Source organism: Lutjanus erythropterus, chromosome 10, assembly GCF_056507025.1.
Source record: "Lutjanus erythropterus isolate fLutEry1 chromosome 10, fLutEry1.hap2, whole genome shotgun sequence".
Lineage (NCBI taxonomy): Eukaryota > Metazoa > Chordata > Actinopteri > Lutjaniformes > Lutjanidae > Lutjanus > Lutjanus erythropterus.
In genome coordinates, this window is record NC_139326.1 from 8534436 (window position 1) to 8638471 (window position 104036).

General features: G+C 39.6%; 2 protein-coding genes across 3 annotated transcripts in view; both read left to right on the plus strand.

The window, feature by feature from the left end:
- The window catches only part of bco2l (beta-carotene 15, 15-dioxygenase 2, like), a 20193-nt gene extending 13774 nt beyond the window's left edge, over positions 1-6419 (plus strand). Inside the window, exons 8-12 of one of the 2 annotated variants that reach the window (XM_084728126.1) lie at positions 410-577; positions 3081-3218; positions 4601-4783; positions 4960-5070; positions 5965-6418. In XM_084728126.1, the coding sequence (XP_084584252.1) occupies positions 410-577; positions 3081-3218; positions 4601-4783; positions 4960-5070; positions 5965-6081 (717 nt within the window). In that variant the 3' untranslated portion in view covers positions 6082-6418. Of the gene's footprint in view, positions 1-409; positions 578-3080; positions 3219-4600; positions 4784-4959; positions 5071-5964 lie in introns of both variants that reach the window. The other variant, XM_084728125.1, reaches the window with a different exon arrangement.
- Positions 6420-15474: 9055 nt separating this feature from the next.
- Positions 15475-102839, plus strand: LOC146320003 (GDNF family receptor alpha-2-like). The gene is made up of 8 exons (XM_084728127.1): positions 15475-16133; positions 18810-19166; positions 44029-44115; positions 64599-64977; positions 85572-85684; positions 87808-87948; positions 91958-92100; positions 101596-102839. The coding sequence occupies exons 1-8, from the start codon at positions 16082-16084 to the stop codon at positions 101731-101733; spliced, it is 1410 nt and encodes a 469-aa protein (XP_084584253.1). The 5' UTR covers positions 15475-16081; the 3' UTR covers positions 101734-102839.
- Positions 102840-104036: the final 1197 nt, after the last annotated feature.

Sequence of the window (104036 nt, forward strand, 5' to 3'; positions counted from 1 at the left end):
TCATACAACACGATGTGAAGTGGGAAACACACACACACACACACACACACACACACACACACACTCATTCGTTTGCTGAATAGTCGGAACAAAAAAGGAAAACTGCAAGCTAATCTCTTCACGCATGGTGGAGTTTTTTCCTTATTTATTTTGATGAAGTCACACTCTGATGGTGTAGCCTTTTCTCATACATTGTTACTCTCAATTTTCTCATCTCATTACACAGCATACCCATTAAGCATGCAATATCAAACTTTCATAATGTGAAGGTACAACGCAATAACGGCAATGCCGCCGAGGGTGCTTGTCCTCGAATGTTAAAACCAACGCAGAAACTCTTTTATGTTTGTTCAAAAGCCTTTATGACCCCCTGTCACTGTGTGAATATTTTTCCTTATTGGTGCAACAGGAGAGTGAAGTGAGGTACCGAGCAGCACCCATGTTCACGCTGCACCAGATCAATGCTTTTGAGGACAACGGCTTCTTGGTTATGGACATGTGCTGTGGGGACGATGGTGAGGTCATTGGGGACTTCACACTGGAGAACCTCCGCAGAGGCGGAGAGGAAATGGACAAGGTAAATACACACACATAATCAAACACACAGCCTGACAGACTAACAGAGGTGTGGACTTGAGGCTTACACTCGAGTCAGACTGCAGTCATAAATTTAATGACTTGACAAAATACTTGGACTTGACTTGGACTTTAACACCTCGCCATCAACGCCAGATTTCTGTGGAGATTTACTGTTCAATGATTAATATATTATAAAAATATCTAATGTTTTTATCAGTGACATGAAAAAGGGGGCAATTCTGGTTTTATGTATTTTGACCATAGTAGGCCGTACTGTAATGGCGCAGGCTGAATTTCTTTCGATCCAGTCTTCCGCTCCACTCTGCCTGGCTTCAAATGACATTTGCAATGATATCGTAGATTCACTTGACACTTGAATTTTGAGCCCCAGCTTTGAAAAAGTTTGACCGACTACTAATCTTTTCTTTCTTTTGTTAATTTACTTTTCTTTTTTGGTTCAACTTGAATCTTTGAGTTTTTGAAATCCCCAAAAATTGTTTCCAAAAATGAACCATAAACAACTGAGTGGCAGTTGAAATATTAGCCCACCAAAGATAACTAACTTTGCATACAAAAACTATGCAGGTCAGCAACAAAAAAACAAACTGCAGTATGCAAAACGTGCAAAAGTTTAGGACATGGGACCTGCCTGTCTTGACTCGGGCCTCTAATGTAACTTAGACTTGCTTGCAGCTTAGATTGAAGTGCTTTGTCATATATTGGTGTTTCTGTTTCCACTATTGTTAGTTGTTTACTCTAAACCAGTGGTTCTCGGCCTTTTCAAGTCGCAGCTGCCCAGAATAATCAGGTAGCTACACTCCTGTTAGCCTGAGTCTTGAGCTTGGATATTTTTTCTGAGAATCCATTGCCACATGTAGTTGTTCTGCTAGCTGTGATTGCAAGCAAAACTGGCTGTTGTTGCTCAGTTAAAAGCACAATAGCAGGGGTCAGAACTGACAAAATAAACCAGTCTTGTGTGTGTGTGTCCAGTAATGAAGTGATACAGGTGATGTAAAAGGTAAAAAAAAAAATTCTCAGTCTAAGGTGCGGCCCTCATTTCCCATTATGCCCAGTGCTGGACTAAGTAGTTTGTTAAGTTTGTTACAACAGTTTCTTTTTGTTTGTTCAGGACACTGTGGTTTATGTTGGTAATCGTCATTTTTGTGCAGGTTTATAGTAGAAAAATGTTACAGTTCTTGAGGCGAGCTGTATTTTGTATATTTTTGAGTGCCTGCTGAAAATTATTAAAGAGCTTATGTTATTGAGAGCTGCTTCGTGGCTCTCATTCCATTTTCCATGCTACAATATTTTATTTCATTCTCCACAACCATCTGGTGACCCCGGGAAATTATCTCGCCCGACCTCCAAGTTGCGAATCACTGCTTTAAACAAGGTCCACAAAACACGAAAATGAAACTCATATCAGCAAGGATTTAGAGAGGTTGTGTAAGGATGATCTTTTTTCACCGAATGCATCTTATCTCTCTCTAAATGTCCGTCTCTTATGCAGGGACAGATGAATTGTATCTGATATTCACTTTTCTTTTTCTCTCGTCACTCAAATTGGCCAGTTTCTAATTCAAAAAGCTTTTGAAACCTCTCAGATGTTGTGAAACATGTTTCTTTAATCAAAACATATTCATTAAAAAATAATAAATAAATGTCAAAAAATAATCCTGCCCTGTAAGAGCACAGTTTTGTGTCAGCATTTTGTATCTGCGCTCTTAGAAATAAGTGTTCCAAAAGGGTCTTTCCTGAAGGGCTGAGGTTCTACGCAGAACCATTTGCTTCTGAAGAAGTCTTTTTTGAATAAAGGGTTCATCGAGGGTTCTTTGTCAGACAAATTGTTCCATCAAGAACCCTTTTCATTCAAAGAACTGTGGTTCTTTGTATCATAATAAAAAGATTTTTTCAGTAGAACCCCTTAGTAGCTTCTAGATAAAACCTTTGGAATATAAAAGGGTTCTTGTTAAAACCCAACTGATTCTTGTTCTGGTATGTGGAAAGGTTCTTGGTAGTACACCATAGACAAGCTCACTGTAAAGTCTCTCATGGAGGGTTCTGTGTGAAACCTTTCACAGGTGGTTCTAGTTATGACCCTTTATGTTGGGTTCTAGGTAGAACTACTCGAAAGGATTTCGAGTGAAACCTTGATGTTCTACCAGGAGCCAAAAAGGGTTCTCCTGTGGGGGCAAGCTGAAGAACCCCTTATGGAAGAGGTTATCGATATCAATATTAAACTCCCTGACTGGGTTCTTGTTAACACTTGAGGAAGGTGGAAAGGTTCTTGACAGGGTTCTGAGATGAACTTTTCTAAAATGTCCCACTAGGAACCAGCAAAGGTTCTTATACGGGGACAAGCTAAAGACTCCTTCATGGTTTGAGTTAGCACCTTTATTTCTGAGAGTTTGTTTGTTTGGGTCTGAATGTTCCTGAGGTTTCATTGCACCTCTCAGTCAAACAGTCGCAGTTTTTCATGCTTGTCTGATTTGTTTTGGCAGTTTTACAACGAATTGTGCAGAAACCTCCCAAGGAGATACGTCCTGCCCCTGAACGTGGACGAACAAACTCCTCTGGACCAAAACCTCGTCACTCTGCACACCTACAAAGCCACAGCAAAGAAGACAAAACCTGGAGAGGTACGGGTGCAGTACGCTCGCTCTGTATATAAAGTAATGTGTTTAACTGTACATTACGCTCAATCTGGTTTTACTGGAATCAAGTAAAGAATGAGACCTATAATCATGATGAATACAGCCAATTCCCTCCCACACACTCGGCGCAATTATCCAGCATGATGAGACACTGAAGGTACTTTCTGCAAGATAGTAATTTCATGACTTACAGCAGAATAAAAACGATGTCACAATGGGAGTCCACCATGGAGATGAACAATTGCCATTTAAAATTGCCAACATTTGCTTATAGTGGAATAAGGCTGAAATGTTTAAAGAAATGGTGATGTTTTAGTTGTCATGACTACCTGAGTGACACCGTCCTCAGTTTTAGTTCCAAGTGAGAGTGGTGTTATAACAGCTGAGACACAGCTGTGAAAGTGCTGCTGGTTAGCACGGTCACCAAAGACAAAATATAAAGGGGTTAAATAAAGGTTTGTAACTGAAATCAAAGGTACATTCTGCATATTTTTAAAATAAAATTGTACAGTAAATCACGTCCGCTGATGTGCATTAAAGGAACAGTTCATCCCAAAATCAAACATACATATTTTTCCTCATAGATGCTATTTATGCATCTGGATTGGCGTTTTTCAAAGCCAGAGAACTGTACACTGTAAAAATAAGTTAATAAATAAATATTTGTTTGAACTTAAAGAAAAAAGGAAAAAAGTTAGTGTCTGAGCTGCCTTAAAACTTTAACTTGAATAAGTTTGAAAAGACAAAGGTAAATTTGTAATATTTCAAAACAAATAAATATTTTTATTCAAATAAACTATTAATATAGTTGTATGTGAGAAAACATGTTCAATAAGCTAAAGATATTAAAGCTTCTACAAGGAACTTTCATATTGTGTTGATTTTGAAGGCACCTGTGTACAAAGAAGCTTTTTTTTTTTTTAAGTGGTTATCATAATACTACTCACGGTAACTTTACCTGAGAAAATGAAAACACAGGCTTGTTTTATCTGATTTAAAGGAGAATCCGACCCGGTGGCAGGCTTTATGAACAACTACAGATAAACAAATTCTCATGGATGGTTTCTTTGGTCATATAAAGGCATCAGTGATAAATTGAGACTGTTTCATAACCAGTTAAAAAACCCTCGTTGTAGCTTTAAGTTAAGCCAACTCTGTACAGTGCATTTAAATCAACTCATCATTTCAAGTCAAACAACTCCAGGTTAGAAGAACTAGTCGGATAAAAAGCACTGCAAGTAGAAGGAAAAACTATGTACCTTTGGTTTTTGGGTGAATCATCCCTTTAACTGGACAGTTTTTCTGGCTAAACTGTAAAAGTTGCCTTGCTCTGTGAAAAACCCTGGTTTTCTCCTGTGACTGTGCAGGTTTACATGACCCACGAGGAGCTTCACAACGACGAGCTGCTGCAATACGGCGGCCTCGAGTTCCCTCAGATCAACTACGACCAGTACAACGGCAGACCTTACCGCTACTTCTACTCCTGCGGCTTTGGACACGTCTTCAGCGACTCCCTGCTCAAGATGGATGTCCACACCAAGGAGCTTAAGGTCTCTATCAATCAAAGACTACTTAGGGAAGACCTCACTGTTAACTGGGCCGAGTATTATCACATCAAAGCTATTTCCACTGCTGTGTCTCTATCACTGAGGGCAGCAGGTTGGGAGCTGGTTTTATAACATGAAACAGCTCTAAAGGGGATGTTTGTGTAATCTTCACTTGCTAGGTGTGGCGTTATCCCGGCTTGTACCCGTCTGAGCCTGTCTTTGTTGCTTCGCCCAAAGCAACTGAGGAAGATGATGGCGTGGTCCTGTCAGTCATCATTACACCCAGAAATGTAAGTTAACAACTTTGCTTACAACCAGGGTTAGGAGACTTATTTTATTCCAACAAAATTATAAACTACCTTTTAAAAATGTAGTTAGTAACCTAATCCAAGTATGACAATTTAAAGTAATGTTACTCTCAATTACTTTTTATTACCTCAATACCAAATATGGTAACCTAAAATAATGTTTGTTAGATTTATTGTTTGTCCTGCTGTCCTTCCTTTGTTATGTGTGAATGCATGTTTAGATTAATAAGAAACCCCTGAGCTGGCTAACTGTATTTCTATGTGGCTAACAATAGCAGCTGGTCTTACCTGTAAATGTTTCTGCTATTTTAATTAGATGTCGAGTCCTGGGACGGTGACAGCATTTTCAGAGCTGAAGGCATAACTTGCACTGTACTGTGATGTTGTTCCCCTCTTCTGATTTAAAGATAGAATAATGGCCAATTTCCCTCCAGTGGAGCATTTTTTCACTAGAGGCCATGATAATGAGTTTGCAACTGTAAGATTAGCTGGTTCACTTGAGACCAGAGTGGTGTTGAGGGACGTGTGAAGTGTTGTGAGGTGTGCACAGTGCATGGTAGTATATTGTTCTTTATTCTAAACTATTTTAAAATTGAAATCCTGCTAATAATAAAAAAAATAAATGCTAAACATAACATATTGACACTGGATTGTGACACTGCGCTGTGAGAATTGTAAAGAAAAAAAAATCATAACCACAGTCAGTCACAAAGCTTGCAAAGCAGGTGTGAATATATTTTTTGCGACCAGGCCATATAAATACATATTTTACCATGCATGGAGAAGACAAATGGTTTGATGTGTTCACTATCATTACTGTGGGAAAGGTGACCTTTTTCTTTACGTAACATGTTTAATCTCTGTTTCTATTTCCAGGAGAAAAGTACTTTTCTGCTTGTTCTGGATGCCAAGACCTTCACTGAGCTGGGCAGAGCAGAGGTCCCTGTCAATATCCCGTACGGGACCCACGGAGTGTTTAACGACAGGGGATAGATGTGCCACTGCAGCTCTGCGGCAGGAATTGCTGAAATTGAAGCGGCAACTGGCCACTTTATCCACAGAAGAGAATATCTCTGTTGATGTCTTTGCCTGTAAAATGAACTGTAAAAGAAAGTCGAAAAGAAATAAGAAGTGGGAAAAAACTGCAGACTTGTGCTTTTTGTTTGTGCCCTCTTGATAGGAAAAAGGTGAATGCCCTCTCTGTGTGCTGCCATTACAGTCAGAAGGATGGCAATCTTATGGAGACTAACAAGACAGAAAGCCCAGCGTGGCATCAGCGCACTGATAAAGTTTGTCCTCTACATGTTCTTATGTCCTCTCGTAAGATTTGGAAACAGCCTTTAGACCACTTGGATGACTCTTACTTTGAAAGACTAATAATTTACGTGGAAAACGTTTTGAAATAAAACCCCAACAACATGAAAGGCAATACACACATTCAAATAAAATCCATTTCCCTTCTTTTTTTCTGTTTAAACCCATAGTGTTTTTGCATCATCACGCCACTGGAAACGGTATACTCCCAGTGAGAACAGAGCAGCACTTAGGATACATAAAAATGCATCAGAGGAAATTCAATTTCTGTCAAAGTAATGTGATAGAAATGGACAACGTCTGAAATGCCTGGAAAACAAATGGATCCAAGTGGTCGATAGCCTCCAGAGAGTCTAGCAGAGGTCACATCGCAAATGTAGCGCCGTTTATACGCTCAAAACAACCCAAAACAAAGTTGACACACACATAAACACTGACATGTCGGAGGTTTGTGAGTGAACGAGAAAAGTTTGCTGTTCCTTTGTATCAAACTGCAAGCTGAGCAGAAGAACTGTGTAAAATAAAGCACACAGGCCCTCCCAGGATGTGAAGTCGCCTACAGCTTCACATGTCACTCCACCATCTCCACAATTGACTTTACCGATGCTTGTTTCGTTGGCTATTTTCCCTCTCACATTGATTTGAAGAGATTGATCTGAACTGACTCCGTGACTCTGGGCTCTGCACCTGATACAGGCACTATAGCTGCGTGAAAGCTGAGAGCTTTCAAATATTACGACCTACATATATTTTTTTTGCCTTTTTTAATATTTCAAAATTGACTTTCAGTCAAGAATTACACTCAGAGAAGTTTTCAAGATATTTCGCAACAGCAAGCCCCAGCCTTCAATAATTTATGACTGTACTGTACATGCCAGCAGAGCTTTTGTCTTTAGCTTCTCTTATTACACTGAAGTGAATAAAACAGGAGGGAATAGAGTCATGGTGTTTAAATTAATCTAATAGTGGGAATTAACAACACTTATGTTTATTTTTTTCATGTTTTCCTCTCAACACGGGTTGTGTCTCCTAATAAGCATGCTGTACAGGTCTCCCAAGATACACATTAATTAGCCCATAATTCCTAATCTAATCAGTCATGCTTAACCTCTGCGTGTGTGTGCTTCTGCGTGTGTGTCTATGTGTGTGCGTGCACATACTGTACGCTCAGGTTCATTAGTACTCTCTTCAACGAGCATGACCAGCAGAGAGAGATAGAGCGACCTTTGCCCTCAGATAAATCTCAAGCTAAATTTTGTATCTGCAAAGCTGTGAGGCAAAGCAAACCCTGTTCAATGTTGCACAGCAGCCTTTTAATTAGAAGTATTATTGGATGAGACATTAAGCAAAGAGATCAATGGTTCAGTCAAGGTGTTATTCCAAATAGTTAACACTTTGACGGCTAAATGTGTTGGATTGCATCAGGGTCGAGTTTGAGTGACAGACAAGCACACTTATCCTGAGAACACACGCAATTATGCAGGCACACAGTGTTGAGGAAGCTACTACAAAAGCTACCGATTACTTCAGACTGGAAAAAGTTGAACTACAACAAAGCTACCCTCAGCAGAGATCTAGTTTGATAAACTAAAGCTACTTGGAAAAAGTAGCTCAAACTAATAATTTGACAATGTACATGTGACAAGAAATGATAGCAAAAATACAATAGAAAAAAATCACATGCCAGCAAAAATTTATTGCAAAAACTGTCTGTCTGTCTGTCTACAGAATAAGTAGATAAAATATCCCACTGTTCACGGGAAAGTGCAAGGAATGTCAGTTTTGGTTTTGTTGACAATGTCCATCAGCTGGTAGAGAAGCAATAGTAAAAAAATAAAAATAAAACATAGCTGCAAGCTGCAATTTGCAGGTTCAAGCCCTTTTGCGATCAACAGAAGCAGCTCTATCAGCCAAAACTTGAAGGTTTCAGTTCAGTTCTGTTTAAAGAAGGATTGAGATCAATCACACAGTTGTTTCATCATTTTGGTCAATACTCGCCCCCAGAGCGTGCACACCGAAAATTGTGTTTTCAGATACACATCTGGGGCATTTGTGGTGACTGCAGCAGACTGAGCTCAAGAGTTTTATGATGACTGGACAAATGAGTTATGATTGTTTCACTGCTAAGCTTCACCCTTTGCAAAGTTTTTTTTATTAACATCTGTCATGTTTTTCTGACTGGTCTTGCTCATTTATAATAGAAATTAGGTTCAGGTGACTTTTTTTGTGCCGTAGCAGATTTGGTTTGCAGCAGAAGAGAGACAGGGCATCCATCTTGACACATTTACGAACATAACAAAGACAAACATAAAAGAACTCAAAGGCTCCAAGGATGTAATAGAATTGAGAAATAACAAAAAAAAAACCCAAAACATTCAAGTAAATATCCCCAATAATAAGTAAGATAAAATGAATGCTGGATAAAATCAATCAATGAAATAAATAAATTACTTTATTGTCTCTGTGCAGTCTTGCTACAACTTGTTCACCTGGGTTATGGCCCCTGGAAGAAAGTTACTTCTGCACAGCTTCAGTCAAAACCTAAAGTGTTCGATTCATTTTATTGTCTCCACTTCATGCAATTTAGCAAAAAATCCATTGGATGAACTTTTATGGTCCAATAGGTTTTTTGTAGAGCATACTGAGCTGGACTAGCGAGTCCAATTTCATGTCAGTTGGGCTTATGGTGTAGGAGTTATGACTTTTTTTTTTGAGTTAAGCTGAGTAAAAATTTGACCATTAATTATAGCTCCCCCATGCAATTTGGCTCATATTACACGAGAAGTATTTGGACACCATTTTCAGTTCTTGGGCTCAGTTTCATGTTTCTAGTTCATTCCAGCTCATAGCAATTTGAGCTGTGGAACAAGACAAATTATTTCAATAAACTGGCAGACATACATGGCCCAAGGTTGTTTGTAGTTTTCAGTAGTTAATGGAGATGTCACAATACCAAAAACCCAAGGTACAATACTTCCATGGCAAAAAGTTAAGAAAAGAGTTAAGAAAAGTGACGGCTTGAAAAGAAATGTCCTTTATTAACTTTTCTGCTTTCCATCTTTAATAACATAAAATAACAGTAGTCAGCCATGACCTTAAGCTTTTGCAAAAAACTGGCATGAATTGGCAATATTTGAATAATGAACAACTGTAACAAACAACTAATGCAGAAGTCAGAAGTAGTTCCTTTTTAATATCAAGGCAAGTTTTTTATTTGCACACATTTAAGATAAAATACTGAAGGGAAAAAATTAAATAGATGAATGTGTCAGCAGAGGTCAGGAAGCCACAGGGTAATGCTCGGGACCTCCCCTTCTTTTAAGAAAAAAACCCCCAACAACAACAACAACACAAAAAAAAACCACCATCATACTTCTTGAAAAAAGCACTTGCGTAATTTAAGAAAAAAAAGAAGGAAAAATGGCTACAAGAAGCATGAGCAATGAGCAAAAACACCCCACAAAAGAGTCAATGCACAAATAATCCAGTGAAAACAAACACATACAAGAGACAATACTTTGAAAAAAGAAGGGAAAAAAACAAACACAAAACATAACTATAACTATAATATAAATAAATATATATATTGACACTGTCAAGTACTGTGTCAAGACATTTTTCATTGCAATATGACAATATTTGAAAAACTGTTACATCTTAAGTATGCAAATAATAGCAAAAATGTTATTTTAAGACAAACTATGCTGGATTTCCCCCCAAAACAAGACTCAAGACTCACACAAAAATAATCCCGCTCAAACACAACCCATGACCCACCAGAAGTGTGTGGCAGCGCCTGCATCTGCAGAGACCTGTACCTTCTTATTTTATCATTGCTGTATTCGAGACACTTTATCAACCCAAAGTGTTTGTATTTGACATCCTGTGAATCTGTCTGGTGCGTTTACAGACAGCAACTGAAAAATCCAACTTATTCTGTCTGTGACCACAGACCACTTGAATCACTGTGAAACCATGTAGCTGAACTACCAGCAATCTGCTGCAAAATGTAGTTAAACTAATCCTTTAATTACATGTATGTCACTTCTCCTCAACACTGCAGAATACACACAGTACTGGCACACACAATACACACACTGTGACACAAATAAACTTTGTGACACAACATTTGTATGCAAGTTTGTCCGTCCTGCTTTCAAGGTGACAGTTGCAGACTGTCTAAGCTCTTATTTGACCCATGAGAATAAGCATGAGCTCATTCTCAACCCCTCCCTCCTGCTGTCTCACTAAGCACAAGTTATTGCACAGTCTTAACTTTGACTGTTATCTGAACCATTATTTCATATCCCATGAATTCATAATGATATCATCTATATTCACCATATTAGACACACTTCTCAGAGGCACGGACTGATTTCCCTCAATAGTGGGAACAATGTCTTCTATATCCAGATTTGTCATTCCCTATCTTCACGGTCTTGAGCCATCTTGTGGGAGCACGGTTATCTGACTTACAGATTATATGCATCTGCGTGCGTGTGTGTCTGCAAGCGCTTTCTGCAGCACACATAAGTGTATGCTTATTTATGGAAGCGTGTACAATTTCAGTCATACGTGTGTGTGTGTGTGCGTGTGTGCGCGTTTCTCTGTGGGCTCTCTCTAATTGTACGCGCAGAAAAAAAACTGCAGATGCTTTATGAAGTCAGAATGGAGCAATTAAATACCCACGGAGGGGGTGAATCGTGCAGTGTCAACAAGAATAAACTCTCACCATGGACCTGACAGCCTGGCTCAAGAAGAAAAAATGAGAGGACAGGATTTATCCATATTGCACCATCACGCACTGAAATAATGTGATGCCTGAATAGGAATCCACAATGCAAATTTAGCTGTTTTATTCACTGTGTTTGCAGCTAATGTCTCTCTCTTGATTTCATGTCTTCCTGTGTTATTAGAAATTTCTCTTTCCTCCTGAGCCCACTGCTCAAGCAACTATAAACTTTAGACAGTTTACGCAACTGCTCTTCAGTGAGAAATAACTGGAATAACTAAATGTCTTTTTTGTTATCTTCTAAAGTAAAAGGAGAAAATTGGTTAGGTTTTTGGAATTATTTGCTCATAAAGTACATCCTTAAAGGGACAGTTCTGTCCATAATTAAAAATGCATATTTGTCCTCTTACCTGTCCTGCTATTTATCCATCTAAATTGTTTTGGTGTGGTAATGGAACTAGATGGCATTCAGGTTGGGGACTCTCTGAAGACTCAGAGCTCTGACGGTCTCTGTCTGTCTCTGAGTACAGACTTGTATTTTTGATCTCACACCTGTGTACATGGGAATTGATAGTCAGCTTTGTAAACCTGTTTGGGCATCTGTTGATGCACAATATTTACACTGATATCAGAATAAAGACCCTGCCATCTGAGTAGATTTTGTTGTTTGACATAATATAGTCTGTCTAAATGTCGATATATCTTAGCACTGTTTAGCAGGAGGGGACTTACCATGAGGTCCCAAGCTACCAAACGGCCCCATAAAATGCCTCAAACTTATCATTAAGTTTTTTTTTTAACTTTTCGCTAATTAATTATGTCTTTTTAAAAATTCAAGCACTAAAATAGAACCAGAATGCTTAATTCATGAGTGTCTCAGGGCCTCTCCACTATTCCATGATCTTACTGTACATCTTCGGAAATGATTCAGGAAGACAGCAGCCAACTTGTGTGAACAATCGGTTTGGCGTGGTGCATATAAGCAGAGCTACACCAGCAGTGTTGGAAAACCTTTTGATGGTCAATTTACAAATTTATCAACAGTCAGGTAAAAATCATTTGAAAATCTGCAGGGAAGTTTAGATGCAGCCGCAGCCGTGCCAGCAGAACAAGAAGTAAAAAATAAGTGTATCCACATAAATCAATGATCACAAAAAATACAAAATCAGCTCTGTTTGAAGTTACAAGGCATGATGTCTCTTGTAGGTTTAATCTTGGGGTTAAGGCAAAGATTAGATTAATAAACAACTTTTTTGGTTGTGGTTTTGCTAGCTTGTCCAAAAAGACAAAGAGACAAGAGAACCCTGGGCAAGCTGTCAAGAAGGCTACTTTTTTTTTTTTTTTTTAGCTTTTATTATGCCTTTAATAGAAGATATGCCAGGAAAGTGGGAGAGAGAGAGGGAGGAATGACATACAGCAAAGGGCTATAGGTGGAAGTTGAACAAACAGCCACTGCAGAGGACTAACAGCCACAGTACATGGGGTGAACACTCTGCAAACTGAGCTACCAGGCCACCAAGAACTATTTCCTTTCTACCGAGCTACACCCACTAAGTAACCTTGCAGAGGAAAGCAGCTGATCTCTAACCTCTTGTCCATGAGTAGATGCATGCTTCCTTCTGTGTAGTGAAAATAGTTCCTAATAGTTGAGCTTGCCAGATGTATTTTTTGGCACTTAAAGCACCACAAGCTGAGTATCATCTAGACCCATTATATTCAAGAGAAAGAAGACACCTCCACAGCTGATATCTCCAATTTTTTTCAACTCAAACCAGACCAATAGATGGATAAATAACACTGCAGGTAAGAGGAAAAATATATATTTTTGATTTGGGGGTAAACTGCCCCTTTAAAAATAGCTGAAGAATATGGTTTTATCAGTCTCTGCAGCTCTACAGCAGGACAGATGCAGGATACATTCATGGCAGAGGCTGATGCTTTTCAGTGCCCTCATAATGACAGAGACTTCAAACTCTGGGGGGAGAGGAGAATAAGCCCGGGCCAATATAGGCAGAATGAGGCTGATTTTGCCATTATAACGGCGAGCTCTTCTCCCTCTTGGATGGAAGCCGTGGCTGACAGTCAAACATCATTATGAGCCAGTGGCCTTGCAGTTTGTCACTGTCAGAAGCTCTAAATAGAGACTTTGTTTTCAAGATTTGTAAAGATTTATGACATTCCAGGCACTATTTAAGCGATGATGCACAACAAAGTCATTTTGTTTAATGTGAAGCCACTTTGAAAAATGGCAGATTCTGCGGATTGTGGGCTTATTTCCTCCGAGCACAAATATAATATGAGGCATTGTGCTCGTTTTTTTTTTTTTAATCTTTCTTTCAATCAGGGGAAACACAGATGTGATGTGAAGTGTTGCGTGGGCTCTGCGTGAATGAATGATGACATTTTCATCATCATCGCTGGGTCCACCCTTGAACCCTGTCCCTAAAAATCATTTGCAAATTTCTATGACATGTGTGAATGAAGCCATGATGTCAGCAATAAATGAACTGGCCTAGTGGCCTTGGAATAAAAGATTCACTATGTGCTGGATGACCGGATACTCTCCCCGAGTGTGAGAAGCCAACACTCTTATTATTGCTTCCTAATTCCTTCCTGATTGTGTTGCAGTCATGGCCTCATCACTCCTACGGCTGTATCCTGAACAAGACCGTAGAAGTGCTGATAGAACATTTACCTCCTCTAGAGGTCGCAGCAGACCACCAGCATCTCAAACCAAAACAAATTCATGCTTTGTTTACTCAATTAAATTGGGGGATAAAAAAAACATCCCAACACACAATGATCACAAAAGATCTAACTGTAAACTAGGCAGCGCTGATCAAATATGGATCAAGACTCTGTTACTACATTGCTTTTTTCTCACTTTAAATATTTTCAGAACCATATTTTAGTGATTGTTTAACTGTAATCTGAGTTCTAATGTGACCAGGTGACCACAGTTTTGGCTCTGGTGTCCTAAAGAGACTCTCAAAACTCAGGTCAAACTGTCAAAACTGGATAGTGTTGATGAAACGTGGATCGAGATTCTGTCACTACATTGTCTAAAATGTTTTCAGAATCATATTTTACTGGAGGGGAGACTTGGGACGGTTGCAACACTTTTTATATTTCTTTCCAAATAGTCTCAGAGACTATTTGGATCAGACCAACTTACCAATTTACATTTGTCTGCTAATGATGCATGCATTTAAAATGACTGATTGATTGATACATATGACATATCAGTATTATTATCATATTTCAGTATGAGACAGGAAGATGCAATGCAACAAACATTTTCAAATACATGTTTGTATATCGGTGCACTATCCTCTTATGTGCACCACAGCAACTTGTTTATATTAAAACATACTGTGGTGTGGTCTGTTTTGGCATGGCTGCTTAGCTTGCAACCGTCCCCACCTTAACAGCCATGACACAACATCAACCTTAACACATGCTTTACATATAATTTATAAGTTAACAAATCAAAAATTTAAAACTATGTAAGTTTAGACTAATTCATACAAAAGTTCAAGGGGTGTCACAAAAAATACAGATCACGAGAATTAAGTTACTTTTTCAATAAATGCAGCAGATGTTGAATGTGTCTTCCATCTTTTTTTTGGGTAGAGGATCTAACTGAGCATGTGCAGTATGAGTAACATGGCTCTTGCATGTCTCTGATTGGAGGAATAAGACTTGTTGCAACCATCCCCTGTTGCAACGTCCCCAGTTTCCCCTGCAGTTTACTGTGCAAACAAACATAAATAACATGCACAGACAAACTTGGATAACAGCATCTTTACAGGGAGTGTAAAATCATTCTCTTCACAGGATAATAATAGGCTACTTCACTATATTTTACATAGCAAATAGTTTTTTACAGTAGCTGACATCTCGTGAGGCTAAATGTTTACGCATACTGCACCTTTAAAGACTCCCTCTTGAAGGAGACTGCAATCATGTAAGTGGAACATTATACATGAATCACAGAAATGGCTTCATAAAATGTATAAGCCCTCACAGAAAATCTAACAGCAACACCTCCAGAGATCAAAGAAATAGCACACAGGCCAAGCGAGGTCACAATAATTTCACTGCTGAGAGCCACAGGTGCATCTTCCTCCTGCTCCCTGCAGGAGAATTACAGGAAAAATCCTGGTCATTTTTCTATAGGGTCATATTTATTATCGGGCCTCGATGTGACCGAGTCCCATTGGTTTTCCAATGAGAGAGCAGCCTCCACCACCGCCTGCAGCAGCGCCCTCTGCTGGCCCCCAGAAACTCTCCTCTTTATAAAGTGCTGTGATGCCTCGACACACATGCAGTCAGTGCGAAAGAAGCGTTCACTCCCTCCAGAGGAGCGCACAGCTTTTTTTTTTGAGGGAGCCAGCAGTGGTGGGAAGGAGAAAAAAATCCAGTCAGCGTTTTGTAGCACTTTCAGATGAGTTCTTCTACCTCGTTAGAGATATTGGCATAGCTGACAGATCGTTTTACGCCAGTTTAAGGGATGTTTTAGGGACAAATTGTCTCCAAGGGGCAATTGGAGCGGGCAGTCTGAGCCCTTATAATGCGGAGAGATCAAGTCTCAGTAGTTTGTCGGCATGAACGCAGCGCAGACGGACCCTGAGAAACTGCTTTCATGGATTGACTGATTGATTGATTGGCATTTGATTTTTTGTTTTTTCCCACAATATCAGAGGATTTTTCCCTGCGTCGTGGTTAGTCTAATATTCCCTGAAAAGAAAAGAAAAAATCGTGGATTATAATTGGGACTCGAGGATTTTTTTTTCCGCGTCTTTAATGAGGATATTGATTTTTTACAGTTAGCCTACGCCTGGGTCAAGGATCCGAGGAGGGGAATTAACCTTTCACAAGGTGGAAATATCAGAAACATCAGTCTTTTTTGGAGCCTAACTCATCTCTGTTGCTGCTGAGTCCAACATGAAGTCTGTCACTGTGTGGATGTGCGTTTACAGCTTTCTTCTGCTCTTAGGTGAGAGGTGAAATATGGAAATTTACATGTGCAATTGTGCAAATTCTTAATTTTTGGGGGGTTATGTGTGTACATTCTGATATCAGTAATTGTTGCCAGGGAGCTTTTGCAGGTATGTTCCCACTTTTCTCATTACAGGACTTGTTTGAGCGCACAAGGTTATCCAGCTTTTTTTTTTTTTTTTTTTTTTTAACCATGTGTAGTAAAATGCTGATTGGCGTTCATCTTTGGCTTCATTAGATTATGTTTAATTGCCACCCATGTCTGCAGACCCAACTTGATCATTGCGAGTGAATCACTTATATTGGATCCATTAAACAGCCGCAGCTTGCACAGTGGAAACACAAAGCTCATCGTTGTCCAGCTTTTAGTCAGCAAGTGCAACATTTTTGAAGGTCTTTTCAGTTACACACTTCTGTTTGAATTGGTTGAGTATGAGAAAATTCATCATCATCATTATCATCATCATCATCATCATCATCATCATCATCACCTTTATTACCATTAACACAATTATTGCCATCATTATAAGTACCTGTAAATGCTGGTGCTTCAGTTTAAAATGAAATATTTTTACAGTTAACTTCATGTTCCTCTCACCTCTCTGATTCTGATGCAGTATCCCCTCCTCTCTCCTCTGAGTTCAGTACTCAACGTCACCACAAGGGGTCTCTCTTGTCATTTCACCAGAACCGTCTCGTACGTTGGTTTGTGTGAAAAGGTGCGTTTTGAGTCTTGACTCTCTGCAACACCTGAGTCTCTGCTCTGTGGATCACTGTTTACCCATTTTAAGCTCATTTTCTGCTCACCCAGATGTGAATTAAGTGTAGTTCAAATCTTTTAAGTGCTCGTTTGATGTGAGATAATTAGATATTCGTCAATGATCAAGACTTCCCTTGATTGGATTTAATAGGAAGCTGAAAGCTGCAGTTGATTTGGAGGTTTTCGATGCACTAACATGACTAATTGCAAGTAAATCACTGGGTGTAAAGTAATGAGACATAACAAGACCCCACATAGAGGTGAATAACATTCATGTGGACCATGAGGAATATAACTGTGGTGTTAAAAGATGCTTGGCATGTAGGGGCTCGTCAAGGCCATCAAACCTGTTTATAGGTCCCCACATCCAACCTGTTGCATCAATAAAACAAGATTGAAAGCAGGTTTATGATATGTGCTTGCACTTGCACACACACTAACACAGCGGTTCTCGACCTTTTCGAGTCACAGCACCCCCAAGATAATCAGGTTGGTGTCTGCAACCGCCAACCCTCACCCCCACCTGTCTGCCTGAGAAACTCAAACATGAAGACCTTTGCTTTGACTCTCACAAACACAGAATAAGATATATTCAAAGGCAAATTATATCACTGGTACAGGTTATATAATGTTAAAAAAAAACATCCTCCAGTCTTTTCCCATCATGCCTAGTGCTGGGCTGAGGGGTTAGTTAAGTTTACTATATTATGTCACAAATGCAAAATTTACTTTTTGTTTTCAGTGTTGGTAGTTGTAATTTTTGTGGTTTTTAAAATCGTTCTAACTGAAGTGGATGGGGAAATCTGGACCGCAGCTTTATAGGAGTGGTGTGGACATTTAGTGTGGAGTTTATATTTATAGGTAAGGTTTTTGGTGTGAATGGCCCTTTAGTGAGGTGGCCATGCAGGTAATCACCGTTCGTTTATACAGGTTCAATGCTCATCATTTTTTCTTTAATCACACACAGTTGGCTTCTGAGTGGTGCTGCACTGGAGTGCTGTGTTGTTGTGCACAGCTGCTATGCACTGGGTTTATTTTAATTACATTACCTGAAAACAACACCAAGCTGCTTCAGTATAACCGTACACACTTGCACACACACCAGACTGGTCCGTTATAACTCTGCCCTGTGTAACGTTTTCTTAAGTGTTTTATCCAGTGATTCCTGGTCCTTTTATCAGTCATGAAGAGAAAGAACGAGTAAGACCCACTGTTGTGTGTCTGCATCCTGGTACTAAAACACACAGGCATTCTAGTGTGAGTTGTCCCCGGTTCCCAATGGCACTATTTCCATTGGGGACTGGAGGCATGTCCCCTCCAATGTATGAAAGAGTGAAATTTGATCCCCCCAAAAATTGTCATCCATCTATAGTGGTTAAGTCTCATAATTTTTTGCACCAGAGCTGCTCGCTGTGTTTCATTAAATTGCATGAAAACAACACCAAGCAGCCATACAAACCTGTACACACACCAGACTGGTCAGTAACAACTCTAATATTTTTTTTTTAAGAAGGAGACGTTCAGTTACCAGGGCTCATCTCTTTTCCAACTTTGTTTTATTCTTGAAAAATGGTGTAGAGCGAATGCAGCTGTGTAACATTTATTAGATTATACGGAAGATTTGGTCTTTAGAGGTGGCTGTTACATTTCTTGAGGCGAGCTGTATTTTGCTTATTTTTGATTTCTTGAACTTTATTTTGAATGTCTTTAAGGGGCTGACAGAGCTGAGAGCTGCATTTATTTAATTTTTTTCTCCACAACCATCTTCTGACACCCAGAAATCATCTCCTGACCCCCCTTTGAGGTGCCAACCCCCAGGTTGAGAACCACTGCACTAACAAGCAAACACAACATCTTTCACACATGAGTTCATTTACAGTTTCTCTTATCACCTCCACTTCTGTCTCTATTTAGATGAGGCAGCGAGTTCCTGGGACGGTCCCTCAGCTTTGTCCTTGTCCTTGGCCAACGGCTCTCCAGGATCTCCAAACAGCGCATCAGGGCCCGGAGCGCAGCCGGAATGGGTGGACTGCATCCAGGCGAGTGACATGTGCAACCAGAACCCTTCCTGCAGCTCTCGGTACCGGGTGATGCGCCAGTGCCTTGTGGGCAAGGAGAAGGAAGCCATGCTAGACAACAACAGGGAGTGCCAGGCTGCCTTGGAAGTGCTGCTGGTTAGTCCTCTGTACGACTGCCGCTGCAAGAGGGGCATGAAGAAGGAGCTGCAGTGTCTGCAGAACTACTGGACCATCCACATGGGACTCACTGACGGTAGGAGGCAGATGGTTTTACGATTCTATGTCTCACAAAATTCACATCACATCGTGTTTAACTGCGTGGCAATTTCAGAGCCTGTAATATTATAACACCTCTTTAAGTCGTGGCGTTTCTCTCTAAAACTACAAATGCATTCATGTGAAATTAGTTTTTCCCAGTCAGATTATTATGAACAGTCTGGGTGTTCAGTGTCATTTGTTTCCTTCTGTTTTCCCTCTGTGGCTGTGAATTCAGTTTACATGTTCAGTGGTTATGCTGTTTGAATAAATCACGGTCATGGTCATGTATATCGTTACACACATAAGAAGATGCATGTTCACTGCTGGAGTAAATAGTCTGTCTGTGGATGTGCAGCACAACTCTATTGATATTAATGTGTGTGACTTTGCGCTAGAGGTGCACAGAGATATCATCATTTGTATCTGTAGCTGTTCAACCAACAAAATGATCTGCATCTGTTTTTGGAGAGAAGACCAAAAGTGTCTGAGGTTTATACTGGAAGTCATGTTGATGACAATGATTTAATATTAGCATGTAATTAATTATGAAATGTATTCCCACATCTTCATACTTTACTTTTCATCTCTCCCTTTTATTATTTCTTACTAAACTAAGTTTTATGAACTGTCCTTATTATTCTAACTCACTTGATGTCCTCTGTGGGTATGAGCTTGCCATTTGATGCTTGTTTCAGGTGGCATTGTGGCATCCACTTTTTGGATGCAACCTACACACTGAAAATGGCAAATTAGCACCTGGGTAGCTAACGGTACTATGAAGGTAAACAAGCTAACAGCTGTTACCTTCTCTTTTGCAAGGATTTAGACATTTTAATGCCAAGGTTTGCCTCCCAACATGCAAATGTTCCAACAAAACAAGTTCGTCCTGATATTATTTTGCAGTGGAAACCATCACTGTGTCCTGGGCTTAACGCCGCCAGAGATGATTGTGACTGGTTTTAACAAATACAAACAAGCCAGAGTGTTTTTTTCCCTTATAGGAGAATGATATATACCTCCATACAATATATCTATGATGTGAAATGGTATGATATGATATCGGCAGACTGATATATCGGTCAGTATTCAGAGTCAGGTGCATCCCTGCTGAGCGCATTCATCTGCATTATAACATTTATTTTAAATGATCCTTCCGATCTCAAGCACCAGTGTACTTTCTGGGCAAAGACAAGAAGGATGTGCACCACACCCATGTTGATGCCCTATTCCCTGATGCCCTCTTATAGTGATACCCAGAAGCCCCTGATGAAAAATATATGCTTTCCTACTTTCCTCACCCACTTGAAGGTAATGGACCTATAATGGGATTACATTACGTAGACCTGTTATGGTAGACTTATTGGTTTTCACCTAAAGTGTTCCATATTACCATGTAATTAGGTTGCAATCGTATAGCTCCGTTGCCCTTATGTGTCCACTTACACCGGACATAAAATAGCACTCTTGTTGTAACATTGAAACCTTTTGGTTTTTACATCACATTACATTTAGAGACCACATTTGGAGAGCTGACATCACTCTTGATCCAACCTTGAGGGTCAAAAGCAAAGAGTGTTTCATTCAACACATTCAGTGTTTCATTTCAATGCTGTCCTTACTTAATTAAATAGTACCTTTAACAAATTTTACACTTATTTTCCGGCCTTCAAACTTATTTTATGGCATTATACTGTATATATTTGTTTTTTCTGAGTAAGCTGGTGGCAGCAATCCACAGCTTGACACAGCTAAGTTATTTTACTTAACTTTCCTTTAAAAAGAAAATAAATTAAACTTAACTTGTTACCTGCTGTGCTATTTCATCCAGATAGTTTTGGTGAGTTGCCAAGCTCTGTGGATATCGACCGTAGAGATGTCTGCCTTCTCTCCAATAGATTCAAGATTCAAGATATTTATTTGTCACATGTATATTTGTATGAGTACAACTGCAGTGAAATGAGAACTTTGGTAACTACGCAAATATCAAGCACAGAAGAGGAAAAAAGAACTATATGTATATGTTAAGATAAATGCAGGGCAAAGAAGCAGAAAATCAATCAAAGAAAATAAATGAATGGTAATGGAGATATATACAGGACAAAAATATCTGATTCTCTCATAACTTTTTGAACATAATAAAATATGAAAGCAAGGTAAGACAGAACAGTTCAGACAGAAATACGAAGAAGAAATGAGGTGCAAGTTAAAAAACTGTAGAGTCTGAAGCAATCACAGTGACTCAGCCATATACAGTACGTACATTTGCAGTATGGACAGTTGTAATGAATAGACAATGTACAGTGAAAGGTGCTGAGCTGCAAAAAATGTGGAATGAAAAATAGAAGTGCATACAATAGAACTGGATGGCACTGAGCTTGTGATCAAATCACCAAAAAACAGAAGACATTTGAAAAACTCAACAGCAATGTCTCTTTCCATACATCATGTCCACGTTACTCAAGATAATCCGCAAACCTTGTTGCGAGCAGTTTCATGTCAGAACTACTTTCTTCCTGCAGTATAATCCACCGGAACTACTTTCATTCTACTAGAAAGAAAGTAGTTCCTACATGAAACTGCCCACAACAAAGTCTGTGGATTATCTTGAATAAGGTTATGGCTTCTGGACACAGATATCACTGTTGAGTAGGGCTTCCACCTAAAAGTAGAAGATTTGAATCATCAGTCGGAGACCCCTCATTTTTCTTTTTCTTTCAGTGTGCATTACATATCATTACCACAATAAAACAGATAGAAGCTTAAAAATGCACAGGGACAATAGTGAAATGAGGAATTATAATAAAGGGAATCCTAAATATATATTAGCTGACACATTTGCATAAAAAATCCTGCAAAAGCATTACAGGCTGTGGGCTTTTTTTCCCCTCAAATTTGTTTATTACATTTTCAGTGACACACAAGTATCAAGCAAGAAGATTACATTTCCTATGTCAACATTGTGTCAAGTATCACATAACGTTAAAGAAAAGATAAACACAAAACTTACTGATTGCTCATCAAATATAAAATATAAAAATCACATAATTAAAAAAAGAAAACATCATAAGTGTATAGTTACAGACAGGCTGTAAACTGAGTCGCCACAAACCACAAAACTAACTGTGGTGGAAACAGAGCGTAGGCGAAACGCTGTTAAAAACTGTAATTTTAACATCGTCGTCATCAGTTTCAGTCAAAAACAAATTAAAACTCATCAAAAATGTCTTGGTTCTCCTTTCTACTGTTCAAACAATCACCGACTCTGGTTTGGTTGGAATAAATCTTTAATCCTTACACGGCAGCTGCGACACCGTCTGCTCCAGCCTGGAGAGAGAAACTCCACTGATTTTATAACTAAACTATAGAAGAACGCACTCTGACGAAGAAATGTGTTCAAACACATATTCATATTGTACAGCAAAATCTGATTCTAATGACCTTTTTTTAGTTAGGGACAACCCTACTGTTGAGTTTTTTTTTGTATTGTTTTGTTTTTTTTCACCACAAGCTGAGTGCCATTTAGTCCCATGATTTTTGAGAGAAGGCATCTCTACAGCTGATATCTCCAAAACTCTGCAACTCACACCAAAACAATCTAGATGAATAAATAGCATCACAAGTAAGAGGGGAAATATGTATTTTTGATTTTAGGGTGAACTGTCCCTTTAAGACAAATCTAACCGAGCCAGAGCTGCGAGAGATGTCATGCCCTGGCGATCGGGCTAAAGGGGGACCTTAACCCAAGAGTGACATTTCTTCATGCTTGTACACGTGGTCAAAGCCTCTGCGGCTGATGTCAAGAGTCACGCCACGTAAACATGGAGGACATAATGCACTCCGCTGTTTTGACACGTGGGGTAATGGTGGAAACGTTGCAAAGTCGCTGAGCTCTGAGTATTCTGGGCTTTTGTGTCGTGATCCGTGAAGTGATTCGCCGGGCTGACTGGGTCCCTGACATGAGTTCAAGGGAAATGTAATGACATGGATGCTCCCCAGGCCTTCTGTCTCCCTCCCTGTCTTTCTCTCCTTTTCTAACTCATTCTCCTTTGTAATGATCTTTCTGTTCTCCCCTCCATGCCTCTTTGTCACTCTCTTTCTACTTTCCCCATCAAATAGCTGCTGCAGTCAAAGTGTTTGTGTTTGAGTGCATCATGCAAGTTGTCTGGCTGTCAAGGATAGAGACCTCCTGCGCCTGCAGTATTGCCCTTCACAGAGCTTGTGTTTCTTCCCTGAATAAATGCCTCTCAGCAGTGTCCCGTTTTGGCCCTGTCGCCCTCGGAGATAAAACCTGCTTTAACACAAACGAAAAGCTCTTACAGTGCAGCTTTAATCTAATCACGATCCATTGTGCAGTCAAGCAGGCTTTTGTTAACTGGAAACAATCTATGTACTACATCCATCTCTGGAAACAAACACGAAGGGCTGAATCCCAGCAGACCCCCGCGAAATGGTGCTAAACCACCTCTTCCACCACCCAAATCATCTGTGGACAAAACAGGAAGGTTTTGATGGAGTGGCTGAGTTAGATAACATGCAGTGCAGCTTTGAAAGTTTCATTTTACTCATTTTAATGTGGAGAGATCAAGAATGCAAGAGTACACTTAAAAGATAACATAAATATACAAGTTTTCTGTATTAAAGTTAATTGAACTCTCTATTTTAAGGACATTCAGATGTCTTTTGACTTGAAAAAATGAGTTGAATGAGTATACAGTACAGAGTTCAATTCACCCTGCTTTCTTCTTTCTGAAGAAACATAATCATATTAGCAGACTTCCCAGCATGCATTGTTTGTTAAAACTCTCCCGAGAACATCCTTTTTTATAGTTTGAAGAAAACATATCAAAGCTGGCTGTGTGTCTCGAATTCACATTAAAGCTACCACAAGGAGTTTTTAACTGATTATGAAACAGTCTCAGTTTAATACTGATGCCTCTGTCTGACTTACATAAGTTAAGAGACCATCCACAAGAACACCACTTATTTTTATATAGTTGTTCTTAATACCTGCCGGATTTTGTTTGGATTCTCTGTGAAATCAGATGAAACAAGCCTGTGTTTCGTTTTGTGTTTGAAGTTATATTTTGTGGTTTTGTGCGCAATAATGAAAACGCTGCAAACCATAACGGTCCTTTGTCTCAAATGAAAAACTAACTTTTCAAATTGAGAAAATTTCAAGAGAAGTGAATGAATTAAAGAAGCCTATTCTAACAGATGATGTGCGATAATAAAGTCTTGACAGAAAGTGTTTGGCACTTGGACTCAGAGATTTGTAGTCAAGGGGTATCTGCCCTGAGCAGAGATGAATCCCCACATGGAGTCCAGACACTGCTGGTGCTGGTGGTGGAGGGCTCTGGTGAGACTGGGAAGCTGATGAGGCTGATGAATTTTTGAAGACTGGGTCGTGATGGGGAGGTGGAGGGCTGCGCCTAACAGCAGCACGAAGGAACTACAGACGGAGAGAAAGAATGAAGGTGTGTCGCTCTGCTATTGGACAGATTGTGACACAATAGACAGCCCCAGACAATGACAGCAAGGACATTATGAGTGAGCATGTTTGAGAAAAGTGAACAGTGAAATGAATAAAGCAATAAAGCATGCAAAGGACGGTCTTCCTGATTGAACTCCAACTTAATATCTTAAGCTTATTGAGTTTTCTTCAGTAAAAATGAGTTGATATCAAGTCTATTTGACTACAAAAGTTTATTCACTTTTAATCATTACAAAATTATCTCAACTTGTCCTTTCAAATTCAGTTAACCCATTGTCAAGTGGTATTAAAACTTCTCCAGTCAAGCGATACCTGTATTTGATCTTTTTTGTTCCCAGATTTAGGTAAAAAAAAAAAAGACTATTTCTTTGGTTTTACTCGCAGCCAATCACTGTAAGCGTGCTTTGATTTAATGGGATGTATGCTTGGCCCACTACCGAGTTGGCAGACCAGCTTGCCAAGATGCCACTAAAATGTTTGAAAGTATGGTTTTACTACACACCTGTGATGTCTGATAAAAAATAAATGCATAAAATGTGGCAGGATTATTTCAGGAATGCTTCTATTCACACGATTGGTATCAAATGAAGGACTCTGCTGGCATCAGTTTCACGTTAAGGTTACTGGTACTGGTAGCAGAACTTTTCAAACAATGCCCTGCCCTTTAGGTTAAAACAGCTAGTTTATTTTTAAAGTGTATATGAGGCAGAAAGATAAGAAAAGTGATTGTGAAGTGAAGCTAGGGATTAGCAGAGGAGTAGAGCTAGACGAGGTGAAAGGACACAGATGACAGAATAGAGCAGAGATTGTTAAAGACCTGTGTAATTTGTAATAATGTGATGAACTCTATATGAAAAGTAATGCCGGATAGCATAAAGACAAACATGTTTAGCCACTCTGCACATATGGCCACTGTTCTGCTGCCTACAGCCATCACAAAGTGTAGAAAGCCATATAGAAATCTTGCTCCAGTCTTGGTATGTTTCTTATGACCCGTGTTGACCAGGGGCAGCGAGTCGGTCCGCGAGCTGGAGGGCTAAACCATTGGGTCTGTGAAGAGAAAACTTGGATGGACTGGGTGTGAAACGGTGCCCTTCTTCCAGACCCCAGTCCTGCACAAACAGCACAGAAATACTCCAGTGCCTCGGGCAAGGTTATCACACTACCTTACTTAGTGCATGTACTAATATTCTTTATTTCAAATATAGAAACAAATGCATGTGATAAACAGATTAATAAAACATGCACCTATGAACATGAATAACCATTAAGGCCTAAGTGGACAAACAAGAGAGAAGGAGAGAGAATTTTATTAACCTTAGAAAGATAAAGGCCTCAGCAGCACCGTATCTACAATTAGGCCTCATATCAAAGACCCATGTTTCCTTAATGCTGACAATTGTCTGGTTTCATTTCCAAGTAAGAAAGAAAAATATCTCGTTTGAACATGTGCATCAAAGAACCATATGATCTATATTTCTACATAATTGTTTTCCAGAATGTGCACAACAGAGAAATGATTATATGGATTAAAACATATGCATTCATGTAGGGTCATGTGTACTTCTGTAAAGGATCAGTGGGTAGGAATTCATGGCATCTAGCAGCGAGCTTGCAGATCGCAAACAACTCTCCCCACTCTCCCCCTCTAAGCAAGTAGGAGAACCGACTAGAGGTGCACAGAGGTGTCATTATTTGTATCTGTATCTGTATCTGTTCAACCAACAAAATATCTGTCCCTGTTTTTGGATAGAGGACCAGAAGCGGGAATGGTTTGTACTAGAAATTGCATAAAATTGGGCAAATGTTTTATTTTTCTAACCTCATACTCATTGGCAATAAAATTGATGTGCCTACAAACAAAAATATTTCCACAGCCTCATACATACTCATGTACTTTTCATCTATCTCGCTCACTCTTGTTATTTTTAGCTAAACTAAGTTGAATGAACTGTCTGAAGTCTCCCACCACTTCCTCTTTAACTGGAGGATATTGAAAAATCAGAAAATGTTTTACTCTATATTTTACGAATCGAAAGATTCTGTTTTGCAGTGGAAATTGAAACTCTGCAGAAAAGATACACAGCTATATAAAGAAACACAGATATATGAAATATCCTTCAGTTGAAGGAAATAATCTTGGAGCATTAAATCAGAGGCAAGGTTTTTATAGATGAAGAGGCAATCATGGGGCTGACTTTTCCGATAATGATGAGCACCTTCAGATATTCATCACGTTATTTGTGCTCTCTGGAACAATGCATTTTAGAATCTGGGTGCATTGCTACTTGACTAATCATGGAGCCCAAAGTAGACAAACACACAAAACACTGAAAAAATATCAAAAGTTTTTACAACTTTAGACAACTTTGGAGACATAAAGGACATCATATAACAGACTTAATGTTGAAGATTTTGTAGTTTTTTACTCAAGTGAGAAATAATCTCTTTTGACCACAGGCATCAAAGAACTGTATTTCATTTTTACAAAATATGCAGTATAGAAAAATGATCATATTAAATAAAAAATATGCATTTATGTTCACACCTACCACCTTTGAGACCTTATAATAGGTGTCAAGGTAATAAAACTGAGGATTCTTGAGAGTCCTCAACCTAAGAAATTTGAGTTTCAAAGACTCACTTCTTGAGACTTTTAAAAATTGAAAATAACAAAATAATCAGCAACATACCCATTTTTTTTGCAAACAGATGCTTGCAGATGACTTAGAAATGTCAATTATTAGCTGGAAAACAGAATGGGGTGATAATAACACAGAAAATGAATGTTTTTAAGGGTATATTAGTTAGACTTCTTTTGGAATAATGTGGCGCTTACCTGTAAAGGTTTAAAAAGGTGTGGCTTTTTGTCATAAATCTGGAGAAATAGGAGAGAGGGCAATGAAAAATGGGAGTCTACGGGGAAATTAGGGAGGGTTGGCAAGGGTGTTTATGTCAGGTCTTCTTTAACTCAGTTGGAATGAAGACTTACGTTAAGCAGACCACACATTATTCAAGCGTGAATGAATCTTGAGGATCAAGATCAGTACAAGTCTTGAAGGTTTGAACTCACATAAGAACTTATTTGAAATATGCATATTACTGCATATTTTATCTACAGTGAAAGATCTTTATTTTACAAATCAAAAGGATTTTGTCAACTCCTGTGCAGACTAAGACAGAGAAGTACTCACCATGTGAATCGCTTCACAGGCTGTACTTTAAGTGATAAAGAACACCAGTCATTCAAAGAGTCAAAGCAACCTTGGAAAGATCTGCGTCTTCAAAGTCCTCGCTTTACTGCTTTGTCTCTTTCTGATTCCACTGAGGCTTTATGTTCTTCAACTACAGAATGGCTGCATTAGTAACAGTAAAAGCTAAATACTCCACCGTCTCCTACAGACTCTGAGATTCTCGCAATCTTATCATTTAAGTGCAAGGCGACATGGATATACTATACTTTAATAAACTTCGGTATGACATAAAGTTTGAGGAATGTAGACCGTACAATGATAACAATGATAAGTCAATAAAACGTCATCAGCGTGTGTTATGTCACATCAATCTGCGTCTCTAGTAGAAATACAACAAAATGACGCTAAGCAGGAATCATGTCCTTGCAGTAGTTACATATATGTGTCTGGAAAAAAAAGAAGAGCAGTTTGTTTTTAGTGCAAGGAAAGATTATCTCTCTCACCAGTGTCACATTGATCTTTGTGTCATTTCATGCTGCATATCTATAAGGTTAGCTATAAGAGACGTAGGTTATAGCAGCCGTCACATTGTCAGATGGTTATCCTAAATTTCTGACCGTGTCAGATTTTTGTCCCAGGTTATCTTTGATCGCAACACTTGTAATAACAGCTGTCTTTGAACCTCGTTTTAGAGCCACGACCAAAGAAATCACCATGTTTAGTCATCTTTCATCTGAGACAGCCCAAAATCATGCAGTGTATACCCAGCTTAAGAAATCATAACTCACAAATCTCAGGAGTGTTTTTTTTTTTTCTTTTTTAATTTGATTAATTTTGTTTTGCTCTTTCTGATGAAACAGTGGAGTTAGGTCTGAAATATATAATAAAACATAATAATAGTAATGATCCATATGGATTAAAGAATCGGTAGAAATGTTTTTCTAAAAGTGAGCTTTCACTGGTACTCCTTTATTTCCTTATCATAGTCTTCTACATCAGTAGTAGGCCCAAGTAATGGTTATTAGTTTGATTTTCCAGTTCAATGAAAAAAAAAAAAATCAGAAAAAAACAAATGTTAAAGTTTTGTGTCTCAGTTTTTATTTGTAGTTGAGGTAATTCATAGCATGGTCTGACTGCTGTGCAAGGACATAAAACAATGGTTCAAAATGATGAAGGGCAGAAGGGAAAATGTGATGTCACCTTGTATGTGAGATGTGTGTTAATCATTGCTAACAACATCAGCCAAGCATCAGCAACAACCCCATTCAGGTGGTGTGATGTCAGTGGGTGTAATGTCTGGTTTCTGCAGACAGTTCTCCGTTATCAAAATGAGGTGACTAGAATATAAAGTCTTTAATGAACAGATTATCAAAATGAAACTCCCTCTGTTGATCACTAACATTAAGAGAATTATTTTTTCTGTGTCAAGTTTTCTGAAATTTTATGTTTGAATATGCAAAAAAAAGGCATTATCTAATTAAAAAGGTCCCATTTGGCATAAACTGACAGAGCAGAAATCTGAACATTGGATAAAGTCTGGTTCAGAATATATTTGAGTCAAGGGTTTTTGCAGAGGGAATTTTGGATATCTCTTTTTATCACTCCATAAACCTGAAAATACTGTCAACAGCCATAAAAAAAGCAATTTTACCATGTTTTGAGGAATAAAATGTTATACAAATCAGGCTAGGAACGATGTAAGAACCAACCCCCTCTGTAAAAAACTTCAGAGTGTAGATAGGAATAAAACAGGAAAGGCTGGTGAATGTAATCGTGTAGGTGGAAATTACTGGACTCGCCCAGAGTATGAGAAAAACTCATTTTTTAAAGATGTGTATTGTAAAATACCAGACACTTTTAGTCAAAAAAATGTATATATCTAATAGATATCACCATGAAGCATACAATTGATTGCTTTCATTAGGGTGATTTTTTTTTTTTTTTACATTTGCTGATACATGTTTAAATATGCAGCTAAGGTAATTTGCTAATTTCCAGACCAAAATCCAAACCCTGGATAATTTCTTGTTCATTTTGCTGACAGTGGTGTCAAGGTTTAAGAGAAAAATTAGGATATCTGATTTCACTCCATACAGGAGAAAATACTGTTAACATCCTTTAAAGAACGTCAATTTTCTCCATGTTTTTAGGAATAAAATGTTATGTGAATCAGGAGATGAATGGTATATGATCAAAGCTCTCTGTAAAAAAAAAACCCAGAATGTGGAAAAAAGGGAGGTTTGGTGTATCTAAGAGCTACTGAAGTGGACTTCAAGTATAAGAAAATCCATTTTGAAAAAATGATGTACTGTAAGGTGCCATGCATTTTTAGACAAAAACTAAGACACTGCATGTGAACAGGGCAAAATTTAAACAATAGACCATGAAACTTACCTTGTTGATTACTTATATTAAGACAATTATTTTTCACAATTACAAATTTTCCAGAATTTTATGTTAAAATATGCAAATAACACATTATGTAATCAATTATGCACTAATTAGCATACATTCCCAGAACACAAATACACACCTAATTGTGTATTTTGGACGTTTTCTTCCCACTAGTCTGAAAGAAAACATATAATCAGAGCCGGCTTGAGCTCGTATAAGCAAACTAAGCGCCTCCTTAGGGCCCCAGGTCCAACAGGGGTCTCCCAGAGAGCTTGAAATGTTTTTTGTGATCTATTATTGTCAGTGGTAATCATAGAAAAACACAATATTATCACGTTCATGCACAGAGTGAAAGCTTGAATATTAAAGTGCAATTTAACATGAGACCAGTCCTGTGAGTTTGCAACCTTTTTAAATCCACAGAAGGGTAAAAACATGACAGGCTGGCATAAGTTCGATGTAAACAACACAGCCACTACTAATACAATTGATCCTGGGTGTGTTAGATTTGCAGTAGATCAAGCATAAACAATAGTCAATAGTATAGGCAGCACTGAGTCAAATTCTGCTAAGGGCCCCATAAAGGCTTGTGCCACCCCTGCATGTTATGGAAGCAAAATAGCTGAAAAATTCAAAACTTAGCAGTGCGTGAAAAATGTGCATGTTTTTGTCTGTAGTGTCTTCCCTTTCAGATCCAAGGGAGTGATCATGCACAGGCTGTAAACCTTTGTGTTATATTGAGCAACATGCACAACACTCCTTTCTTGTGAGACTTCACTCCTCCTTCAGTCTGATAACAAAAATATTCCAAAAACTGAGCTGAAGTCATAGGCGGCCTATTCAGAAGGTTGAACCTGTATTTAATATACAACCTTTGAATGCAAGACGAGCAAAACATCATACTTTGACAATTACAAGTGACCGCCTACACTAATCGGCGTTTATAACTGTCAGTTGACTGTTGATTTAAAGCTGAGCCTGTTATTCTGAAAACTCCATTAATATATTGCTCAATTAAACATCCACTCCTTCTAAAATTCCTTACGACTCATAAACAGATGCTAACTCATTTTGCGAATATTCTGCATTAATTTTAACTACTTTTTAATAAATGGGTGAACAAAAACAGGACATAAATATTTTGCGTATTTCTCCGTTACTGGCCGGCATGGCGCCCTTTCTTATTAACTCTTTCCTCACTGTCTGCACTCTTTTTCTCGCTCCACAGTGTGTTTATTGTCATTTTTGTTGCGTATTTCAATGATGCAACTGAACAACACACTTGTTAATTTATTGGCTGACATGATAGGTTGTTTATTAGCCAGGGCATATTAGTGATATGCTGTCAGGGCGGTTTGTATTTAATGCATTTAATTATTGAACATTTTATTGAACAATTTTCTTATTGTTATTGATGAAGTGTCTATTGGTGATACATATTGCTGTTGTTTTATCGCCCAGGCCTGCGGTGGAGTCTACCCTGAGACTGAAAAGTTAATCATTCAATCCTCAGCCAAGTCAAACCAGACTCACCATAAAACGGCCTGGTGGGAGGGCCCTCAGGCTGCAGTGTGTCCTGTGTCCGTGAGACAGAACTGTAAATTACATTTATTATAGCAAACAAGGTCCAGCAGACACTCAGGGGCTGCATGAGTCTCTGTAGTTACATAAGTCCGGCGAGAGGCCTGAATCTTTTGAAAAGGTGTTGCAAAGTTGACAATGCGTGTGATGAAACAGTGAATTGCTGCTGAGAAAACACTTTACAGAGTGTCTCGGTGCGACAACGTGACTCAGTACCGTCATCAAGCGTCGCTCGAGATAACAGCAGAAAGCATTTTGACACATTTCAGCAGGTGTTGGCAGCTACGTTTCTGCAGCATTTTAAATTTTAAAAGGCATCATTTTCGACCGAGAATCTGAATAACAAGGCCCGGCGGCAGATATGATGTGAGGTCAGACTTCCCTCTTGATTGCTGCGCTGTTGTTACCTGCCTTAGGGCTACTGTAAAGGCTAAAAGGTGTTACAGTGCCAGCCTTTTGAGCCATCAGTCATGGCACTAATGATGACCTGTTAATTGTGTTTTCTAACGGAAAATGGCAGCTGAATTCAATGTGTCAGTGCAGTCGTCCTTGATGGATAATGGGTGGTTTCTGCTCTGAATGAGGCTGTGTTGGTGTGAGGCAATGAGGTCTAGCTGTTTGAATCTATAAAAGAAGTAATTACTAAGAAAGAAACATTGACTGCTACACACAGGGATATTGTATAGGTGGCTGTGGTTCTCTTTCAGTTGTGCCCTGGGCCTCATGTGGATACAGCCTTGTAGAGTTGCAGCAGAATTGGTAATTTAAACGATAAGTTTCACACCTCCAACATACATTATTTCATAGCCCCAGCTATGAAACCACAGCCTGGCTCTCAAAGTAGGAATCGAAGAGCTTTTGTGGACCTTTCAGAGCAGTTTAATTAGCTGAGCCAACTTTCACTGCAGATAGAGAGGAGGGGTGGGGATGGTGAGGGCAGGGGTGGGGGGGCTCCACCAGTGCTCCACCCCAGTCCATTCCAGCTCATTGTGAGAGGAGACTGGATCTTTACATGAAATGACGACGGTTTTGGGGGATGATTTATTTCCTCCATAGTCACAAATGTCAGCTCTGGAAAGGTCACCCTCTTAATATGTGAAGACATCATGCTAATATTACAAGTTGGCCCCTAATCCACCAGGAAGTTACATGAAATGGACAGATAAGATAAGATCAGATAAAACTTTATTAATCCCCAAGGAAATTCTTGTGCCAGAGATTGCTCCAAAATTACAGTAACATAGAATAAAAAACAATAGATGGCAACAGAGTATTAAAGCTAGTACAAGGAGTTTTTAACTGCTTTTCAAACAGTCTTAATTTATTACTGATGCTTATGTATGACCAACATACATTAATGAGACCATCAGTGAGAAGATTAGCTGGTTCTATACGGTTACTCTTGGTGTCTTCCACCAGATCCTCTTTGTAAGCAGATTAAATGAGGCTGTGTTTACATTTTCACAGGTGATGTTACAGTCGGTGAGTCGGTTAAAAAGGAGCAGGAGGAGGAAGTGTTTTTTTTTTCTTATAATATCTTGTGGTTATTGTAGTGGAAACGCTACCGCTTTTGTCCACAGGGGATAGCGAACATAATACTGCACATATTAAATGTAATGTTGTACACCGTTTGTTTCCTGCATTCTAGTGACTTTTAAAGAATGAAAAATAACAAATAGTAAGTGCACAGTTTTTTTTGGCAGGTATAAATGATGCCTATTAGCTAAAACCTCAATGACATCTAACCTTCGCTAATCCAATTTCAAATTTGATTACAACAAAACACAATGTTTGTTGAAATAGGAAATTTTCTTTCCAGGACGTCTGAAATTTGCTGCAGTATTTCTTTCTCTTGTTACTCTTCATCTCGGATTCACTGAGGAGGATGAGGCACGAGCGTGGTCATTTCTAGAAGGGGACCCTAGATTTGTGAAACTCACGATTTATTGTCTCTTTGTTGTTCATGTTGTATAAACTAATTATTTTTTATAATGTGAAGACACTGGTTAATATCTGGGTAGCTGTTGGGATAGAAAACACTTGGTTTTGGTTAAAAGGATCACACTCGCACTCTTTAGCGGGTCTGTGGTTCTCTTCTACGGACAAATAGTGAGCATGATTGCTCTAAGGAGAACTAGGTGCAGCCATACTGCTGACACGAGCAACTGTCTTCTAGCTGTTTTGTTGTATTTTGTAAAACAGTAGACTTTTAGAGTCATAGGGCTCATACATGCTGTACAGTGCCAGAAATTTGTTATAGATCAAGAGAAATATGGGAGAATTGTGACCCCTGGAGGAAAACAGGAGAGAGCAATGAAAAATGGGAGGGTCCCGAGAAAATCGCGAGGGTTAGCAAGTATGTAAATCACATCAAATCTAATTGCACCAAATTGTTTTGTATTTAAATGTCTTGCCCCTGAATCGTGTTGTGGTCCATGTGTATCAGTTTGTCTCATAAGGGAGAGATGCAGGCCCCTGCTGTCCACATCCTGATAGACTTAGGCATGGAGGAAGAGAAATGGAGAGAGCGTGAGAGAGGACAGGAGGTGAGGACAGGACGGCAGATAGATGATGAGGGGGGAAGAGACGGAGAAAACCAGAGAATGAAAGAGCAAGAGGAAGAAAGAGGGAGTCATGGGGGGGGAACCTGGGAGGAGGGAGGGGGGTTACAAAGGTACACAGTATTCCTGGGTGAAACCATCATTACTATGAGCAATGGTAGCAGTCACCGGCCATTACCTTAGCCATCCACTGTCATAAGCAGAACATTTTTCCAGCCTGCCCCGCATGTCAGGGGATAGGGGAGGCAGGCTCCTGCATGCTGAATATGTCCTCCCTGCTTTCTCCCTCCCCGCGCTGCGTGGAGACACAGCCAGCGCTCGCTAGGTGGCTACTTCATCATCAGAGGAAAGGACCTGTCGATAGCTTCTGGATGTGATCAATAAGGTCTTTCAGAGCTCTCCCCTCCTCGTCCTTTTCATGCCTCCGTCTCCCCTTTCATCTTTCATCCCAAAATGTGAAAAGGATCAGTGAAATATGATGACAAAACAGGCGCTGTTTGTCCTCATAAATCTGTCTAATGATTTTCTATACTGTAAGGTGAACTGCCCGAGATGACTCCTATTTTCCATGAGGCCGGTGGAGAGTGTGACAGCGCGGCGGCTGAAATGAGGGCCAGGTAGCGGAGGTTTAGATTAGCCTTTTATAGCAGAGTGAGTTCTCAGTGCTCCTCTATCAGACGGCAGAGTGAGTGACGGGCCATTCTGCTCTGTGAATACTGTCATGATGTGGGCATTAAGACTCACTCCTGACAGACAGAAAGGTTCACTGTGCTGCTGAATGAATGTGCATCGCAGAAGTCAACTACCGGGCCCAGCGGCTGTCATCGCAGCACGATTACTTCTCTTTCTCACTCTCTCTCTCTCTCTCTCTCTCTCTCCCTGTCACTCTTTTTCCTTCTCTCTGTATCATTAATTGAAATAACTGCTTGTTGAAATAAGTCAGCCAAGTTTCCTTTTTTCCATAAGGTGGAACTGAAAGCACATTGAGGAGCCAAACACAGTTTATCAGCGGTGGAAAGTAACTAAGTACACTCAATACTCAAAGGAACAGTGTGTAAGATTTACAGGAGTTTATTGGCAAAAAAGGGATATAATATTTATGTTTTCATCAGTGCATAGTCACCTGAAAATGACAGTTGTTGTGTTTTCATTGCCTCAGAATGAGCTGCTTATTTCTACAGATGGCGTGGGTCTTCTTCCACAGAGGCCGCCATGTTTTTACATTTTACTCCACTACAATTATGTGATATCTCTACTTGCAAGATATAATCGACAAATAAATTGTGATATTATTGATATATCAATAAGACTTCATTGATCAGGGGTGCAGATATACACAGTGCAGTCGCATAGGGGGTCCATAGAGAGAGTGGGCCCTTTGCAGTTGGGCCCCAGTGAGAGATTGCCACCTTGGAAATATGTCTGTGTTAAACTGAAACTTAAAAATCAAAATTAAAAATGGTGCAATTTTCTAGATACGCCCTGGAAAGGTAAAAATATATCTCTGTCATGGTTTTTCATTATTCTACAATTTATAATGAACTATATGAACTACAAACTATTTTAAAAAGTATTCAGTTAAATTAATATTTTCTTTGGAATTTTTTGTCATGTAGAGATATGCAGTGATGACTGCTGGGTAATATGCATGTTAATGTTGTCCACTGTCATTTAGCTATTTGGTCATGTGACGGGACAATGCACTATAGCTAATTTAGGCATCAAAACTCATTCAGCTGTAAAATTGAACACATTAGTAGTAAAATATGCTTAATGTTGTGCGTCACACAACACTTTTGCTGGCTGCAACATTCAAGTGATGTAGATGAAATAATGCATCAATAATTATAATTCAGCAATATAGAATGCATTTTTATGGATAATGAGTTTGGTACTTTAAATATATTTTAATGCATAAACGGTTGTACTTTTACTTAAAGTGCCGGTGAGCAGGATTTAATGGCCTCTAGCAGTGACCTTGGAGATTGTAAACACCTTGTCTCACTCTCCCCCTCCAACCAACAAAATTATCTGTTTCTGTATCTGTATTCAGATAGAAGACCAGAAATGGACATGATTTATACTGGAATTAACGTTAAATCAGACCTGATGCTTTATTTTCTAACCTAATATTAGTTGGTAATGCATTTGTTACGCCTACAAAGCACCAAAATAATTTATGTTGGCATATAATTAATTATTAAATATACTTCTCCATTTTCATACTGCATTTTCTTCTCTCTTTCTCAATGTTTATTTGTAACATTTTATGACCTGTCTGTTGCCGACTACCTCCTCCCCTTTTGCTAGGATGTTTTTTTTTTCCACTGGAAATAGAAACTCTACAATAAAGATATACAAGTAAATAGAAATAATCCTTCAATTGGTGCATTAAATCAGTAATTAATTAAGGTAGATGCAGAGGTAATTATGAAATGGACTTTTTCAGAATAATGATGAGCAACTTTGAATAGAAGAAATATCCATTTCCATCACATTGTTTGTGCTTTCCTGAATAATATATTCAGATTTGGGTGTATCCCTGACCACAAAACTCATGAAAAATGTGAAAGGTTGTGTCCAGAGTCAGTGTCTGTTCTGGGCTGCTGTAGAAACAACATGGTGGCATCTGTGGAAGACTGAAGAATCTTACCTAGCTAGGAAACAATGCAATGTTTTTTTTCAATTTTTTATTAGCTAGCAAACTGTGTAATATTTTGAAAACTCTTAGCTAGCTATCAAACGTTGATGTGTTTTGTTAACTTTTTTCATTAGCTAGCAAACAATGTAATATTATTTTAAACACTTTTTCACTAGGCAGTGAACAATGTATTGCTTCCTCAACTTTCTTTTTCAGTTAGCAAACAATGTAATGTTTTGTTAACATTTTTAGTTAGCTAGCAAACAATGCAATATGTTGGAAAATCTTAGATAGCTAGGAAACAATGTAATATTTTGTCAGCTGAAAACACAACAATTCTTATTTTCAGGAAATTGTACAAGAGATACAAGATTTATTTATTTAACTGAACTCAGCTTTATTTATATAACACCTTTCATCCACAGATGTAGCATCATCATATACAACAGGGTTGTGTGTTGAGATTTAGATGTCGTTCCCTCGTTGGTACTGGAGGAGTGCTGAGGATAAATTATGCAGCCTCACAGCCTGAGGGAAGAAGCTGCTTTAAAGTCTATACTAATGAAAACATACCTATGAATATTATATTCTGTTTATGGTATATTCTGCTAATAAATTCCTGTTAATCTTACATACTGGACATTTAAGTAAAGTTACTTGTTAGTATTTTGAGACTTCTTTTAGTCTAATGATTTGTGATCTCATCCCTCAGTTACTAATGCAGCAGCACCAATCATGTTTACAGTAAATATTTAAGTTGCTTAATATCAGCTTTATAAGCTCTCATAAATTTGTAAAAACATCCAAAATATGTAATAGTACATAAAATATAAACTGCGGTGAGGAGATGCTGATATACTGTGCTGCAGCCTGTTTTTAATGTTCTCCCCAATATGCTGCCGAGCCATAAAGATGATAGCCTTTTTTACTTAAGTTTTGTAGGATTTACACCGTATTCAACATTTAGCACCTGACACCAGGTATTAAAATCCTGATTTAGGTAAGCGAGTGTGTAACTATTCATATTAACATTACAGTCGCATAGCCAGAGGGAGGGCTGAACATTTCAGCACTCATTTCCTCAGCTGTGTTTGCCCACCACGCCACGCTGGATTGGAATTGTGACTTGAAATATTATTCTGAGCTAATCCAATATTCTATTTGTATGGTTTGAAATTGAGTTTAAAATGTCAATATCACTTCAAAAGCTGAGCCGTTAACTGAATTTATGCTGCAACTTGTGTTCTGTTAAGCACAACTCGAAGAAAGATGCATTTGTGGTATCACTCCACTTTATCTTCTCTTTGTTGAAATGAGCACATTACAGGCGGGAGTTGAGTGGAAAGATTAATGCGTTTCCCCTAACGTAATAAAAATGTGAATTCCCATATTCCACTGGTTCCTCTTGATACGTTTCTATCGAATACAAGTGTGCTTTTAGAAGCGATTTGGAGAGGAGAGTGTTCTGGCTAGCCTTATCTCCACTGACAGCTCATTTGCAAACTTCGGGAGCTCTGACAGCAAAGGCTCGGTCACCTTTTGTTACCAGCCGAGTTCGTGCAACAACCAGCGGGGCTCTGCTGAGGACCTCCGGCTGTGCTCCAGGCTGCTGAGGCTGTGCTAAGCTTTCTTTGTGTGTGATTAATATGAGAACAGAAGTAGTGTTGTAATATATTATTATATAAATAGGAAGTAATATGTAATACTGTATGTAGAGTATTTGGTCTTTTTTTTTTTTTTCCAAAACATCGCCTGCAGCAAAATGAGGGAATAATATCAAATCAATATTAATCAGAAACACAGTCAGAACAGGGCACCTTTAAAAAACAAAACAAGGTGAATGACAGTTATTAAAATTGACTTTGCTTCCAGCCATAAACGCTTTGCCAAGAATGTCACTAAAAAATCCATAGGACAGTTTCCATCACCTCAGGAGTTTAGCTTCATTGATAATGCATATGAAAAGGATGAGTGATGGTGCCTAACGGCTTCATAAAATCCCTTATGGCAAAGGAGAGGACTGTGAATCCACTTAGAAGCTGCATTCCTCTCATGCTGTAACTCGGGAAAGGCCTGATTGTCTGTCTGAGCCGTGCCGGTCATGCTCCATACTGTCAGAGCAAATGAAGTCAAACGGAGGCTTAATTACAGCGATAAGTTGTTGCCCTGTGGCTAAAAACATCTTATCACTAAACAGCTGGGAAGAATTTTCTATTATGAATGCATAATTGGGTCCAGGGTGACTGTCAAAGAGCAGTTTTTTTTTTTTTTTTTATGTACAACAAGGCCTCCTGCTGTGGGGTTTTCAGACATCCTAAGGGTGTGTGTGATTATAGTGTGTATTGCAATTTAACAATTCAGCACGGCTTGTAACATCCATGTAAATAAGCTTTTAAAATTCATTAAGTACAGCTGCTGTTGTGGTTGGACACTATTGTTTTATAGGATCACCACAGCAGCACACGCTGTACAGTTTCTAGATGTGAGATTTAATGTGCCTGAACGCTGTTTGATGCGCGGCTGATTGTGCAGTGAAGCTTGTCCACACCGTCAGAAGCTTCCTGAACAAAATGGTAAACAACCTCATAACAACATGTTTTGCTTTTCAGATTTTTCTTTCTGATTCGATGATTAAATAGGGGAGACCGGGGGCAATTGTAATTTTTTTTTTTCCTTCATAAATCAAAGACTACTTGAATTACATTTATTGACACTTTATTGTATGTGCAATGAAGAGTAAAACAGCTGATATATTTTCACTAATAAGGACAGGAATTTAATATTAAATTTAATGCCTCCTGGTAGGGACAATTGTAACAGTGAAAACAGTAAGTCATAATAACCCACTAAACCTTGAATAAAAAAACACCTCAAAGTAATCACATTAGAGTAACTTAAGTTTTTTTTCTGTAAATTGTTCAAATTCTTTTACATGTCAGGCATTATATGCATTCAAACCAAAAGCCACTGCAACTATTCGAGTGACCACTAGAATTATTTGAATTTTGTTAAGACTAATGCTAATTATAGATGTAAAACAATGTGTTTTTAAGTTCAGTAAGACAGCAAAAAATTTGATGACAAAATTTTTGATACATTAGATTATAAAATATATTAAATTTATATGTGTAGAAAGGTTCAGATCCAGGAGACCACTTTAGGAGACATCAGTAGGACCATGGAAACAGTGGTTTGGTCCACTGCCTACCTATAGCCATGGGTCTTTTTTACTGACAAAATACTAATCAATAAAGAACAGGTGACAAATCTAGCAAATCATTCAGACCATTAGGTTCTGACCTTTGAATGATATGTCACCCCCCAGTGGACATAGTAAACATGGCAGTGGGATGGCTGCATGGCTCAAACAAGCACAGAACTTTCACCCAGGAGACTAGCTTCTAGTCCTGTGTAAAACAAAAAGTAAACAAACTTATTTAACGTTTTGAGTAACTTAAAATGTCATTAAAATTTTTAGACTATATTGTCATTTATTTCCATGAATGCTGTAATCTTAGTCAGCACTCCTCTGGCAGCAGCACAGCTGCTATTATGGTTGTACATTATTGTTTTATAGGGTCACTGCAGCGCACACTGTACAGGTCTACATATTTAATGTGCCTTCACACTATTTGATTTGAGGTTGATTGTGCAGTGGAGCTGTAAGAACCGTAAGAAGCTGCCTGAGCAAAATGGTAAACAACCTCATAAGATGTTTTGCCTTTGGCTAAAGATAGTGCATCCTTTTCTCCATGTTGCTTTGTACTGTACAACATGTTCCTTGTGTCGTGGAAGAAGCATTACACTTTACTGTGGAATATCTGCCTCTTTTTTGAAATGCACAATAACTATGTCTACTGCTGGAAAAAGACATGAAAAGGAGGGTTAAGGTGGTTGTTTGCTGAGTAAGTGCTAGTCTTGAACTCTTGAGAGGGCTTCTAAGGCACTATAGGTTCTGAAGGTAATTGTTGTAATTAGACATACTGAAAGATCTCAAGTCCGGCAGCCTCTCAAGTCTGTCTCTCTCTCTCTCGACAGAAATGTAAAAATGTAAAAAGACTGACATGAAAAGAAGTGCGAGTGATGCAAAGGAAGCTGGAAAAAATAAAGAAATACACTTTCAAATAAATTCATGCGCATGGGTATCTTTCAGTACGCAAACAAAAAAGACAAGCAAGAAAGGGGAATATACAGAACAAACTTGCAGGATTTAGGCAATTTTCTCTCTTTGTGTTACTTCTCTCCCCTTCACCAATTTTCTCCGTCTTTGTCTGTCTTTTCTTTCCTCTCCTTTGTGTCTCTGGTCTGTCTCCCTTCTTTTCTTTCTGAAACGCACACATACAGTCCTTACCTGTGCCCAGATGTCAATAGCTATATGTGCTCAGAGAATGGCCAGCTGAGCAGCTCCATCTTGTTATGATTGTAAATATTGATGGAGAGGGGAGATGTCGGGCTAGACCCAAACCAATGACTCTGCAGATGTACGCAAGTCCACAGTTGTTTTTTCTTCACTCTGGATGAGTTATGATAGAAAATGCACTTTAGTTATTCCCTTTCCTTTTAATTTTTTGACTTCAGTCATTCCCTTTCACCGAGTGCCAGTGTACATGTACATTTCTTGCTGTGCCTTTGATTATTTTTTTATAGACAAATTCAACTTGTGCAACTTACATTCCACTTCTAGCTAACTATAAAAACATAGCTGATGTTATCATGGCTTTTATTCTTGATTTCTGACTCTTATATGATGATTAAATAGGGTAGTTGGGCAAAAACACTTTTCCATTTGTCTTCATAACTCACGCTCATCATATTTTTATAAGAAGCATGTATGTTACTGCACTAATTAGTAATGCCATTGATATATCTTCACTAAAGATCAAGGCTATAATATAAATTCTAATGTAGGAAGGCAGTGTATTACAAGTGCCACCTTGGTGGGGGTGATTGTAACAGTGGTTAGGGACAATTGCAAAACTGAAATTGTGTTTTTAAAAAAAAGTTTTTTCATAAAATTTTACTAAACAAACACAAAACATAATAATTGGAATAAAACTTAAATACATTACCTCGTCCATGATTTCTGACTGAGTTACGTTAGATGGAGTCTCACTGGCCATGGCAGTTGTTAAACAATGAAGACAACAGCTCCCATGATCCCGCGCTGCTTCACAATGTCAACAAACTACATCTTCTATTATTGTTTTAATGTGAGACAGATCCCCAGCTGCAGAACCTATACACACTGTGCATTTACATTTAGTGAAATATGCTCATTTTCTAACAGAAATGTTTGTCAGCACAGACAAACAAGGTGCTAACTTGATCTTGTAGTCATGATAAAATCTTGTATGCTAGTTATCCATCCATCCATCCATCCATCCATCCATCCATCCATCCATCCATCCATCCATCTTGCGGGTTGCAGAGGTAGGAATTCCAGCAGGGGACCCCAGACTTTCCTAACCCCAGCCACATTAACCAGCTCTGACTAGAGGATCCCGAGGCGCTGTGGAGATATAATCCCTCCACCTGGTCCTCGGTCTGCCCAGTGGCCTCCTCCCACCTAGACACGCATGGAACACCTCCGTAGGGAGGCGACCAGGTGGCATTCTTACAGAATGAACCACCTCAACTGGCTCTTTTCTATGCAAACATTTCTGATTGGAGGAACTGAGTGTGATACAGTTGCCCCCTGTTACAGTCATAGACATATGTAAGAAGACGTTGCATCGGCCTTTGGATCCCACGTCATTTTGGACTGGTCAAGACTGGCCTGTAAACAAATACATGTTAACAGTTGAGCTGGATATTAAGCATTTTCATGATCCTGCTTTTTATCCAGAAAAAAACAGGCAGCTCTCCTGTTAGCATGCATTTGTTTAGGCCAGCCTTGTCTAGACCAAAATGGCAGCAACACCGATGTACTGCAGCAACATGCTGAGAGGTAAATCCAGCATCTACTTACTGTGTCTATGGTTATAACTGCCCCCGGTCTATGTTCACAGGAGCTTATGAATAACACTGTACTGAATGCACTGGTAAACGCAGGCTCACACAAATACACCTCCTACAATAACCACACCTGTTATCAGAGCAGCCGCGAGAAAACGTTTTATCATCTTGCATCATCTCTTTCAAGAGAATCCGAGGAGGATGTTGATAAACAAAATGTGCGATATCTATTGATTGAATCTACTGATTGGTTGTCTGGGTAAGCGTGGTCGTGTACCAACAGGTTTCAGATTTTCTCATTTGTAGCAGCGGGCCTCCAAACCATCCTCACAACACCCTCACTGTGTTTCTGTTGGGATCAGAATGCAAAGCTATTACACACTGGAGGGTTTGTCTCAATCACACCGAATGGCTATGAATTTTAAATGCGGGATTAGGGCCTACAGAGAAGCAGGCACATGGGGGAGACTCAGTCAGTTGAGTGCTAATTTGATTTTTAAATTTTTTATTTTTTATTTTTTTTATTTTTACAAACAGCTCTGGCAGCACATTGTTAATAGGGAAGGTGCATTGCTTGTGCTTAGGTCCTTAAGATGCTCCCCCAAATCAAACCACAGCAGGAACAAATACTCTCCAAAAGGAAATGATTTGACCATGATTAACAGGCTGCTTTCCATGTGAAAAACACGACTAACTGCTCGGTTTCTCTGTTGCTGTTTAGCCAGTCCATCACTGGGAAATGACAACATAACAGTGCAATTATAGATTTAGATCCAAAAAATGCTTTCATTCAATCCAAGAAATGAAAGATAGGAGGCATGCTTATTACAGAGTATCCTCTCTGTTAACTTCCCTCTGTTTGTGTTTTGTCTTTCAGGTTATTGGAGCTAAACTGCATTCCTGCATATGTTCTTTGTTATCATTATTGATGGTGAAGGCCCCAGAAGCTCTAATGTTCTGTTCTGCAGGGAAGATGAAGTGCAGTGCAGGTCATCCACTTGAGTGTTAATGGATCTTTGTCATCCTTCCTGTTGTTTCAGGTGGAGACATGGATGACTCATCTCCGTATGAACCTGTGGCACCAAACAGACACCCTGACGCGTTCCGCCTGGCCTCCATCTCTTCAGGTATCACAAGTTTGAGCCTAACTAAACATTTGATGGTTTATCATACACTCTTAGAAATAGAGGTGCTCAGTAGAACCATAAAAGGGGTCTTTGCACTCATGGAGGAACCCCATTTAGATTCCAAGGTTTTTATCTAGAGCACACCCATGGGTTCTGTGAGAAGCTTTTTGTATTCCAAGGGTTTTATCTGGAACCCATAAAAGTGGTTCTACCCAGAAAGTTTTTATTTTCCAAGAGTTTTGGCTAGAACCCACCTGAGAAGATTTTTAGAACTAGAACACATAAAGAGGATTCTGCTGAGAACAATTTTATATTCCAAGGGTTTTATCTAGAATCCACACAACAGGTTTTCCCTAGACCCCTTTTATATTATGGAACAAAGAACCCTCGACAAACCCTTTCTTCATGAAGGGTTCCTCTGAAGCAAATGGTGCGTCTGTGCAGAACCTCGGCCTCTTTTTGAACCCTTATTTCTAAGAGTGTATGAGTGAAAATATTTGTTCTGGAGGGGGTGAACAGGAGGTTCCCATGGGAAAAATAACAATGCAGCTGTTTGAAGAACCTGAGGTGATCTTTCCTCACTGCCACTGACAGTTGACTGTCCTCGGCCTCTGAATAAATTCATCTCTTATCTTTTGATCTGTCTTCTGACGTACGATGGTTGTTGAGGGCTTGTGAGGCAAACTATATACTCTCAGAGCACTAGCACACGTTTTTCCCAGCTATTGATTTGGCTTAAGTTTGATTTCCTCATTGGTTTACTAATTAAACAGCCCAGCACTCAGCAGGGGAGCTATAGCCTGCTCTTTAATTTACTGGTTATTACCATCATGGTATCACTGATCAATGGAGATCTCATTATAAGACACTGCTACAATGCTTAATGCAGTGCAGAGAAATGAGTTGTACAAAAGGTGTGATTGGACACAGGCGCCTGTCCATTGCTACGAGCTACGAGCTACAGTCACTTGAAAATTCAATCGTTTTCTTTCATCCAGCTCTGACAGAAATTTCCGGAGGATGTTCTCTTCTACTTTTTTTTTTTCTTTTTTTGCCAAAAGCAATCTACAAACACTGAAGACAGCACATTTTCCTTTTCTTTTGGCTGATGTATCTTGCTTTGTTTTATAACTGGGAGGTACAAGAAAGACACGCTTTCTTCATAATCCCCTTAGCTTAAAATCAGCACTGTATCACTTGTTTTTGAAAATGCGCTTGTTTGATATATTAAAAGGAGGAGGGAGGACCAATGAACGTGAAAAAGTGCAGGCTTTGATTACTTTAGAGTTTTGAGAAATGATGGCAACATGCCTTCCCTGATTTAAGTGCACATTCATCCAGCTCAAGCATTCAGAAAGCACATATATCCGCCAAGAATGCACAATCCCTGAAATTTGTTATTTTAACGACAAAATATGTTTGGAAGTTGCATCTGGATTTGAGATCTGCACCAAAATATTTATAGTCATGCACAGTCATGCTGATCTATGATAAGTTGCATTAAGACTTTGTATTTAATAAGTATAAACTTTCAGATGAGTAAGACTCACCATGACAACTATGTTATGGCCATTTCAGTTTAACCTGTTTCTGTGACACCACCTACAGGTGACAGGCCATCACATATTCAGTTGATATGCAATTATGTAAACTATTGTGATGTATGTTAAATAGTTTTGAAGAAGAATGCAACAGGGGCGCCTCTGTAGCTCACTTGGTAGAGCATGTATTATTGTATACTGCGACCCATTTACTGCATGTCATCCCCTCTCTCTCTGCCCTCTTTCCTGTCATATCTTCAGCTGTCTTATCATAATAAAGGCACCCCCCCCCAAAAAAAAAAGAATGCAAAAATTTTCTATGAACTAAACACAGACCATATATAAAATAGTGAGGTCTAAAGCAAAATTCAGAAGTGCCTTAAACCTGCATTTTTTTTTTCTAATGGCCAGCAGGGGGCGACTCCACTGGCGTAAAAAATAAGCCACTAAGTGGCAAAATGAGCCTACGTCTCACCTGATCTATGACCTCAGTAGAGGTGCACAGACACATCATTATTTTTATCTGTATCTGATTGTTTAACTGACAAAATGTCTGTCCCTGTGTCTATTTTTGGAAGATCAGAAGTGGGTGGTTTATACTGAAAGTCACAAGCAAATGTTGTATTTTCTAATCTAACATCACTGGCATTGTAGTCTCACATAGCCAGACCTTTCTCCACAGCACCCAGCGCTGGAGAAAAGTCTGGCTCCACACATACACATTCTGCTATAGGAGAAAAAAAAAAAAAAACGTCCTGCCTTGTTTGCATTTCTTTAAACCAATTGCAAACATGTTGGCCAGTGCTAAGCCCAGGATGTAGTAATGGTGCTGCTACAAAATAGAGACAGAGGGGACTTGTTTTGGTGGAACATTTGCTCGTCAGGAGGTGAGCCTGGGCATTAAAATGACTACATCACTATAAAAGAAAAGGTAGCAGCTGTTAGCTCGTTCACATTCGTGCCATCAGTGTCTCAGGTGCTAATTTGCAGTTTTTCAGCATGTAGATTGCAACCCGGAGTTTGGAAAACATAGACACAGCGATGCTGCTTGAAATAAGTGACCAATGGCAGATTTTTACCTGCAGTGTGTATCCAGTTGGTCAGACAACTGGCAACGCATTTGCTGGGTCTACAGAGCACCGAAATGATGTAATATAGCCCACCACCACCTCTCCTTTTCCTGGTGGATACTGAAAAATCAGAAACTGAAAAGAAAAACATTAGAAATTGAAAGATTCTGTTTCATACTGGAAAAAGGAGCTCTACATTAAAGAAGATATAAAATACACAGAAATAGACTTCAGTTGAAAGGAATAATGCAACCTTTCTTTAACTATAAATAAAAAACTTCTGACTACAAATATATACTGAATATCTGTTTCCATTCACAGTATTTGTCCTCTCTTGAATAACATTCAGATTCAGGTGCATCCCTAGAACCTCAGTAAACAGTTTCCTAATGAGTTCATGGTCTCAACGTCTAGTTTCAGGTCTTCTTCTATACAGCATGATGTTCATTTTGTAAATGATGGTCCCATGCATTTCTTGCTTAAAATGTTTGAAGAAACATAATTTAGTGAACTGTTTAGCTGTAATACGAGAAAGGTTGTGACCAGATAGCTGTCATTGTGTGTCCAGTTTCAAAAAGAGGCTCCTAAAACTCAGCTCAAACTGTAAAATGAGGCAGTGATGATCAAATATGGATCAATATTTTGCCACTACATTGCTTATTTTTCACTTAAAATGTTTTCTGGAACACATTTTAGATTGCGACCAGGCGTCTGCCAGTGTATAATTCCCTCAAAGCACAGGCAGACACAAGTGGCTTTCTTGTGACTGGTTAATTTGAGGCTTTCTCTCTAAATCCACTGTGGAAGCTTGTTGGCTGCACGCTGCAAAAAGGGAATATTCTTGAATCTTCAGGGGTTTCCTCATAACAGTTCACATGAACTTAAAGTCCATTATGACAAGCAATTAACTCTTTACCAGAACATAATTATCCATGCTTACTGCTGGCTTGCAGGTGCTGCTGCTTAAGAGTCTCCTCACGAGACTCTCAGGTAACTTAGCTGAGACCTCCTAATAAAAACACTATTACATTTACCAGATGAAACGATGTTTAAAGGACAAATGCAATTTAAATAAATTCTCAATTATATGATGTTAACTGGTGTCAGAAAAAATCTCTCCAACAATTACACATCAAACTCTAAAACTAGCCAGTATTGATCACATATGGATCAATATACTGAAGAATATTTTAGTGCAGATTCTGAGGACTGATATTAAGCAGTGTCATGGCACAGGTGACAGCTATGTTTTACTGTATTTATTTTAAATGTCTTTTTGCAGCTAAGATTGTCATTAAGCTGTAAGAGCTCACAAACACATTTTTTGAGATATTTTTATCCAGATTCCTCCTGCAGTTGCGGCTGCACGCTCCATCATCTGATTTAAACAGGTTGAACGACACCAACAATCTGTTATTTATCAAAGTCTCATCAGTGCAATAGATAAGTGAAAACACATCAATAACACTCCTGCAGATTTACAAGAATGAACAGGATAGTTTTCATAACTAAAAGCAGGAATTAGAGTTTACATGAACGATCTGATCATAACATTGTCACAGATTCATATGTTCTTCATACTATCCATTACTATAATGGTTAATTTTCAGGAAAAACAGGACAGGATTGAGAAAATGGGACAATTGCCTGTAATTTGGAGCTGTCCTGAATTTTTCAGGACATGTGGTCACTAGGAGCAACATTTGGTAAAGGCTGGAAGACATTTGTAAAAGAAGTGGTTGACTGAGTGGAAAGCTTTTTTTAACGTTGGAAAATCTGTGCGTAGGCAGAAATATGTATGGATAGAATCCAGTGCATGAATTATGTGCAAAAACTTAAAATACAATACAAAAAAACAAAAACAAAAAAAACAGTTCCTCCTTGGCAGATGACCAAGATTTCTTACATTTTATTGATGTATGTTTAGTGGTTTTGAGATGCCCTGCTAACAAACAATCAAGCATGATAATAATGAAAGAGAACAGACGCTTGTCTTCAGCCCACCAGCGTACGAGTGTGAGTGCCCGGGTAAAACACGGAGCGCGGCACAGTGTACCTCGACATATTAAGATACAACAGGGGACTCATTACTGTATCCATTTTGCTTCAGCTGTTTCCTCCATTCTCTCCAAGGTGAAGTATTGGATTTGCTCTCTGGAATCTGTTTAGCCGCAAGCTTTCCTCATTATTTATCATTTCTGAGGACAGAGTAATTGATTGTGGCGCTGAGAGAAAACCACAGGCAAACAGATAAGTAATTACACACTTGTTTTATGGAAATACTTCTCATTTCGATTACTAAACCACACAAAAGTATTCATAATCACGTCCATAAATGTTAAACTGTATGGAGACCCAGGGAATATGTGATATCTGGCTGGTTGATGAGGACAGGGGGATGTATACTCTCCGAGAGGAGAGGTAGGAAATTGAAAAATAATCTCTGCTATTTTAAAAGTTTTTGTCTGGGAAGAAGATAAGGGACAGAAGTTGTGATAGAAATGAAAAAGAATTCTATAGTGAAGTTAAAATTAAACAGACCATATGGAGACTCTGTTTCTGCATTGCCCCAAGTGATACCTGCAAACGATTTCACACAGGCGTCTCCCTCTAATGGGACCGTGTCGTCGTAGCCAACTCGTTTTTACATACCTTCAAACTGAAAATTTGCATGCACCATACTGACAGAGACAAAAAGACAATGAGCATTTTTAACCCTGTGGGGTTTGTCAATGCATCGACAAAACAGCCAAAAATCCCTTCGACAGAGAGACAGCAACGCGTCCTGCCTGTCCAAGCCTGTCCAAGCCTGGTTTGGCATCTGTGCGCCTGCATCAGCAGCGTTTCATCACCTCAGCGCTCAGCACTGTAGCATCCAGGACCAGAGTGTCCTCGTCGACGTCAGAAGGCCTTTTTCCACTGATCCCTTTGCTGTGAGGCACAGCGTGATCTCTCAAGCCCTGTTCCTTCACCTCTGTGTGCCAAGCCTCTCACCACTGAAGGGTGAGGGTGATAGCTGGACTAACTACCTCAGTTTGTGTTGTGACAAGGTGGATGGCCTTCTATGTCACAAACAAGCATTCTCTCACCATGACTGTGTTACAAACACTTTTTTTTTGCTATTTTTTTTGTTATTTTTTGAAGCAACATAACCATTTTCCATAAATAAACTCCCCACCCACCACACTGGTATGGTAGAATTTAAAAATAGAAAAAATAAATTCAAATCGGTAAGGTATTACAACCAGCATGCTATTTGTCAAAACACTTTTCATAGATAATTATTAGATCATTTTAATTACTATAATATAGGTATAGGAATATTGTGACTTTTTCAGTGCATTATTCAGCGCAAAAAATATTTTGTTGTCATTTCATACCTTAATTAATTTTCGATGGCTAGCGAACATCAATACTAACCTAATTATTATTGTTTAAATTAACAGTTAACTTGACAATGGCAGGGGCAATTATGGAACTAGATTTATTGTGCCCATGGACGTAACCGTGCATTCTTTAGGGGGTATGTCTTCCTTTAATAACTGGGAGTTCTGCTAATATTTTCTCTCCATCCCCACCTTCTTGCAGCATCCAGCATTTAAAAGACGACACAGTGTAGTGTGAGTTTGCAAATCTTGGCATGGCTGTCAGTGCTGCTAAAAAGGTTTAAAATCAAAAATTGAATCGAATCGTGACTGTAAAATCAAAAGTCAGATTGAATCGTGAGTTTGGAGAATCATGACGCCTCTGCTCTCAACAGATCTATCTCTTTCTATTTACAATTTAATTTGATTTATATCCGTTTGTTTAGGAAAACGTGTGAACTTCCCTTCCAGTTTTACACCTGGCTGCACACATCGCCACATCGGAGCAGCCGCTAAGTTAAAAAATTATCATTATTTTAAACTCAGTAACGATGCCCCAGACTAAAGATTTTCATTGGCGACTTGTAGTAGTCAAGTCGACCAGTAGTTGCATGTTTATGATATTAACTTAATAATGTAAATATATATTTTGGGGGGGCACAAAGTTAGCCACCTATTAAATATTGATGGGAAAAGCAGTAATGATTCTGAAAGTGTTTGAACAACTAATAAGGACGCTGAACATGTAGTTCAACACGGTGTCTAACTTGTCTGTAACTTGCTGTAAAGTCGTTCCTTGAACGCTTCACGCCTCCTGTCCCTGTCTGAACCCACCGTGTCTTCATCGACCCTGGAGTCTGTCACCTCAGTGCTATATTCTATATCCCAGTCTAATAGCAACAGTGCACCAGTGGCTACAGTGTTACATGAGAAAGGGTCTGTGTTGCAACACTCCTCTGGGCCGAACATTGAGGTGCATCTCCCAAATGGAGTTTGAGTTGTTTTTCTTTCTCCTGTGACTAATGGATAAATTAAAACGTGGTTGACTAAGAGTTTTGGCACGGGATAGTTGACTATTAGGGGGCAGCCGTAGAACTAAACTGACTTTGGTCAGGATTGATGACTTGTGTCTTAATGACACATTTTGATATACGTAATACTTTGAAGTTAACTCCAGAAAAAGGCCATGCAGCAGAAACAAAAAAATGCTCAGATGCTGACTGTGTGCACATTTGGATATAAATAGGAGCTTGTACAGGCACAGCCTCACAGATGAACAACAAATTGACCATTACTAGGTTTTTTTTCCCCATCTATCCATCACCTGAAATAGCTTATTGTTATCCATGGATAAGGTTCTTGTAGGGCTTCTCAGTTTTTCTGTAGACCTTTCCACACGACTGCTTTAAATGGACACAGCCCAGTTTACACCTGGCACAGTTGGGCTTCACTATCATCTGGAAGAAATTTGTTCCCAATCCCATCCAAGAAGTGCACTGTGAGAGAGATTCTGCCACATTCTGGCTCCCTGTCACGAGGCGTGATGCTGCTCACCTGCCCACGTTTATGCATTCTGCTTTAGCAGGCTGGTTATTGCCTGTGGCCTGTGACGCTCAACACTTCGCCATGTCATGCTGTCAGTGTCAAGGCAGAGGGTATCATACCTGATGATGGGGATGATAGACGGAGAGCACAGGTTATATAGAATACCAAACATGTGAATAGGATCATACTGACAGCTGACTGGAAGTGACCCTGGATACCAGCAGGTGGAATGCTGTTTAAAAAAAAAACACTGGTGTTCTCCTCTGAGAGTTCTCTGACAGCTCCGGTGTGCACAGTGTAGTCAGCACCCGCACCGATATGGTGGTGGTTATGTGGACTGTAACTATGTTACTACAAATTTGAGGTACTTACTTTACATTTTTATTTTAATCTCCTGCCATGTTATGCAGTACTTTTACTCCAGTACAAACTCTTTTGGTGCTTTTTCATACTGGAGACTGGTATGCAACACTTTGCTGTACTGCTATGCATTTGTCCTAAAATTGTTAAATTCATAGTTAAGCAAAATAACATTTTTAGTCACAGTGTTATGCATTTTATGAAATGTATCGATCCAAAACTACTAATTATTTGGACAGTAATCTCAGTTATACATGTGCTCCACTGCAGATTTTTTTTACTCCGCTGTATTTATTTTCTGCTACTAGTTCCTTTACAAATTGCAAATTTCAACAATCATTTAGTCAATTTTCATTCAATATGACATTTCATGTTTCCAGCTGATGACGTTCTCACTGTGGAGAAAATGACAAGCAGATTTATCAATAATCAGCATAATCATTAGGTGCAGCCTTTTTACAAAGTAATTCAAAATGAGCTCCATCTCGACCAAATACAACAGTAAAATCCTGGTTTTTACATCAATGCATGAGTCATAATAATCTGATGATATAATAAAAAACAGTCAGAGGGGACATTGTTCTGTATTCAGTACGTTTACCTGCTTTGAAGCAGGTCAAAATGAAAACTTGAAGCTGCAATCATCACATTCTGATTTCATCAATATCCTGCAAAAACAGTGTTTTAGTGTCACTTCAAACATATTTCTTAAATATATGAGACACAAAGTGAGCGAGACATGCAGACAAGACTTCATGGAGTCTTAAATACAACAGAAACTAAAAGATTCAATAATACCACTAAATATACGTTTCAGCCAGCGTAGAGAGCGATTGAGGGAAAGAGATTAGACAAACTTTGGCCCTTATTATCAGTACCTGAGCTGTAGACGTCTTATCGTAATGAAAACCACTCCAATGATAGACTGGAATATCGCAGCAAATTTAAAGGTAGAATATGCAGGATTTGTCAGTTACTGTTTGTAAATGCACCAGATAGATAGCTGAATGTTGAGCCTCATTCCCAGGTTGTCAAATACTGAGGCCTTGGATTAGTAAAGCCCCCGTAGCAAAGCAAAAATAATGAGAAAATAAGAAAATCCAGGCAGAGGCCAGAGTCTCTGCAGATACAGACAACACCACACACTTCTAGTGGGTCATAAATGACGATTGAGAGGAATTACTTTTACATGAGTCTAGAAGCCTGCGTTGTTTTTTTTCTTCTTCTTTTTAGGAAAGTCCAAGACCAAAGATGTGCAATAACAGTTTCTAACATGAGCAACTCAGCTTATTTTTTTTTACTTTACTGTTGTCACTGCCAACTCTTACCACCATTTTAATAACTTATATTGGTGCATCATGATTGAATGAGCCAGTCATTTATTATGTATTGAGTTTTTTCTGGTTACCGCAGTACGCGTGTCAAAGGAGAGACAGAAATGTGTTTTATCCTGCTCCTCCGTATTTCTAAAGACAACAAATATGATCAACTATGAACTCCCTATGTACATTTATTATTGATTTGGTTTCCTGGATTTCATGAATTACTGTGAATGCTACAATTGATAAAAACTACGCCATGGTTAAATATTTATATTCCTGTAGGCTATATGTTTCATTACTCTGTGTGTGACCTACTAACCAACTCATACCAAAATATGCTCATTTCTGTATCATCTGTATCATTATTTTAAAAAAAGAATACAAAAAGAGAGGGGAAATAATAATTATATGATCCAGTTACACTTTTGTAGCCTAAAAGAACAAAGAACTCAAGTCGAAAAGACAGATGGCAGGGTGTTTCTGCCAGGGCATAGCAAAAATAATGTTCTTACTTTAGGTTCTCTTGGGTATACATTCCTTTTCTGTATTACTCACTCTATATATTATATTATTTTATTCCATGTGATTCATAATACATAATGTGATTACCTCAGTGAATAGATAAAGATGTGTTATGCAGTGTTAACACAATAGTTCAGTGACTTTATTTCCATATGTGATGTCTCCTCCATAATGAATGAAAAAGGAAAAACTAATTTGGTCAAGAAAAAAGCACTGAACTCCCTGAAGTTAGCTGTCCATCTCAAATCAAAGCTTGTCTTGCACCACTTTCTGTATTGTCTTCAGTTGAAAGCTTAGGGGTACAGCCTTGCGAAAGCCTGGCGAAAACAAAGACAGGTGCTTATAACTTCTTGTCACTGGAAAAATCTTCATCATCAAACGATGCGGCGCGTTGAGTGAGTCTCTCCCACAGGAAATCTATTGATAATCAGTTCTCCACCCAAAACCCCTTTAGCTGCTGTAAGAATTGAGCACAATAACTAATATTAATTTATACTTTCCCTGTTATAATCAAATTGGACAAAACACCGGTGGGAATCTAACAAAATCAGACAAAAAGATGAAGCATGGAGATGCTTCAGGGAGGCACATTTGTCTTGTTTACAGTCCCACACCTGCCAGTGACAGACATCTCATCATCACACCAACTTTAGTCAGAAAATGAGTCACGGTTGGTTCCTGATGTGGCCTGCTTGTTTGTCTGATGCATAAAGAAACCTTTGGTTGATGGTTGCAACTAACCTTTTTTATTAATCAGTTGATTGTCTGGTGCATATCAGAGCTGTATCGACTAGTTCAAAGCTTCAAAGCTTCATTAACAGTGTTGACCTTCAAACTTTAAATTTACATTTGAACTCTCACAGAATTTTGTTTGAGGAAGTTTTTTGAGTGATTATGTCATGAAATATTATGTTAGACGTTTAAAGATTCATTTTGAAACCTCAATAGAATCTTCAAATGAATAAAAAAAAAAACATTTGGTGAAGCCTAGAACAGAGAATACTAGAAAACAGTCAACAGTTTCTGTTAATTACGGAATGATTAGGAAACCTTTAAGAAATCTTTACATAAAGAGATGGACCAGAGATTTGTAACACTTTGTTAATGGTTAATAATTAGTTTGTAAAGCATCTATAAATGTTGTTTGGATGGCTATTATAAAGTTGCAAATGATGATTATAATACCTTACATACTTAGGTAATATTGTGTTGCGTTGCACTGCGTTATGAACACATTTGAACTTACCTAAGTAACATACTTATTTTAATCCAAAGCATGATCTTCTCCTTAACATACCCAAGTTGTGTTTGTGCCTTTAATTTGAAAGTCAACTGATGAGTCTAAAACTTTATAGCTACTGCATAAAAAATGTGTAAATTGTGTATACTTATTATTTGAATGTTTATTATCAGTAAATTATTACCTAATATTCTGCTTCAGTCCATATTTGTTGGCATGTAGCCTTTCAAAAACAACATTTTCACTGTGGTGAAAAAACACCAACCTGTATTAACACGGCGATCCAGCAGCACTGTTACAGCACCATAAATTACATTTTGGATGAAACTGAAGAGTTATATTCAATAAAGAAAACTGATTTAATAAAAAAAAAAAAAAAAAAAGCTCAACTCAAGTCACAATGCGATGAATTACTTTATTCAAATTAAGAATTTGTTCAAGGATTTTTAATTTTTTAGGGCAATTTGAAAACCTCAATAGAAGCTTCAAATGTAAAAAAAAAAAAAAAAAAAAAGATTTTCAGTAGAGCACTAGTCTATAAAATATCAGAAAATAGTGCAAAATACTCATCACAATCCAAAACTCAAAGATATCCGGTTTACTGTTATGGAAAGTAAAAAAACAGCATCTTGTCACACTTGAGAAGCTGGTAAAATAAAATGTTCAGCTCCAGAGGGTTCTGGTTCTGTTCACGGACCTAGAGTTACGATGCATAACCACTGTTTTCCAAGTCAGTAGCCAATCCACCCAAATCAATAAGACATCCTGTAAGAAGGATGTGGGAAAGAGTCCTTCCCCCACAATGCACCAGGACCCCTATCAAAGCCCCGATGAATGCCATATTATGTACAGCACACAGCCATGATATCATTGACTGTAACTGTTAATATGCTCAGTGTGAAATGTATTCTGTTCTCTTGACCCAGCGCTGAGCTAATTAACTTATTAGGAGCAGAGGGCAGCGTAGAATCCTGCATTCAGGGGTCCCTGCAGGAATTAAGTTTAACATCCCTTAGTTAGACCTTCTAACTCTCAGCGCTAAGCCTCTCACCTCTCAGCTCAGTGTGCCCACCATCCAATTAAATCCAGAAAGCTGTTTCTACAGCTGGGAGAAAAGGACCAGTGCAACAGCCGTGCTCAGCATGCTGTTGAAATGTTTGACATTTTCACATTGTCCTCATAACAATTACTATTACTTAGGCAAACACTAAGATCTCTTTTTTTGCATGCGTTCTGTGGGGGTCTGAGTGTTTCAGTGCATGTGTTTATTTGTGCAATATTTGTTTTCTATATTCCCATGCCCATGTGTATTTACATTACTTTGTTTATATGCTTCATTATTCTGTGTGAATTTTCTAATCAGTTTACCCTTAGTTGAGCCTTAGCTTGTCTCTCTGTGGGTCACTAATGAGAGCTGTTGTCTGAAGCCAGCTTATCAGAGACCCCGTGTAATAGTCAGCATTTTTCTAACAAGTTTGAATCTTAAAACAGTGAATAATCCACCGACCGTGTTTGTTGTTTTAGTTTAGTTTAGTTGTGCCCTACTTGCATGCTGGTAATTAACTGAGATGGGCTGTAGAGATGCACAGAGACGTCATTATTTATATCTATATCTGTTCAACCAACAAAATTATCTGTCTCTGTATCAGTAGTAATAACAAACATTCAGATAGAAGAAAAATCTGCTTCCATTGCATTATTTCTGCTTTCCTGAATAACAGATTCATGGGCTGCATTTCATTTAAATGTATTCAAAATATGTCTACTTTTGAGTATGTTGGAATTTGCATTATGCTTAGCATAAAAAATAAGATGTAATCTTTAATAAAGCACCAGGCTTTAATGTAAACCCATTTGCAGCTGCATAAGACACCGAGGGCTGTCGTATAGAGTCTAAAGAGGGTGAGGTTTGCATATGGAGGAGGTAGGGTGGATTGACTGCTCAAACAAACCCAGTACTGTAACCCAGGAGTCCGGGGCTCATGTCTCGTGTGAAAACCAAAACCTTATTAAAAGTTGTAAGGTACATAATGTTACATGCACCACTTGACTTTCGTCGAGTCGCTTCAGTGACACATGACTTTGTTCATGTGACTTTTGTCTCGTGAGTTGCTTCACTGATGTCACATGATGTACGTAACATAGCTATTGTAACCCCAAACACAGTTTTATCCTAAACCTATGCAGACTGTGTGTGTTTCACAACCTTAACCACGCCTTAAAAATGGCTTTCTGGCAATGTCATGTGCAGCCACTAAAGGGCACCTTGTGCTTCAGAGTCAGACGTCCAGGAGTGGTGACAAATCATCAGTATGTGGAGAGCTGGGATGATAATGGGCTGAAGATTCAGTTCTATGATGTACAAAAATTAGCAGAGCCAATCAAGTCAATGAAGGCAGGTTAAGATCAGACCCATATTGAGGCTATTAAATGCCAAAAATGTGATAATATCAGTTCGTATGTTTGTACTTTCAAATGACAAAGTAATTTCATTAAAAACAATTTTCCAGCAGTTGGTAGTTTATTGACATTACATTACTTAGATGAGCAAGTTTTGTAACTTGTAACAAGATACTTTATGATGTATTTGTGTCCATCTCTGGTCATAAACAATGGAGCAGATGACTGATACAGTCCTTTGCAGGCTCACCTGACACACACGCATCTTGTTAGAGTATTTCAATACATTATGCATTGATGCCAGTGACAGTTGAAGGAACTGAACAGCATACATATTACGACTGAGGGGGCCACTGAGGACGCTCAAGCTTTGAATTTCACCAGAGGAAGCTTCTACTTGAAGGAAGACACTTATAAACAGCACAAGTATTTAGAAGTGTGTTTACAATGATTTGAAATTCCTTTGGACGCCCCTTTCCCACCTCCACGCACACACATTTATTCTTCCGCACAAATATTTAGTCTTCTCTCATCATTTCCACCCCCCCACTCTCCCTCTCTCATTTGCGCACGGCTTCGTTTTGCAGCAATAATTTCCTGCTTAGAGGTAAAATTCAGCTGATCCCTGGGAACAGAAGATTTCGTGAACTCCGCTGGTCCTCCTCTGATGACGTCTATGTGTCTAACTTACTCAGTGAGGCTTAGGGAGATGATGTTGTAGATCCAGCGCACCCTCTACCTCCCCTCTGGAAACCCCGCCGAAACACAGAGTACAGAGCTAATGACTGATGAGCCCTTTGACACGGAAATGCTTGACATGCTCCTCGGGGTCCGGACTAAAGACTTCCCTAACAAGCTCTCACACACTCACCCAGGGCCATATTAAATCCAAACTTTGGCACCTTTCCTAATTACTGAGAACATACCCGGAGCCAAGAGCCTCTTCCTAACCTGGGCTGAACTCCCCTCTGCAGCGCAGCGTCCCTTGAGTATGGGATGATATATGAAATGCAGAATTCAAATTAGGCTGACAGAGAGCAATTACTGGGGAAGGAAGATCCCTTACTCTTTGGGAAAAAAAGCATCAAAATCCAGATACAGTATACGTGAATGTTTTATCCACTTTTTCTCATTCATGCGAGCTCTGTCCACCTCCCTCACCTCCCACTTTCTCTTTATTATCCCTCTTTCTTATTTCTCACTGGAACACAGGTCTTAGGTAATTTTCAGTTTCTCTCCATCTGACTCACATTTTATCACTCTGCTTCTCTCTTTTTATTCCTCTCCCTGTGTGTGTTATATGTGCACAAAGAATAGATGGTTATTTCCACTACATTGCTATCAGTGGGGTCTAATTTATGACACCCATAGAGAAGAGAGCCCTATTAAAAGTCTATTTACAGTCAAACGGCAGGATCACCAAAAGCAATGAAGATGCTTTAACTGCTGTTGACATCAACTAAATGTTATGAGGCCACAATTTCAGGTCCACATGAGGCAGTTGTGAGTAAACAACATGAGACAATTTGAAGCTCTTTTTGCAGGGGTGTAAATATAAACAGTGCAGTCAGTGTGGTTGCACTGGGCCCCATGGTGTGTGTGTGTGTAGGGGGGCTGTCCAGCAAAATGCTGGGCAAAGAACAGGCTGTTGCAAGTGTGTGCATAGGTCTTTTAAGGAATAAGGCAGTGTGTGATGTGCATGCAGGGTGCAAGTGAGGGAGAGCGAGAAGCAGGCTGAGAGTGACAGTGCTGCTAACGGAGTAGAAGCTGTCAGTCTGGCAGTAAATGTACAGTATACAGTAGGGTATTTGGTCAGTAGGTTAGAGAGTGTATCAGTTAATAAATGCTGGAGCTTCTCAAGATCAGGGAAAGGCATGTCTGTTATTTCCCAACTGCTAGAAAAGTGAAGGAGGTTGGCCCCGAAGTAAGCTGAGCAGAAAAGGCAAACAGTGAGGTTGTTTCCCTTTCTGAAGCGTTGTAATCCAGCAGTGACCTGCAGCATCTTTTTTTAGAGGGTTTGTAAAATAAATCCATAATGATAAATCCAACACTGAATGTGTTCAGTGATTATTTACCCATAGTTTTCTATTGTTGTTGTTGTTAGCATGATGTTACCTGTCCACTGGCAATCCCAAGATGCCTTTGGTTGAGTCTGTCGACCAATCAGAGGCTGTGTTCCTGACATGTGTGCGACAGCGCTGATTCATAGATGTATTATTAGTTTGACATGCTGATCTCAAACGCTTTTCGCAATCGAATAACATGAGATTGACCCTTTAAATGCTGGTGATGATGGTAAGAGATCAACCCTGCAGTAGGCATCACATGACCACGATATTGCAGTAATGATGAAGATTTCACACTAAATTGATTTATTAATGATGGTTTTGTTTCTTTTTCTTTTTTTTGTAAAATAGTCAGGAGCAGTCTATAACAGAATTATTCTTATTACATAAAAACTCAAACTAAAACTGTAAATAAACTATTTTTAAAAAGTGCTCAATTAAATGGAAAATATCTTATTTTCTTTGTTTTTTTCTTGTCATATTAAGATATGTTGTGTATATGTTGTTGTCCAGTGTCAAGACTCTATTTGATAATTTGACCAAACGATACATAAACTGTAGCTAGTTTAGGTGCAAAAAAAAATACCTGTCAAGACTGACAAGCTGAGCCCACGGACCACCATCCTGGCAGCACTGCAGCAGTTTGGCTGGGATCAGCATCAACGCTGCCATGAGTGGTGTGTCAACAACCAGGCAGCAGGTAACGTTAGGATAGCAGTGTGTGTGTGTGTGTGTGTGTGAGAGAGAGAGTGTGGGACAATCATAACTAAATTACTAGCTTTTTGTGAATTCATGTTTTCTATTCCCCCAAATTAATTTAATACATCACATTGAGATACCTGCACATGTACAACACCTCTGCACATATTTATATTAGTTTATTCTGCAGCCAACAAGTACCAAGTTATTGTGAGGAAAACATTATTTATGACTTTTCCTGCACTCAGTGACACTGATTGTTCAGTGTTTATTACATCCATTAATCAATCAATGCTCCCACCCGCCCGTCTATCTGTTCATTCATTCAGTCAGCGTTGCCTCGCTTCCTCATTAATGTATAGTACAGCCAACAAGGTACGTTAATAGATATGTGTAAACTATTGTGATGCTGAGGGCTGTTGATTGCACTGCTGATGGGTTGGGTTAATTATTCTGAGCACAGGAGTCGCACATCTTTCCTGAATTAGGCTGGATTAATTGAAAGCTCTCCAGCATGTCTCTGTAAGTGGCTGTCCAATCTGTTAGTCTGTGTCCTCTCATTTCATCTCTCTATCCGTCATGATCAGCTGCTGTAATCAACTGCTCAAGTCTCCTCTCCCCTCTTAAAGCTTTTTCCATTTTTATACGTCTTGTATCATTAGCTTATCAACCCCTTTCTCCTCACATTATGGCAGAATATGTTTGCTGAAAAACCTTCTTTGTAATGCACTTGGAAAATCAATTATAACTCTGTAACACAATACTGCACATTTCCCCTCCCATCTCCACTCCTTTGCTTCCTTCCTCCTCCTCTCCTGCGCTCGCTATCATCCTGTTTGTGTGTAAGCACGTCAGAGCCATCAAGTGGGCTTTGTGTCTTATGTTCGCCCCAGGACATCTTTTTGGGTTGAGCACCAAATTCAATCTCAGCTCCCCAATCAGAGGTAGTAAAAACCCGTCCATCGCTGCAGCCTCAAAAGCGGCTTCAGCCCTGCTTGGTCAGATAAATCTTAGTAGCTCATCCTTCTCGTATACTCTTTTCATCCCGGACCCCCCAGTGGCCCACATTAGAGCCTGCAGATGGCCAGGGGAGATTTAGGAGCTGCAATCCATCAATGTAATGTAGCCTGAACCACTGGACGGCCGCCCCGCTAACCTCTCCTCCAGCTGGACTGTGCCGCCCCCCTTCAGGCCCGCTTCAGCCAAGCTTGGCCCACTTTAGTAAAACTTTGGCCCCGCTTTGGCCTCTTCATGCCCGGTGCCAAAGTCGGCTCTCTTCTTGACTCTCATTGTAATCACAGGTCAGCCAAGCGGCTCCTACTTGACAGGGTCGACTAATCGTCTCATCCTGGCTGTAAGGTTTGATGCTTGCTCCTGTCGCACAGACATGGGCAGTATTTCAATTACATGTATTTCAAATAGATATTAAAGGTATAGTATGCAACATTTTCCTAAAAAAAACCAGCATGTAGACTCCACATAATTAATATGCTAGGGTAAGCTTACTGAATGACACTAACAAAAAACAGAAGAAACCACCAACTTGCCTTAAAACCTAAACAAGAGAATAGAATCAGTGAGATTGACGCCACAAATGCCTAAAATGTGATATCAGTTTGTATATACCAGTGTTTTTCATACATTTGATGAGCAAGTATCTGTAATTTCTGACAAGATACTTTTTGATGTACTTGTGCTCATCTCTGCTGTCGCATAAGTAAATGATCTGAGCACCGTTCTGTCTGCCTATTCCGTCACTTACACTAACAAGACGGCGTTTGTTATGCTGCCAGACATCTGTTGCGGAGTGTTTAGCTCTCCCCTCAGAGAGTGCAAGGATAAAACAAGTTTCATTTGATGGCACAATGATGTCTTATTTTAATACGAGTCATAAAAGTTAACGCTCTTATTATTCGAACAAAGAAGGACAGGCTCTCCCTGGTGGCCTGTGACAAACACTGAAAAAGACACCTACATCGACTGAGCTCAGGACATGTCTCTTAACACCCTGCCTGTTTATCAGAACGCCTGCAACATTTAACCTTGATACATCTAAATGAAAGCCCCGGTTAACAGAAAGCAAGATTAAGTGCTTTCTTCCTCCTGTGATGAACTCCTGATATTCTCTTCCTGCTATTCTTCAGTGGCAGTGAGTTTTGTTTTATCTGACGTGATCTGAAACCGCAAAATCATTAATTTCGGGGGTTTGCTTATTTTTTTTCCCTCCTCCTGTTGTAATGCGAGGTGTTCTATGTATCCCCATTTCTAGGATTGATAACGTGCGATGCACCACTTGGAAACAATACAGCGTCTCTAGCACACCCCTCTAAAATAAATGGTCTTCTTCCTGCTCCAGGCTGTCTGATAGACACAGACTGAGATTGGTTCTGTTGAATAAGAGATGAATCTCTCTGGGTGTCACCATGCCGCTACGACCTCTGAAATATCATTATCTACAGGGGAGGGAGGTTAACTTCTCTAATATAGCCTGAATACAAGAGAGGGATGCCACAAGTGAACATGAGCCTGCTTTATTACCAGTATATCTCAGGAAAAGGTGTGTTTTTCTGCTGCCACGGTGGTATATGCAGTATCTCCGACTCCAAACACACCTAATGACATAATCTGTTTTCTACAAATATGATGTGCAGCCTGAGGGGTAATTGCTATGTTTCAGTTTTTGATTATACTGAAAAATAAAATAAGGCAACTTAATCTTGCACTTGAACCATCCAATGAGTGGATCATACAGTGCAGTGTGCATTTCAGCATGGAGTGTTTGCCAAGTCCTTGAGCTTTTGGGCAGACGTTACAGTATTTAGTGTTGTTTACCACTGACCAGTATTCACATCAATAAGCTTTCTTATTAATATGCTCCTGATATTCTTACATTAATACCGTTAAACTAATTAAAATATCTTGTTTACTTCATCATAAGTCAAATACAACAACATGCATTTGTATGAAATCAAGGTAACTTGCTCTAGCAACTTGATAATATTATGATGATCACATCATAGGATTACCTGGAAATAAATAATTTATTGACAGCTAATTTGGAATCATAGCTTAATTCATTCATATTTCACTCAAGGTCTGAAACAGACTGAATAAATAATTCAGTCAGAGTGGATGTGGGTTGGCTGCAGGCATTTCTCCAGTGGCTTACTGTTGGTTGGAGAAACAGAGAAGCGCAGATGATATTGAAGCGTCTCCTGCAGCGCTCAAGTCTAACATTTGCAGTGAACTCCCCTACGGGCGGAGACGGAGGGATTATTGTTTTATTTGTTGATCACACTTTTCAGCTGAGCCCACTGTAAGCTATATCAGATTGATGATGTTGAGTCAGAGGATCAATGGAAAGATTTTTATCCTGCAGTTGTGATTGTTTTTGATCTAGGTTCTGTTTGCTTAGATACTAACTAATAGCACAGGAGATAGCCTCATAAATTCTAACTAATTCATCCCTCTTGGAAACAAGACAGAAATTCAAAAGGCTATTTGAAGTAATCAATTAAGTGGATAGTTTGGATTATTTAAGGTTGGGTTGTGTGAGGTACTTATCCATATTAAGCGTAGTTCCTACAGTAGATGCTGGTCGGCACAGCCCAACTCTGGAGAGGCAGAAAGGAGTACTAGAAGGGAGGCTAAGCAATGCACTGCTGTGCAGAGGATCCCCCTGAAATAATCCTTATAAGTTTAAGTGTAGGTTATATGTTGAATATCTTCAGTAATTTAATTTGCCCTCAGACAGCCTTTTTTGATGGGAAACCACTGTTATGTAAGCCAAATATTGGCCTCTCCAAACCAACCAAACTCCATTAGTAAAATGAGTAATTTTAATTCACAGAACAGCCTCTGGTCCACCACTGATCAGTTAGTTAGTTTGTGTTATTGTGTGACTTCAGTGAATCCAAACTATCATTTTAAAACACAGAAGTCCCACAATAACACGAACAAACTAACAGATCGAGGCGGCGGTAGCTCAGCAACTCCTGCGTTCTGTGAGGTGAAATTACTGATTTAGCCTGTGGAGCTTGGTTGGTTTGGAGAGAGTGATATTTAAGCTTATATAACATCGAAAAGGCTCTCTGATAGCAAGCTAAAGTGATGAAAATATTCTAAATCAAGGTCCTGATTCGATTTGATTTTTCTATTTAAACATTTTGTTTTAGCACTGAAGGCTATAGCATTCTGCTTCTGATTGCTCTTGTCATTTCACCCCATGTCAAGTAATCTGACTACCCTGAGAACTGAGATTTGACCACAAGACTGAACTGTTTTTACTTTGACACTTTGACCTGAAGTCACTGAGTTCTGTCTGATTTTTGTGTCCTCTGTCTCTTCTGTCAGGGATGCACACTGTGGCCCCAAAAGGTTTCCACTGTCCTGACCCCGAGAGAAACTGCAACCCTTGTCTGGACGCAGCCAAAGCCTGCAACCTCAACGGCAGCTGCAAGAGGCAACGCTCCGCCTACATCGCTACCTGCAGCAAAGAGGACCCCAACAAGGGTGAAACCTGCAGCAAGAAGCGCTGCCACAAAGCCCTGAGGTTGTTCCTGGACCGCGTGCCCGCCGAGTTCAGCCATCGGCTGCTCTTCTGCCCCTGCCAGAGTGAGGGCTGCGCAGAACGGCGCAGGCAGACAATCGTGCCTGATTGCTCCTATAAAGATAAGGAGAAACCCAACTGTCTGGAGCTACGGAGAGTCTGCCGCCAGGACTCGCTCTGCAGGTAAAGGGAAGGGAAATGGTGGGGGGGTTTTGGGATCTGAAAGGCAAAAGAAGGGCATCATTTTTGATGGAAGTGAGAAATTATTGCACTAGTTATCAAAAGGAAATCACATAGAATAGTAGTCTAAATGTGTGTGATTTTGGTTAAAGAGATAGTTCCAAGATACAGTAGTTATGAGGAATTTTCAAGTTTTTCCCCTCTTTCCCAGAGTCAGAAATAGAACAAATGCCTTTGGACCAATTTTAAGTATTTGGTGCAGTTTGAAGTTATTTCAATCAGCATTATTACACTCTTGCAAATATGGGTTCCAAAGGGGTTCTCAATGAAGGGCTGATGTTTCACCCAGAACCTTTTGCTTCTGAAGAACTCTTTTTTCAAGAAAGGATTTATCCTCAGCCCACTGAATGTGCTCTAGATAAAACTTTTGGAACATAAAAAGGTTCACAGTAGAACCATCTTGGTGTGTTCTACATAAAACCCTTCAAACCCATCAAACCCATTTAAAAAGGTCCTCTGTCTATGGGATCAAAGAACACATAATGATCTTATGGAGATCCAGGAACTGGACAAAACTAATCAAGTAAAATATGGGGGTGGCTTTTTCCATCCTTTGTATGAGGCCCATAGTCTCAGACTTTGAAAACTTCTGTCCTATACTGTATGTTTGTAGTGCACGGGGTGGCAGGGCAGACATTAATTTTATGTGCATGCTTGTCTGTGTGTGTTTGTTTTTGTGCATTTTTGTTTTGTCGCTTTGATGGACAGATTTTAGCACCGTGGTTATGAGATGCGCCACCGCCAAACACATCTAAAGATTCATTATCATCTCCTTATATTCATGGAAATTGTGCAAAAAGAAAATTGAATCCATGCGTTAGAGAGAGTTCCTGTTTGATGGTAATTTCCTGCCTGCCATGGCATCCTAAAGTTGTATATTTATCCGCTGTAACTTTGCCAGTGAAGTAATTAGACTTTCAGGGGAGCGCTGGCTATTAGATGGAGGATGAAGATGTGAGGCTAAGTTGAAGGGACAACGCTCAATTAAGCTGAACAAAACATTAGTGGATCACGTTGGCTGCATGGGGCCTCTATTGGATTCAAGCGGCCGGATTCAATTCACACCTACCCAGCCGTGACATGTTTCCTTGTGTTAGTGCTGCTGAGAGCAGGTGAAACACAGTGGTTGTACTATCAGCCAAATCAGCTGTCAAGATCTCTTTACCCCTCAGACCATGTGCTACGTCTGGCTATGTCTGGGTGAAGGAGGTATGCTCTGCGTTCATTAGTCTAATAGCATAAAAAATGTGGGACATTTGAATAATTCTAAGCATTTAAAAGCTCATTTATGAACCTAATGAAGTTTGACCAAGTGTTAGACCCTTGAAAGCTCGATACTAAAAATAACACTCGTGATGTGAGAATTATCAGAAGGGGAACCTTTGGGGCACTTTTTCATGTCCCAGTGTGACAGATGACTAGACAGCTGATACAATTCACCGACAGTCAGTCACGGGTCTTGACACAGTTTATGGCTGTCCAACCTCTGTAGCCACTGAAGATGACAGCACCTTCCCTGGTTCGTTAATTACTCTAACTGCCTGAAAATTAGACGCCGCTGCTTCCTCAGTAAAGTATTTTAAATGATTGTCACTGTTTGCTTTAATTCGACAAATCTGGAATGGGTTTTGTTAGGTCACTTGAGTGAATAATATGTTATCCTGACTTCAGTCATTGAAATTCCTCTCCCCTTTACATACGTCAATCTAACAGCAAATCACTCGTTCAAATACCTTTTAAGAATGCATTGCTTAAGCAGCTGATCAATACTCCAGTGTTGGTCATGTAGAGCATCTTGTTCCCTGGTGATGGCCCCTGAGACTAATTGTGAGACTAATTTGTCCTTATTCAACCTTCCAGTCACTCGGTAAGCAGAGTCAGAAAAGAATGCACATCATAATGAATGTTTGAGAAGATTTGAACGAGCACTTTCTCAAAGGTAAAATATATAGAATTGTTTGTTAACAGCATTCAAAGTTGCCCCCTCCTCTCCAGCTCAGTGAACAAGAAAGGGAGATAGACCTATAAACTGAATGGAGTGAGTGAAAAAAGCAGCGAATCTGAGAAATAAAACGTTTCACAGCTGTTATTTTCTAATGCACAAATATACATGCCCACAGCTCAGCACAACACCGGATTTTGTGTGAATACATCCGAAGCAATCCTCAGTCTGCTCTGCCTGTGTGTGTGTGTGCGTGTGTGTGTGTGTGTGTGTGTGTGCGTGCAGAACTCTTTCTGCAGCTCTCAGCAGGGGAAAGAGACGGAGAATGCGATGTAACCGTTGGTTGCTACGTTTTTTATTGAGTCCCGACCTCAGAACCTGTGCACTGTATTGGCTGGGATCCATGCACCACTGCCAAATAGGCTGAAGCCCAGAAGCATCCTAAGCACAGCAAAACATAAGAAAATGAGAAAATACAGGCAGAGTGCAGGGTCAGTGCAGATGCACACACCACCACACACTTCAGGTGATGATTTAAAAGGATTATGTTTGCCCATACACCGTGTTTAAGGAAAATGTTGTATATTATGGCTTTTATGTAACACAGTTAGAGGTGCACGTCATGCACATAACACAACACAAATGTGATGTTGTATGTGAATAGTGATAGACCTATTAATCAGTCAGCCAATCGATCTGACCGATTGAAGATAGCATTTTGAGATAATCGGCATTGGCTGATGCCTGCGCTCATGAGCTGAAAAACCATGATGTCTGCAGACAGATCTGCAGGCAGCCTCGTCAGTGTGGCCGCTGTGGAATGATGTAAGCGCTCTCCATCATAACCCAGTGTACTTCATTTCATAAAAATTCCATCTAAATTAATATATTATTGGCTAAGATAATCCAGTATATTCAGTTGTAGTGTATATGGAAAAATGGAATTACATGACATGGCTTTTCTTTCTTTCTTTTTTTTTTTTTTAATATCAGCATTATATATTGGGCCTCAGCTGCCCTGATATCTTAAACATACAGTATATAAATTCAGCCAGTAGGGGTCTCTCATATTAAAACAATACCAAAAGACGTAGTTTGATGATGTCGTGAAGTGGCGTGGGAACGTGGGAGTTGTTGTCTTCACTTTTAAACAACCACCACCACTAATCTAAGTGTAAAAACATTTTTGCGCCACTTTTGTATCAGCCTACTTTTTGTTTTGCTGATTTGGATGACTAGACAGAATCATTTGTATCTGTAAGAGGTTAGGATGATTTACAGTCAGATTAAAATTTAAATTAGTGTTGCTCTTCATGCACAACAATTCCTTGTGAGAAGTATATCTATGCTGCGTCACATTTATCCTGTTTCTATTGAGGTTAGCAGCTGTCGAGGCTGAGTGTTAATGGCGAAAAGCCAATTCCTCTCCACCAGCACTAAATCCAACCAGCATGCTGCTAAAGGAGGGTAGCTCTATCAGCCTCCTCTCCGATTTATGATTGTCTTAATAATTACCTGCTTGCCTGCATTGTGTAATCTGTTTTCAGGCTGAGTTGCTTTCTCTGACCTTTAGGCCCTCAGGTGTCTGCTGTGCACCTCCTTATTGAGAAAGATGAAATAGAACGTTAAAGCTCATTATCTGTAGCTGCGTAATGCCCCACTGAGGTCAGCAGCTCGATGAGCGCACACACACTCATACAGTACGGACACACGGCGGCCTTCACTGACAGCCATTCAGCAGTCACGCACACTACACACACACTCACTCACAACCACTTTGAGCCTGAACGTGACTCTAATAATCTGCTATTTGGGTGGTGCATTCTCCTGCAGTGAGTAAGTGCTGCCATGCAAGAGAATGTCACCACGATTCAATTAGACTGAGATGTCATTGGTCAGTGCTGTGCTGAAAATGTTCTCTGATTGGTGATTTTATCCTGCCTGGAGGTGTCCACAATCACCACCGTACTGTGAGATATTCTTAACGCGTCCTCTGTCTGTCTCAGTGTCCTCTGTCTGTTACATGATGTCAGACATCCTCACAGGACGGGTCTGTGTCCTGGAAGACCTTGGAAGTGCTGTTTTCTTACCTTATTTGCTCCGATAATTTATTGAGACATTGCATCAACCAGCACGTTATGTTCTTGATTTGTCCTGTTCCTTCAGTATGTGGTACAAGCAAATTGAATTTAAAACTTATTTGGCATGCTAATGTGCACAAAGTCTACAAATTAGGGTTTATTTTGTGCAACCTTGGTAAACGCAATCCTAGAAAGAGCTTTCCAAAAACTTTTGCAACACAGTAGTGGCAGCACACTCAAGTACAACTCCAGAGGAAACTTTCCCTGGCTCCATTCTCCTCCCTCTCAGAGATGTGTTGATAAAAGCAGGGGAAGATCATTCAACGACAGGCCTGTTTCCCCCTGGGTACGCCTGTCTGACTCCAAAGAGGGGAAACACAGTTAGCCCAAGCCTATTTCATTTTAACACAAGGGACGGATTGAGAGCGGAGGAGGAGGAGGAGGAGGAGGACGAGGGAATGGGAGGAGGAAGAGAAGGAAGGAGGGAGAGATAATGAGACAGAGAAAGGGAGGGTCGCAGAATCGATCTGGGCTGTAAAGCTACTGCGGCGGGTTGGAGGTCAGTGTTTTGGTCACACAGCTATGGATCTCTGCAGCAGACTCTGCAGGCCATCTCAAAGACGAGCTTAACTCCCTGCAACACACTCCGATGAAGAAAGGGTCACGGCTCAAAACACGCCCAAGTCAAAACGGATTTAAAAATGTAGACTCACCTATTTCATTATTTATTTTTAGACTCTGAGAGGCCAGCAGTTTCTTGCTTTTGCGCTGTGAAAATGCCTTCAAATACTCTCTTTTTTTTTTAGTTTTACCTTGAGCACATCGGATGCCAGATTGGCTGTGATTTCACCTTTGGAGACTGTTCAGATTGTTCCAGGTGGAGCCCAGAGCTCAATCAAACAAAAAATAAATATTTGAAAGGGTTTCAAATGTATAATTTTGGCGTGGGCTTATGTGGCATATTGCACTGGAAGATTTCATACTCCTCCCTGTCTCTGTGGAGGCAATTGTTGACATACTCTGGAGATCTAGGGACTGTAGATGGACAGAGAACAAGCATTAAATGGAGCAGATCGTATTTCTTACACCTGGTTGTACTTCTGCTGCAGTTATTGCGTTTATTTTCTTCCATAATCCTGCACAAACAGACTGAAACAGACATTGCTGTGTTTGTTACTGTTCTCCTCCCTCGTCTCCTCACAGCTTCTCCTCTCTGTTCTCACCATCCTTCCAATGGATCCAACATCTATTCATGAGGGACTGCTGAGTCCACAGAGTGACAATAGGCTATATTTGGATGTGCCATTCTGGGCAGTGGAGTGTGAGCATGTGTGCATGTATCCAAGCAGAGGCAGGAAGTAACTAAGTACAAATACTTTACGTCTTACTTATTTAAGTGGAGTTTTCTTGTGTCTTAACTTCACTCAGTTTATTTTATTTATTTTTGCATTACTGTGCACCACCTTTCCAACATCAAACCTAAATGGATGGGACAATAAAGAAAAAGATTTTCCCTGGTTGATGCATCAGTGCATATCATGTATAACATATCATGTACAACAGACGTAACAGGATAAAAACAACAAAAAGCAACAAGACAAAACAACAATATGTAACGAGACGAAAATGATGAAAAGAATGCCATAAAATGAAAACGCCATAACAAGACGTAACAAGACAAAAATGATGTTAAAAACATGGCCTGGTAGCTCAGCGCGCCATATACTGAGGCTGAGTCCTCTGCAGCAGCTGTGGGTTCGACTCCCGCCTCCCGCCTGCAGCCCTTTGTTGTGTTTGTTCCCCCATTTTCTCTTCCCATTTCCTGTCATATAAATTAAAGGTATAAAATCCCAAAAATATATATTTAAAAAAAATTACCTGACAAAAAAATGGCGTAAAAGACATAACAAGACAGAAACAACATAATAATACCTAACAAGACTAAAATGACATAATGAGACGAAAATAACATAACAATATATAACAAGACGAAAACAACGTAACAAGGTAAAAACAATGTAAAAGAGGTAAAATGACAAAAAATTATGTAAAAGACGTAAAAAGACAGAAAGGATGAAAAAAATAAGTATAATTTGAGTATATTTCAGAGGCTGTGCTTTTTTTTTTTTAACTTTTACTTGAGTACAGAAGATGAATCAGTAATTCTATTTTTACAAGAGTCTTTTTTTACACAAGTATCTGTACTTCTACTTAAGTAAAGAATGTATGTACTTTTGCCACCTCTGTATGCAAGCAAGTAGAGAAACTCCTCCATCCATTTCCATGTCAGATCGTGCAACACAAGCCCAATGAAGCTGAACCCAAAGAGCATTGAGTTGTATATATGTACTGTATTGATTGTCTGAGCGATCAATGCAACACTTCTATCTTTGATTTATATCCCCTGGTCTCCGGGCTCACTGGGTGCTCTGTGATTGAGTTCTTTGGCCACTGGTTATCAAAGTGGGAAGCTGAGAGACAATCGATCACTGTACAGGTAACCTGACCCAGTTTGGAAGATGTACTGTACCAGGTCGCCTTTGCTTACAGAAAACTCACAGGATACTCTCTCTCTCTCTTTTACACTCACTCGCACACACATGCACACACACACACACACACACACACACACACTGCCCTAAATCAACAGTCTGCTCTGTTGTATCTGACAACTCAAGCCTCCACTGAGGGAGAACAGTGTAGGGAGAACGCCCGGCCCAGATGGCATTACTCGGTAGCTTCTGAGACGAAGCTGAAAGAAATCAGGATGTTGTTGCACTTTTATCATCAGTTCCTCTCTCTCACTTTCACTCACACACACACTTTTTGGCTCTCGTACATGTGAGGACCCCCACTGTATTCCCTGGCCGCTAATCCTTCCCTAACCTAATGTTCACACACATACGGTCCGCCCTCTGTGATATACTGTAACTTTAATGAGCAACCAAGACTTGACTGTGTGGAAACCGGTTTCTCAAATTAAGTACTTCATTGTGCGCGGGTATGGTGGCAACAGAAGTGCATAATTGGAGCTTAGTATGGAAATTACATGCGCAACCCAAATACGCCTGAAACTATAGACTCATGAGGGGCAGCAGCAGGACACCCTGCAATGTAAAGTCTGTATGTGAGAACAAGGTGATAATCATCAAAACTTCACTTCCTGAGGTCTCTTCTATTGTTTCCTTGGAAAAGGCTTTGGGGGAGGAAATTTCTTTACCAGAATCAAAGGTGTAAAGACTGAGGGTGTCGTACACTGCACAGACTATAAAGATTGGGAGTAACAGTTCTACTATTTTTGGCAGTAACAAGACTTTTAACTAATTACTTTTTCAAATAATGCAATTATAATTACTGTTATTTAAATGGCCTGAAAATGACCTATTTGTTGAGCTCACCTATGATGAATGCATGCACAGTAGTGATGCACGGACCACAGTTACAACCACAGGCACTGTGGTCAATCAGTGGATCATAAATATTAATGTTATGATGAATAGCAGATGGGTGGGGTTGTGAAATAGGGTGCATCTCCCCAGAAAGACGCTGTGTGTGTATTTACGCACGCACAGGGGCATTACTGCAACAATTGCAACAAAAATGAAAGCATCCTCTTTTATCATTAGGCAATCCAAGGCAAGTTTATTTAGTTGTATAGCACATTTCAACAAGAAGGCAATTCAAAAACATAAGCGTCAAGACAAAGTATTAAAGGAACATAAAGCAATATAAAGATACATTTCAACACAATTTAAAGAGTTAAGTGAGGTAAAAAAAAAAATATCAGAAAGTAAAGTTACAGTGCTGTTTAGGATATTAATCAAAAGCCCAAACAGAAAAGTCTTCAGTCTTGATTTAAAAGAGCTGCAACTCAGCTGCAGTTTTCTGGGAGCTTGTTCCAGTTATGTGCTGCATAACAACTGTCTTCTGCATCCCCATGTTTAGTTTTGACTTTGGGGACAGAAAACAGACTTGTTCCAGATGACCTGAGAGGTCTAGATGGTTTATAACGTAGCAGAAGCCATTCAGTGCTTTAGAAACCAGCAGCAGTATTTTAAAATATCTTCTTGGCAGACAGGGAGCCAGTGTAAAGACTTAGTGAGGAGACGAGCAGCAACTTTCTGAATCAGCTGCAGCTGTCTGATCAATTTTTTAGGCATTATGTGATAGTAGTCTGTTGATGATTCATGTCTTAGTCCATGACTGCACCAGGATTAGCCAGTTTGAAAGAAAATGCTCAACACAACACACAATGAAGAAATCATCTGAAAATCTCATGTTACTTGACATCGTTTAAAAAATAATATATCCTACCAGGACCAGTAGAGGCATCGGCCTCTCGATCTCACCAGTAAACATAATGCCTGGTGAAATGTGAACAGTCATATAGTCATATAGTTTATGAACTTAACTACATCAAGAGCTAAAGGTAGCTCCACTGTTTGTATACCAGGCAGACAGGACGTAGCGCTGTGGTTTGCCTCTCTGCGCCCCACTTTGCAGTAAGTTCGGGACAAATTTCTTATCATGTGAAGGCCCCTTAATATAAACTGTTCATCATATGACTGTTTATTAACTACTGTAGCAACGCTTTCTTAACATCTAAATCCAGCATCCTAGTTTCTAAACAGGCAATAAAAGTGTAGCTCACACACAGTAACACTAATCGTTGCTGCCCTCTGGCAGTCGGGAGTATTATTAACTCCTATCGGTGATAATGGCTTCAATGACAGCATAGAAGCAGTTTGAAGGAGGTTGGAGGTTCACAAAAAATGTAGAGGAAATATAATGTGTACATCAGAGGTTTTGTTTATATGGAAATTAGTTGTCAGGATAGTAGCAGACACATTCTCATTTTTCAGTTCTTACAGAATCCAAACTCTTGCATAACTTGACAGTCAACCAGATACAGACCCCAGCTATTAGTGTTTCTCTAGAGATGAGCTTTGCAGGCTTGTTGATAGCAGCTGATGAATAGCAACAAAAAAGTAACCCTTCATTAAAGACATAAACTGTGTCTCTCTTTTACTCTCTCTCTCACACACAGTGAATTTCAGCAAAATAGCAGCCCACATGTGTAAGTCTGTACTGTCTTTTTTAGCCTCGTGTTTGGCTGCATTGCCCAGAAAAAGAATGGAGTCTACAGTTCCAAGATTTAACCAGTTTAGATGCGCTCTGAGCACCAATCAGCTGAGCTGAAGCATGCACTGGATGAGCTGGTTACTGTGTGCACCGCTCCAGCCAGCATGTGTGTGTGTGTGTGTTTGAGAGAGAGTGGGAGACGAGAGGAGAAGAGAGGTGGAAGGTAGATTATTGCACACAATGTTTCTGTATGTTATTAATAACTTACTCAGACCACTGCTTTGTCACTTGACCCACCTGCGTGAACCCATGGTATTTCCTAATAAATCAACTCACAACCTGCAGGTCCTACTTTGTCCTGTGCATCAAAACAGGCTATCATAACATATAATTAGACCAGAATAAATGTTTTATGAAAATAATCACAGTTACATAACTTGATTACCTTTATATATTTATTATTATAGAGCAAGGCAGTAAAATATTAGTCTTATGTAACTGTAAAAAATGTAGATCATACAAAAATCCCTACATGCATTTTTGGTTACGGCCACTAGGGGGTTCCATGAGCCCCATAAACCAACACAGAATGAAAATTTGACAGTTGTCACTAAAATAATGTAACTACAGTAGAATAACATAGGGTGTGCTTCAATAAGAGAATTAAGCAGATATTTTAAAGTCATGTAAAAGTTACTTTTCCTGTAACTAAATTTTTATGTGCAGTAATTGGTAAAGTAGGCTAATTCAGTTACTCTCAAGAGACAGTAAATGTGTCTAATGCCCAAACTATTATTGGCTGATATATCGTAGATTTAAGCCTAAATCCAATTCTATTCTTAGATGTAAAGCCAAGTCTAAACTCTCAGACACGTGTGTTGAAGAAGAAAGGACTGTCCAAACTGTCCTCAGTTTCCACAAAATGTTCTCACTCTCCAGAAATCGAATTTAAAATGGCCATCACAAAGACTGAAGTACACATACAAATATACAACCGATTCGCCTCACCTGCCTCTAGAAGTCAGTTCTATCTCCCTGGTCACAACACCAGCAATCAAAGAGAGATGTCTTTTTTTGATAGCGTAAAGCTCTGGTTGTGCAAGCGAAGCATGTGTCAATTGGTGACCTTTTCCTCATACATAGTACAGTTTGCTGCAGTGTGCGGCTTTAATCAGGCCTCAGCTTCAGCGAGGACGTGCTCAGCTTGCTGGCTACACATGAGAGCACCAAACGGGGTGAGAGGAAAGCAAAAGAGCAAGAGTGAGGAAGAGAAGTAATGAGAGGGATGGTGCACGAGATGGAAAGAAAAGAGTTGTGTGCATTTAATTCCAATACATGGATTAGTATATGCCCATTTACCTTCCTAACTGTAATCTCTAAGGGGCCGTGGTATAACGGAAAACCGCAGCCATTACCGACTAGGCCTCATCCGTTCCTTCACAATCTCTTCCTCCAATGGTTCTGTATCTATTATTAATGCAAACATTATCAATAGGACTTCAGACTTATCTACAGAATGGTCGATGTGTGGTTCTGAATGTGTCAATTAGGGCGTGCTCTTTCACTCTTAATCATTCTTACTCAGAGCTTCTCTTTGTACTTAAGGAGTCTCTCTGATAGCTGCAGTATGTACCTTACTTTAAAATTTTCCCTCGGAACTGTTTGATATGTGACTAAGTCATTAAAGGCACGGCAGGTGAAAAAGGTATGACTAATAGATATAACCATGATTGATTCTTTCATAAGGACATTTATTTTTTGTATTAGTTCTCCAAAAAGTTTCTGGTGTGTTGTATTAATTTTTTTATTTTATTTTTTTTTTATTTTTTTTTTTTTTTACAAAGAATCAATTGACTAAATAAATATGATATTAGCAATAAAGGAAGAACAGAAATGTTCAAGAATAGGTCATTTAAAGTACGAAATACACTTACCGTATAAACAAAATACAACTAGAGGAGTAAACTCAGTACAGTGCAGATCCACGCCAGGCAACAAATGGTGAAGCACCTACTGCAATGCCACCAGAACTGCCAGATGCAACCAGCAGAGATTTGCAAACATTAACATGACCCCGACATCCATTGCCAAGTGAAACAAGACTTCAAATTCAAGCAGTTGTTGATCACTTGCGCCCCCTAGAGGCCAGTTAAGAAGAGTCAGAGGTCAGCTGTCAATGGTCGAATAAAACAGAGCAGTCAAAATATAGAATTACTGGCTCACAGTTTTCACCACCAATCAGTCAAATTACAGTTTACGACCACATCTGTCCAGACTCATGAGTGAACTACGTATATACCACTATATTGACCTGTAATTTTGAAGGAACTTAGTAAAAGTTAGTTTTTGGCAAAATGGAAATTCTTACTCTTTAAATCCAGTGAATAATTTCCAGTGAGAAACATGTTGTCTTCACTTAGAGACTATTTTTACAGAGAAGGACAGAGGACTGATAGAGATCTGAACATTATGATGTCACAATGAAGTTGACCTTTTGGATATAAAATGTCATCAAGCCATCATTTTATCCTATTAGATATTTGTGTGTAATTTTTTCATAATTAGCATATGAATTCTTGAGTTTTGGCCAAAAATGTGTTTAATTGGATGACCTGAAAATATAACGCCTGTGTCAACAGCTGTGAAGACATAATAAAAGAATTTTCAAGGTGTTTCAAAAATTGTGAATCACAGAGGTCCTTCGGCATTAGTTAGAAGTTATAAATGGGCACAAAAATGTTAAGCTGATCGGTCCAGAAGTATGCGAATTTAGCTGCAGACAAACTTCAGGTCCATTGATCGCAAATGCATGCAATCCACACTATCCAGTTCAAGGTTTTACAACGTCTTCACTGGTCTAAAGCTAACGGTTCATGCCATAGTGTTGATCCTGTATGTGACCGATACAGACAAGTACCAGCTACCCTTTTTACATAGGTTTTGGTTTTGTCCGAAACAAAATAGTTACTGGCAATCAATATTTAAAAACTTTTCAGATGTTTTGGAAGTAGCCATAGAACCTTCTGCTAACAGTGTAGTATTTGGCGCAGCTCTACATGAGTCTTAGTCACCAAGCAAGAAATATGATCCCTTTTATCCAGACAGCGGTTTAAATAAGTGCTTACACTTGTCCTGTCTTATAGGCTGCATTTGCTCCTCGGTCTCATTTCCTGAGTTGGGGAGTTGCTCTTCTGACTTCTGTGAAGTCATAAGCTTTTAGGTCTTAATGTGGAAACAACATGAAACACTGCGTAAGTGCATTTCCTTAAACCACTAAAACATTGCTTTGCATGATTCCATATCAGGGTTACTGCTAATAAACTTTTCCATGTATAACTAATCTAGGCCACGTTATGTGGACACCAGCCAACAATTACAATCTAATGACATTGCAAATTACATGTGAGCCACCAATTGATATGCAATACATGGATTAATAAAAAGTTATCCATCAAACATATTCTCGTCCTCCATCTTTCTGTGTATATGACGTCAACAGACAACAACTCCTCAAGTTGTGTACAAACAATTTTGCAGACGTGAGTTGCTGTTCTGACTTGAGATGGCATCCAGTCGCAGCTCGTTTTTCCGATTATTCTGACACCAGATGAACACAAGATTTAATACATATGTGAAGTGTTTATCTAACGTCATCGCATTTCTGTTTATTTTATTATATTTTTTGTGTCTTCTGTATGATTTTGGTCACATTAAGTTTCTGTATATTCTCATGTAATTGTTTATGAAATCGATTCTGCTTGATTACTAAATGGTACAGTAACACTATGATAGGGATGGGGCTCTGTTGGTGCAGAGACATGGGGGGGGGGGGGGTATATTGTGTTTATCCAACTATTTCTATGATTTATTGGCTTTGGATGAATATGAATACCAATAAATAGACCTTGCATAAAGATAATGCAAATGAGGCTTTATCTAATTACTTATGTCCTAATTTGCATACATTTCCACCACAGAAATCTGAATTAAAATAAACTCCTAAATGTGTATTTTGGACATTTTGTTTGCACTAGTCTGAAAGAAGGTATGTTATGGAAGCAAAATAGCGATCTCAAAATTGACAGGTGCATGAAAAAATCGTGTCTTGCTTTAATTACTGGAAACAACTGTTCTGCAGTGTACTGCTAACTCTGTCATTTTTTCAGGGACAGTTCATCCATTTGTTTGATGTGTACACTTTGTCTGGGGGATGGCTGTTTGCCTTGTTCGTTGAGTATTTAGGGAGTTCAGATAACCTTGAATAATCTACTCACGCCTTACCAAACAGACAGTGCTGGGTTTTGTGTGTGTGGCGTGCTTGATTTAGCATTCATCCCAATGACATAACATTCAGTAGGGGGTTGTAAGACATCTGCAGCGGGTGGTGTAGACAGAAGCAGACACAGAGAGCCAGGGAAACTGAGAAAGTAAAAGAAACACTGAGTTGTGAGCCAATTTTCTGGTCACCAAACAGGGAACAATGCAATCATGCATAAGTAACTGTTTCAAAATAAAACACAAAGTGGGTTAATTAGATGAAAATGCAAGTTCAGATTGTTGCTTGTTTTGTTACTTTGGCTTTTCTGCTTATTAATGCAGGAGAGGTCGTGTCATCAGACAGTTTTTGTTGGTTTCAATTCTCTGCTGAGTAAGGGGGCGAAAGGTTGTGTCATGTGACAGCTAAGCTAAACTGCCTTGTGTTTTGACTGAATGCCATCTGTCCACATTGCCCTTTTAGAGTATTGACTGGGAATCCCAATGAGTACAGTGCTGCCAAAAAGAGGCAGGCCTCTGTCTAGGCACATTCAAGAGAAAATAGCTGCGGGTAAAATGGACAGTCACCTCTGACCAGAGCTACAAAGAGACCATTTCGGGGTCACTAGCAGAAAGATAGGTGGGAAAGCAGGAGAGATGATTGTTACCGCAGCCCACCAAATCATAAGACACTGCAGAGTGTCTTTTAGTGGAAGGGAAAAAAAATAACTCTGACAGATGTTATGGCCTTTTAATCAAAATATATTCATAGCACTCCACCCACAAGGTCAACGCTGTATTGTTAGGCTTTTCATAATAATTGATATGACATAATGAGCCTTTCTGCACAATGCAGAAAATCCTGAATGTCAAAAAAGAATAGTAGGCAAATCTCAGCTTTGCCAAGCCGGTTATAATACACAAGATGTAAGAAGTTGTACTATACTAGAGTGCAGTAAAAACGAGAAATAATGTGTTCTTTAGCAGACAGAATTAGATCATTTATTGACATTTATTAGACTTTATTAAAGGGCAATTAGGGAATCAACAGAACTGTACTGTACACTAAAGTTTGTTATTTCCCACTGTTACACCCTTATTAGACTTTCTTAGAGGGTAATTAGGGACACATTACAACAGAGCTGTATTTTAAACTAAATTGTGTTATTTCACACTGTTAGACCTTTATTAGATTTCATTAGAGTAGTTAGGGACACATTATAACAGAGCTGGTGTGTAAACTGAGAAAAAAGTGAAATCTCATATCTGCTACACCTTTTTTGGCTAGTCTCGTATAATTAGCCGAGTAGCCAAGACAGATGCCTGCTTCTTTGATCAAATCACATTATCTGCCTGCAGCATTACATGATTGCAGTCACCCATGGACAAAATATTTCTCTGCCTCTGTATTTAGTAGATCTGGTTCACATATAATTTTTAAATGGGGAAGTAACAGATATGTGGTTTTACATATTTTACAGGACAGTTCTGTGTCCTCTAATAAAGTCTAACAAGGGTCTAATTATTCATCTAATCTGATACCGAGTCGGCTTGTTACATCTTATTATTGTACAGTAAAATAAAGTGTAACTGCTAAGCCTTATTGTTTGCTTTGGCATCTAACATCAAGTGCCAAAGGACACACAGGACTGCTGAGTCCTATTGATTGAACTATAGGGTCAGGTTTCCTCGTTGTGAGTTTGCACATGAACACTCGAGGCTGCAATGACAATCAGTTTATACGACAGTGACAATGGGGCATTAATGAGAGAGGAGGGGAGAGGAGAGATAAGGTCGGAGTAGCACAACAGACAGAAGAAAAAGGGAGGGGAAAAAAAGCAGAGCCAAGAGAAACATCTTTTGTTTTTCTCATTTGCTTCATGTAACTGCTATTATGTTGGCAGCTATTGTGTCATGGTTATTGTTATGCTTTCTGTAGACGAGTGAGAGATATGGTTTCTAAAGCCTCTCTAGGCTGAAGACGGAGGGAAGTGATAAGAGTGAAGAGCCGTAATTTCACATTTAACAGAAATTATCATCCGTAGAATGACTCATATTTGCAGCGCAGACAGAGGAAGTCTCTAAACCAGATAGAACTCTCAATAGACTGTTGTTTTTAATGTAGAAAGGAAGCTATTAGAGGACTTCAGAGTCTGATAACTGTTTCTCCACCTGCCCTTCCTCCTTATTGAGGAAATGGTTTCCAAGACTGACACTCATCTGATTTGAGTCACATTGTTTGTCACGGGCATCAAGTGACAGGAATAAGAATCCATATAAAAAGCCATTAGTTTTCTATTACTGCCAAGCTGGATGGACAGGCACTCAGTGCTCAGCCGAATCACTGTGTTTAAAGTGTCAGGTTGGTTGAAAGAAGTCTACCTCTGTGGGGGCTCCCCTGCCACTTCCCTGGGGGCTGAGTGGCTGAAATGACCATAAAACTCTGTTGAGCTAGACAGCCTGTAATTTCAGCAGCGAGTGGCGCTTTGCCGAGGTATAATGGAAAGCCCGTGGAAGCCATGAAATTTGCTGCATCCCGGTGTTGGAACACCATTGTCTGAACACTCAGGACACCTCTCTAAACTTTAAATTACTGTTTTTAAGCCATCATTGTCTGAAAGAGCTCTGCATCTAAAAAGAAACACAGTGCTCGTTCAGTTTCTTTAATCTTCCGTGCTCTTTGCCGTTCCTACTGAAATCTGACGTTCACATTCTTCGCCAGCGCAGAAGTGAAAGACCCTTTTTTTGCCCGTGAGAAATAGAAAAATGGAAAATCTGGTTCTAAAGGTTGCTTTGTATAGGCACAATGGAGTTGTTCTCTCTCCCCTCTGTCTGTTGTATCTTTTTTATCATCTGCAGTGTGATTTTGGGTACAAGTGCCTTCTTTCACTCAGAACAGGAATGGATGAGAGAGGGCTTTGAGTGCGGAGGACAGGTGTGGAGAGGGATAGGCTTGTTCTGTTTTTGTGTGAATTAGCATTATGCATCGCGATTTGAGTGTGTATTTGCACGTGTGCGCGTCCGTATCAGTCTGTGCAGCCATGGTAGAGCAGCCATGTACGTCCCGTTTTCTGAAGCATGGCTTTAGATGTGATGTTAGCAGCATGTCACATCGAGAGGCTCTCCGGGTGATTTGATAGGAGGGCGGATGGAGACGGAGTCGGAGTAATGAAGTGAGTCTGAGTGGGGTTTTGCTGCTGGAGGCCCAAGCCCATCACACCACACTGGCTGCATCTCTGCTCTGGTGAAAGACGAAGAGAGGGAGACTCAGAGAGACAGGGAGATGGAGAGATTGTAACCTCCTCACCCCATATCCCCCCTCAGCCAAATCTGCTCATCTCCGCTCTCCTTATTTGCAGAGTTGAGATGCAGCATAACAGAAAGCACATTTGTCTTTAACTCATTGCAAAAGCAGAAGGCTTCTCTCTCTGATAGACTGTATTATGACCACATGTACCCTCCTCTCTGAGTTTCCTGAATGACAATGTCCTTCCTGCTGAAAGCAATAGCTTGAGTGTGTGCAGATAAACAAGCAGATAGAGGCTCAGCATCATTACAATGCATCTCATCTAATCCAATTACTTTAGAACCTTATGAAAAAGAAACAAAATGATGAATAAGTGATCAAGTAGCACCAACGTAAAAATAAGTGATACAGCTGCAATGCATATTTAAAGACAAGGCAGTATGTAAATGCCTGTGACATTAACATTCCACCTGTTTAGGCTGCTGTGGCATGCAGAGGTGTGCACCATCAGCACTTTGTTGTTTTTTTAATATGACTCTCCTGCTCTGTGCGTGAATACAACACTGCAGATGCATCTGTCACTAACTACAGCATAATTCAATGATTATAACAATAGACAGTGAATCCTGTATAGTTATGATAATCAGTGATGTGAAAATGGATATTTCACATATTTTGCCAATCACAGTTCTTATTCTTTGAAACCGGATGTAACAGTGCTATCTGGAGGACTTTATCACGGGGTGATTATTATCACATCCGTGTTGAGTCATTGGGTTTACACATTTTCCTTGTGTAAATTGCATTTTGTCTGAAGTCTCTTATTGCTTTAAGGAATGCAATCAGCAAAAAGGATACTGTTTCTGTGGTACAAATGAAGGTACATTTTCCCCCACCTTGTCTACATGAGCTGTGCAGCAAAAGGAATGAGAAAAAAAATGAGCAGAGAGTGCAAGAACGATAAAAGAAAAGCACAGTTAAAACATGTCTGACTCCATTGTAGATAGGTTGTAACATTGTAACATTGTAACATTGAAAAATTCACTGGAGAAAAAAAACCTTACCTTTGTGAAAGAGAAGCCATCTGAATGAAACTTTGGCACCAGGAGAAAAGGGTAGTTAACAAAAAACTCTGTGTCAAAGAAACAGGCTGACAAATTTGCAGGCCTGAATATGTTTATTGGCTTTATTGCCAAGAGTTACACAGGAAAATCAATATCACACTTACGTCTGTCCATTAAAAATATTAAAAATGCACTCAGAAGACAGTTAGCTTGGCTAAGCATAAAGACTGTAAATAGGGGGAATATTTATTTTTACTCTGTTTGCAACAGTAGAACAGTAGAACTGCAGCCAAGTAATTTTAGTTTGGTTAGTTTTTAGTTTTTTCATTACCACTGTCACCTCAGTGCTTGATCTTGGTGGGAACGGTTGATATTGTCATAACCCTCTGCAACAAAGCATCTGTATCTGTAGCAATTATCATGAGGTGACTATTATCACATCCATGTTTTCCTTTTGTCAATTGCATTTTGTGGAATTGAATCAGCAAAAAAGGGTGCTGTTGCACAAATGCAGGCACATGTCTTTTCACCTTGCACAGCTAAAGATTGAGCAAAAACTGAGCAGAGCACAAGAATGAACATGTCTGACTCCAGTATAGATAGGTTGTTAGGGTTTGTAAGAATGACACTGAAAAAAGTTACTGAAAAAAAAAAAAGTGGCCTCCTGAGTAAAGTCAAAGCGAAACCATCTGAGTAAAACCTGGCACCAGGAGAAAAATGTGGCTAACAGAAATGCTGCCTCAAAGAAATACTTAGACATTTTTTGTAGGCCTCAACACATTTATTGGCTTTATTGGCAAGACTTACACAGCAAAATCAATATCAATCTTATGTCTGTCCATTAAAAATATTAAAAAATACACCCAGGAGATAGTTAGCTTAGCTGAGCATAAAAACTGGAAATAGATGTATGACTGTGTTCAGACACGGTCAGCCGATGAGGTGATTACTTGCAGAGTGTGGTGGTGTTTGTTTGCACTTAAAGCATAGTGGTTATGAAACAATCAGGAAATTACAGTTTATTTGTTTGATTTGCCAGCGTTCTTGCTATTAGCACTCCCTCACCTCATTCAGTCTCTACCCTGCACAACCACAGCTGTGTGCTTTCTCTCTCTCAAACAAATAAACATAAACCAAAGGAAGTTTACTATTTTCCAGCTTAAACTGCAAGCCAGACCCAGACATCAAAGCTGGGTACATGAAATAACCCAACGAGAATGCAACTGGAAGTGGACCATTGTTTGATCCATTAAGTTGATCTGGATAACCCCCAGTATTTCAGACAGACAGTGGCACAGTTTGATCGGCCACTTACATGATTGGTTACCACAGCATGACATTGGGTTGCGTTTCTTCAAAAGCTGACTCTGTTTCAACTTTTTCGTTGCATGCGGTTTCAAGCCGCTGCATTTTTTTTTTCTGGCATCCCCTGCAGCCCCCGCCACTGCAGCATAAATGCTCTACCCCATTCAAAACAGATGATATGCCTAGCGTTTTTGCTGCAATGCCTGATTCTGTCAGCTAGCCTGACTGTCTGCTGCAGCAGCACCTCTGAAGCTCGCCTATTGGTGTAACACATATTAAAATAAGGCTGGCTGTTTCTCTAATGTTTCCAGTCTTCATGCTATGCTAAGCTAAACGTTTCCTGGCTTCAGCTACATACATACAGTCTATTCATCTTTTCATAACCTTTTACAATAAAGCAAATAAGGGTATTTTTCAAATTGTTGAACAATTCCTTAATATAATTGTTAAAAACAAGCAGTATCAACACCACTGGCTTTAGATCAAGGATGGCATCCGGGTGCCAAGTCATTTCTTTATGGTAATTAAAATGTCTCACAATTAGTCTGACAGTGATTTATTGCTATAAAAATTCCCATAGTACTTTTAAAAAACAGCATAACAAATGACTATATAACAGACTGAGAAAGAAAGAGACAGCTATCAGAGCAACTATCGTAAATGAGTCAACTGTGGTTTATCAGGTACTGCACTGCCCAAAAAAACACAACCAAGTGAACATCAGTCAGAAAGCGCATTCAGTCAAAAGCCCTTGCTAAACCTGTGTGTGTGTGTGTGTGTGTGTGTGTGTGTGTGTGTGTGTTTAGTGAATGTGTTTGTATGTCATGCTGGTTTGTGTTCACTAAGGACAAGACAGCCTGCAGTACGGTACAGTACCTTTGAACTTAGGGCTGCAAAAAGTGGTCAGACTAGGTCAGAGTGAATGAGTCATGGCAGGGGGAGAGAGAGACTAAGAAATGTGCAATGGATTGTGAATTACTTAGTGGGCAGCTGTGATGTGAACAGTACAGACAGAGTAACTTTGCACACGCACGCCACGCCAATAAACCTACTTAAGTGGATTAGCAATGCCACCCTGGGGGCCTCCACAGACTTAAAGCTCTTATCACAAACACACACCGAAACAAAACATACTATTTTTATCAGTTCTCTTGGTTTGTGGGGAAAAGTGAGTTTGGGATACAGTTCAAATGTCCAGGATAAGCATGGAAGTAACAGCCAAAAGAGATATATGATATCTTTCTTATCCTTATACAAATACACGATCAGTAGGTTCACGTTACAAGCTGTGAAGAGAGTGAATAGCTTGTTGGCACTGAGGCGTGAGTGAGACCTGGTTTGCTATTCAGGACACCTGTTGTAGCGGCCCTGAAACAGATGTTGCATATACTTTCCCAGTTTGATGTTGGTCACAATTGGCAGCTGCTGTAGAGTAAAAACGGTGCCAAAAAATTAGACTTTGAGTTTGTTTATGTGTATGTATGTTCATCTGTCATGCACTTATGACTGAGCCCCTCCCTCTGTTTCTCTGTCTGTGCTCTGCTTCGTGTTTGGTTATGCAGGTCAAGGCTGGCTGATTACCTGGTCAACTGCTGGGTGACTCCGCACACAATGAGCACCTGTCCCAACCAAGACAATCACCAAGCCTGCTTGGCCTCCTACGCAAGGCTCATCGGTCAGTGCAACCGGCGCTGTGGGTGACACAGTGATGGAGTGACAGTGTTGTAGACTAGACCACCTAAACTGAGACAAAGTCATGAACAAGACCAGAGTGTACCGAGACTTTGATGGGTGGAGACCAAGTCAAGATCAAGACATTAAGGGGTTGAGACTAAGTCAAGACCAAGACTTTGAAGGGTTGAGACTAGGGTTAAATCAAAGAACACTTGTGGCAAGCAAAACCATTCAAATTCTATGTTTTTCTAGATCTGGGTACAAAAAGGATTGGTTGGAGGTATCGCCTAACTGGAGAAGTTTCTATACTACTTGGTATTTAGTTTTTTCTGTCAGTACATTAAAAGTACTGAGTAAAGATAACCAGCCCCAGCTGAGAGTGAGACAAGACTAAGACTTTGAGGAATTGGGGGCAAGTCAAGACTAAGATTTTGAGGGGTTGAGACCAGGTCAAGACCAAGACTGGAGGCAGGGTAAGACTGGGTCGAGACCAAGACTTTGACAGGTTGAGACCAAGCCAAGACAAAAACCATGGTAACACAAAGCAAGACTGAGTCAAAATCAAGACTTTGAGGGGGTTACTGGGAGATTGTAACCATTGGCGAGTTCAATTTTTGTTTATAACAAACCTGATTTCAAGAAAACAAGTCAGAATTGACTGACTCCAAATAGCAAATTGGGGAGAGGGAGTTTGAGGTGTTGACAGGGTAAGACTGAGTCAAGACTAAGACCAGACCAGTGCGAGTGCCCACACTGAATGCCACACTTGCCCACAATGCCCACACTTATGTTAAAATGTGCAACATGCAAACCACAGGTATACCTCAACTTGACCTAAAAGATCCACATCCACAAAACAAATGAATATTTCTCTTCATTCACGTCTTTTATTGCCATTTATACAATATATGCGTGCATGTTTAAGTGTACCATGAGAAATGTCTTGAAAATAATGAAAAGACATTGCAGAGACATCCAATCACACTTTTGATGTTAACAAATAAATAATTTTCTTAAAATGAAATCCTCTATATCTGAGTTCAAACAAGGCCAACTAAGTATGCATTCGATTCTAAGATGAGACTGAGACCTTCAAAAAGTGTTCTTGATACCAGTCTTGAGACCGAGATCGATCCCAAGTCCACAACAACAACACTGTGGAGGGAGAGTGTGTTTGGGGGAGTGAAATGGCAGGAGACATACAGAAATGCACATTTACCTCCAAATGCCACCCTATTTTCTCTAATTCTAGATACATGGTGAGATAAAGAGTGGTGGTTATAGACAGTGTGACAGCAGACTACTCTACCTTCACTTTTATCATGAGGAGCAGGCAGAGGAGTGAGACTTTCATTTTGTTCCCTCCTGGCCTGATATCTCCCCCAGCACACTGGACATCAGTTCACTACTAGAAGTAATTAGGGAGTAGAGGCACAGAGAGAGCGTTTACTTAATTAAAACTCTTGATGACCATCTGTTTGCTCATAGTAAATGTTGCTTCGACAATGTGCACAGACTGGTGCATGTACATTTTTCAATCCCTGCCAACGTTTGATAGCAGCACCTTGGTGATGTTGCAGCACCGTCACAGAGCTAACAAAGAGTTCCAAATCTAAATTTACATGAAATGACTTTTTTTTTCTGCATAGTGGTTGCTGAAGTGTCCATATTTCAGTATCAGTCACTGCTTTCCCACCATGTGTCATAAATCGAGCAGTATGAAGTGATAATATGCCACAGTGCTTCCTGGATTTCTCTGGAAAATGCTACACAAAGTGCATCTAACACCCCTGACTCCAGCTGAAAGCACAGACACAGAGAGACATTTGACAAGTAAAATGTTTTGGTACAGCAGTGCTCTATTAAAACAGCACACACACTTCCTAAAGCACCTACTTTGCAAAAATATTCATAACATAATGGCCTCTTTACATCTAAAATAAAGCATTACAGAATGCTTCACCTTCCCATAAACTCAAACAGTACAAAAGCATTCCTATGACTAACATCTTGTTGTCCATTTTATATACTATTTGCAAAAACTGTAGTCCATTATTATCCATTAGTGACCCATAACTGTTTGTATGTATTTGTGTCTGTATATGTGTGTGGATGTCCTTATAGGGACGGACATGACTCCCAATTATGTCGACAGCAGCTTCTCCAACTGGACCATCTCCCCGTGGTGCACCTGTAAGGGCAGCGGAAACCAAGAGGAGGAATGCATGAACTTCCTGCGGTACTTCACCAATAACACATGCCTAAGTGAGCCATCCTGACACACCCCAATACTCTGCATGCATCTGAAATGTGTTTTGTAACTGATACGGCTCCAACAGTCATGTAATATTGATAAGAGCACAAGCGTGTGATGCAGTAGTTACTCTTGCTGCCATGTTAGAGTGGAGTGAGCCATGAACTTTGATCTAATGCAACTTTAATGGTTTCATGTCAGATTCTGTTTTTCAATGTCGTAGAGCTCTCCAGTGAGATGACTGTGGATGTGATGTTGTTGTGGAGTGGATGGCAGTGAGAGGACTGAATGAGTGTGAAATAATGATGGCTGGGGCTGGAGTCATGGGGGTAGATACTCTTCAGAGGCCCAGGTACTAAAATATCAAAAGTTTTAAATTAATTTTAATTAATCAAAAAATAATATGCTAGAAGAGTGCACTCAATAGAATGCAGATCTCTGCCAGTGAAGCATCTGCTGCAATGCCACCACGCAAACAGCAGAGATTTGCAAAGTTTTGAATATTTTTTTTTCATCTAGATTTATATAGTTTTGAAATAAATTGTGATGGTATATTATAGTTACAGTTTTATATAAGATGCTCAGAATAATGTAATGGTATTATAAATAAGCATCATCAGTTTGCTTAACTGTAAGAAAACAATAAAACTTTTCAATTTAAACATTATTTATTTAGAACATTACAAGCAACCACATAGCTTTACAACAATATAATAGATATAGAAAAGTTAATTTTTGGAGAAACTCAAATAAGTAATTTATTAATGTTGGTCAGAGCCTGCATGTCTCATTGGAAATTGTGGTTATTTGGAAGCTTAATGTTTTGGAATTGTTGATTAAATCCCCCTCAGTAACTGAATTTAATTCCAAGTAACCGAATCATGTTCATTTTTTCAGGTTTATGACAAACCAAATTTAATGAAAATCGATTCACAATTTAGCAACTCACAGTCAATTTTGTAGTGAAGTCTATTTACTGGTGGACTGAATGATATTTCCTGCTGAATGGACGAACCGAACCAAAACCAAACACAGTCCAGGCCACAGTTTGACAACAACCAGCTCTACACTCTTGTCGGTTTTGCGATTGCTCCGGTTGCCTAAAACCAAATACCAGTCAGTATAAAGCATTTTTTGACTGACCGAAGCAAAACTGTAACTGACCGAAACCACAAGAGATCCTTGAGCATACAGTCATAAATGTGATACATGTGTGACAGCCATGCCAGTGGCTACAGACAGTAGCTGTAGCCCCATCAGTCATGCACACACATACAGGTGAAATGATGGATGGATGAATGGATGGCTGGATGGATGTGGAACTTCTTGAACTCCTAATGAAAATTTGGTTGCTACATACTTTAATACAATTCATCCGTGGACACCCCTTTGCCCACTGATTAAGTTGGAATTAAATGCTCTTAGTTTCTCAGAAACTAGTCATTTCTTATCATTTCTCATCCCTCCTTTGGGCAAGATCTGCCCAGACTTTAATACAAAAGAAACCATTTGCATGTCATTTTCACATTCAATCTGAGAGAGTTAGAGGGCTTATCCCTTACAGGAGGAAAATGTCATGAAAAGGAACAAATCTAGCATGAATGAAATAATAGCGGAGGCTAAAATACATATCATCTGTACATCTAATGCATAACACACAGGGCGCAGCATGACAGAGTGGTAACCTCAAACATCCATATGCTTTTTTCATACTGAGAAGTAAAATACAGCGAGCTCGTTCCTTACTATGGCGGAGCGAGCAGTGTCATCAGTGCTACAAGACACCATTGCCTTTAACATGTTCCATTGTGTGGATAATGCTTTCAGACCATTTCAATAGATTGCTGGGGTACCGTTTTAGCTGACTGTGCAGGATGAGGGATGAGGCTGGGAGCTGAGGAGGCGTCTTGAAAAATAACACAAAATGCAGCATCTCCTCTCTGCAGTCAAGGGGAAACAGGCGATAAACTTCGACACACCAGAGAGGAGAATATACACAAAAATGCTCTTACTATACAGTATAAATATACAGTATATATACAGACAGATTATCTTTCAGCTCCCCATGACCCCCATCTACCCCACAATCTCACCCATATCTTTCCACTTTCACTGTTTCTGCAGAGTAAATCCTTTTTTTTTTTATGTCGATTGACAAACCAAAGCACATTGCAACTGAAAACCATGTGTCAGACAAATAATTTATTATCCACACTCCCCCCCACCCCCACCCCACACACACACTTTCCTTACAAGATCAGGCGAAAGAACAGAAGGGTAGTTTCAATATTTATTCAAATATGAGGCCAGCAGAAAACATTCCAGCTGAAAGAATATTATAATTATAGTTCAAACTTTGTCTGAACCCAGATTCTTCCTCTTGTTCTCTCCTCCCTTATCTCTTACTCCATCTGTCCCTGCAGGTAGGGCAATGCACGCTATGCCCAGGGGTTAAAGGAAAACTTATCCAGAGTCATTAAAAAATTGAATTGCTATTGGCAATGAGCTTAATCACTCAGTGGAACATTTGGGTGCAGTAAAACATCCTGCGTGGAGGCCCTCCAGCCAACTAGTTTGATTTATGACTATTCCTACATCTTACAGCATCTGTAGGGGGATAGCTAGCTATAGCCGCCCCTGACAAACAGATGCGTAACATCACATGTCTCAGCAGTACTTCACAGGCTCTTCACTGCTAGCATTAAAGTTGTTAGGCTTCACTGGCGAGCTCTGTTTCTCTCTGTGCTTTTATTTTCCCGCAGCAGCGCAAATCAGCAGCATCGAACAGAATGAGGAACATGAAGGCTGCTTTTGTATGTGTTCAGTGTGCAGGTGCCTTTGTGTGCGTTCTGCTGTACAGTATGAATACTTGTGTGTGCAACAGTGTGTAGGAGGACAGAGGGAATCTATGGGGCCATGCATCTGGAGAACTAAGGACTGTGTGTGCGTCTGTGTGTCTGTGTGTGTGTGTCCATCCGATTATGCATGTGTGCTCCAAAACTATCCTATTTGTCCTTTGTGTGGTGGTGGGGAAATGCCATTTCTCCTTTGTTTGGGAATGTTTTGAATTTGATCAGTCACATAAATCTATTCAAAGTCATCTCTGCATGCTGACCTTATAATGGAGGTGGTTGCCAAGCAATTACATGCCTTGCCTTCTCTCTGGCTGAACAAAGAGAAACAAGCCTCGTGTTTTTAACGGATGAGCAGTGAAAAGGTACTCAGCCCCTATTTTACCATATCTAGCTGAAAAGCTGACTGAACAGGGATTTATCACATTTTTGCAGGGGCTCACACATGCACTTAGACACAAAATGACACACATGCATACAGCACATCTGCAGGCGGATACACGAGCACTCATATGCATTCACAGGCTGCCGTCCTCTGTTTGAGCTGATTGATTTGCTACTTTTAAAAGATTCCATTTGTGAGTGTACAACTGCCGGCAAACAAATTGGGGTTCATCATCTCAAGTGCGAACATTATGCTACTATTTGGTCAGCTTGTTGCAATCTGAGAGCGGCTGTAGCAACATAAAAGGGTTTTTGTAATGAGCGGAGGACATGAACCAAAGTTGTTTGTGTTTGATAAATGTGTCCATTGTGTCGCCGCAGGATTCCTTATAGAAGTATAATTACTAGCTAGAATGATAACATAAACATGTTGGGCATTCAAAAATAAGGCACAGCGTAAAAGATGAAACATAAGGCAGTATTGGTATTTTATAAGACAGGAAAATCCTCCTCAGTGACAGATTTCACGAACAAACCCCTGATTGCTGTTTCTGATTAGTTTGGCGTACAACTCTTGAGCTTACAGGGGAAGAAGAGACTCTTCGTCTCCATATTCTTTTTACTCGATCCTTCCCCAGTCCCACTCCGCCCTCCCTCATTCTCCCTCGGTTGCCAAAGATTGGGCAGGGGACCAAGAAGTTGACTTAGAGCTGTCTGTCTGCTCGCTGGCTCCTTGCTGGGACGGCAGGCACAAACAAATGACTTTATATCTCTGTCCCTGCAGGAAATGCCATTCAGGCCTTCGGTTATGGGATAGACAACGTGCAGAACAAAACTGTGTCTGTCCCTGCCCCCTCAGCGACGGCGAAGATGGGGTCAGATTGGTCAACAGGCACCTCAGAACCTCCCTTCGTCACCATCCCAAAGGTAATATGTTTGCATTGATTATATAATTGCTTGGAATATTACAAATTTTAAATTTATATGTAAAATACAGTACAGTCATTATTTAATGCCTGCTTGTTAATCAGGATATTAAAGGAATAGTTTGAATTATTTGATAAGGGGTTGTATGAGGCAGGTTGGTTTCCTGCCACAAATTTTAAGGAGCTAAAATACTTTTTACTTCTGACTTCTGTCCACAGCAGTTCATTACTCAGATTTTGTGCTGGTGCCCCTCTCTGCTTCTCCTAACTGGGGCATGCCGACAGGCATTTACCGTAGGCTGACTATGGATAAGTGCCTCATACAATCCCATATTAAATAATCCGAACTATCCCTTTAATCCTGAAGTCTATCGTATCATATATAGGTCGCCCATTGTGTGAAATATAAACAGACATGAGTCTTTTGTTGCTGTTGCAGCACAAATACTGTAAATCCATACATACACAAATCCATACATTTTCACTAGTTTCCAGCAACTTCTTTGCATAAATTTGTTAAAATGGTCCTATTACAAGAAAAACACTCCTCCATGCTTCCATGAAAGGAGGATTTTGTACAGAGGCAAAATCGTGAAGCTCAACACACTATTCACATTCACATCACATTCAATCTCTATGCTTGTTAAAGCAATTGGCACATCAGAACAGACGCTTTATGATAAGACAGTTTATGCTACACCCAAGATGATGACATTTGGTTGAAATATTATATTTCTCTCTCACACAATGAAATAGTGAAAGAAATGGGAGGTGGGGGGTTTAATCTGGATTAGAGCTTCTAAAATACTGGCCCAGGGCCTGTTCTCTGCTGAATGCCGTCTACTCTGAAGGCTGCAGTCAACTCGGCTATAACTGAGTTCACCGTCTGGAGCAGAAAAACATCAGTCTTTGCCGGGCTGCGAGCCTGCATGTGTGTTTGTCTTTTAATAGAACTGTACTTCATTTTCTCTTCAAATAAAATGTGAAAATGACAGTACCATATTTTCGGCCAAAGACTCCCTCCCTCGCTTTGTCTCTCTTGAACAGGACAGAAATATTTCACCGCACTTTGGACCAATGAGCATTTTTTTCTTTTTTCTTTTTTTTTTATCTAGCTGTTGAGTTTGATTAGTTTTCACAATGAAATATTGTCCTGTTTTACAGATGTATTTTAGATGTGCTGTGCAGCCTTCTGGTGTAAGACTGATGATGTTTTTCACCTTTTCAGGAGACCTAGTTACCAGGCTTTGCTGTATTAGACACTGTAGTATAAAACTGTACTTTGTAAAACCTGCTGCTGCTGCTGCTGATGTTATTGTTCACCCCAAAATCAAACACACATAATTTTCCTCTTACCTGTGGTAGGGATTGGGAACATAGATACTGATAAATACAATATATTTTTGGTTTAGAATTCAAAATAGCATGTCGAGCTCTTTGGCTGTCTTCATACTCAACTGGGTGCCTCTACTTTTGTTGTTACAGTCTTCTAACACTTCTTACATATTAACTGTTTACAGTTTCAAGAGTTGTTTCACTTTTTGGTACAAACTCCTCCACTGTAATATTGCCATTGTGAATTTTTTCTCATTATGAAAGAAATTATAAAACACAAATTGTGAACAATACAATGTGACACACCCCTAACATGTAGTGCTATTTATCCACCTAGACAGTTTCGGTGTGAGTTGCAGAGTTTTGGAGGAAAGGGGCCTCCCTCTGATATAATGGAACTAAATGGCACTCGGGTTGTGGTGCCTAAAGCGCCACAAAATACTTTTGAAAAACCAACAACAATGTCCCTTTCCAGAAAAACATGACCCGAAGGTAATCCACAGACCTTCTCGTGAGGAGTTTCATGAAGGAAGTATAGGAAGGAAGTAGCCATGTCACGATTTCTCGAAAGAGGCATTGCCATCGAATTTTTCTAATGTATTTTTTTGGTACATATTTTAAACTTATTTTAAATGCCGTCAGAATGTTATCTGGATGTTTCTACCACTCTTTGGAGATGTTGTGATGTTTTTGCAACATGGCAGCAGCGTCTTTATATAAAGTACAGGAAAACATCATGCAGAGGATGTTGAACAGAAGAAAAACACAGTCGGGGAAGTTCGTCTTAATTGCACTCACATTTTCTCTTGCAGTGTAAAGGTCATCACGTCAGCATGTGGCCAGTGTAGAGCTAAACATCCCTGAGAAATATCAACAGGATCTGTTCTTCATCAGTGTAGTTTTCACATGTCATGTATGCTAGGTCTTGTCTGCGAGGAACGCCAAAGCAATCAGCCTCATTTGTAACACAGGGTCAGTGCACAAGTACACAGTCAATAAGCTACTCTGTGAACAACACAGAACACTTTTTATGTTTACTTACTTTAAATCACGTAGCCGCATGGTAATATTGTAACTGTAACCTTGTGGTAACGTGGTTACAGCGCCACAAATGACACAATCACAACATTGCAGGGATGTACTGTTTTTACCGAGTGCCATTTAGTCCCATTATTTGAGAGGAGGCAGACATCTCTGGGGCTGATATTTCTAAAATGATCTAGACGGACAAATAACATGACAGGTCAGCGTAAACATATGTATCATTGATTTGGGGGCAAACTTTCTCTTTGATGTCATTTTCAGCAACTATTACAGATGCAACTCCAAGCGGTGTGCCGTCTTTATGAATGCAAATTTGCGCGCTGAATGAATGACTCCCATTAAGACATCTATTTTGAGTAATTCCAGGGGCTTTCACAGCCATTAAATGGTCACACTGCACCCGAGTCATGCAGTATTGTCCTTTACGCAGAAACCCTCATTGTTGTGAAGACAGCAAATTAAAACCTTAAAAATGTTGCGAAGGGGAGAATTAATGAACAAGCAGAAGCGATAACAATAACAGTGTGTAATGTTTGGAAAAGGTGTTGGAGGGAGAGCGGGAGCGGGCGGCAGGGAGGGAATGGATGGTGGAATTGCTCTCTCCAAAGGTTCTGTGTGTGTATGTCAGTATTGATGCACCGCTCTGTGCCTGTCTCACTGCAGCGTGGTGTTTAATTTATTGTAAAAATGGTAATTAGGAAACAATAAGACGTGTGATTACTCAAGCAGGAAGTTTATAATTAGAGAGGGAGCTGGTAGGGACATTTTGGGCGGCCCTGCGTTCTCAGACAACTATGCCTGGCAATTAAAACTTGTCAAACTTCCCTGGCAGATAAATTGGGGGAGTGTTGTTATGGTATGAGTCCTCTTGGCAGAAGACTGACTGTCCAAGGCTGTAAATCTTACAAGCTCTGTAGTACTATGCACACATGTGCATGCACACACGTGTGCAAACAGTCTGCCTCACAGAATACATTAGGTCTGTGATGGATGGACGACAAACAACCGTGACACCAAAAGAAAATCTATAATATTAAGCACAGTAGGAGAAGAGTGAGTATAGGAGAATCTGCGGTCTGTGACTAAGCCTGTTCATGTCAGTCATACGGCTTTCTTATGGTGTATAGGGTATTTTCGGCTAATTTAGATGCATAATTATTCAAAATGTCACTGCCAGTGGTTGTGGGCTTTATCCCATGCTCAGTGTGTAAACATGTGGGCTGAAGCTTGGTCCTCTGAGCTTTGTAAGTCAGCAGGGTAGCCATCACAAGTCCTGCTTTGTTTACACTGATAAAAACAATACTTTCACCATATATTAACATGGTTCTGTGGAGTTTGAAGAAAGAAATTTTAAACCCCAATGTTGTTTTGCTATATATTCCCAGGGTTGCTGTGTGTTTCACAGATAAGATGGATTTTGTGTGTCTTATAATTGTAATCCTGATTTGAATTTTAATGTCTGCTCTTAAAAAAATCTTGAATAAGGAATTGTTTAAGTTAAACGGCTTATTTTTATTGCATTTTGAGTTTAATTTCAATGTCATATAAGCCAACTTCTGGCAACACTTTATAGGGTACATGAATTATCATGAATTCATGCATGACAGAACATGAATACATTCATGTAGTACTTCATGAATATCAATAATGCACAAGAATTAACAACATCACTTAACACCAGAACCATCAGGGGTCGCTGTATACCTTCAGCAGCCTAAATTTACCCCCTATTAAAATGCACTGATTTTCAAAACACAAGCAGTTGGTGATTTGTTAGATTTTAAGAAGGGGTGGCCCAGTGGGAGCGCCCCCCTGCCCACACACCACCAGCAGCTTAATAATGCTTTTGTATAAACTTTCCGTCAAGTCATGTAGCTGTAGCAGCTGAGCACAGTGTTACACACTCTCCTTCACTCAAGGCGTTGAATAAGTCTGATGCTTGATTTTCTTTCATCACTCTTTCTTTTGCCCTTATTTATGGTTCACCTGTGACCGGTGACTTCCTCATCATTTCACAGTTATTAGCGATCTTCATGTCTACTTCATAAGCGAGTCTGAGGTTTAAAGTGACAGAACAAAGAAAAAACTGACCAATCACAGCAGTGCATATATATTCTGTTTCTGTCTTGTAATCAGATTAAATGATTATTACTTCTTCATTACTTCATGTTTGTTCAACATGCTTCAAATAAAATGGTGACATGGATCGTCCTCATTACTCATGAATAACATATGATTACTGGTTGCATAATTGTAAAAGATTTAGACCCTAGTGTTCAAAAACGAGTATTGAAGTCCGAATAGCAAGTTGGAGCCATAAATGATATAGTTTGAAATCCTGTTTAATATACGATCTATGGTTGAAGAGAAATGACCCCTCCTCCCCAGACTCGATGCAGGCTGCAGGAACACTGAATCTACAGAGCACAACATTATACATTTTACAATAACAAGTGACAGTAAGTCCTACACTGTAAGTTGATCAGCTGTTTATAACTGTCTTTTTTTGTCAGTGTAAAACTAAGCCTGTTATCCTGAAAACAAAAGCCCACTGCTCTGAAAATACACACTCTGAGGTTTTATTTCAGTGGCTGTCTGTGTTAATGCCTGCCAGACTACATTAACATATTGCTCAATTTAACTGTTATAAACATCTGCTTCTTCTAAAAGATTATTGATGATTATTTCTTTTGGCTCATAAACAGACACTTACTCATTCGGCGAACATTCAGCATTAATATGGACTGTAAATGTGCTAAACGTGAAACGGACAAACAAAACCGATGTTCCAGCCCAGAATGGAAATTTCAGAGAACATGCAGGCTTTAGTGTTGTTGCTAGAGAACCTGTACAGTAAATATTTTACATATTTCTCCTTTAACTGTTTATTGGTTATGCATGATACATGCGCATTTTCTTTCCCTGACTGAATAACTGATAATTGAAATTAATGGAAATGAAATGAAAGTCTTTTGCATTTCTGTTTTTTTTTTCCAAATACATTAATGCCTAAATATACATAAAGGCTGGCTTTATTTGAAGGGACACAAACATGATGAAGTCATAAAAAAGTAATTCCTATAGTTAATCATGATTACAACACTTGGAATTCAACAGAATATATATGCACTGCTCAGTTTTTTGACCTGTTTCTATCCCTTTTTGCCCTGCAGAGTTAGCAATGAGGAAGGCACGAACAACATTACGTAACATCCTTGTACATTAAGGATCGTAACGTAGCCACATGAATGAATTCATGCTTTTTCATGCAGGACATCATGTAAGAATTCATGTACATTTACTATAAAGTGTTATCCAATGCACATATTAACGCCCACCTCCACACACACGCATCCTCATAACCACTGGGAAGCTGTGTGTGTGTTCCCATGTAACACTGTGTCATGTGTTGATTTTCAGCTCAATTGAGGGGAATTGATTGTGGACAGAAACTACGTAACTCAGGGTTACTCGATAACTATACCCTCAGGAGACGCAGCTCTGTTGCACTGTAAATGTAACAACTTGCTGATTGATAATGAAATCCCTCGCTGTCTTCATGTGTAGTTAACTGTTCAATGACAAGTGGGATATGTTCTTATCACCAGTTTAAATAAATGTGTCTGAATGCTTCCCATCCCCCCACCCCCTTCTGTCTCTGTCTCTCTGTGTGCATGTGAGTAAATGAGAGCGTGTTTTGACATTGTCTGTATTCCGTCACGGTTCATGCATGTGTTTGTGCTTTTAGCCGTGTGTTTACGTGTGTTTGTACCTTCTCACGAGCCTGCGTGTATGTGTGGATATTGGCTGCAGCCAGAGATCTGGACTCATGTCAACAGGCTGCTGCCACACATCACTGCCCTTGCTAATTAATTGGCTTTTAGTTGCGGATGTGTTTGGTGCATTGTCAAGCTACCCATTGCTCCCTCCCCCCCTCTTTTTGGCAACTGTCATTTAACCATTTCTTTGTGGAGTATGCACAAGCAGGTACTGTGATAACTGCAGCTATTTTGGATACCCCTCCTTCCCTCACTCTCCCTCATTCCACATTTTTCCTTTTACAGGGAAAAATATGCCTGTCCTGCTAATATAATTCAACACTATTTTCTGTTTCATTATTTATTTTCTCGTTTATAGGTTGCCTTGTTCTGTTGGAAGATGAGGTGCTGGTAGATAACATCTGAGTAGATGTTTTTTTTTTCTGTGTACAGGGAAATGGACCAAAGTGCAATCTCTGCAAAGGTTACATTGGTGAAGATGAGTTGAGGGGATGGTGGTGGTGGTGGAGGAGGAGGAGGAGGAGGAGGAGGAGAAAATGTTTCATGTTCCTTATGATGTGCCTCTGTATTGCTGTGCTGGACTGAAAATGGTGCCTCCGCAAATTGAGCGAGACTACTTTAACTTGGAGGCAAATGGTTATGCTTTGTGTTACGAGAAACCCAGAAAATTGAAAAAGTATTCAAAATGCTAACAATTTGATGGAAAAGCACATAATAAGGCCATTGTAGTGTGGATATAACAGTGGAACTCTGGAGGCCATAGAGTTTAATATCTGGACTGATGTGTTCTCTCTGCTACTTCCTTTCAGTTTGCACGCTGTAAGTTTATTTTCTCTTCTGCATCAGAATAAACATTGTGGTGTTCTGTCTGTTGCACAGTCAAACTGCATACAGCAACTCTACAAGTGTTTTGTTCAGCCTCTACTGTTTATTCAGTTTGGGAAATCCCATGATCTCCAAAAGGCATTAAAGTTAGCTGAAGTTGGCTGCTGACTCATCAGGGACTAGAAATCATCTGTGTTGCTATAGGTTGTTGCTAAAGGTTGATCTACTTTCTGGAGTAGTAAAGTAAGTCTCATTTCATTGGAGCCCATCCCATCCCCCCGACTGTCAATTACTCCCAAAACAACATATATTACCAGTGGAGAGTAGCCTGACTGGACCTTAACTACATATCACGTGACACAGCTCACATCACATTACACGCATCATTTACATTGTAAAATGGTTGCAGCTTGGTTAGTTTTAGGCAATAATATGGTCATTGGATTAAAATAACTACATTACCTGTGTCACAGTATGGAAGTGATGCAACGGATGTCTGTGACTAAATCTGAAGTTTCTCAAAACTTTTAATAGTTCTGTTTACTTTTCTTTTGGATATGTTATGTGGGACACGAGGCCCAGTCTCCTGGGTGAAAGTCCCATGCTTGTTTGAGCCATCCATCCTCCATATGTGGACTCTCTCGCCCCTTATCCTGTCATACTTACTATAGCCACTGGGGAGGGGGGTTATGTCTAAGTATAAACAGACATATCAGTTGGAATAAGCAGCTTGCATTTGTGACCAACACACATGTTTTTCTGGTGAGGAGGGGATGGCATCTACTATTTATTCGGTTTGGTAAATCCCACAATCTGTAGAAAGCATTAACGTTTGCTCAAGTTGGCTGGCTGGCTCAACAGGGACTAGAAATTTTCTGCGTTGCCAGCTTGTTACTGAGGGCTGTCTTACTTACAGGAATAGTGAACTAGGTTTCATTACATAGGAGTTCTACTGACGTGACTGATGTTTTTCAGTTATTAACCGGACCTCATGTGTTTCCAAAGAAATAGAAGTTGTTTTTGAGAACAAATTACCCTACAAAATGATTACATTTTGACATTGTGATCTTTTATTTTGTTGGTAACTGTTATAATCACCATAATTATACTTCGGTTTGTGCTTTATCGCCATTATCCTTTGTGTTATGAGAATCCCAGAAAATGGAAAAAGTATTCAAAACACTGACAATTTATTAAGAAAAACAAGCAATGCATAATATGGCCTTTTAATGTGGGTATAACAACAGAACCCTGGAGGCTATGCACATGCAAAAATTAGTTCAGCAATCCAAATAGCAAGTTGGAGCAATAAACACTACGATAAATAGGTTTAAATCCTATTTAATATACACTCTGTGGTTGAAGAAAGATGTATGAGTCCTACATTGTAAGTTGATCAGCTGTCTGTCAATGTAAAGCGAAGACCATTATCCGGAAAACAAAAGCCCACTGCTCTGAAAATACACAATCTGGACCTTGAGTTACGTGCCAGTCAGCATTAACATATTGATCAATTTAACCGTTATAAACATCTACGACTTCTGCGAGATGATTTCTTACGACTCATAAACACTCACTCATTCTGTGAACTTTCTGCATGAATTTGAACTCTATTTAATGTGAAACAGACATGCAAAAAAAGTTTCTTGCCTTGAATAGAAATTTCAAAGGAGGAACCTGTGGCTGCAGCATTATTGTCAGAGAAACAGGTATTTCAACTTATTATGTTTCCTTAATCTCTGATGACATATCAGGGTCATTTTATGATTTATTACAGTCAATATAATATAGATTTCTCCTTTAATATCTGAACTGATGTGTTCTCGCTGCCGAACAGTGTTGTAAACTGCGTGTCTTTCTCTCCATTTGCACACTGTAAGTTTATTTTCTCTTGTGCATCAGAATAAACATTGTAGTGTTTTGTCTGTGCACAGTCAAACTGCATACAAGGGGTCTTGCAAGTGTTTTGTTCGGCCTCTACTCGCTGTAATTTATGCCTTATGAAATATTAAAAGAAATCCGCAGCTGCTGCTGGCTTCTGTAGTGTGTGTTTGGCTTGGTAGCATGTTTTTCTTGTAAATAAAGTCTGTAATGATAGCTTTAAAAACTGTTTAGAGACTTGCTGGCACAACCTAAAAGAGTTTTTAAAAAAAGGAAAAGTCCTCACAAGAAGCTTTCCTTTGTTGCCAACTTGTTTAAGAAGCAGAGAGCATACTAAGCAGCAGGGGCTTGAAATATACTTCACATATCAAAACATTTGGTGGATCAAACACTCCATGTTCGTGCCAAAGTGCATGTGCCACGGATACATGTCATTTCTCACTCTCGCTCTGACTTTCTGACTCCTGTTTTCTCTTCTTCTCCTGCTCTGACCCCGTCCTGCCTCACCTCCAGTCCTGTCTCCTCTTTCTCCCTCTCCCTCATCAAATGCCAGGACAAGAAAGCAGCAGCACGAGTGACTGAGTCATGTCTAACCTTTACACGTCTCTGTGTGTGCCCTTCTATCCACACAGGATCTTGAACCAAGTGTCGGTGGCCTGGGCAAAACCTCGGGTCTGCCAGAGGATCACTCTGCCTGTCTGCGTGCCAGCGTCTGGGCTCTGGTTCCCGGCCTGGCTTTGGCTCTGGTCCTGGCCCAGCATGCCTTATAGAAGCGCCAGGAGGAGAAAAAAGAGGTCATCCACCCACAAGCTGATCCCAAAAGCAGAAGGTGTTATTTCAGAGACTGATATTAAGAAGGCTGAATCTCTGGGCAGTCGACATAAATGGCATTTGTGAAAGAAGAAGAACAAAAAAAAAAAAAAAGAAGAAGAAAAAGAAGAAGAAAGGTGGCAAATGTTGAAATTTTTATAATTGTGAATTTGTTGTTCATTTGAAGTGTTTGAAGTTAGGGCGGACCATAACTGTGATGAAGCACACGGCTTTAACAAGGACTCTTGGTAGGAGAGGCGATGGAGGCCGAACTGTGGGAACGACTCTCCCTCTGAAGCTGATCATGTCAAAGACTTCTGCACATTTCTTGCGGGGGGAGAGGAGGGGCAACGAACAACATAATTAAAAGAAGACGGGATTGACAGTAAAGAAATTGTTGCAGGGAGAAAAGGAATGAGCAAGAGGTAAATGGCGTAGAGAGCGAAAGAGAAAGAGACATATTTCTGCTATCAGTCACACTTTTTTGTCTCGAATTGGTTCTCGACTTAATCTTCTCTTGGATGAACAGACCACAAATTTAGGGGCGGGGATGGGGGGGATGATTACATTCTGTCTCTTCAACACAAGTGTAAACTCTAAACTGTAAAGCCTACTCAGTGTTCTAAGTGTTGGTATAGTATCCGTGACCATAATCAATCTACCGTACAGCTCTTTCATTTGGGTGCTACAGTAAACTTTTTCAGCAGACGGTGGCGAAAAGAACTCAAAGACGGTGGCGGCGGCGGTGACGTTACCACTCAACGGTTCTTTGGTCATTCGAGATGTTGTTGTTGATGACTGTGGGTGTGCGCCATACGTCCACCTGCACATGTGTATATTTCTGTCTCTATGTATATAAACAACACTTTTCTTTCATTCAACCCGAATGATATCTCCAGTACCTTGAATGGACATTGCTGTACGCTACGATGGCTCTGTATTGTTTATTGGTACTAATGGAAGGCCTTCATTATATCTGCATTTATATTTGTCTATAAAGGTTTGATCACAAAGAATGTACACAGGGATGAGATTAAATGAGCTCAAACTGCTTGGAAAGCCATAACCTGTGTGCGAGTATCATGCTGTGTTCACTGAGAGTGTGTGTGTGTGTGTGTGCGTCTGTTTGGACAGTTATTACGATGTGTGTGGGTCTATGTTTACATGCAGGAGAAAAGTAGCTTATAAGGAGCCGTTAAAATTGCCAGTGTGGGAGTTCATTGTGCCCCCCTCAGAGAGCAGAGGTTATGATGCATGGTGTAATTAACTGCAGAGTGAGGACAGCCACCAGTTTTGGAGAGCGCTTGTGACCCAGCTGTTTAACTCTATTGTTCCTCTTTGCATAGAATACTTTAAAAGTATCAGACTGTAAGAATTAAAAAAATGATCTTAAAGGGATAGTTTGGATATTTTTAAGTTGGGTTGCATGAGGTACTTACCCACAGTCAGTGCATTAGATGGCGTTTGACGTGCCCACAGTTTGGAGAAGCAGCAGGAGTACCAGTGGAGAAAGGTAAGCAATGTACTGTGCTGTGGACAGGGTCAGCAACAAAACATATCTCAAACACCTAAAACGATAAATATCAGTTTAAGTGTGCGCTATATTTTTAATATTTCCAAAGCTTTACCTCACCTTCAGACCGTCTTCTCTGCTGTTTTTTTGTGTGTTTTTAAAGGTTAGTTCAGATTCAAAGTCACACAATAATTTAAAAAAAACAGATAAAAAGATAAACATGTCCTTCAAAAACTGAATGTTTGCTCAAAGTTTATGTAAAGCTGCCTTCAAAACAATGAAACTGAAAATGAAATATCTTAAAGGAGGAGTTCAACATTTTAGAGAATACACTTTCTTTCACTTTCTTGCTGAGATGAAAAGATTGATACCATTCTCATATTTTTTTATCTTAGCTTAGCATAACAACTGGAAACAGGGAAACAGCCAGTACAAAATCTGCCTACCAGCACTTCCAAGGCTGACTACTTAACACACAATGTCTTGCTTGTTAGTCTGCACAAAAACTGTAAGTGTAAAAATAACAGTTTTTGATTGTATGGGGATTATGTCCCTGACTATTTTTACCTGTTTCCATTCTTTGTGCTAAGCTGAATGGCTGCCAGCTTCATATTGAACATACATGCATCAGAATTAAATCAATCTTCTGCCTACATCTTATCAAGAAAGCTTCAGTTTTATATTTTGGACAAAAATGCACTTTTTGGAGTGCAAAGTCATCTATATTATTTGCAGTAATCATCTAGACCT

Bases quoted from the DNA above. Each gene is read 5' to 3' on its own strand.
- LOC146320003 (XM_084728127.1), top strand. From the start codon at position 16,082: ATGAAGTCTGTCACTGTGTGGATGTGCGTTTACAGCTTTCTTCTGCTC. The intron at 44,116-64,598 runs GTATCACAAGTT...CTCTTCTGTCAG, and splicing joins CCTGGCCTCCATCTCTTCAG to GGATGCACACTGTGGCCCCA. The intron at 85,685-87,807 runs GTCAGTGCAACC...ATGTCCTTATAG, and splicing joins CTCCTACGCAAGGCTCATCG to GGACGGACATGACTCCCAAT.